The sequence below is a fragment of the Loxodonta africana genome, chromosome 25, assembly GCF_030014295.1.
Source record: "Loxodonta africana isolate mLoxAfr1 chromosome 25, mLoxAfr1.hap2, whole genome shotgun sequence".
Lineage (NCBI taxonomy): Eukaryota > Metazoa > Chordata > Mammalia > Proboscidea > Elephantidae > Loxodonta > Loxodonta africana.
Window position 1 is genome coordinate 49,503,106 of NC_087366.1, and position 144,179 is coordinate 49,647,284.

Consider the following 144,179-nt stretch of genomic DNA (forward strand, 5'->3'; position numbering starts at 1 on the left):
ACAGAGCTCTCTGGAGAGAGAAGGCCCAGCCCAGTCCTTGGAGAACATGTCCCCTTTCTCCCATGCCTGCTCACCCCTGCTCTTGCTCTTTTACCTGTGCAGGCTGGGAGGTGGCAGGGGTGTGGCTGGCAGGGCATTGCTGCTCTCCAGGAAATCTGCATCCCTGATCCCTTCCTTCAAAGCCTAGCCCCAGACCGGGCTGGCCCACATTAGAGCTCAGTCAGTGTTTGCTGAATGAATGATGCAAACTCACTAAACTCTACTGAGAGGGACCATTGAGGGGAATGGAACTAGCTCTGTTCAGCCTCTGACCCTAGGGGTCAGCAGACGGTCAGCGATGGCCTCAGTAAGCCCCTAACCACACAGAAGGCGAGGGGAGGGTCAGCACAGCTGGGTGATGCTTTAAAAAACGCCCTCTCACCTCCTTTTTTTTCCACCTCCAAGCCCTCAAACAAATCCAGCAAGGGAAGAAATAATAAAAACAACAAACAGTGCTTGCAACCACCAACTCTGAGCATTACGTTTAAATTATATGTCCCCAACCAGTTTATACAATGCCTGAGTCTTTCTTTGCCAACATCACTAACACAATAAAAACAACCAGTGTAATTAAAGCTTGAGGTGGGCCTAGGAGCCAAGACGTGGCCCTGGCTCCCTCTGCACAGCTGACTCTGCCCAGGCCCAGGCACCAGGAAGAGCTGGAGTCCAGGAGTTCAGGGGCAAGAAGGCAGAACTGAAGAGAATTCTCTCGAACTCACCCTGTTTGGGCAGGAAATTTTTTGGTTCACCAAAAGCTTTTTCTGTTTTTTTTGTTTTGTGTTTTGTATTTTAGAGAACCAGTGAGACCCAGAAAGCCTACCGTCATTTGAATAATCACTTTCTGCTTCGCACGCCTCAAGCATTGCGCAGGTGTCCCCTCTGGCCCTGGGGTTCAGATCTACTTTTCACTGGCTCACGACTTGGTGTTTAGGTTACATTTATGGTTTTCCTTTGTGAGATTCTGGGTCCTTGTTCCCTCCAGGAGGTATGTTAACCACGTGGCCATTTGTTCTCTGTTATCTCCATTTTAGGTGAGTTCTCCTCACTGCCCCTCAGCCTTCCTGGCATTTGGGTGAGGTAAATTCACTGCCACGCCTGAGACATCTTGTGTAGGAAGAACTGGAGACTGTAGACTGGGAGAGTCACTGGTGACTGATTTGGTGTTTGCTGTTACGACTGGGCAGCTCCTAACGCCAGCTCTACCCCTAGCCACCATTCTCTTATATCCTCAGTAAGGGGAAACAAGGAGTGTGGATTTGAGGGCTTGTCCAGTATGGCGAGGACGGGGTGTGTTGTGAGACAGGGTGAGCAGGGTGGTGGAGGGGTGGAGGTGGAGGAGCAGAGAGGTACAACAGCCTTCTGGTTCTTTCTGAGGAGGTTTTTCATTTCACCCTATTACTTCTGAGTGGGCAAGGTCCCTCAGAGGCTCCTCTCTTCCTGCCCCTCTCAGCCCCCTCTGACTCCATGCTTCTGGTGCAGGGCTGTAAGGAGCACTCTGACACAGGTTGTGGAGTCAGCCAGACCTGATTAGTCCCCAGCTCTGCTATCCTTGAGCTGTGTGTTTGGGGCATGTGACTTCCTCTCTTGGTGCCTCAATTGACGTCTGAACGTACAGCATACTAACATCTCCCCTACCAGGCTGTTGGTAAGGGTTCTAGGAGGTAAAACACTCCACACTGTGCTGGTAAGTTCTACCACACGGGGCTGTTCTTGTCATTGCGGCTGGGGTGGCAGAGAGGGTACTTGCTCGCACTCCCATTCCTCACCTCCCCTCAAGTGCAGAGACTGGCTCCAAGGTCAGGACAGCTGTCTGTCAGGCTGGGGCTGGGACGCTGTGGCCAGGCACTGGGTAAGGTCACAGCAGCACAGCCCAGCCCAGCAGCACCACAGTGCCTGGGGCCCCGGCTTCCTGGCCTGAAGTCCTCAGCTCTGAAACTGACTCAGGGCTAGATGAAGATCTGGGCCAATTCTTTACTGTCCATAGGATACTTCTGGACCACTAAGTGGCTCACACTTGCTCCAGAGTCCCACTCTAGTCTGGGGGAACGACTGCTCTCTGATCACTGTGCTGGCATCCCTGGGTAGTGCAAATGGTTAACATGCTCAGCTGCTAACTGAAAGCTTAGGGATTCAGGTCCACCCAGAGGTGCCTTGGAAGAAAGACCTGGCGATCTACTTCCAAAAACCCAGCCATTGAACACCCTATGGAGCAGAGTTCTACTCTGACACACACGGGGGCACCATGAGTTGGTGTCGACTCATCGGCAACTGGTTTTTCATCACTGGGCCACAGCTAGGTCCTGGGAGCACCTCAGTCACTCTGAACATCTCTGCAAGCCTCAATTCCTGCCCCAAACACCCATTGCTGGGGAGCATCCTGCTGACTTCTGACTGGTAAAGGCTGGAAACTGAAATGTGCCCTGTGACTTTGGGACCCTCTCCCTGGTGCTGCGCCATCGAGGCGAAGCTGGGATCGGTCACAAAAGGGCTGCATGTCAGCCAAGTGCCTGCTGGCATGTGGGCCCTAATTTGTCGCTGGCTGGTTTAATAAACGAACTCTGGTCCTTTAACTGTCTGAGTGGCTGTTTAGCTGTCCCTCATCGAATGGAGACAAGACTTTGGAGTCATGGTCTAATTTAGAGGAATACTATTTCAAGCAGATCCACCCTCATTGTTGAGGACAGAGGTGGGTGTCCTCTTGCTTCCTCCCACATACCAGTTACCTGGGAAGGGGCTTTCTTCCCTGGCTGAGGTGTTCTCAACTGGGGAGAAGCAGCCCTCAGGTGGGGTAGGCCTGCATGGGTCTGGGGGTGCTGCAGAGGGGAACATGTCCTTCCAAGTACACAAGCCCCTGTATTCATGCATCCTACACTGGAGCTCATGGTGACACCCGTCACTCAAAAAAATCCCACCTGTGTTTGGATTGTGTCACTAAACACACGGCACAAATTGCTATCGTTTCTCTACCCCTCATCAGCCGCCCCCACCCCGAAGCCAGGGAAGTAAGATTCTCCTCTCTCACTCGTCACCACTCCAGGGTGCATCAGGCGTACTTGGGAGAGTTGTTTAGGGTGGAAGCGCCGTGGGCTGGTGCCAGCCGTGGGCGAGGGGCAGGGGTGGCGGGGCCCCATCATTTTCCTCAGCTGGAGCTGTTTGATCTGCTTACAGGGGAGTCTCCCTTCTCTGATGCAGCTTCCTAGGGAGCAGCCTGCTTGCTCCTGCCTTGGCCTGCAGGATGCTTCCTTCCCACAGCCAATGGTTCTGGTTTTCGGGGTAAAACCAAATCTGGTCCCACACCCCTCGAAAACACAGAGGATTCCAAATAGCTGGTAGAATACCAGGAAAGAAGCAAAGGCCTGGGCAGGGGTCATGAATAAAGAAGGACAGGAGAAAATGAAACACTACCCCCAAACCAAAACCAAACCCCACTGCCTCCGAGTTGATCCTGACTCATAGAGACCCTATAGGACAGAGAACAGCCCCATAGGGCTCCCAATGTTGTAAATCCTATTATAGAACCAGACTGTCACCTCTTTCTCCCACGGGGCAGCTTGTGAGTTTGAACTGCCCACCCTTCAGCTAGCGGCCGAACACTTTAACCACTGCACCACTAGGGCTCTGAAACACTGCCAGGTGTTCAAAAAGTGCAGCCCAGCCCCAGGCAGCCATGGAAGAAGGATGAGAAGCTCAATCAAACTAGGGGGACAGCAAGGTAGGACCGGTCTAGGAGCAGAAAACCTACCCCTCGAATCGGGGCCCAGGGGTGGTGAGTTTTACTCCTCGAGAGCTGTCCATTCCACAGGAAACTCAAGGCCCACTTCTCTGGCAGGACTGTAACTAGAAAGCCTAGTGGATGGAGTCCCTGGGAGGTGCAAATGCTTAACATGCTCCCTAACTCAAAGGTTGGCAGTTCGAGTACACACAGAGGGGCTTTGGAAGAAAGGCCTGGTGATCTGCTTCAGAAAAATCAGCCACTGAAAAGCCTACGGAGCACAGTTCTACTCTGACACACATGGAGTCACCATAAGTCTCAGTCAACTTGATGGCAACTGGTTGGTAACTGGATAGTGGATGGGTAGGTGGGCTTGGCCCCCCAGGGTGGTGGGCTACTGCCCCCAGTGGGGGCTTTAAGAATGGAGATGACACAAGCAGTGGCCTCCAGAGCTGCAAGGGGCCTGTCAAGCTGAGGGCTGGTGATTTTTCAGCCTAAAGCCTTGGGCGGGGTAGGAGGGGGAGCGGGGAGGAGGCACTGTTCCCCAAGTATTTCGCACCAGCAATGGAGAAAATGGCCAGAAGGGGTCACCTCTCCAGTCCTGGCCAAATTCTGCCCAAGTCCCTGATCGGCAAGAGAAGCCCCTCAGAGAGGACACACCCAATGGTACAATGTCCAGGGAGTCAGGTACTAGTTCTGCACCAGTCCTACCTTGTAGCTTCCTATCTGCTAAAAAAAAAAAAAAAAAAACAAAAACAGATACCTAATGTCATTTTATCGTTATACTCTTGGATTTCCTTTCTCTCTGACATTTCAGATTGAGACTTGGTTGGCAGTAGTGTGGACAGCTTCTGAGGGTTTGGGTTTCTCCCTCCTCTAGGATTTACCTGTCACAGTCCCTTCAGGAGGGCCCTGGGGTCCCTTTGCAAAGGGAGAAATCCTTGGGTAGGGTGAATAACTTCACCCTCTAACGCATCTGTCTGCAATTCCATAAAAACTATTATTAAGATTTTTGCAATCCTGAAATCCAAAGAGTTCTCCAACAGCAAGTTTTTTCCTGCAACATATATAGTGGCAACATCTGACCTACACTGAGGCGAGGCCATTTAAGGTTTTTATTGATCGCAGTGAGCGTGACGATTCACATCTCTCAGCAGCAGTATCGATGGTCTTTGCTGTGGGGGTTGTTCAGACTCTGCTGGGGTGTTACCAAATATATGGTAAATGTATTCTCTCGCCTTTCTCAAACCCAAACTTTCTGAATTCAAAACCACATCTGGCCCCAACGGTTTCAGAACAAGGACTGCAACCTGCAGCGTTGTGAAGCGTAATGTGGAAGGCGGCCAGCCGATGCTCTGCTCAGACCTATTCTGGTCGTTTTGTGTATAAACATCTGGGGATTCCAGCAGTTTTGCTCCAGGGGTGGAGCCATAGCCCTCCTTCCCAGGGAAACAAAGGTCAAAACACCCAGAGCCTCCTAGACTCCAGGGGCGTGGAGGCTGGGGGTGCAGTAGGGAGGACGGGACCAGGGACCTGTGGGCCTCTGTCCTCTCTGGGGGGGGAAGGAGGCCTCTCCAGGCTGGGCTGGAGTCTGTCCATCCTCCGCCCCCAACCTGGTCTCCAGAAGGAGATCACAAACACTCAGGGCACCAGAATTGACAGGCAGGGGCTGGGGCCAGAGGAAGTGCCCACTGCAGCCCTGCCCCCTTGGAAGCCCCTGCCCTACTCAGACCGGGATCACCCTGGTCCAGTCCAGCAGCCCCGGTGTGCCCTCCAAATGGACGGCGTACCAGGCAGGGCCAGGGTGGGGATGGGGGACTGGCCTCTTAGCAGCCCAGTGGCTGCCTGAGCATTCTGCCTCTCTCTCTGCGTTCCCTTCACCCCACTCCCCAGCACTCCCGGGCCTACAGTGCTTTCTGGAGTAGGGGGAGGAGCTGGCAGCCTTCAGGGCTGCTGAGAAAAGCAGATGCATTTTCAAAATAAATAATATTTTTAAAATATCCCCCACCCCCACCCCGCCAAGCCCAGGAAATGGCAGAAGAGAAAATGCAAAGGTCCTTGTGTCCACAGTGCTTGGGGCAGCCTCCCCAGGGCCACCCCACCTGTCCAGGCGGCTCCTGTGGGGCTCACAGCTGCTGGGGGTTGCCCTGCTCCTTGTAGCCTGTGAAGAGGAAGCAGAGGAGAGACGGTTAGACACCTCTTTCCCTCAGGATTTCTCCAGGAGGGGCCCCCAAACCAAAACGTGCTCAGGAGACCTCATGCACACTGAGGGTGGGTGAGAGTTACAGTCTGTGCACAACTTTCCCCATGGGCAATGGCTTCTGAATGAGAAAGGAATGAATCAAGAATTGTGGAATTTGGGGCTTAGAGAGGATACGAGAGAAGAGGGTATTTGGGGTGGGAGCTGTAAGGTCATCAGCGTGGTTCAGAAGCCACACCTGGGAAGCCCCTGCATAAAGGCAGCCCCACCAGACTGATGTGGTTTCCCAGGGCAGAGCCTTGAGAGAAGGTGCCAGGCAGGGACAAAAAGGGAGTAACCATGAGCATGTTCAACCCAGAGTGGTGCAAACAATTAACAAGCTCAGCTGCTAACCAAAAGGCTGGAGGTTTGAGTCCATCCAGAGGTGTCTTGGAAGAAAGGCCTGAAAATGTCCTTCCAAAAAGTCAGCCACTGAAAACCCTACGGGCCACAGTTCTACTCTGAGACACATGGGGTTGCCATGAATCGGAGTCGACTCACCAGATAGCAACAGGCTTTTTTTTTTTTTTTTTTTTTTTCCTATATTCGACCCAGGTAAAGGTGCCTGAGGATTTGAGCCTTTAAAACATTGTTGGTAATTATGAGACCACTGGGACAATTTGAACACTACTGATATTAAGGAATTGTTGCTAATTTATTTGGGTGTGAAAGGGTATTTTGGTTATACTTTTTTAAAAAAGGGATACCTACTGAAATATTTATGGGTGAAATTATATGGCTAGGATTTGCTGGGAGAAGCCCTGGTGGCGCAGTGGTTAAGCACTCAGCTGCTAACCGAAATATCGGCCTTTGGAACCGACCAGCTGCTCCGTGGGAGAAAGATGTGATAGTCTGATTCTGTAAAGATTACAGCCTAGGAAACCCTAGGGGCAGCTCTACTGTGTCTTATATGGTCACGATGAGTGGGAGTTGACTTAATGGCAATGGGTTTATGGGGATTTGCCGAACAGTTACCACCCAATAGCTGATAACGTAGCACACAGAGGCACTTCAGTGGACCTAACTATTTTTTCTCTTCATTTAGTAGAGGGATCATCAGTTTTAGGTCCTAATAATCTAGCAATGAATGAGCCCGCATGGTGAAATGGTTAAGCACTCGACTGCTAACCGAAAGGTCAGTGGTTCGAACCCAATAGCAGTTCCATGGAAGAAAAGACCTGGCGATCTGCTCCTGTAAAGTTACAGCCTAGGAAACCCTATGGGGCAGTCCCGCTCTGTCCTACAGGGTCGCTATGAGTCAGAATCGACTTGATGGCACAAAGCAACAACGATCTGGCAGTGGGGATGGGGAGAATGTAGAGAGTAATAGAGGAAATGAGAGTGGCCATGAGCGGGTCACTCTTGAAGCTGATGTGGGTGTTTAGGGGTATACTACACTAGGCTTTACTATACTAGGCTCGGAGTCCCTGAATGATATAAATAGTAACATACTCAGTTAGTAACCAAAAGGCTGGAGGTTCGAGCCCACCCAGAGCCTCCTCAGAAGAAAGTCCTGGTGTTTTACTTCTGAAAAATCAGCCACTGAAAGCCCCGTGGAGCACAGTCCTACTCTGCCCCACATGGGGTCACCAGGAGTGAGAGCTGACTCCATCGCCACGGTGGGTTATACCAGGCTCTCTACTTCTGTCTCTGTTTAAACACTTTACATAATGGTTCAATGTAAAGCCCGCTGACCTACTGGGTGAATGGGGTATTGTGGGTAGGTGTGGGGGCCTCTGTGAAGGGGGCCCAGGCAGCGCTGGGCACAGGCCCTGTGTCCATTCAGCAGACTCACCTTGGGAAACTGTGGAGCATCACAAGGATGTGAGGCAGCATGAGAAAGAGGAGAAAAAGGAAAAGAAAGAACACAGTCTGAAACCAGTGGCCATGGGGAAAACTGGAAATATGAAAAGGAGGGCCCAAGGGGGGGCCTGGGAGATGGGAGAGGGGTGGAGAGCTCGGCGCCATTACAGTGACCATCACGATGACCAACCATTATGGCCGCTAGCCAGCCCCAGGCCCTGAGCCCCTCCAGTGTGCAGGTCGGTGGCTGGCCTGGAGAGGTGCACCTGGGGAGGGCTCCCGCCAGTGATATGCTGCCCACAAGCTCCCCCCAACACCTCACCAGCCCTCTGTGTCTCAGGGAAGCCCAAGCATCTACCTGCCTCCTGCCCCTCATTCTTTTCCACCCTAGCCCATGTTTGCCCCCAGATGGATCCAGGAGGGACCAGACGAGGAACAGCTGTAGGAAAAGTTTGGCCATGACAACTTGAAGACGCTGAAGTGACCAGTCCTGGCCCCAGCCCACCTGTCCGGGCCATATGGCTAGCCCTTTATGTGAACAAGAGCCACATGTATAAAACCTAATGCTTTGGGCAAGACCCAGGACCCGGGATGACAAAAAGATTTTATCTTGCTGATCTCTGATCAGTTGGTAGTAACTGCCTGAAGCCATGTGTTGAGAACATGTGGGATCGCTCAAGAGTGCCATGATTGATAAGCAATGTCTGCCATGAGTGTGGCAGTAGGGAGAGGCTACCATAGAGCTGCAGTCCCTGGGTGGTGCAATTGGCTAAGTCCTTGACTACTAACCAAAAGGTTGGCAGTTCGAACCCACCCAGAGGTGCCTCAGAAGAAAGGCTGGCAATCTGCATCTGAAAGGTCACAGCCTTGGAAGCACTATGAAGCAGTTCTACTCTGCAACACATGGGGTCGCCGAAAGTCAGAATCAATTCACCGGCAACTGGTTCCATAGAGCTACCATGGCGAAGCCAGGCTGTTGTTGATTGTTCTGATTACTATAAATAGAGCAGCATGCTCGTCAATTTCTAATTTAACTCCTATTTTACTTTATATTTCTCTGATTTCCCTCTTAGGACTTTTTCTTAACAGTATGTTTGTTGATGATGCCCTGGACAATGCAAAAATCATTCTATATTTTACAACTGGAACACTTAGTTCGTTGTTACCGGAAAGGGCTGGAGTGACACCAGAAAGAGCAGCCCTGTATCCGACTGTCTGCTGGGACAGACAAGTTAATTGTGATTATTCCCTTAAGCTGTCATCCTGGGACACACACGCTCCATTATCGCTCAGAGCAATCCCAGTCTAAGGCACAGTCTCAAAATGGCAACTATTCATCCTTTGAGGGTGGGTTTCATTTTTGGAAAAAGTGGAAAGTCATGCCTTACTGAGATTGGTAAATGCGTCTGGTGGTCAGGCCAGATAAGGGCCACATGGTTAACCGTGAGGTGTGACTGGACTTCTTGTGTAGCCCTCGAGTCCATCCCCTCAAAGCCTTCTAAAAAGGCTGACGAAAAAACAGCATCCCCGGAACCAGCAGACATCCAAGCTGCTGACTCTGGCCCACACTGAAAGCTTGCAGGGTGGGGAAGAGGATGGCAAGGGTGAGGGTGGAGGTCCTTGCACTTGACTATTCTGCAGCCTGACGTGGTTGCCTAGTTACAGTCCCACACACCAGCCACTGAAGAGAAGTTTCTCAGAGTCAACAGCCTGAAGTGATGGAAAGCGAGGTTCCTACCTGGACTTCTGGGTGTCTCTGTGTCTTCATCTAGGACATCACGAGAGAATCTCTTTAAATTATCTCCAAGGTCCTACCCCTTGGTTCCTGGTTATTAAGACTGACCAAAGGCCAGAAAGCTCCAGAGATCAGATTAGGCACCAACACACAATTATTGAGACCTAGTCTAGGACATGGGTATGACTAGTTCCACTTTAATGGAAAGGTTCTGGAACAAAGTGCCCAAGTGCCTGGCCAGAAACTAGGTTCGATGAAGAGGCGAAGCAGCAAGAGTGGAGTTGGGGTACATTTGGACGGAAACGGGGCAACCGTCACAGGCCCTCTGACTGCTGCTGAGGACACTTCCAAGAGCAGACATCCCTTCTAGGTGTCAGCTGGGCACAGGGTCTGGAGATGGAGGGCCACCTCCCTAGGCAGTGATGATGACTCAATAAACAAGGTACGCACAGGCTTACTTGTGCTTACTTACTAATCTATAGTGCACAATTTCACCACATCAAAGATGTGAAATTGTGCACTACAAATTAGTAGGTAAACACAATTAAACCCGTGGACACCTTGTTTACTATAAGCCTGTGCGTACCTTGCGTACTGGTTAATAAGCTCCTGCCCACGGGCCCTAGGGAAGCCCCTAACTCCTCCTGGGAAATTGTCCGACCTTTGCTTTTCAGGACTCACTGGACCCCTCCCCCAAATGTAAGAAGTCTCTGGACATGCCTATAGGGTGAGGCTCCCTTGAGGGACCCGTATGGCCAGTCTTGACCTCTGCCTGTTCTGCCACTCACTTCCTGAGGTCCTCCCTGAGACTGTCCCCCAGCAGGAAGTAGCTGTGGCAGAGGCGCACTCTCCTGACTGCTCCCCTGATTTATTCCTCTCTGGGACCAGCCCACCCCTACCTACCCCCCCCCCTTCTTGGGCTGCCCTGAGCTCCTAGCATCTACCTTGTTTTCTCTGCTCTGACCTCTAAATCTGGGGCACCCAGGCTACCCAGCTGGCACACTTTGTCCCCTGACTTCTGCTCCTTGAGGACCTGCTTCCAGGCAGCCTGTCCGACCTACCCCTGGCTCAGGTGGATCTAGCTCAGGCTCTGTACCTGCATCTTCTCCGGCCCTCAGTTGGTTGCTGACCATGGCCTTGCCTGGCCCTGGCATCTCTGCATGCCCTGGGTCTTGGATGCTCACAGGGGTCAGCCTCAGATCATTCTAGATGATCCTAGAGCCCCCTGAACTCCAGCCTTCCCTGCCTGGCTCTGGTGTCTTTACCTGACACAACTTACCTTCTGGCACTGATAATGCCACCTATGAACGGTTTTACTGGGTGTAGGACACAGTGATGAGCATGGGGTGGGGATGGGGTGTGGAGAGAAGTCAAAGCGCCTGAAGGAGGTGTGGTCCTGGTTATTGAGGGACCTGCGGCTAATGAGGTGGCCGGGACACATATGATGGTTCAGGGACACAGGTACGGTTGCTTACAGCACGTGTGGAATCTGTTCTAAAATTTTTTAGGCTATTTAAAAAACGTTAATAAAGTTGTCCTTGGTAAATTTGATTTTTTAACTTTAAGCCCTTTCATAAAGCAGTTTTGCGTCTGAAATCGGTTTGTATTAAGTGATTGATGAGTTTTTACTCAACACAAATCAGGAATAATAGAGCTTTAGTATCAACTAACAAAGAGCTAAGTTTAAAAGAAGAAGGAATTACTCTCTCGACTACAAAAAAAAAAAAAAAACACAGTTCTGCCGTTTCCTGTGGGTAAATGCACCGCGTAGCTTTTTCCTTTTCTCTGGAAACTACATGACGGAGACAGAGAACGGAAGGCCCAGAGGGCCTGAACCTGCTGGGGCTACACCCTGGCTGACTAGTCCTGTCAGCTGACCTGTTTGCTTCCTTGACTAAAGCAATGGCTCCTGTGCCTTGAGCTGAGTGGGGGACACCGTCCTCCTCTTGTTCTCAGCAAAGAAACCCTGCCTATCATTGATTCATAATTCATAATTCCCAGCAGGCGTGGCCGGGTCGTGGGGCATGGGATACGGTGAGGGGCTTGGCGAGGGGGCGTGGCATGGGGGCATGGGACACGGCGAGAGGCGTGGCGAGGGGCGTGGCGTGGGGGGCAGGGTCACGGCGAGGGGCGTGGCGAGGGCGAGGCGCTGGGCGTGGGACATGGCTTGGGACATGGCAAGGGGCGTGGCGAGGGTGTGGGGTGTGGCTTGGGACACGGCGAGGGGCGTGGCGGGGGCCTCCTAACCTAGGAGCCACGGGGCACTGAGACCCCGGCACAGTCAAGCCCTCTGGAGTGCCTATGCTTAGGAGAGGAGCAGGACCTCACCAAGGTGAAGCTGTCCTGCGAGGTGCCCACGCCCCGCTCCCCAAAGGCATGAATGCAATGTCCCAGACACCCAAGCCCATCTGGCCCCGCACCTCCTCCATCCCTGCTGCCCCTGCTGGGCCCTGCGTGAAAGCCCTACTCACTGGCGAGGATGACCATGTCCATGCCCCAGAAGATGCTCATGATCCAGCCCACCATCACAATGGCCGTCAGGATCTGGATGAGGGCCGCCGCGATGTTCAGCCAGAAGACGCAGCACACGTGTCTGTCCGGGAGGTCAGTGCGGGCGCCGCACAGCACAGTGAAGGCCGAGACGAACGTCCCTGTGAGAGGCAGAGGGGAGACATAGTGGCCCGCAACGGCTTGGGGCCCAACTGCCCACCCTCCGAGAGCTCAGCCAGGAGCAGCTGGTCTCTGGCACCTGTCATCTCGAGCAGCAGCCCCTTCTCAGGCCCTGGCCCACCTCCCCTCGCCATACTGGAAAAAAAACCAAACCAGTTACTCTGGAGTCACTTCCAACATATGGCGACCCCATGTGTGTCACAGTAGAACTGTGCTCCATATGGTTTCGAAGGATGATTTTTCAGAAGTAGATTACCAGGCCTTTCTTCTGAGGTGCCTCTGGGCGGACTCAAACCACCAACCTTTCAATTAGTAGCTGAGTGTGTTAACCATTTGTGCCGCCCAGGGACTCTTTGCCATACTGGAGGGGCCAGTATACCACCCTGAAGGAGGTATGCCAAAGTTCTGCCAGGGGTCCAGCATGGTCCTGGGCTTTTGGGAAACACAGCAATCACAGGACAACCCATCCAGCCCCCTGCAAAGATAACAGATGGCAATTGGGAAGACCAAGACTTAAACCCAGATCTGTCTAGTTTAGAAGCCTGAGTTCTTGTCAATCTAAAGGATATTGCATCCTAACATTAAAAAATAAGGAAAGGGAGGCGGGGCCAAGATGGCTGACTAGGTAGAAGCTACCTCGGATCCCTCTTGCAACAAAGACTCAGAAAAACAAGTGAATCGATCACATACATGACAATCTATGAACCCTGACCATCAAACACAGATCTAAAGAGTTGACCTGAGTGACAGGTGAGCGAAAAGCTGCGCCCTGAACCAACGACTGCTTCTGGAACCTGCGACCCGCTCCACAGCCTTGAGCCCTCACGGTTCTGGGTGCTGAGCGGTGGGGCTGATTGCAGCTTGCTGAGGCGGGGCAGGCATGGGACACAGCGCTAACCCTTAGCCCCCTGGAGTAACCTCCGTAGAGACTCAGCCAGCACAATTAGGCTGCACACTGACATGGCTAACGAGAGAACAAGCAACCGCAGGGAAGCAGCGGCTGTTTTCAGAGCCTGGAGCTAGCGTCCCAGTCAGAAAACCTTGGCGCCGGGCTTTGGACTGGGCATAGGGGAGCTGAGCACGGCATCCTGAGACGGCGCAAACACAGGACACAGCCCTAGCCCCCAGAAGTGACCTCGGGGGAAGCCCAGCCAGTGCACGCAGGCAGTGCAGTGACGTGGCTGACAGGAGGAGAAGTCACCGGGAGGCAGCGAGTGGTTTTGGAACCTGGAGTGCGGCGTCCCAGCTCGGGAACCTTGGCGCTGGGCTTTGGACTGGGAGTGGAGGAACTGACCACGGCTTCTGAGACAGCACAAGCATAGGATGCAGGCCTGACCCTGGGGGGCAATCTCGACCCAGCCAACGCACACAGGCTACATGCCCCTCGGGAATCTCAGATAAAACAGTCCTCACCAAGCAAGATAAGTAACTTTGTCTATATTCCTGGGTGCTACTCTCTCCTATCTATTTGATCCCTCCCCTCCCCTTCCCAGGCGGCTTCATTAACATTGGAATTTACTAGGCCAGAGAGTGAAGTGCTCTGCGTTTTTTTGTTTTGTTTTGTTTTGTTTTGTCTTTTCCTAACCCATTCTTCTGGCCTGAGAGAAGCAGCTACAAAAAACCCAGGGACCAAAAATCCTTCCCTGACTTACTGAAATTGGACTAAAAATACAGAACCAGCTCCAGCCAAGCATATGAGATCCACAGTCTTGGGCTTTTATCCCTACAGGGAACAAGGTGGCTATTATAATGCAAAGGCAATTCTGATAGTGATCTGACTGTAACTGTTTTAGCAGATTACTGCAAAGACAAGTTTCCCAGGTCTGATATCTCTATCTATTAAACAGAGCCCTCACTGACCCACAACAGGGAACTGAGGGCTGAAGCTCTACCCAAACCACCTAACCTCCTGCCATAGAGGTCTGAGGATAGTGACATCTACCAATCTGTAGAGGTACATGCATTGGGTGCCTAAGGTACAGCTGCAGAGCCCACCCACTAAAGTGCTTTAGGAATAGAGACACACCTACCTCACTGGCACTTGGGGAAAGCCTGTCAGCATCCTGCCTCCCCTGGAATGTGACACCCTGCTGCTACTAAAATCTGGTGCACACAACTATCACCACTACTACCCTAAGTGAATAGGTGACAGTCTACCCCACACACTTGGTGACCCAAGATCAGATTCTACTCAAGAACAGTGAATGGACCCTTAGGCTTATATTTCTGGTAACAGCCCAAACCAGCTGGTAAGAGGACATAATTGATTCAAAGGCTACAACAATCAAGACTGTGCAAGCTAGTAGCCCATCTACGTATATTGAAAGAAAACAAAACAAGACTCAGTGAGCAAATATAAAATAAACCATTACAATATCTTATAGATGGCTCAGAGACAGCAGTCGATATCAAACCACATAAGGAAGCAGACCATGATTGCTTCTACAACTCCCCAGATTAAAGAATCAAAATCTTTCCCAAATGAAGATACAATCCTGGAATTGCCAGATGCAGAATATAAAAAACTAATTTACAGAATGCTTCAAGACATCAGGGATGACCTCATAAATGAAATAAGGCAATCTACAGAAAAAGCCAAGGAACACACTGATAAAACAGTTGAAGAAATCAAAAAGATTATTCAAGAACATAGTGGAAAAATTAATAAGCTGCAAGAATCCATAGAGAGACAGCATTCAGAAATCCAAAAGATTAATAGTAAAATTATAGAATTAGACAACTCAATAGGAAGTAGGAGGAGCAGAATCGAGCAATTAGAATGCAGAGTGGGGGAGTTGAAGGATAAGGCAATTGACACCAATATAGTTGAAGAAAAATCAGATAAAAGAATTAAAAAAAATGAAGAAACCCTAAGAATCATGTGGGACTCTATCAAGAAGAATAACTTGTGTGTGATTAGAGTTCCAGAACAAGGAGGGATAACAGAAAATACAGGCAGAATAGTTGAAGATCTGTTGGCGGAGAACTTCCCTGACATCATGAAAGATGAAAGGATATCTATCCAAGATGCTCATCAAACCCCATATAAGATTGATCCAAAAAGAAAATCACCAAGACATATTATCATCAAACTTGCCAAAACCAAAGATAAAGAGAAAATTTTAAAAGCAGCCAGGGATAAAAGAAAGGTCTCCTACAAAGGAGAATCAATAAGAATAAATTCAGACTACTCAGCAGAAACCATGCAGTCAAGAAGGCAATGGAATGACATATATAGAGCACTGAAGGAGAAAAACTGCCAGCCAAAGATCATATATCCAGCAAAACTCTCTCTCAAATGTGAAGGTGAAATTAAAACATTTACAGATAAACACAAGCTTAGAGAATTTGCAAAAACCAAACCAAAGCTACACGAAATACTAAAGGAAATTGTTTGGTCAGAAAATCAATAATATCAGATACCAACACAACACAAGGTCACAGAACAGAACATCCTGATATCAACTCAAATAGGGAAATCACAAAAACAAATTAAGATTAATTTTAAAAAGAAAAAAATGCTCAAAACAGGGAGTCATTGAAGTCATTATGTAAAAGATCACAATAATCAAAAAGAGGGACTAAATACAGGAGGCATAGAACTGCCATAAGGAGAGGAAAACAAGGTGATATAGGATGATACAAGTTAGGTTTTTACCTAGAAAAATAGGGGTAAATATTAAGGTAACCACAAAGAGGTCTAAGAATTCCATAACTCAAAATAAAAACCAAGAAAAATATAACGACTCAGCAAACATAAATTCAACTACTATGAAAATGAGGAACACACAATTTTCAAAGAAAAACGTCTCAGCACAAAAAAGTAAGTGGAAAAATGAAATTGTCAACAACACACATAAAAAGGCATCAAAATGACAGCACTAAACTCATCTATAATTACACTGAATGTAAATGGACTAAATGCACCAATAAAGAGACAGAGAGTCTCGGACTGGATAAAGAAACACGATCTGTCTATATGCTGCCTACCAGAGACACACCTTAGACTTAGAGACACAAGCAAACTAAAACTCAAAGGATGGAGAAAAATATACCAAGCAAACAACAAGCAAAAAAGAGCAGGAGTAGCAATATTAATTTCTGACAAAATAGACTTTAAAGTTAAATCCACCACAAAGGATAAGGAAGGACACTACATAATGATTAAAGGGACAATTGGCCAGGAAGATATAACCATATTAAATATTTATGCACCCAATGACAGGGCTGCAAGATACATAAAACAAACTTTAACAGAACCGAAAAGTGAGATAGACACCTCCACAATTATAGTAGGAGACTTCAACACACCACTTTTGGAGAAGGATAGGACTTCCAGTAAGACGCTCAATAGAGACACAGAAGACGTAATTGCTACAATCAACAAACTTGACCTCATAGACTTATACAGAACACTCCACCCAACTGCTGCAAAGTATACTTTTTTTTCTAGCGCACATGGAACATTCTCTAGAATAGACCACATATTAGGTCATAAAACAAACCTTTGCAGAATCCAAAACATTGAGATATTACAAAGCATCTTCTTAGACCACAAGGCCATAAAAGTAGAAATCAATAAGAAAAAAATCAGGGAAAAGAAATCAAATACTTGGAAACTGAACAATACCCTGCTGAAAAAAGACTGGGTTATAGAAGACATTAAGGAGGGAATAAAGAAATTCATAGAATGCAACGAGAATGAAAACACTTCCTATCAAAACCTCTGGGACACAGCAAAAGCAGTGCTCAGAGGTCAATTTATATCCATAAATGCACACATACATAAAGAAGAAAGAGCCAAAATCAGAGAACTGTCCTTACAACTTGAACAAATACAAAGCCAGCAACAAAAGAATCCATCAGGCACCAGAAGAAAACAAATAATAAAAATTAGAGCTTAACTAAATGAATTAGAGAACAGAAAAACAATTGAAAGAATTAACAAAGCCAAAAGCTGGTTCTTTGAAAAAATTAACAAAATTGATAAACCATTGGCCAGAATGACTAAAGAAATACAGGAAAGGAAACAAATAACCCGAATAAGAAATGAGATGGGCCATATCACAATAGACCCAACTGAAATTAAAAGAATCATATCAGATTATTATGAAAAACTGTACTCTAACAAATTTGCAAACCTAGAAGAAATGGATGAATTCCTAGAAAAACACTACCTACCTAAACTAACACAATCAGAAGCAGAACAACTAAATAGACCCATAACAAAAAAGATTGAAACAGTAATCAAAAAACTCCCAACAAAAAAAAGCCCTGGCCCGGACGGCTTCACTGCAGATTTCTACCAAACTTTCAGAGAAGAGTCAACACCACTACTACTAAAGGTATTCCAAAGCATAGAAAATGATGGAATACTACCTAACTCATTCTGTGAAGCCACCATATCCCTGATACCAAAACCAGGTAAAGACACCACAAGAAAAGAAAATTACAGACCTATATCCCTCATGAATATAGATGCAAAAATCCTCAACAAAATTCTAGCCAATAGAATTCAACAACATATCAAAAAAATAATCCACCATGACCAAGTGGGATTTATACCAGGTATTTTATGCAAGGCTGGTTTAATATTAGAAAAACCATTAATATAATCCACCATATAAATAAAAAAAAGACAAAAACCACATGATCTTATCAATTGATGCAGAAAAGGCATGTCCAACACCCATTCATGATAACTCTCAGCAAAATAGGAATTGAAGGAAAATTTCTCAACATGATAAAGGGCATCTATACAAAGCCAACAGCCAACATCATTCTAAATGGAGAGAGCCTGAAAGCATTTCCCTTGAGAACGGGAACCAGACGAGGATGCCCTTTATCACCGCTCTTATTCAACATTGTGCTAGAGGTCCTAGCCAGAGCAATTAGGCTAGACAAAGAAATAAAGGGCATCTGGATTGGCAAGGAAGAAGTAAAATTATCTTTATTTGCAGATGACATGATCTTATACGCAGAAAACCCTAAGGAATCCTCCAGAAAACTACTGAAACTAATAGAAGAGTTCTGCAGAGTCTCAGGTTACAAGATAAATACTTAGGAATAAATCTTACCAAAGATGTAAAAGACCTATACAAAGAAAACTACAAAGTACTACTACAAGAAACTAAGAGGGAACTACATAAGTGAAAAAACATACCTTGCTCATGGATAGGAAGACTTAACACAGTAAAAATGTCTATTTTACCAAAAGCCATCTATACGTACAATGCACTTCCGATCCAAATTCCAATGACATTTTTTAAAGTGATGGAGAAACAAATCACCAACTTCATATGGAAGGGAAAGAAGCCCCGGATAAGCAAAGCATTACTGAAAAAGAAGAAGAAAGTAGGAGGCCTCACTCTACATGATTTTAGAACCTATTATACAGCCACAGTAGTCAAAACAGCCTGGTACTGGTACAACAGGCACATAGACCAATGGAACAGAATTGAGAACCCAGATATAAATCCATCCACATATAAGCAGCTGATATTTGACAAAGGCCCAGTGTCGGTTAATTGGGGAAAAGATAGTCTTTTTAACAAATGTTGCTGGCATAACTGGATATCCATTTGCAAAAAAAATGAAACAGGACCCATACCTCACATCTAAAGAGTTCACCAAAAGCGTAAAAAGACCACCTACAGATTGGGAAAAAATTTTCAGCTATGATGTCTCAGACCAGTGCCTGATCTCTAAAATCTATATGATTCTGTTAAAACTCAATCACAAAAAGACAAACAACCCAATCAAAAAATGGGCAAAGGATATGAACACGCACTTCACTAAGGAAGGTATTCAGGCAGCTAACAGATACATGAGAAAATGCTCTCGATCGTTAGCCATTAGAGAAATGCAAATTAAAACTACGATGAGATTCCATCTCACTCCAACAAGGCTGGCATTAATCCAAAAAACAGAAAATAATAAATGTTAGAGAGGCTGCAGAGAGACTGGAACTCTTATACATTGCTGGTGGGAATGTAAAATGGTACAACCACTTTGGAAATCTATTTGGCGTTTTCTTAAAAAGTTAGAAAAGAACTACCATACAACCCACAAATCCCACTCCTCGGAATATACCCTAGAGAAATAAGAGCCTTTACACGAACAGATATATGCACATCCATGTTTATTGCAGCACTGTTTACAATAGCAAAAAGCTGGAAGCAACCAAGGTGTCCATCAACGGATGAATGGTTAAATAAATTATGGTATATTCACACAATGGAATACTACGTATCGATAAAGAACAGTGATGAATCTGTGAAACATTTCATAACATGGAGGAACCTGGAAGGCATTATGCTGAGCGAAATTAGTCAGAGGCAAAAGGACAAACACTGTATAAGACCACTATTATAAGATCTTGAGAAATAGTATGAACTGAGAAGAACACATTCTTTTGTGGTTACGAGATGGGGGAGGGAGGGAGGGTGGGAGAGGGTTATTTACTGATTAGTTAGTAGATAAGAACTACTTTAGGTGAAGGGAAGGACAATACTCCATACAGGGAAGGTCAGCTCAACTGGACTGGACCAAAAGCAAAGAAGTTTCCGGGATAAACTGAATGCTTCAAAGGTCAGCGGAGCAAGGGTGGGGGTTTGGGGACTATGGCTTAAGGGGACATCTAAGTCAATTGGCAAAATAAATTCTATTATGAAAACATTCTGCATCCCACTTTGAAGTGTGGCGTCTGGGGCCTTAAATGCTAACAAGCGGCCATCTAAGATGCATCAATTGGTCTCAACCCACCTGGATCAAAGGAGAATGAAGAATACCAAGGTCACACGATAACTATGAGCCCAAGACAGAAAGGGCCACATGAACTAGAGACTTACATCATCCTGAGACCAGAAGAACTAGATGGTGCCCGGCCACAACCGATGACTGCCCTGACAGGGAGCACAACAGAGAACCCCTGAGGGAGCAGGAGAACAGTGGGATGCCGACCCCAAATTCTCATAAAAAGACCAGACTTAATGGTCTGACTGAGACTAGAAGAATCTCGGTGGTCATGGTCCCCAAACCTTCTGTTGGCCCAGGACAGGAACCATTCCCGAAGACAACTCATCAGACACGGAAGGGACTGGACCACGGGTTGGAGAGAGATGCTGATGAAGAGTGAGCTACTTGTATCAGGTGGACACTTGAGACTGTGTTGGCATCTCCTGTCTGGAGGGGAGATGGGAGGGTAGAGAGGGTTAGAAACTGGCAAAACGGTCACAAAAGGAGAGACTGGAAGGAGGGAGCGGGCTGACTCATCAGGGGGAGAGTAAATGGGAGTATGCAGTAAGGTGTATATAAGCTTATATGTGACAGACTGATTTGATTTGTAAACTTTCACTTAAAGCACAATAAAAATTATTAAAAATAAATAAATAAATAAGGAAAGACCCTGAATACCTTGTAGAGAAATTGTTGAATGGGAAACCGAACTGCTGTGTAAACCTTCGCTGAAAACACAATAAAATATTATTAAAAAATAATAATAATAAGGAAAGAAATTTCATCCTTAATGATTTTTAAAATATCATTGACCCTCCCTATGCCTTCTCCTGCCTCTGCCCTGACCAGTGTCCTTCATGGAAGGTCCTGGAGCAGATGGTGCCCTGATCTCTGGCCTGCACTGTCCTGATTTGGTGGGGTCTGTGACTCTATCTCTTTGTAGCTGTGGCCTCACCTCAGTCTTCCTGCCTAGGAAGTGGGAACAGTGATCAAAGTTCTTTCATGTTTTTATCAGGCTGAGCCACATGAAATTGCCAGTTTTTGCAGGTCAAGAACAGCTGAATAGCAGCAATTTCATATGGTTCAGCCGAATACGTAGATGAAAGTTTTGCACATAAGGAAACTCTGTCCCTCAACTCAGGAGGTTCTTAGAGTTAGAAGATCACCAAGTTCACTGCATGTCAAAAGACAGAATGTCACCGGAATTGACTCCAATTGCTTAGAGACCAATGAACTTCTGCAAGCACCTGCCTGCCTACCACAGAGTGGGGCTAACCGGGCAGACTTGAGGCTCTGTAGATACGAAGGGCTATGAAAATGAATGGCAGTGGCAAAGACTTCAGCTTATGTGTTAGGAAAAGATGGGCCAGCCCGTGTGTTATTTATAAGAGGAAACAGACTTAGCATTTGTGTGGTGTGGGAGTGACTTTTGGTCATGTCTCTCTTACCCACGTTGACAGCCTTGTGATAACTCTAAGTTTCGGGACTTTTGAATAGATCAGTTACATGTATAAAATATAAGCACATTACACGTATGCCGAATTGTGTAATGTCTATACATATTATCTGCAGTTGCATTCATTTGGATTTCACTAATTAGGAAACAATGACTATTGGGCTTGAGTTGGATAAGTGAATGAATTTATAATATGAAAACATTGTTTTCATTTACTTAGCAGTTAATTTTCAAAATGATTGTAGCACATTTTTATAGGAAGAGGTGTTAATCATTTCAAATGAGCCCTACCTGTGAAATAAAGAGCTCTACCCAACCACAAGAGTTGATGGGTGACACAAACAGTTAACTACTCGACTACCAGCTGGAAGGTTGGCAATTCAAACTTACCCAGAGGTGCCTCAGAAGACAGGCCTGGTGATCTATTTTTTGAACGGTCACAGTCTACAGAGCAGTCATACAGAAGGGGCCCCCCTGAGTCAGAATCAACTTGATGGCAACTAACAACAACAACCCAACCACAATCTGTTAGTTTTAATTTATTCCACTGAGCACCAACCACATGCCCTGGCAAGTGCTGGGTCTTGGGAATACAGGGCCCAAACAGTGATGGGGAGTTGGCCCAGGTCACCCTGGTGAGCTCAAACTCTGTTAGGGACAAACCAAAACCAAACCCATTGCTGTCAATTCCAGCTCATGGTCCCTGGGTAGCATAAATGATTTGCTCTCGGCTACTAACCTAAAGGTTGGCAGTTCAAACCTACCCACTGGCACTGCAAAGAAAGGCCTGGTGATCTGCTTCTGTAAAGATAACAGCCAAGAAAACCCTATGGAGCAGTTCTATCTGTAACACATGGAGTTGCCCTGAGTCTGGTAAGGATGATGCTGTTTTGTTTGGTGCTGTCGAGTCACCTCTGACTCAGCGACCCAATGTATAACCGAACAAAACATTGCCCAGTCCTGCCCCATCCTCACGATTGTTGCTATATTTGAGCCCATTGTTGCAGCCATTATGTCAATCCATCTCATTGAGAGTCTTCCTCTTTTTTCTTGAGCCTCTACTTTACCAAGCATGATGTCCTTCTCCAGTGATTGATTCCTACTGATGACATGTCCAAAGTAAGCGAGACAAAGTCTCTCCGTCATTGCTCCTAGGGAGCAAGATTTCTTTGTTTGTCTGACAGTCCATAGCATATTCAGTATTCCTCACCAACACCACAATTTGAATGTGTCAGTTCTTCAGTCTTCCTTTTTCATTGTCCAGCTTTCGTGTGTGTATGAGGCAATTGAAAACACTATGGCTTGGGTCGGGTGCACCTTAGTCATCAAAGTGACATCTTTGCTTTTTAACACTTTAAAGAGGTCTTTTGCATCAGATTTGCCCAATACAATGTGTTGTTTGATTTCTTGACTGCTGCTTCCATGGGCGTTGACTGTGGATGCAAGAAGAATGAAATCCTTGATAATGTCAATTTAAGAATAGTGTGACAAATCCTGTTTGGTTCTGTCAGGAAAGACTTCACAAGATAGTAACTGATAGAGTGGGGACCTTGAAAGCTGAGCAGGAAATCATCAAGAGGAGGAGAGGATGGACATCCCATAGAGACAACTGGAATGTGCAGACACTCAGAGGTGTGCAGGAGGAGCTCCGAGGGGCTCAGGGTGGCTGGGGCACAGAACATCTGTCTGCCCCTGTGTGTATCTCTGTCTATTCTGCTCATTGTATAACTCAGAAATGATTAGATTTAGGTCCCACCCTACTTTTTCTACTTAGGTCTGACCTAATTAATCTAACAAAGACACTGTTTCCAAACTGGATCACATCCACATGCATAAACCAAAAAACCAAATCCATCGCAGGGGCCAGAAATACTTCAGTATAAAAGTTCATAAATTAAAAAAAAAAAAAACAGATGTGGGCAGAGGTTAGATTGGGGAAGACCTGAGGGCCTTGCTTGGAGTCCAGCTTCATATTCTAGGCGACAGGCAGCCACTGTGTAGAGTTTTAAACAAGGGCTCTGAGCCCAAGGGGAGGGTGGGTTGGAATGGGTGAGGCAGAAGGCTGGGAGAAGAGTTGCAAAGATCAGATCGAGAGATGACGAGGCCAGAAGTGAGGCCTGTGGCGGGGGGCGGGGGGGTGCAGAATGAGGAGAAGGCCCTACGAATGACAAGGAGGTGGTGTCCACAGGATCAGGTGACCTCCTAGATGCTGGGGTGTCTTAGTTACCTATGCTACTGTAACAAAAAAAAATTAATAAAAAAAAAACTACAAGAGGGTGGCTTTAAAGAACCAAAAATCTGTTGCCATCAAGTTGATTCCAACTCACAGCAACCTTATAGAACAGAGTAGAACTGCCCCATAGGGTTTCTGAGGAGCAGCTGGTGGATTTGAACTGCCAACCTTTTGGTTAGCAGCCTGAGCTCTTAACCACTGCACCACCAGAGCTCCACAAGTGGATGGCTTTAAAGAACAGGAATTTATTTTATCACAGTTCAGGAGGCTAGCCATCTGAATTCAAGGTGTGGCTCTAGGGGAAGGTCCTTTCTTGTTGGTAGTCCCTGGAGTTCCCTGGCATTCCCAGACATTGATTGGTGTTTATTGGCATCTGTCAGCCCCTGTGTGTGTCTCGGTCTATTCTGCTCATTTTATAACTCAAAAGTGATTAGATTTAAGATCCACCCTACTCAGGTATGACCCAATTAACATAACAAAGACACAATTTCCAAACAAGATCACACCCACAGATATGGGGGCCAGAAATTCAACACATATTTTGGGGGGGACACAATTTAATTCATAACAGAGTAAGGAAGGAGAAGGGGGCACAGCATGAGCCCAGGTTTCTGGTTTAGGTGACCCACGTGGTGAGTGTGGACCCATTAACCAGGATGGGAAACCTGGCGGGGAGCCTCAACTCTTGTCTGAAGAGAGAGCAGAGCTGGAATTAGGAATCAGGAGAGGTCAATTTCGAGGAATAGAAATCACCAAAGTGAATGAGATCACCCAGGGAGGACATGACATGCAAGGGAAGAAGGTCAAGGAAAGACCCTGGGGAGCATCAAGATTTTGGGGGTGATCAAGAAAAAGACAACAAAGGAGATGGAGAAGGACCAATCAGAGGTCAGGAGAGGGGGACCCAGCAACAGGATGGGGAAATCTCAAGAAAGAAAAAGTGGTGAGCAGGGTCACATGCTTCAGAAGGGTCAGGCTACAGGAGACCAGGATGGAATCACAGTTTGGCAATCAGGCCATGAGCAACCTCAGCAAGAGGCATCCAAGAGAAAGCCAAGACTCAGAGCTGGGTATCGCAGGCTTAGGGAGTGAATGGAGGCATGGGTCCCAGGACACGGGTGAGGATCACTCCTTCAGAAAGTACATGTGAGATAGGAGAAACTTAAGCTTGTTTATCTGCTGAGGAGACGCTGCCAGGGGACAGAAGAGATTGAACACATAACCAGATAAACCAGTTACCGTTGAGCTGATTTGATTCTAACTCATGGCGACCCGTGTGTATCAGAGCAGAACTGTGCTCCACAGCATTTATCAATGGCTGATTTTTCAGAAGTAGATCGCCAGGCCTTTCTCTTGAGGTGCCTCTGGGTGGACTCAAACCTCTGACCTTTCACTTAGCAGCTGAGCGCGTTAACTGTTTGCACCACCCCCGGACATCATAACCAGATAAACGTAAGGATACGTGGACTCTGAGATTCTTGATAAAACAAGAAGGGGAACGGGGAGACCTAAAAGTTTTCCAAACCAGTCTGCGCCTCAGAATTCTGAAACTGATGTTTATAAAAATGCAGGTTCCAGGATCCCCCTTCCAGACCACTGCAAATACCAGGAATCTGCTTATTTAATAAAAACATAAAACAAACCTTCCCCCAGGTGACGCTAATGCCCAACCAGGCACTGAGGAATCTGCCTCACAGATACAGAACCAGAACCCGAACCCACACAACCTTGTAGTAAACATGTCCACAGTTCTGGCCTTCCACTAAGTCCAACAGCCCTCACCCCCCAATCCCTCAGCGCTGGATCAGGGATGTTCTCTGTGGAAGATGCTGCGAGACCAGGCCGTGGTGTGTGTTGCCCCTGTGGGTACCAAGGCCCGGCAAACACCACGTGGCACAAACGAAAGTGATAACCATGAACTGTACCATCAACTACCAAGATCAGTGTGGGACCGAGCACAGTAGAAAACACTTGGAGTATAAGGTGTGGACACGTGCTTTACACGTCATGTCATGATTCTGAAAAGCAAGGCAGGTGGGAAGAGGCACTGAGGAGGATCCAGCCATGAGAGTTACAGCAGAGAGACAAGCCTGGATGTGCAGCCACAGCCCCCTTGGGCCCCATCACTCCTACTGTGGTCTCTGGAATGGCAGCTCTCCCTGAGGAGCTTTGGGCTGAGACAAAGACAGTGGGGAGTGGATAGGGCCTAGTCATCCTTGTCACCCCCAAAGGGCTTCCTTGTGCTTGTCCACAGAGGACAGTTCCTGGAACACGGCTCCCACCTCTGCAAACCAGCTTTGCTGTCTCACCCACCTGCTCCTGTCAGGCTCAGGAAGAGAGGCAGCCCAGAAGTGGGTTGACACAGCCTCCGTCAGGAGGGGGTGAGCATTGCTGCGACAGGAGGTGGCTCTGCTCCCACAGGACAGAGCGTGGGGGCTGGAAATGTCCTTTATGATTTCCTGTCAGCCTTTCAGCTTTTAATGCCTCATGCGTGAGCTTTAGAAGGCACTCTGTCTGGAAAGGGGATTTCAAGGCCCCCTAGAACTCGGGGAGAAGGGCAAAGCTGTCTCCTGAAGCAGCTGCTCTGGATAAAATGTGTCCCCTGGGATCTACGCCAGTAAGTCAAGTCTGGGTCCCCAATGTCACCTGCAGCTGGTTCTGCAGTCATTAAAATGAGCTGCCCGTCAGTAGCCATGAGTCACACCTGGACACCCTCCATCGCTCTGCCAGAGAGGGCTGGTTAACAGTTCAATCTTTCTTAGGGGCACAGCCCTGAAGGTGAGCTACAGGGAACAGGAGAAAAATGTAAGGGAGACCTGCCTGGGACTTACAGCTGATGAACCCATCCAGAGGCTCGTTGGACAACGGGCCTGGTGATCTGCTTCCAAAAGGTCACAGCCTTGAAGACCCTATGAAACAGTTCTGTACATCAGAGGTCACCATGAATCAGAACCGACCCGAAGGCAACTAATAACCCACGCCCTCAGAGACATGGGCCAAATTCAGCCCTCTGAAGTTTCAATTCTCAAACCTCAGGGCATAAGATGCATTGGAACCAAAAAAACCCATTGCTGTCGAGTTGATTCCAACACACAGCAACCCTATAGGACAGAGGGGGACTGCCCCATAGGGTTTCCAAGGAGTGGCTGGTGGATTCAAATTGCTGACCTTCTGGTTAGCAGCAGAATGCTTAACCACTGCACCACCAAGGCCTCTCCTCCAGATAGATATTCTAATTTAGCAGGTCTGGTATCATCTTCCCATTACCGTGTAATTATAATACCAGAAACAGAAAAGGCAAGGAAAGCAAACCGACTACAAATTCACAAATGCTTCCGGACAGGTTCAGGGAAGCCTTGACAGTAAACAGGTCTATGCATCCATGGCCTAAAGAAGTCAGGGTGGTTGTTGTTAGCTGCTATCCAGTCGGTCCCTAACTCATGGCGACCCCATGTACAACGGGATTGGACCATTGTGATCCACAGGGTTTTCACTGGCTAATTTTCGGAAGTAGATCTCTAGGCCTTTCTTCTAGCCTGTCTTAGTCTGGAAGCCGCATTGAAACCTGCTCAGCATTGTAGCAACACGCAAGCCTCCAGTGACAGGCAGTGATGGCACCACTTGTCATCGAGTCGACTCTAACTCATGGCGACCCCATGTGTATCAGAGTAGAACTGTGCTCCATAAGGTTTTCAATGGCTGATTTTTCAGAAGTAGATTGCCAGGCCTTCCTTCTGAGGTGCCTCTGTGTGGACTCAAACTCCAACCTTTTGGTTAGCAACTGAGCACTTAACTGTTTGCACCACCCATGGACTCCAAATAAGTGGCCTTTGAGGTGGCTCAGCATACTCCCCCTGCTGGCTGTCCTCCTTTGGGCTCTGCTTTCTCTCTCTTTTTTTTTTTTCTCAAGAAATGGGGTAGACGGGAGAGAGGATTTTGGACATCGTGTGTTCATGCGTGCTGTGGAAAGACACTATCCGTGTCTTCAGCTTGGTAACTCTGGAGCAGAGCACAAGGAGAAGGCTGGGCTAGATAGGAGAGGAAGGCTGTGTTCAGACCAATACCAGTGGGGCCTGGTGTGTTTTAGAGGGTGAGGGGAGTCTCTGTGAGTAGGGGGATGCATTAGTGCAGGGTGTGAGGCTAAGGGGATCTGTGAGTCTCTGAGGGCAGCTGTCTCCTCCACCAGGAAATGTGCCTCATCATTCATTCAGAGAGTACTTTGTAGACCCAACACTGTTTTAGGGCTTCCTGTCTGGGCCATCAAGGAACCTGCAAAGAGATGACAGAATATAAAACCAGTAGAGAACAATGCAAGGGAAAACGGGGACAGTTCTGGCATTTCAGTCATCCTGACCACACTCAAAATTCTTCAAAATGAATTTCAGTCTCTGCCAGAATTGGACCCATATATCCGGGACCAGTGGCAAAAGGGTGGAGTCCTATCACCTCAGCACAGTAACTGGGGGTTTGCTTCACCTTTGACCACTCGGAGATGGGAAAATGAATGTATGATGACTTAAATCTTTCCAAGCGGGGCTTTGTGAGAGCAGGAGAAGGCAGGGTGAGCAGGTAGCTGTCCGTTCCTCACAGCAGAGAGAAGGTGCACCCGGAGCCACATCACGCTTTTTGTTTTTCCTAGTCAGAAAGTGCCAGCTCAGGCGACACACTCTTCCTTCCTCCCTGGGCCTCAAGCAAAGGCTGAGGGGCCGCTTGGGGACTGGGGGATTGAGGAGCTCAGGGAAAGGGAATGGGACGAAGTCCTCAGATGGCCAAGGAGTAACAGTCCTCGGCTGCTGAAACTGTTAGTGCACATCTTAGATTTTCAGCTGGAAGGCTCTGTGGTAGGTCAGAAGGAGCATAGGGAGCCTCCTCCACCCCCCCGCCAATCGATCTGCTGACCTTCCTTTGGAGGAAGGAGAAAACAAGAGCGGCCCCCTCCTCTGTCCCTGTTAGGCCTCCAGCGTGGCCTGGACTGATTATCCTTCTGGAGGCTAGGTGGCTGGAGCAGGTAGTTCACTGTGAGGGCGCTGGCCTTTTTATCGGCCTCCCCTGGGCTTGTCAGCACACCCCCCTCCCACGTCCTAGGTCTCTGATGAGCTACAAAATGTGTTCCCAGCAAGTCCTTGAGATGCTGGGGGCTGCCAACAGAACTGGACACCTTAGGACACCTCCCTGAGGCCCCCGGGTCTGATCTGCGCAGAAAGTCGACCCCATGGAATTTCTCAGTTCCTCAGCACTGACCCTTGTCATGAATGTCAGAAGGTGAACTGAGGGGCAGGAAACGGGGATGGGGCAGGGGAGGGTGGTTGTGTAATGGTCCGGGCAGGGACCCCAGGACAGGACAGCCCTGGCACCCTGAGGACCCAGCTTCATCCTTCCCACCTTCCAGCAGGGGCAGTGAAAAGAGTGCTCAGTCGGGCGGAAAGATGGGTGAGGGCAGCAGTGGAAACATTGTTGGAGGGGAACACAAGCTTCCATCTCCTTAGCATTTGCAATTGGACAAGATGAAATTTCCATGGGTGGGTAGACAGTGGGATTAAAAATGGAGAGGGGCTCTGCCAAAGGGGACTGCTGCCAGGGAGCCTGGCAAGGGCCTACACCACGATGGCACCCGGAGGCAGCTCTTCTGGGGACACTGCTGCAACTAAAAACGGGGATTCGGTATCCTGCCCTGGCCCCTTCCCTTAACAGGTGCATTTAACTGACTGCATCCTGGGCTAAAACTTCTAGGTTTGTGGGTGAACTTTGTATCAAACATTCACAAAGTGCCTACCATGCGCTCAGCATTGAGCTTGCTAAACACAAGTCACTCGCCTGCTGACTCCAGCTGAGTGAGGGAGCTCGGGTGCCCCAGATCTTGGCTTCAGCTGTGTGTGCACGTGGCCAGATGAGATGGCCCCTCTGCCAGGGTGCCAGACCCCAGTGGAGCTCACAGCAGGCCGGGCCACCACTGGGAGTGCTGGGTAGAGTGGCCTCCAGGAACCCTAAACTGTGGCCACACACACACACTGGTTGGGGGAGAAACACCACCGCCTCATCCTGCCCATCCAGCGGGGGCCAATAGTGCGAAACCTTCTAATCACCCTGCCTAGGCCTGGAAGCCAGCATTCCCACATGGAAAGCTCCCTCTTTCTTAACATTCTATCTAATCCATCCACTCATTTTTCCATGTATTCAGCTAGCATTTATGAAGCACCAACTGTATGCCAAGAACCAGGCTAAATCCATGTGTGAGACAAAAAAGACAGTGTCCTCCTCCTCAAAAGCCTCCCGGGGGAGTGAGAGAGACACAGGGACCACAGAATGCATGGTGCGTGGTGAGCACTGCAGAGGGGCAAGGCTGGGACCCGTGTCACACAGTGGATACAAATTCAGGCTCTGGCCTCAGAAGGCCAAGGTCCAAAGGCACCGCCATCGCCGATAAGCTGTGAGACCTTGACCAGTGACTAAACTTCTCTAGGCCTCGGTTCCCTCATCTGTAAAACAAGATGATAATGATAGCAGCCTGCCTTGAGGGGTTGATGTCAGGGTTAAATTTCACACATGCAGAGGATGAGGAACACTGCTTGGCACAGTCTACCCTCGCTAAGGGATCTATGGAAGCATAAGAAGGGCCCTAACCCAGACTAGGTGGAGAGGGGTGATGAGGGACATCTTCCCCAGGAGGCAAAGGTGGAGCAGAATCTTGACAAATAAGGAGTTATTAACTGTGCATATGAGAATGAAATGGAAGATCTCAATGCATCCTGCTCAGATAGTGGCTTGTGGCCAATGGTGCTGCTACTTGTCCCACTATATACTATCGCTAAGTTCCCCACATCAGCCTCATGAAGCCTGAGGCTCGGCGCTTATCCAGATGCCACAGTATTATGCAACCAGCAAAAATCATAATTACAATGATGATGCAGAAAGACCGGAAGGTGCTTTAAGTAAAATTACAAAAATAGTATGTATCCGGTGAGGGTAACTATTTAAAAATATTTATGTATGTGGATAAGGACTGGAGTGTAACAAGCAATAATGAAGATACAGAGTTAAAGATGGACTTTTCTCTTTAAAAAATTTTTTTTTTCTAGTTAAAAATAAGTTTTAGGCACCTGTTGAGATCCAGCTCCGCAGGAAGTCTGCCAAACAGCACCTCAGGCCACAGAGAGGAGGCAATATTAACCAAAACCAAGCTCATGGCCGCCAAGTCAATTCTGAAGCATAGAGACCCCGTGTGTGTCAGAGTAGAACTGCTCCATAGGGTTGTCCTGACTGTAGTCTTTACAGAAGCAGACCGTCAGGTCTTTCCGCCATGGCACCACTAGGTGGATTTGAACAGCCAACCTTAGGTTAGTAGTTAATTACAAACTGTTTGCATCACCCAGGGACCTTGCAAGCAATATAGTTGTCAGAAAAACTAGGGAACAAATGACATACAGACACAAGAAAATGTGACTGTGCCAGGGCTGCAATCAAAGGCCCCGAATTGCCAGGAATGTCTCTGGAATGAGGTCCCCAATTCTAGGGCATCATTCCCAGTTAACCAAGCAAGGTCAGGCTCTCAGCCGAACAGGAGGGCTTGGGCTCACCTGCTGGAGGCGGGACCAGCGGGAGGACGCTGATGCTTCTTGTTTGGAAACCAGAAGAGGACTCTGGTCCCACGAGACTGTAAGGAGACATTGCTGGATTCATTAGGTGGCAACACAGCAGCAAGTGGAAAAGGACATGCCCTGCTGAGCTGGCGCCCCACCTCCCCAAGGACTAGGAGGAAGGAGGGAAGACAGAAGGAGCCCTGTGTGGAGCTTGTGCTCAGTTGCTCCCTGTCTGGGGGGTGACTCCTCACTGGCCTGGCAGACACACCTGCTCCTTCCTGGAGCCACGCCTGACGGTGTGGCACAGGTGTGTGCTCCCAGGGCTGGGGACAGCTTCTTGCCAGGGCTCACGGGGACTGGGCTCAGGACGGCTTCCTCCAAGCGGTGGCTCACGTTGCTGCTCACGCTACTGATGGGTATCACAGTTGTAGGGAAGCGTTGTTCATTGTGTTCTTTATTTTGGAAATAACTAGCTCAAAGAGGCTTAAATAAGGGTTTATCTATTCACGTAATCGGAAAATTCCAGAAAGGCAGTATGGGGTAGTGGTTAGGAGAATGGGCTCTGGAGCCAGAATGCTGAGTTTGATTCCAGACCTTACCATTTCCTGGCAGTGCGAACTTGGCAAGTTACTAAACCTCTGGAGTCCTGCCTCCCCATTAAGACTCTTTAGGCCTATTTCCTCATCTGTTACCAAACAACTAGCTGCTGTTGAGTCAATTCCCACTCATGGCGACCCCATGTGTGTCAGGTTTTCAATGCCTGATTTTTTGGAAGCAGGTCACCAGACCTTTCGTTTGAGGTGTCTCTGAGTGAACTTGAACCTCCAACCTTTTGCTTAGCAGCTGAGCACATTAACTATTTGCACCAAGTGTCCCTCATCTGTAAGATGGAGATTATAATACTCTCCATATCCAGGGCTCTGTGTGAGGCCTAATTGAGAATATGCATCTAAAGTGCCTGAAATATATTAAGTGCTGAATAACTGTTCACTATTTTTATTATGAATAGTAATTCAGAATTGGTTTGATGTGATGGTTCAATGATTCGACTGGGAACCTGTGTCTTCTGTCCCTCTGCTCTATCTTCCCTCATGTCAGCTTTATCATGAGGCCAACTTTCCTCATGGTGACAAAGTGATTGCAGCAATTCCAGCCTTCACATTCACATACCTCTTGTCCAGAGGAGACAGATCATTTCTGACCCAGCATTCTAAGCAGGAGTCCGAGACTTACTCAGATTGAATTGTTTATGTCACATGGCCACCCCTGAACCAATGATTTGGCAAGGGAAATCAAATGTGCGGATTTGCTTACGCAATTGGGCTCACCTCTGGAGCACGAAGTGGAGCCAGCTTCCCCTAAAATGACTAGACTGCATGAGGGAGGGGTGGGCTCCTGATTGAAAATATGAGTTCTGTTTGGAAAGTGGGTAAAAGGGTAAAAGAATGCTCAGTAAGTGATCAACAGTGCTTACTATCACAGAAGCAAGGTATTACAGAATCAGGCAGAGAAACGATAAATCGGACCATCTTTTCTCCAAGTGAGGGTGTGGTGGTTTTAAAACATGGCTCAAATTCTTTAACACATCCATCGAGAGCTGGGGCCCAAATCCCCTCCTCTCGAACCTACTCTCTGTTATCATTTGGCCAACAGAATACAGTGGAAGAAGCACTGTGCTAGTTTTTGGGTTCAGGCCTTAAGAAACTGGAAGTTTTCATTTCCTGAATCTTGGTCTACTCATGTTTGAACCTAGCCGCCACGATGTAAGGAAGCCCAAAACAGCCCATGCAGAGAAACCACATGGAGAGGGCTCAGTAGATGTTCCACTCAACAGCCCAGCTGAGGTCCAAGCTGATGGCCAGTATCAATCACCAGACATGTGAGTGAAGATGCCTCCAAATGATTCCAGCCCCCAACCATCGAGTCACCTCCTGGTCTTTGAGTTTCCACCTGAGGCCGCAGATATCATGAAGCAGAGACAAGCCATCCCCACTGCGTCCTGTCCCGATTCCTGACCCAAGGAATTGATAATACAACAGATAATTCATACCACTCAGTTTTGGAGTAGCTTTTTGTTGTACAGCAGTAGATAATTAGAACTAGTCAATGTGTGAATGATGGGGAAGGAAGGGTAGCAGGAAGTGGGCCAGTCTGTTTGGTTCTTAAAACAATCATTTGGTGTCTGACTTGAATCTTAGAGGGCCTGTTCTGCTTGCCTCTTGGGCATGGGGTGCTTACTTTCAACACCCTCCTCCCCACCCAGAGCTCTGCCCATACCAGCTAGGACAATGAAGACATTCAGAGATTCTGATAGGATAACAAGACATTGGAGCAGTACTTAATATTGTCAAAAGATAGGGCTGTTAGGCCACATATGATATGACCCAAGACCCACACAACCAGGGACAGCTGCCTTGTGAAAAGAAAGGCTCGTTTGTCTTCTAGCTGTGTCACTCTGATTGCTTTCTTTTTCCTGCTCCTCCTGAGCACAGACCCTGAAGATCTCTTGCCTCCCCTCACAACCCCCCTTTCCATCAAGGGACAGAAGGCTGAGCCAGAGCAGAAAAGAGGAATGTGAGGGACCACAGGGGTTGTGGGAAAAGGGAGGGAAAGAAAGGGGGCTACTAAGGAGGGGCTCCCCGAGGACCATTCTAGGTGGACGAGGACAGACTAATAAGCCACTGAGGAAGGAACTGTTATATACTGTCCTTTGGACTAGACAAGTGTGCTTGATGGTCTCTACCTTCCCAACCTTCCAGTTGTCAACAGTATATTATTATTCTTAATGTATAATTCATTGAGCACTTCTTAATATATACTTAATGAGTATTCATTAGAATTAGCACTTTTCTACATTATCTCACCTAATCCCCACAACAATCCCATAACTTTATCCCCGCTTAACAAATAACAACTGATCTAGAGTAACTGCACATTAACCAACTGGGGCAGATTGCAGAAATGGCCTTAATCCTCCACTCCTCCTGCATCCAGTGTCCTTGATAATGTGCCTTTGCAGCTCGCCCATTAAGAGGTAAAGCCTGTTTCCCCATCACTTGAGTCTAGGCTGGCCTTGTGACTTTGGCCAATATAATGCAGCAGAAGTGGTGTGGTGCCAGTTCTGAGCTGAGGCTACAATGGTCACGTGTGCTTCTGCTCACTCCCATGGAACTCCACCTAGCCACCATGTGAGCAAGCCTGGACTAGCCTGTTGGAGGATGAGTGGCCACATGGAGAGAGGCCTCAGCCATCCAGCCATCCCAGCCAAAGTCCCAGACCTAAACTGGAGCCCAGCTGAGAACAATCAAGCCCTATCCTGACTGAAGAATGGCCCTCCTAAGGCCAGGCTAACTTGCAACCCACAGAAGGAATCAAAGAAAGTAAGTGGCTGTTGTTTTTAGCCACACTAGCTTTTAGGGAGATTCATTATTATTATTAATGCAAAAAAAGCCAACTGAGACACCAAGTGTACCTGTTTTCACAAACCTGGTGGCCACCAGGAAAGGGAAGTGAGAGGCCTAGGAGAGAGCAAGAGGCGTGGAGGTGGGCCTCTGTGAGGTAAGCTGCCTGACTGGAGAAGGCCTTTTCAGAAAACCAGAACCCAACCAAAGTGGTCTAGTGTCCATGGGTTTTCTTTTAGAAGGGACCACAGCTCAGGATCCATTTGCTGGTTTCTTTAAGCGGCAAAGAGCTGAAATGATTTGATAAACCAATTTTTAATAGGAATCTGAGTTCCCAGTGCAGTTTACAGCTTGGATTTCAGAAAAGGATCAGGAGTTAGAACCAGCCATCCTGATACGAGCCCGCCCCTCAGCTGTTGTCTCCAAACCTGAGGCTAGGGTTTGACTTTCACCAGGGTGGGGCCAACAGTGCAGTCTCAGAGCAAGCCTCCGCTTTGGGAAGTTGTGGGGAGGATCCCTGGGACCAGAGCTTCCAAGAGGGGGCTGAGAACAGCTTTGGTGCCAACATGGCCGCAGGGTGACTAAGCTGAAGGGGAACCCAAGCTGGGGGCTGCAGAAGCCATGATACCGGACACATGAGTGGTGCGGGGAGGACAGCAGCTGGGGTGGAGTGCAGTTAGAAATGGAAAGAAGAGGAAGATGCTACTGGAACCCAGAGAAACCTTAGCAGCTGAGGAGAGGACTTACATAATGCCACACAGGAGACTTGCGGCAGTGGGCCCAGGTAAAGGGTCTGCGTGAGAGATGAGACTGCTCAGTAACAAGAGCGGCCAGGCCAGGCCTGGCTCAGGGCAAAATCTTCTAATGGGTGGAGGGCCTCAGCACCAGCTCCCTCACCCTCGACACCCAGCCTTCTTACTCCACCCCCTCTCCTCAGCCTCAGCCTATGTTGCTGGTTTCCTATTCTTTTCCCTACCCATTAACTGTGGCTGTCCCTCCTCCATACCATTCTTCTCTGCATGTACTCCTTCCCACTGTCCAGCCCACTCGAGCGTTCCAGCTCGGAGCCCGGGGGGTTCCACAAGCAGCCCACGCTCCATCCTGTGCCCCCCACACTCCTTTGGATCGCCCCTTCTTACTGTTTGCATGTAGATATGCTCTCTTGCTACAACGAAGGCCTTCGAGGGCTCTGGCTTATCTGATTCTACCTCTGCTGACCAAAAGGTCTGCAGTTCGAATCCACCAGGCAATCCTTGGAAACCCTATGGGACAGTTCTACTCTATCCTATAGGGTGGCTACGAGTCGGAATCGACTCGACGGCAGTGGGTATATCACCTAGAGAAGCCCCGGTGGCGCAGTGGTTAAGAGCTCAGGCTGCTAACCAAAAGGTCAGCAGTTTGAATCCACCAGCTGCTGCTTGGAAACCCTGTGGGGCAGTTCTGCTCTGTCCTATAGGGTCGATATGAGTCAGAATCAACTCGACCACAACGGCTTTGGTTTGGTTTGGGTTTATATCACCTAGAAGAATAAGGAGCACATAGAAGGTACTGAGGTATCCCTGAGTGGTGCAAATGGTTAAGTGCTTGGCTACTAACTGGAAGGTTGGCAGCTCGAATCCACTCAGAGGTGCCTCGGTGATCTACTTCTGAAAAATTAGCCATTGAAAACCCTATGGAGCACAGTTCTGCTCTGACGCACATAAGGTCGCCATTAGTCGGAGCTGCTCCGCGGCAACTGCTTTTGTTTTGTTTTGTATTAGAAGGTATTCATTAAGCATCTAACGAATCCGAAGATAGGTCTTAATATTGAATAAACAGACTCATCTCCTCGTTCTCAGCCACACCCTCCTGGTCATTCTAGGTAAGGAATAAATATCTTCTGGGAGAAACAAAAAGTAGTCAACACAACACAGCCTGAGAGACTCTGACATGCTCTCAAATTACCTGAATTGATCATTAAAGCCAGGTCATTGGTCCCCAGCATGTCCTTTCACAACACATTGTGTTTCGAGATGTGACATAAATTTTCTCTACGAACCAAGGCACAAGGAGCCCTGATAGAGCAACAGTTAAGTGCTTGGCTGCTAATTGAAAGGTTGGTGGTTTGAATCCATCCAGCAATTCTTTGGGAGAAAGACCTGGCAATCTGCTCCTGTAAAGATTAAAAAGATTACAACCAAGAAAAGTCTATGGGGCAGTTCTAATCTGTCCTATAGTGTCACTATGAGTTGAAAATTGACTCAACAACACCTAACAACAGCAACAAAGATACAGAAAGAAAGTCTGTGTTTTTCTGATAACACAGAGAAATACTTACAAAAAATGAAGAAAGGCATGAACTGACATCTTGGGCGCTTATCTTGTGAAGTCCATAAATAGGAGCATACACCACTCTTTGTGTCCAGAGAGAGGCATTCTTAGGGGGAAAGGAAAAGAACTGGGATTTACTGAGCACCTACTAAATGCCAGGCACCGAGTGAGTAGGACAGCCAGATAAACAGAGGACACCCAGTTGAATTTGAATTTCACATAAACGAGGAGTAACTCCCATTTCACGTTCATCTGAAATTCAAATATAGCTGGGCGTCCTGTATTTTTATTTGCTCAAGTCTGGCGGCCCTAAAAGGCACTTCCCATGCGTTCACCTCCTTGCATGCACCCTTTGATTTCGCAGCCATTAATTACTAATGCCATCAGCCTTCAAAATGAAAAAGAAAAGCCGTCAGATACAGTCTCATTTAATCTTCACAACAACTCTGTGAGGTCATGTCTTAGCTCTCTTGTGCTGCTGTAACAGAAATACCACGGATGGGTGGCTTTTAAGAACAGAAATTTGTTTTCTCACAGTTCAGGAGGCTCAAAGTGCAAATTCAGGGCATGGCTCTAAGGGAAGGTCCTTCTTTGTCTAGTTCAGCTTCTGACCAGTAACAAGTTGTATCTACTTAATTCCAACTCATGGAGACCCCGTGTGTGTCAGAGCAGAACTGTGCTCCACAGGGTTTTCAACGGCTGGCTTTTCAGAAGTAGATCACCAGTCTTTTCTTCCGAGGCTCCACTGAGTAGACTTGAACCTCTAACCTTTGGGTTAGCAATCAGGCATATTAACCATTTGGACCACTCAGGGACTACATTTCAGCTTCTGGTAGCTGGCAATCCTTAGAGTTCCTGGGCTTGTTTATTTATCTGCCTCCATTGTCAGATAGTGTCTCTCTTACCCCTGTGTGTGTCTCTGTGTTTATTCTATTCTTTTTATATCTCAGAAAATGATTAGATTTAGGATCCACCTTAACTGGCATGACCTCATCAACACAGCAAAAGAAAACCCCTATTTCCAAACAGGATCACATCCACAGGTACAAGGGACAGGAATTCAACACGTATTTTCTGGGGACACATTCAATACATAACAGGTAGACATACTAATCTCTGTTTTACAGATGGGGAAACTGAGGCTCAGATTGTTAACAATGTGCCTGAGGTCATGTCTCAGAAGAGGCAGGACCATAACCCCAAGAGCATGGCTTTTTACTATATCACATAACCTTGAATTATGGAAATTAGTAGCATTTGAACAACAAGAATTTTGGGGAAATTTGAGTCAATCCTGGAAAAAAACAGAGAGAGAATCTACTGACACCCTCACTAAAGTCCCTGAGGGCAGGGACAGCCATTTGTCTTTGTACCCTAAACCCTGGCATGCAGGCACCAGCCACCCAACCAATTGGTTGACACCCTCTCTTAAATATTTCAAAAACTTGTACTAAAAACAAGCCCATCACCCTTGCCCCACTAAGCCTGACCCCCCTTCCTTCTCTCAGGGGTCGATGTCCCCATTGGTCAGCTGCACTAGCCCTTCCCTCCTCCCACAGCAAAAAAAAAAAAAAAATTGCTGTTGAGTCGATTCCAAATCATGGTGACCCCACGTATGTCAGAATAGACCTGCTCCATAGGGTTTTCTTGGCTATCATCTTTGTGGAAGCAGTCTACCAGGCCTTTCTTCCATGGCACTGCTGGGTGTGTTTGAACCAACAAACTTTAGGTTAATAGGCAAGTGCAAACCAAAACCATTTGCACCACCCAGGGATGGTCCCCACAGCCAATCTGTGACCAAATATGCTATTTTTACTTCTAAATACCTCTTACATCTATCCACTTCTCTCTGCCTTCACTTGTACTGCCTCCTAGTTCCAGGTGCCATTAACTCTTAGCTGGACTACTGCCTTCTAACTGTTCTTCCTACATCCATGCTGGTATTTTCACATACCACATGGTATTTTCACATACCACAGTGGTATTTTCAAAATACAAATATGATTACACTAAAAACTCTTCAATGTTCCCATTGCTTTTAGGATAAAAATAAATGCTTTACATGACCTCCTTGATCTGACTGCCCACCCCAGCCTTACCTTTCACCCCTGCTACAGGTCGAATTGCTTCCCCCCAAAAGATATGTTGAAGTCCTAACCCACAGTACCTATGAACGTGACCTTATCTGGAAATAGGGTCTTTGCAGATGTAATCAAGTCAAGATGAGGTCTTACTGGAGTAGGGGAGGCCCTGACTCCAATATAACGGGGATCCTTACAAGAAAAGACACAGAGCCACACAGACGCGCAAGGAGAAGGCCATGTGAAGCCAAAGGTGGAAATAGGAGTGACGTGTCTACAAGCCAAGAAACGCCAAAGACTGCCTGGAACACCAGAAGCTAAGCAAAAGGTGTGGAACACACTCTCCCTGAGAAACAATGGCCCTGCCAACACTTTGATTTCAGACTTCTAGCCTCCAGAACTTGGAAAGCATAAGTTTCTGTTGTGTTAAGCTACCAAATTTGTGGTACTTCGTTACGACAGCCCTAGGAAACCATGCCGTCTCTCAGCCAAGTGCAGCTTCCTCAGGAGGCCCTTTGTTGGCGGGAGTATCTGATTAATGTCTGTCTCCTCCAACAGAGAATAAGCACCACATGGACAGGTGCCACATATGTTTGCTCATCACTGTATCCCCAGCATGCAGCCCAGCACCTGGCACAGAATAAGTGCCTGTTATGGATTGAATTGTGTCCCCCCAAAAGATATGTTGAAGTCCTAACCCCTACACTGGTGGATGTGACCTTGTGTGGAGAAATAGGGTCTCTGTTTGCAGACATTATCTGTGAACAAGGACGTGCTGGAGTAGGGTGGGTCCTAACCCTAATCCCTTCTGAATAAAACAAAACCAGCTGCCGTCCAAGTCATGGCAACCCTGTGTGTGTCAGAGTAGATCTGCTCCATGTGTTCTCTCAGCTGTAATCTTTATGAGGAGCCCTGGCGGTACAGTGGTTAAGAGTTTGGCTGCTAACCAAAAGGATGGCAGTTTGAATCCAAGAGCTGCTCCTTGGAAACCCTGTGGAGCAGTTCTGCTCTGTCCTATATGCTCGCTATGAGTTGGAATTGACTTGACAGCAGTGGGTTTGCTTTTTGTTCATTCTTTATGAAAGAAGATTGCCAGGACTTTCTTTCATGGTGCTGTTGGGTGGGTTTGAACAGCTAACCTTTACGTTAGTAGTTGAGTGCAAACCTTTTACACCCCCCAGGGACCTAATCCTTTTTGAGTAAAAAAAAAAAAAATCCTTTTTGAGTAGCTACATAAAAAAAAAAAAAATTTTTTTTTTTTATAAAAGAGGACAACCACAGAAAGTGTCACACACAGAGGGAAGACAGACACCATGTGATGACAGAGGCAGATCATTTCTAAGCAGCAGAGGAACACCTAGGACTTGCCAGCAGCCACCGGAAACTGGGAGAGAGGTAAGGCATGTTTCCTCTTTCAAAGACCCCAGACCCTGAATTTGGACTTCCAGCCTCCAGAACTGTGAGAAAATAAATTTCTGTTCATTAAAGCCATCTGCTTTGTGGCATTTTGTTATGGCTGCCCTAGAACACTAAGATGGTGTTCAATACACCCTGTCTCTGAAGGAAGGTTGTGCTCCCTTGTCTTGGATCTGGCATCCCTTGTGATAACCTGGCCTCTAGCCCCATCATATCCCCATCCTCCCATCACTAAGCTAATGCCTCATGGTGGTGTCTCTTCACCACGTGGCCAAGACAGGACATTCCCCCTCTGTCATTTGCCAAAGGGACGATGTAAGATTAAGACACCATACCTTTCTCAATGAATTGCTAAACACTGTAAATGTCATAGCCGCAGACCTCAGAAAGACTGATTGGGATGGGAAGGGCTAGGACCCACCACCCACACAGGCAAGGAGGATCAAAGCACGTGATAAAATTTAGGGGTGACCAGGAGACTCCTCATGCAGAAGTATGAACCCCCCTCCCACTGGAATAAAATCCAAGCTCTAGCACTTCTTGCTATTATGTACCTTTAGCTCTCTAAGGTTCTCTTTCAAAATGCAAATTTATTTTAAATGAAGTCCCTGATACTTCGGTATGACTTGATTTAATTGCTTCGTGGACCACATGACAGAGGAATCACTAAGAGAAAACCTTGGAGTAGGAGAGAGAGACGGGAGGGGACGGGCCAGCTTGCTCTGCACTGTCCTCTGCTTGGAAAGACGGCCAACCCCAGGGGTGGCTACAGGCTTAAAATTGGCCCCTTCTCTTTGAGTCTCGGAAATTAAGAGAGAAATTTTGTTTTGGTACCTGCACAGTCTGACTGCCGCAAGCACACGGGAATGTGTGAAGCAGACAAACAGCAAGACCTGCCCCAAGCTAAAAGGATGTTTTCCTGAGAGGTGTTGTCCCTGGGGCACACCCCCCGCCACCCAGGTTTACTTCCCATGCCAGGGTAGAAGCAGGGGGGAGAAGAAGAGAGGTCACTATCCCAAGCACTCACTCAAAATGGGGCAGCTTTTTAGAAAGGGAATACATTGACAAGAGGGGATTTAAGACTAATATTTTTAAAAGATATTTGAAGAATCATGTGAAAGACAGGTTGAAGAGGTGGCAAACAACAACGTCTCATTTACCTAGTCATCCTGCACTGAACAATTGGGTGTCCTGGGCCCCAGAGTGGTTGGCAGCACACCCTATGGGTGAGGCTGCTGAGGAAGGTGGCCTGGGGCAGCTCTCTTAGGCCGGCCACCGAAATGAGCGTTCGTTCGAGGGTGCACCTGGGAGAAGAGGCTGAGGGGAGCAGGCTGGTCAAGGCGATGGCAAGCGTGTGCTGTGAGCCAGCCCCCCAGGCATGAAGGTAGGCGTGGGAGGAGTGGATGACTTTGGGGCTCTTACACCCTCCTCCAGCGCGACACATCCGTCTGGGGGTGGAAACTGGAGGGCAGCTCCATAAAATAGACTAAAACCAGTTGCCATCGAGTCAACATCAACTCATGGTGACACCATGTGTGTCAGCGTAGAACTATGTTCCACAGGGTTTTCAGTGACTCATTTTTCAGAAGTAGATCCCCAGGCCTTTCTTCTGGCACACCTCTGGGTAGACTTGAGCCTCCAGCCTTTTGGTTAGTGGCTGAGTACATCAACTGTTCGCACCAAGTAAAGACTCAGAAAACAACAGATTCTCTCTCCGGGGCTGGAAGGGGTGTGATGCGACTGCCTGCTGGCCTCTGGTCCCTTTCAACAGCTCCTAATCTCCTACAGATAAACTGCCCTGGGGTCCCAGAGGAGCTCTCAGCTTGAATCAAGAATTTCTAGCCATCACCAGTTCTTGGCTTTTGTTGACTTTTTAAGTGAATAAAATTTAATGTGAAGAGTTGGCAGGGTTGGGGGAAAGATAGTTTTGCTACTGCCCTTGAAACTGCCCCAGGCTTATTACCAGCCTTTGTGCCTTTCTTCTTTTTCTCCCCAGCCTAAAACTGTATTTGACTTCCGGTTCCCAGTTCGTTTTTGCCTTCCTGTTTACTAGAATCCACTTCATATGACAACAACAAGCACAACTTCTGGGTGGAGAGTGGTCGCAAGAAGCTACACTCGGTCCCCTGCACAGGTTGAGACCTTTGAGGCCAAGCAGTGGGAAGTTAAGACCATGGAATCAGATAGCAGCCTGCTTGGGTTTGGCCCGCCTCCACCACTTACTCCCTGTGTGACCTTGGACAAGTCACTTAACCTCTCTGTGCTGCAGTTTCTTCACCTGAAAAATGAGGGTAATGATACCTACCTCTTTTTGTCATTGTGAATATTAAAGGAGATGTCAGAACAGTATGTGGCACCCACTAAGTCCTGTCTAAGCGTGTGCTGTCACTATTGTTCTAGAAAAAAGGGTTTGCTATTTTGTTGTTAGGTGCCATCAAGATGGTTCTGACTCAAAGCAACTCTACGTATAACAGAAGGAAACACTGCCCAGTCCTTCGCCATCCTCACAACCATTGCTGTGTTTGAGCTCATTGTTGCAGCCACTGTGTGAATTCATCTCATTAGGGTCTTCCTCTTTTTCACTGACCCCCTACCTTACCAAGCATGGTGTCCTTTTCAGGGACTGGTTCCTCTAATAACATGTCCGAAGTAGGTGAGACAAAGTCTCGCTATCCTTGCTTCTAAGGAGCATTCTGGCTGTACTTCTTCCGAGACAGATTTGTTTGCTCCTCTGGCAGTCCATGGTATATTCAATATTCTTTGCCAACACCGTAATTTAAAGGTATCAATTCTTCTTCAGTCTTTCTTATTCATTGTCCAGCTTTCACATGCATATGAGCCGATTGAAAACACCATGGCTTGGGTCAGGCGCACCTCTTTGCTTTTCAACACTTTAAAGAGGTCTTTTGTAGCAGATTTGCCCAGTGCAATATGTCGTTTGATTTCTTGACTGCTGCTTCCATGGGTGTTGATTGTGGATCCAAGTAAAATGAGATCATTGACAACTTCAATATTTTCTCTGTTTATCATGATGTTGCTTATCAATCCTGACTATCTTTGTTTTCTTTATGTTGAGGTGTAATTCATACTGAAGCCTGTAGTCTTTGATCTTCATCAGTAAGTACTTCAAGCCCTCTTGGCTTCCAGCAAGAAGGTTGTGTCATTTGATTAACGCAGGTTGTTAAGGAGTCTTCCTCAGATCCTGACGCCAAGTTCTTCACATAGTCCAGCTTCTCGAGTTATGGTTTGCGTTTTACTCCCCTTTATATTCTAGGCACCGGTGCGATGCCTGGTACATGGCAGGGCATGAATAAGCATTTATTAAATGCAAATCCCTGGGTGATGCTAATGGTTAACACACCGGGCTACTAACCAAAAGGCTGGAGGTTTGAGTCCACCCAGAGGTGCCTCAGAAGAAAGGCTTGGCAATCTACTTCTGAAAAACCATCCTTTGAAAACCCTGCGGAGCACGGTTCTACTCTGACACACATGGGATCCGCATGAGTTGTAGTCAGCTTGACAGCCACTGGCTTTTGGTTTATTAAATGAATACATCTCTATGAAGGCATCAGCTAAGGTCCAAAGAGGTGTGTTTCTACAGAACTGGGCACCTGTGTTTGTGGGTGTCTGCTCTTCCTTCTGCTGTGCACTTTTCTCAGGTGTTGAGTGGCTGACCGTGAGTAGCCTGTGCTACTTCAGGGCAAGCGAGGTCATTTGCTTACTTTGTAGGTGCATCTTCCCTGGGCTCCCCCGCCTGCTGCCACTGCTCCCATCACCCTCGCCCACTCCTGTGGCCCGCATGCAGTAGGACTAGGTGGCAGAAGGCAGAGCAGTGCCCTTGCTGAACCATTTCGGCTGAGAAGCTGCTGGCTGCGCAAACTGAGGACTCTGCAGACGAAGTTACTGGGGGGCGAGCTGAGTTCCCCATGAAGACGGACAGGCTGCCGCACATTCTCAGGATTCAGGCCTGCTTAGGAAAGGCCACGTGGTAAAGAGGAGCCGCACACCCTGGCTCCCAGCCCCATGTGGGCCCTTGCCAGGCACATGACCTCAGCCATCACCTCCCCTTGTCCCTAATGGGTGGTTATTTTACTGATGTGATTATGATTAGCAACTGGCAATGTCCGGTCCCCAGGGTGCTTGGGCCAGGCACTCCATGGCCTACTGAAAATAGAAATGGCCCAGCTACTATGGGGCTGTGCATACCAGAGGCCGGACATGGCTTCCCACTGTTCCTTGCAGGCCTGGGAAGGAGATGAGAAAAGGGACCAAAGCTCTCAGAGGACAGCCTGACAAGAAAGCACAGCTCAGCTGATAAGGAGCTACATGAGTATAAGGTCTTTGCCCCAGACCACCCTCAGGCTGGCAGGAGACACAAACAGACTTGAGCAGAAATCATGGAAAAGGGTTTTGGGGACCAGACCATGAAACACCCCCAAGTGAAATGTCAGAAACATTTCGAGATATGTGAACAATGATTTCACACAGATGTTGTTGTCAGTGGCCATCAAGGCGACCCCTGACTCATGGTGACCCCAAGCACAATGGAACAAAATGCTGCCTGTCCTACACCATTCCTGTCTGGTTGCAGATTGGATCCCTGTGATCTATAGGGTTTTCACTGTCTGGTTTTCTGAAGTAGATTGCCAGGACTTGCTTCCTGGTTCATCTTAGTCTGGGGAGAAAAAAAAAAAAAGTCTAGAAGCTCTGCTAAAACCTGTTCAACATCACAGCAACACACAAGCCTCCACGGACAGGTGGAGTCTGTGCATGAGGTACACTGGCCAGTAACTGAACCCGAGCCTTCTGCATGGAAGGTGACAATTTCACCACTGAACCACCACTGTCTCTTTCACACAGATTAAAAAAAAAAAAAGCTTTCCGTTGAGTTGATTCTGACTCATAGTGACCCTATAGGACAGAGCAGAACCGCCCCATAGGGTTTCCAAGGAGCGGCTAGTGGATTCGAAACTGCCAACCTTGTGGTTAGCAGTCGAGCTCTTAACCACTGCGCTGCCAGGGCTCCTTCACACAGAAAGGAGCCTCAAAATCCCTATGTTTATTCCCTGAAATGTTATGACTGTCAGAAAATGAAGCCTGAAGGAGCTGCTCCCTGGGGTCCGTGTCAGGGCAAGCTCACGGGAGTCAGGCTATGGGTTCTGGTTCATTTCATCTTTGCCAGAAGTCACATTACTCGGCTTGATCGCTCAATTTATTCACCACGCTTGGCTGCAAATATCTTTGGCTATTTCCAGAAAGGAACTTTGCCCTCAGTGGGTAAGTTTTTGGAGCTGTTTAGAATTTTAGCTATAAAGAATGCACTGCCAACCCTGACAGCAGATTCCCAGGGGATGCTTGGCTTTTCCTGCAGGAACCAACAGCACTCCAGGAAAAAGCACCATCCATAAACACACATCTTGTACACGTGAGCTGTGTGTCATCTACAAGTCACCTCTTCAAGGCGACAGTGTTCATAGGCAGAGCACACAGACTCCCTACAGTCCTCCCTTGGGCACTCCCAGCAGGGACAGCCCCAGGTGGTCTAGATGTTGGAGAGCAGTTGCTGTTTCAGCCATCACAGCCCTATCCCTAAGGGTGTGATCAGCGTGGAGTCAGGCCTACCCCGTGCTTCCAGACTCAGCACATTACCTGCTCAAGAGCCCAGGCCACCCACCTCCACAGGGTTCCAAGAAGCAGGTGCAAATAGAGAGGGGCATCCAGCGTGTCCGTGAGACACCATGACGAGTTACACTGGTTAACACGCTCAGCTGCTAACTGAAACGTTGGAAGTTCAAGTCCACCCAGAGACACCTCGGAAGAAAGGCTTGGAGTTCTACTTCCAAAAAATCAGCCATTGAAAACGCTATGGAGCACAGTTCTACTCTGACATGCATGTAGTTGCCAGGAGTCAACTCAACGGAAACTGGTTTTATGTAACTGGCTGGGGTACCAACCAAAATTGGTTATTTATTACATAGTATCTATGTTTAAAATTAAAGGGGGGGGGTGGCTCATATCTTCATTAGGGACCATTGTTGAGCTCGGTCAATTGTACCTGTTTTTACGCAGTAGAGAAACATAGTTACTCATACATCACATCTCTTAGGATGCTCTGGGCTGAAAATAACATAAAGCCAACTCAAACTAGCTTGAATAGTATAAAGCACTTATTATCTCAAATAACAGGAAGTCCAAAGGTAGTTCAAAGGTTGGCTAATTAAGCAGCTCAGCTGGTGTCACCAAAGACCCAGGCTCTTTCCATCTCTCTATATTGCCACTCCTGGAGTTGGCTTCAACCTCAGGCTGGTACTCGGATGGTCACAGTAGATCCAGGCATCTCAGTCCAGTCTTGACAATATCTGGAAGAATATAGATAGCCTCTTCCTATGGCCCTCTTTTAGGAATGAGGGAGCATTTTCTAGAATTCCCCAGCAGACTTTCGCTCATGCCTGACTAACTACAACTGGTCACTTACCCTCTTCTGGATCAATCATCCACAAGATGGATGGAATTACAAGACTGGCTGTCTTAGTGTCTTAGTGCTGCTGTAACACACACGCGGGCAGCTTTAACAAATTGAAATTTATTTTCTCACGCTTTAGGAGGGTAGAAGTCTGAATTCAGGGTGTCAACTCTAGGGGAAGGCTCTCTCTGTCCTTCCTGAGGGGAAACCCTTGTCTCAGCTCCTCTAGCGTTCCTGGCGTTCATGGACATCTCCACGTGGCATCTGTCTTTTCCCCATTCACTTTTCCTGGCTTCTGTGCCTAATCTGGTCTTTTAGATCTCAAAAGTGACTGACTTAAGACACGATCTCATTAACATAACAAAGAAAACCCTATTCCCAAATGGGATTACAGCCACAAGTATAGGGGTTAGGATTTACAACACATATTTTAGGATTCACAGTTCAATCCATAACACCGTCTTAGACTAACTGGTCATCTTGGAGAAAGCGATGTTGGGAGTCAACTGTCCACACACCAGCCTTTACCCGTGACAGTGCCACTCTCTCCTCTTCACCTCTGGGAGCGGAGAAAAAGGAGGCACACCCCCTCCAGCCAGCCAGACGCTCCACACCAACCCTGTAGATCACTGCTGTGAATGTCATAGCTAGAGCCTCTGAGGAACCACTGCACTAAAAGCTGCCCTTTGTGATGATGGAAAAATTCAGGAATGGTTCATGGTGATGGTTGAACAACACGATGGACATAATTCATGTCACTGAACTCTACATGTGAAGGCTGAAGAAACGGCAAATGTTTTCTCACCTATAAATTCACAACTATTTAAAAAAACACCCTTTGGACATTTACCAACTCATTAGTCATTGGTGGCATAGCAAGAGGTGGCTCTTCAGCTGGGACATAAACACTCTACACAACAGCCACTTGGGAGCCTTTAATAAATTCCATGACCGAATTTAATTTCATCACTGCTTTGGGAGTTTCCTTCCCTGACTTGAATGCCAAGCTGATTAAACAGGCCCAAATCATGGGGACATAGTATGTGGGTGCCAAGATAAGGGCTCCTGGTCTCCTAAAAACCAGTTGCCATGGAGTCAGTTCCAACTCATGGTAATCCGAGTGTGTCAGAGTAGAACAGTGCTCCATAGGGTTTTCAATGCCTGATTATTCTTCTAGAAGTGGATCACCAGGCCTTTCTTCCAAGGTGCCTCTGGGTGGACTTGAACTGCCAACCTTTCAGTTAATAGCCAAGCATTTAACCGTTTGCACCACTTACAGACTCCATCCTGGCCTCTTAGGGGTCCTCATAACTGGGAACCCCTGAGACCAGAGCCCACCCACTCCCAGCCCCCGCTATAGCTCTGTCCCTCTGACTCTCTGCTCCTGCAGCCACCCCTGGCTAGCAGCTCCGGGAAACCATGTGTCACTGCCTTTAATGAGGTGCTCAGAGACCTGGGGTAACGACAGACCATCAATCCACTTGCCAGGGAGCCGCCAGAGAGGAGCTGTGTTCCTTCCTGGCAATCCCCCTCTGATTACTGAGCCAAAGAGAGAATTACAAGGTCAGACAGAGTGATTTCGGCTGCTGACTGATTTCTCGAAGCAGAGCTCGTTAGGTAGAGGGAGACTTATCGGGGCTTTGCAACCTTGGGCAGCACATTCTCTTTCTAGCGGACAAAAGAAGCAGGAAAATGACGGAGGTGGCTGCCCCAGAGATGGGGCGAGTGGGACTCAGCCCTCGGGCAGACGCCAAGGCCAGCTCTAGGGAGGAGCTCACCACCAGACATTTCCTATTAGGGCAAGAAGGCTCAGCAGATGGGAAAGCTGGATTTGTGCTCACAGTAAAGTGCCCTCCGGTAGTCGGCAGTTCCACCTAGTCCCTGCAGGCTCCACTCCGCCTGAAAGGGGGCTGAGAGGCGTGCAGTTTCTACAGAAATAATTGGTTATTTTTTTCCTCTTGGAAATGGCACTTTGGGAAATCGTGTCCTCTGATTTTATTGTTGTTAGTTGCTGTCAAGTCAGCTCTGGCTCATGGCAACCTTAAGTAGATCAGAATGAAACGTTGCCCAGTCCTGTGCCTTAGTGCCCTCCAACCTAGGGGGCTCATCTTCCAGCACATACTGGACAATATTCTGTTGTGATCTATAAGGTTTTCATTGGCTAATCTTCAGCAGTAGATCATCAGGCCTTTCTTCCTACTCTCTCTTAGCCTGGAAGCTCCACTGAAACCTGTCCACCATGGGTGACCCTGCTGGTATTTGAAATACTGAGGGTAGAGCTTCCAGCATCACAGAAACACACAAGCCACCACAGCATGACAAACTGACAGGCAGGTGGCACACACCAAGAAATAATTTCTCTGATCCCCATGTTTTCCCTGGTGGAGACTGTGTATGCAAAGCCTGGTCCTTTGTCCCTGCCCTCTGGCCCACCTGCCCCCTTGCAACTTAGCCACCCCCACTCAGCTCTCCATGACCTGGAGACTGGCGTTTTGACCAGCCAGGCCCAGCTGCTGAGTGCAGGGAGCTGGCTGTCCACCATCCAGCTGGGCTCCCACGTCACCTGCCCTGGGTGCTGTGCGTGTGTTGGCAGGGGGAGTAGGAGGGGGTGCAGAAAGTGGCCTGTTGGAGAAGCAGGCCAGACAAATCTCTTTCTGGAATCTTCAGCCTCCGGCTGAGGGTGATTCCTAACTCTTCTGCTGGTCTCCACTGTCCCAGTTTTATAAACGCCAGCTCACATTTACAGAGGACTTACTCTGTGCCAGGCACTATTCCAAGAGCCTTGCCTGCAAGATCTCATCCCAGCCCCCAGAAAAGCCCTTGGCGGGGGGCACTACTTGCTAAAGAGGTATTGGGAAGCAGCCAAGTGTATGGATCCTGGTGCCCAGCGGCCTGCATCAAGCCTGGCTCCGCCCCTTTCCAACCTTGGGGAAATCACTGAAGGTGTTTGTGCCCCAGGTTATAGGGGGATGATGTTAACAGTACCCACTTCACAGCTGGGGTGGTGAGTGAGGGAGCGAATACACACGGAGCTCTTGGGGCAGAGCCTGGCACAAGGCAGTACCAACTGTGGGAGTCTAGGCGTGTGGCTCCCGACCTATGCACACTGCATCTGACACTGGGCACACGCCTTCCACACTGTGTCACTGACGATGACCTTGTGTAGCCTTCCATACCCACTCTGTTTGCTTCTCCCAGTGAGGCTGAAGGAGGCTTTTCCATAGGGGAACGCAACATCTGCAGCCCAGGGCCCTCCCCGCCAAGCACGGCGCCCCATTCTCTTTCTCCAACTTGCTCATTGCCAGAGCCGGCTCCCGCCAGTCTCCGTGCTTCTGGGGTCCTGGGGATACCCCCCAACTCCACCACAGATTTCCAGAGGGTCCCGCCCCCATCTTCCTCAGAAAGGTGCTCCTGGTTCACACAAACAAAAACTGCAGGTAGGAACCAGACTTTGGAGCCAAAATATATTAACTGATGCAAATAACTTCCCAAGGAAACCTCTCAATCCCCCCTCCGGGACAGAAAACCTCTCTAACACTTTGTCTATTCTCTTGGCCTGCAGGGCCCCCTGCCTCTGCTCTTGCGACACTCTTTCCATTTTAGAGTTGGCAAAGGTACCACCCCCGACCCTAGGGCTAGATGCACAAGATTAAGTGATGTCACCACACCCCTTGCCTCTTCTGGACACCGGTTACTTTTGCCTATTTCACGCCAGTTGCCCTTCTTCAGGAAGCAGTGCCTTAGTTTCTGTTAGACTCCACCTTCCCCCCACCCTCAGGCCATGAAGTTTGGGTGGGGCTGACCTTGGCCCCCAATGCCCAAGACATCACATGATATTAAAAAAAAAAAAAAAAGTTGCCATCGAGTCGATTCCAACTTACAGCGACCCTATAGGTCAGGGAAGAATTGCTTCCACAGGGGTTTCCAAGGAGCGCCTGGTGGGTTTGAACTGCTGACCTTTTGGTAGCTCTTAACCACTACACCACCAGGGTTTCCAATCCAAGCATCCCATTCCCTTGGCTACAGTGATGGGCTCAGAGATGAGCACGTGACCCAAACCAGGCCAATGAAACTCAGTGCCAGGAGTTTTACTAGACCAACTGGGGAAAAATAAGCCCTCTTTATGGGAATTGTTAGTTGAAAATATGGTGTCACCATGGAGTATCTGCAAGCCACTGTGTAGAGAAAGCGCATCTAGAAAATTAAGCAATATAGAGAAGTGGAAGTAGAGCCAAGGGCTAGAAAGAGATACTGTGTCCCCAGGACATCTTTGAGCAGCTGGATCTAGCAGGGTCTGACATTAAATGTGCCCCTGGGCTTATAGTTTTGTAAACCACTGATTTCCCTCTTCTGTGCAAGCCAGCTGAGCTGATTTCCTGACACTAACTGAAAGAGTCATGCCTTACCCAGCACCGGCTGTTTGTTGCCAGAGCTTTATGTGTATTAACTCACTTACTTATGGCAACAAGTCTGTGAAGTAGGTATTACTAACATGAGGCTCTTTGAACCTGAGGCACAAAGAGCTTAACTGACCTGATAAAAAAGTTAGAAAGGGGAGGAGCCAGGGATAGCCACACTGAGGCACCACTTTGGAAAGCCTGTAGTGTACAGTAACCAACGTATACAGGATGCGGATCACCAGTATGAGAATGGCCCAGATAGTGTTATTGTGGGTGTGGAAGCAACTCTCTAGCTACTTGTATTAAAACAACAACAGCAACCCAAACTCTATAACCTGCACCAGGCCAAGACATGATCTCCATGTCTTCCCCCGTGGGGCGAGAGAAGGGAGGTGTGGTCACGTCACACTGCTCGGAGACTGGGGTCAGGAGACCTGGGTTCTAGCCATGGGACCTAGGAGAGTCACTTCTTGCCTCAGGGTCAGCCTCTGTCAGGTGTGAGGCCTGGACTGCACATTCCCCAAGGTCTCTTCCAGCTCTAACTTTTTGTGACCCTGGTACTGTGAAACAGGGGAAAGCCATTCCTTGGTAGAACTGACAACACAAACCCCACAACTTTCCTGGGTCAACCAGGAGGCAGAACAACTCAGAGGGTGTTTGGGCATTTGTGGAGCAGTTTGCACTTGAGGGGCTTTCCCAGTGGGGAGAGCAGCTGGGGTGGCCCGGGTCCCAAAGATCTTGGCCCAGTGGCCTGACTCTGGGATTCCAGGAGCTCAGAAAGCTTTCCCTTGCCCTCCAACCCGCCTGCAGGCCCTGCCCTCTGGAGGTGGCTCACACAAAGTTTGCATATCTTCTGATCTGGTAGCACAGACCCTCTGCAGTGAAGCCCAGTCTGCTCGAGGTAGATCACTGCCAACACCACTTCCGGTCTCCTGCACATCAGTCTGCACAAAATTGTTAACCTCCCCACCTTGGGTTTCTCGATTTCCACTGAAGACCAGCTTTATGAAAACATCTGTGTACCCAGGATTTAACAGACTGCCTGCTACGTTTTAGACACATAATACATACTTAGTGAAAGTTGATAATGAATGTAGTAGACATTAGAAAGACTGAAAAAAGCCCCAAACCTGTCCCTGAAGACTCTCATAGTCAGGGGTTCTTATCTTGCCAAGGTCAAATTCGGTGACCTTGACCCTGACACCTGTGTTGTGAATGCCCTATGTGAAGGAAGATGATGGCACAGCTTTCTTTGATGACATGGGTTGCAGGGTCTCATAGCAGCCCATAACATCACCGTGCCCTTTAATACTTATTTATAGAGTATGCTGGATTTAGAAACTATCTCAAGAATAGATTTGATGCGTTGAACACTAATGACTGAAGACCAGACAGGTTGTGGAATGACATCAAGGACATCATACATGAAGAAAGCAAGAGGTCATTAAAAAGACAAGAAAGAAAGAAAAGACCTAAATGGATGTCAGAAGAGACTCTGAAACTTGCTCTTGAATGCCGAGTGGCTAAAGAGAAAGGAAGAAATGATGAAGTAAAAGAGTAGAATGGAAGACTTCAAAGGGCAGCTCGAGAAGACCAAGTAAAGTAGTATAATGACATGCGCAAAGACCTGGAGATGGAAAACCAAAAGGGAATACGCTCAGCATTTCTCAAGCTGAAAGAACTGAAGAAAAACTTCAAGCCTCGAGTTGCAATACTGAAGGATTCTATGGGGAAAATATTTAACGGCTTAGGAAGCATCAAAAGAAGAATGGAAGGAATACAGAGTCACTACACCAAAAAGAACCGGCCAACATTCAACCATCTTAGAAGGTACCATAGGAGCAGGAACCAATGGTACTGAAGGAAGAAGTCCTAGCTGCGCTGAACAGCACTGGCAAAAAACAAGACTCCAGGAATTGACGGAATACCAACTGAGATGTTTCAACAAACAGATGCAGCGCTGGAAGTACTCACTCATCTATACCAAGAAATTCGGAAGGCAGCTACCTGGCCAACCAACTGGAAGAGATCTATATTCATGCCTATTCCCAAGAAAGGTGATCCCACCAAATGTGGAAAGTATCAAACAATATCGTTAATATCACATGAAAGTAAAATTTCGCTAAAGATCATTCAAAAGCAGCTACAGCAGTGTATCGACAGGGAACTGCCAGAAATTCAAGCTGGATTCAGAAGGGGACATGAAACCAGGGATATCATTGCTGATGTCAGATGGATCCTGGCTGAAAGCAGAGAACACCGGAAAGATGTTTACCTGGGTTTTATTGACTATGCAAAGACATTCAACTGTATAGATCATAACAAATTATGGATAACACTGTGAAGAATGGGAATTCCAGAACACTTAATTACGCTCATGAGGAATCTGTACACAGATCAAGAGACAGTCTTTTGAACAGACAAGGGGATACTGCATGGTTTAAAGTCAGGAAAGGTGTGTGTCAGGGTCGTATCCTTTCATCATACTTATTCAATCTGTGTGCTGAGCAAATAATTTGAGAAGCTGGACTATATGAAGAATGGGGCATCAGGATTGGAGGAAGACTCATTAACAACCTGCGTTATGCAGATGACACAACCTTGCTTGCTGAAAGTGAGGAGGACTTGAAGTACTTATGAAGATCAGACCACAGCCTTCAGTATGGATTACACCTCAACATAAAGAAAACAAAAATCCTCACAACTAGACCAATAAGCAATATCATGATAAACAAAGAAAGGTTGAAGCTGCCAAGGATTTCATTTTTTTTTTTTTTTTTACTGTGCTTTAAGTGAACTTCTACAATTCAAGAATTTCATTTTACTTGGATCCACAATCAACACCCACGGAAGCAGCAGTCAAGAAATCAAAAGACGCATTGCATTGGGCAAATCTGCTGCACAGGACCTCTTTAAAGTATTGACAAGCAAAGATGTCACCTTGAAGACTAAAGTGCGCCTGACTCAAGCCATTGTGTTTTCAATGGCCTCCTATGCATGTGAAAGCTGGACAACGAATAAAGAAGACTGAAGAAGAATTGAGGCCTTTGAATTGTGGTGCTGGAGAAGAATATTGAATATACCACGAACTGCCAAAAGAACAAACAAATCTGTCTCAGAAGAAGTACAACCAGAATGCTCCTTAGAAGCAAGGATGGCAAAGCTACATCTCACATACTTCGGAAATGTTGTTGGGAGGGATCAGTCCCTGGAAAAGGACTTCATGCTTGATAAAGGGTCAGTGAAACAGAGGAAGATGCTCAATGAGATGGATTGACACAGTGCCTGCAGCAATGGCCTTAAGCATAGCAACAACTGTCAGGATGGCAGAGGACCGGACAGTGCTTTGTTCTGTTGTACATGGGGTCAGGATGCATTGGTGCCGACTCAATGGCACCTAACAACAACATAGACCATGCTTGTTCAATAGTGTCTTGCTACCTGCCTGTCTGTCTGCACCAGTGCAGCAGCCCTGACAACATGGGTTTTTAAGCACTCTGGTTAACCGACCCCCAAGCCCACAGAAGTGCAAAGCTGGGCCGTTCACAGAGGATAAAACAGTGAAGAGGCCCAAAGGGGTAAACCTGGGGCTCACAAACCCCTCCCCCCATGACCTGGGACTGAAAAATATTACATCTTTATCTTCATTAAACTCTAATTCAATTTCCTTTCATTACGAATGTGGGCGACAACCTCAACAATATTAGCAGAACCTGGTCTTCATCACCAATCACAGATATTTCTCTACCGCTTCGAGGCGGGGGTAGGTACCTCAAAATATCATTTACACTCATCAGTATTTTAAAATTGTTAGTTATCAGGCCCACTGCTGGATCTTCTTGTTGAATGCATCAGTATTGAAGCACAGTATTTCTATTCACAACTTTAAAAAGTGTTTCGATAACTATTTCCATACCATTGATTTTCTTGGTAATTCTAAGTATTTTTTTACGCATTAAAAAAAAAAATCAAACATGCCAGGGATCATGAAGATGGGCACCATCAGAGGACTGGGCAGCATTTCCTTCTGTTGTACATAAAGTCACCACGCATCAGAGGTGACTCAACAACTAACAATAACAACAATGTCTCCTCTGGGGGCTCAAATCGGCCGCTCTTCAAATGCAAAGTCTAGAAGGCCTTTTTGGTTGTGTGCTGGGGCTCCCCGGAGGGAGAGGGCAGGAGACAGGAGGAACCCTCAGCGTGACGCTGTTGGAGGAAGGCTTCCACCAAGTGGAAGGCGGTGGCTTTGTCAGTGACCGCGCCTCAGCCCGGTGCTCTCAGGTCTCCACCCCCAGTGGCTGTGTCTGTGCAGGGCGCTGAGGTTTTCCACCTGTAGGGGGAGCTGTGCTCAGCCTCTACTCTCCCACTCTCTGGCTTTTTATTTCCTTTCACACTGTGCTGTGGGCACCCTTGATGTTCTCACACTCTGGATGAGCCCTGTTGCTAAGAAACAAATCCCAGAGGTATCTTTAAACACACAGCTCCATAAAAGTGCATTCCTCCGCACTAAACTCCACAGTGTCTTTTCTTTGGCCGCTTAGATTAAGCTACGCTCTTTTCCAAAGGCCACATTTTGAGCCTCAAAGAAAATTCAGTTAATTGTCCCAAAGATCCACACAGACACAGCCACTTCAGAGCTTGGGGTGATGATGGCCTTGGACAGAAAGGAGGGCACCATGCTGGCCCAAGGCGCAAGCAAACACGAAGCAGGGGGCTCGTGAGGGAGGGCCTCGTAGCTGGGGGCTGGGCCGAGGGGACTACAGGGGCCCAGCGAATGTGCGGCAGACACCCCAAGGGACAGTGAGGAGCTGCCCTCGGGTCTGGGCACCTGAGAGAGAATAGCAGTGTGGCCTTGAGGGCTCCTTTTAGTATTGCTAAGAGCCACTGACCTCATCATTCCAGCTCCAAGTTAAACACACTTGAAACCAAACCCAACCACAACTTCTCTCCCTGGAAGGCTCCTGTCTTCCTCTGTTGCTACCCAACATTCCAACCCAAGGGCTCTGGTGTGGGCCACCCCCACCCCCGCTCCCACTCCCAGCAGCAGGAGAGGGTCAGTACAGGTGGGCTTCTGCTAGCGGTGGCCACTCTGGGTTCTCCTTCCCCCACAACCCCATGGCAGAGCACCATACTCTGAAGCTCCCCGGGAGTAAATGTCCTTCATAACGGGGTTCTTTTAGGTAAGTGCAAATTCCCAGCCCCCCTCCCACCAGTTCCTACTGATATTAAGCGAGACCCTCTGAGGGGGAGTGGGATTTTACATTTTTAACAAGCTTCCCAGGGGTTTCAGATGCAGCCTGAAGCTGGAGAACTGCAGTGGAGAACCACACACCAGCCACACCCTAGTCTGGTTATTCTGTCTCCAAATTTCTGAGCACCTTCTAGGAGCCAGGCATTGCCCCAACCTCTGAGGTGCAGGGCTGAGTGAGGCCTGGTGCTGCCCACAACAGGCCCACAGTCTACCGGCCCTGCGGGCTCCCAGGGCGTCTGGCCACTCAGAGATAGAACAGGAGAGCTAGCTTCACCCTCATACACACTCTGAGAATAACAAAAGCAGAATTTAACCCTCACTACGTGCCAAACGTGGAATCTCTGGGTAGAGCAAGTAGTTAATGCACTTGGCTGCTAACTGAAAGGCTGGAGGTTTGAGTCCTCCCAGAGGTGCCTCAGAAGAAAGGTCTGGTAATCTACCTCCAAAAAATCAGTTTTTGAAAACCCTGTGGAGCAGTTTTACTCTGACACATATGGGGCTTCCATGAGTCACAATCAACTCAACGGCAACTGGTTTACTGTTTTAAGTACCAAAACTGTTCTAAGTACTTTATGTGTAATAACCCATTTAATCTTCAAAAGAGCCCCATTAGATGGGTACTATTCTTATCCCCATTTTGCAGATGAAGAAACAGAGGCAGAGAGAAGTGACTCACCCAATGTTATACAGCTGTCATGTGGCAGAACTGGGACCAGGGGGTATTTCCTCAGCAAAATAAAGAAGCTATACCCAGAAAAGAGTCACCAGGATTTAGGGCAGCACAAAAAACATTCTAGCTTCCTGACTCACCGTCATCAAATGCCCCTTCTCTCAGAAACCCAAGGGGGCCCTCTCCCTCCCACGCCTCCTCCTCTGGGCAGCGAGTGTGGCAGGCAGTTTTGCTTCTACTTAACCTTCCCTCTCAGAGAGCAAGGGCCAGGCCCTGCCCTTCCTGCACCAGGGAACATCATGGTGCACCCCGGAGGGCCAATACCCCTGGGGCAAAGCTCCCCGCTGGGCGTCCGCCTCAGGCCTCAGCCCAGAGTAGATGAGGGGGCAGTGGCCGCCAGACAGGGCAGCAGGCAGAAAGGCCCTGGGGGCTGCCGCATTCTTTTGCTCAGCAGGCTCCTTCCCTCTCCTCCTTGCCACCCACCAGCCCCAGCCAAGGTGCCTGCTTCTGATGCTTTAAAAAAAAAAAAAAAGTGAAAAACACAACGTGTGCGAAGGAAGAAGATGGAGCAGCCCTCCAGCAGTGCTCTGGTTCCCATTCCCACTCTGGATGGGGTGGTGAGCGCTCTCCCGCAGCTCTACGTGCCAAATTCCTCTGAGCTATTTCAGAGCAAGAAAAAGTGCCTGGGGAGCCCTCTGAGCAGCTCTGGAAGGCACTTGTTCTCCCCGCGGGCCTACCCCGCCCAGCACTGACAGCTAGGCTAGGCAGGCTGGGCACGTCCCCATGTCCCAGGCAGAGTACCCACCACCAAAAGAGGCCGACCTCCCTGCCCTGATCACCCAGGACGAGCCTTGCCCCCGCCTCATTGCTCTCCTTAGAAGCACAAAGTGCTTCTCCTTCACCATCCTTTTTCTTTTTCAATAAACCCATTAAAACCCATTGCTACCCCAACTCATGATGACCCCATGTGTTACAGAGTAGAACTGCTCCATAGGGTTTTCCTGGCTGTCTTTTTGGAAGCAGATTACCAGTCCAGTCCTTTCTTCTGCAGAGCTGCTGGGTGGGTTTGAACCACCAACCTTTAGGTTAGTAGCTGAGCACAATTTGTGCCACCCAGGGACTTTTTTCAATGAACACACATAACACATCGCTGGGTGGTGCAGTTAAGCACTCGACTACTAGCCGAAATCCTGGTGGTTTGAACCCACCCAGGGGTGCCTTGGAAGAAAGGCCTGGCAATCTCCTTCCCCTGTGGTGCAGTTCTACTCCGCACAGGTGAGGTCGCCATGAGTTGAAATTGACTTGACAGCAGCTAACAATAACAACAATAAATCCCAACTCAACAGCAGGTGATTCGCAGACGAGACAGTCCGCTGGCCTTTTGCGGGCTGTGTGAAGGGTGCAGCTATGTGCGGAGGAGGTGCTGCTTGCGTCTTCCTAACTTGCCGCGAACTTCTGAATAGGTATCTGTCCCACGCACTGGGGGGCACCAGGCACACCGGCACAGGGCACACGCAAGCTCTCCTGGGCCAAAGGCGTGGCTTTCAAGGAACGGAGATGAGCACTCGCCCAACAGGGAGTTAGGCACTTCCTCCTCTAGGCAGCCCTGTTTGCTTTTCCGGCACGACATAATAATAACAGTCAACACAATGGCTTTCTAGTAATTCATAACTCCTTATGATTCATAATTCGGTATGATTCAAACCTCTCGGCTGTGCCCAGGTGCCCAATTAGGCAGCGCCTGGCGCCAAATGCCTGGCCTGCTCACTGAAGAGCTCTCGGCAGAATTATCTCATGCCAACATACTTCCACTTTTAACTTCTTTTCCTTGTCGTTTCTTTTCCAAATTGTTTTTAGTGATTAGAAAATGATCTCTTTTACTTGTTCTGCTCTTCTCTTGATCTCTTTGTGTATTCCCTGTTCTCTGGAAAACAGTTTAACAGTGAAGCCCCTCCACGTGTGAGTCAAAACAGAGGGCTACCTATCATCATTGATAAAATGTTTGGTGCCACTAGGACCATCCGCCTCTTTTTCCAACGGAATCGGCTTTTCCTCATCCGTCGGCATTCATGATGAATACAAGACTACATCTCATTCAATGTTTTGTTCGGCAGCTGATATTGTTGTGCTTTTACTTCCTACTATTTTCTGTTGTGCCCACTCAGCATTTTACAGTATTGTGCACTAAATGGGATTTTTGGACTAATCTGGGTAGAAGGAAAGAAGAGCTCTCGAGCTCCTCACCAGCCCTTGGGCAGTTCCAGGATTTTTAGTTGTCAAAGGCTTTATGAAACACGTTTGGGGAGAGACTGCAGGTCAGTCTGACCTGGACATGACCACTGATTAGCAGAGCAGGCGTCATGACCCCCCACCCCCTTGGCTTCATCCTGGGAACAAGCTGGCCTCCTTCTCCTTGCCCAGGTCCACTTCCCAGAAGCCTCTTGTGTCAACTGTGCTGTTTAGGGAGCCAGGTCTGTGCCATAACATGGATTCTTGGAATCAGATTTGCAGCATTTGAGGGAAGCAGCATTGGGTGGCTGCCAAATTCGCCACCTACTTTTCCCCCACCCCAACACTGCATTTCAACCTCAGCCTTCAATGTGCAAAAAACCCCACAAAAATCATGTTTATGGAAATTACATTGCCATGGCAACGGTAAAGGCCTCACAAGTGTTTTTAAAATAGCAAATTAACAAAACCCACTTATAAAGATCTAAAATCTGTCCCTTCACAGGCATTAGTGAACATACAGGGTCTAACCAATACAAAATGTGTTTTGTGACAATGACGGCAGTCAGGGAAAAGGGCTCTTGGGCCCGGATTAACTGGGGGAAGAGGGTTGAATTTGTGAAAGCAAAGTTTGAATTTTCTAATAAAGGCTTGCCCTTTGGATTTATTCTGAAAAAACGCCACCAAGGTCTTCTGGTGCTGAAAAATGTGGGTAAGAGACCCGAATTGCTGAAATACTAATTTCTTACTTTCTATATTTTCACATCACTGATGTTATTACCTTCCCCACTCTGCGAGACTCTTCCATTTTTAACTCACAGGTTTCTAGCAGTTGCATAAGCCCTGCTGCTGTGATCTGGCCTGGCTGAGTCTCTATCAAAAAACCTGCTTCTCAGAAGTCTGCACACAAATCACACAGGAAAGGGAAAAAAAAAGATTCAGAAGTACCAAACTAGAACCTTTTTGCTTTATAAAATGTAATTGGTATGGCTATCAGATGGGGTCCTTTTAAGTAGATGACGCAATAATTTTTGGTGTCTTTTGTAAAGCCTTAAAACGTACTAGGCGTATTCTGATAACTCTTCTCATAACAACAAATCACTGGGAGCTTTAACAATTCCAACAGCGAAGGCTCTTTCTCTGAGTGCAGGAAGGAAAATCAAACCACGCAACTGACAGCTTCATTCTTCAGCTGTCCCCAATACACAAATGAGGGTTGGGGTCAGGGAGGACGGAGGAGCGGAAGACAGAGGGGGCACAAAAAAGATGACCGGGCATAGGGAGTGCAAAATACGCTGGGCTTTGGTAGCACTTTGCTTTCAGCATCCTCAGTGTTCCACGTGAAGAGTAAGGAGGGACAGCTGTTACATTTATGTACAAACAGGCTGGCAGCTGCTGCATCTTCCAAAATGATCATAAAAACGAAGAAGTATCTAAAAGTAACTTGTGAATAATGAGCTAGTTCTTGAAAGGTGGACTGTGGGCTGACATGAGCAGAAGCAGGTGAGCAAGGGGATAAGTAGTCTACAGCTGAAGAAAAGGCAAGAACTGAGGGGAGGTCCCGGCTGAAGGAGGGAAGTGGCATTGCTGGGGGGCAGCCATGCTCCAGGGATCTGAGTTTCCTTCCAGGAGGACAGGCAGAACCTTGGGCAGGAGGGGCAGCCCTGACATCTCTGAGCTGACTACCAGGGTCCCAACTTCTAGGGAGGAGGACTGGCCAGTGCTAGTCATTAAGCAGAGAAAATGAAACACCAAAAAGGAAAACAGAAAGAAGGCTGTTGGTCTGGAAATCCTGGGGAAGTCACGCTCAGAACTCCCCAAGCCTCCTGCCCCCGCTTCGCCCCCTCCCTTGCCCCACTTGAGAAGATGGCATCTCACGAGCACCGAGAGCCATTTGGAAGCTGGGATCCCACGCGTTTCAAGGCAGGAAGCTCTGGCTCCTGTACTGAGCTTCCAGGAGGAAGACTGTGTTAAAAACCAAACTGCTTTAGGAAAATGGCCAAGCAGGTGGTGCAGGATCCCACAGCCCAGTCGGCAGAGCTGGAAACAAATGTCTCTGTCCCAGTCAGAATCCTGGCAGAAAACAAGGGCTCTCTCTGTCATTTCTGAAGGCTCTTAACGAAGAGACCACTGACAGAGGGGCAGGACCAAGAGGACTACCAGGGTCAGGGCAGGGGAGGGCAGAGACAGAAATGCTGGTGACCAGCAACAGCTGAGGGAGCACTGGGCGGTACAGATGGTGAACCAAAAGGTTGGTGGTTTCAACTCACCCGGAGGCACTTTGGAAGAAAGGCCTGGTGATCTGCTTCCATAAAGATTACAGTCAAGTAAACCCTATGGAGCACAGTTCTACTCTGCAACCCATGTGTAAGAATCAACTCAAGGGCAGCTTTATTTTTTTATTTTTTTTTTTAGCAACAGTTGGAAATCATTCCCACCTAGTGCCTGAAGGGGCAGGAGGAGGGAAGGGTGGAGGTGACTGAGTCTGCTGAGGGCTGGGGCGGTGGAAGAGAAGCTGTGATCGTAGATGGGAAGCCGGAGAGTACAGGAGGAACCAAGACCCCAAACTCTCTCCTCCTTTACTGCCATCCCCTGCCAGCGCCTCCCTCCGGCCAACGCAAGTGGAAGGCAGAGGGCAAGGGAGCAGGTGATGCAGGGCATACAGCCTCCCAGCTCAGAGGCCCAAGGAAGGGTAGAGAATGGATGGTGGGGGCAGGGAACAGACCAACCAGCTCACCCTCCAAGCCTCCTCTCCTGCCACCTCTGTAAGGGCAAGGCCTCTACCGCCTTCAGAACATGAAAGCATGAGAGCAGCAAGGCTGTACGTCTGGGCTCCAGGTCAGCCCCATAGATGCTGCTGGACAGAGCCTCAATTTGCTTCCTGACTTAAAGGTCCAGGGTGCATACAGCCTTGGTGTTATTTATTTATTTGTTTGTTTTAACTGTCTCAGAACAAACAAGGTGGCAAGAACAATCATGCCTGCTTTGGAGCGGTACAAAGTGAGACCTAGATAAGAACAGTGACCACCATCAGGCCAAGGGTGAGGTGATGACGGAGCTGAAATGAGAAGTTGGCATTACAAATCTCAGCTTGGTAGAGGTTACACTTTTTGAGGAAGGGACTCCATTTCTCGAGTCATTATCAATCAGCAAGTAGGCTGAGAGACTGCTGTGTGCTCTGTACCAGGCCACACACGAGGGAAAGACACAGGCACGTGTATGCACGTGATAGAAGAGACAAAACTAAACTACATGATAAATGAGAAAACTCAAAATTAGAGTGGCAGGTAGACCAGTAACCCAAAAGAGTAGATGTTTGGTTTTAATACACATTCTCTTCGTCATCCTATTCCTACCCCCAAAACCAAACCCACTGCCATCAGGTCGATTCCGACTCCTACCCCCACTTAGTGCTAATCTCATCAGACGTGTATTAAGAAGATCCCACCATGGCAGGGACCAATTCCCTGATGTCTGGGGGCAGTGGGTGAGGGACTCCACGCAAAATATGAAATGATGGGATAGAAACAAACAGCTGCTCACCCACTCCCTTCCCCGTGTCTGCCTTTAAGGGGGGCTTTGGTTTATCTCCAAGCATCTCCTGAGTACCTACTACATTCCAATACAGGTAGACCCAGCTCTCAAGTTCTCAGGGGAACCTGCACAGAAAGGTCTAGAACATCCTGCTGCATGAGCTGCACTGGGCTCAGATGAGAAGCTGGCAGGGAAAATAAACCACAGAGCTGTACCACCCCAGGGGGATCTAAGAGATTCAGTGTCTTGCCAAACCCATTGCTTTTCTGTGTTTGCTTTCCTTTTAGTCCAAATCAATGTCCAAGCACCACAGCCCCTCCTCCCACAATATACCAGCCTCAGCGTCCAGTCATGGGCATTTAAGCCCACGACCACCCAAGTCTTTCATCCAACCAGGCCTATGAGCTTTGGTACTTTTGGTTGCCCCCCCTCCACCCCCGCCTCAAGTCTCAGAACCCCAGCCAGCTGAGCCTAAGAGGGTTATGCTTACTTTGTCTGGTCTGTGACTACAGGATAATTCTTGGAAATATTCCACTTGTATGTTCAATCCACGTGACTCCTCACAGCCATGGCTAAGCAGCAGCTCTTCCACAGCCTCTTGGCATGGCTCAGTCATTGGTGGTTGGTGTGAGGCTGGTATCTTTGAGGTCCACGAATAACTTTTGGACGCTACACTGAGATGTCTACACTGAGATAACCAAGAAAATAAAAATTCCAAAATACCATGGTCTTGAGGGACATCTAGCTCAACTGGCATAATATAGTTTATAAAGAAAACGTTCAACAGCCTACTTTTGTGAGCAGCATCTGGGGTCTTAAAAGCTTGTGAGCGGCCATCTAAGATACTCCACTGGTTCCATCCTGTCTGGAGCAAGGGGGAATGAAGAAAATCAAAGACACAAGGGAAAGATTAGTTCAAAGGACTAATGGACCATAACTACCACAGCCTCCACCAGACTGAGTCCAGTACAACTAGATGGTGCCTGGCTACCACCACTGACTGCTTTGGCAGGTATCACAATAGAGGGTCCCAGACAGAGCTGGGGAAAATGTAGAACAAAATTCTAACTCACACACACAAAAAAAGACTTACTGGTCTGGCAGAGACTGGAGAAACTCCAAGAGTATGGCTCCTGGACACCCTTTTAACTCAGTACTGAAGTTACTCCTGAGGTTCACTCTTCAGCCAAAGATTAAAACCCACTGCTGCCAAGTTGATTCCAACTCATAGAGACCCTATAGGACGGAGTAGAACTTCCCCATAGGGTTTCCAAGGAGCAGCTGGTAGATTCGAACTGCCGAACTTTTGGTTAGCAGCCTAGCTCTTAACCACTATCCCACTGGATAGGCCCATAAAACAAAGCTAGACTAAATGAAGACACCAGCCCAGGGGCAAGAACAAGAAGGCAGGAGGGAACAGAAAAGCTGGTAATAGGGAATCCAAAGTCGAGAAGCGGAGAGTGTTGACGTCCTGGGGTTGGCAACCAATGTCACAAAACAATATGTGTATTAATTGTTGAATGAGAAACTAATTTGCTCTGTAAACCTTCATCTAAAGTACAATTAAAAAAAAAAATCTTCTCCAAAACAGTTCTGGAGGGTTGAGATCTGCTTCCTGTAAACCTGGTGCCCTCAAGTCAATTCTGATTCACAGCAACCCTATAGGACAGCATAGAACTGTCCTATAGGGTTTCCAAGAAGAGGCTGGTGGATTCGAACTGCCATCCTTTTGATTAGCAGCTGAGCTCTGCTTCAGTTCTGGCTAACACATTCAGGTTCCTGATCCGTTCCAGAAGAACGCTGCAAATGCAACAAAAGTTTAGACTCAGATTGGCCACCGCCAGGGCATCGAGTTGCACACCGGCCCCAGCCTCCTGGGAGACTCACTTTAGTTGTAATCAAGTCAGTGTTGATGAAGCAGTGCAATAGCTCACACTCCAAAACGGCCACAATAAACGTGTGTTGCCCTTGGGGTTTTAATGGCAGGGTTCTCTGGGAAAGAAGTCCCTGGGTGCTGCCAATGGTTAACACACCAGAATGCTAATCAAAAGGTTGGTGGTTCAAGTCCGCTCAGAAGAGCCTTCAGGTCTACTTCTGAAAATTGGCCACTGAAAACCCTATGGAGCACAGTTCTACTCTGACACACATGGGGTCACCGTAAGTCAGAATCAACTCAACAGCAACTGCTTTTCCCTGGGAAAACATCCTTCGGGGGCCTGGCCCCGCGAGTGAACCCCACAAGAATAATACAGCAGATTCCTTTACCCATATTCACCAGTTTTTAACATTTTACTTCATTTGTTCTCTTTCTCTCTCCATATCATTATTTCTATTTTCTGAACCATTGCAGTTCGAATCCACCAGGCGCTCCTTGGAAACCACATGGGACAGTTCTACTCCGTCCTATAGGGTCGCTATGAGGCAGAATCAATTTGAGGGCAACGAGTTCTTTTTGTTGTTGTTTTTCTGTGACTTGGTTGCATACATCATGCCCCTTTACACTTCAATACTTCATTGTGTATTTCCTAAGAACAAAGATATTCTCTTATGTGTCCATAGTACAGTTATCACATTTAGGAAGCTTAATATTGACGTAATATTTCATCTGATCTACAGTCCATATTCCAATTTTGCCAATTGTCTCAGTAATGTCTTCACTGGTATCCTTTTCCCTCCAGTACATGGTCCATTCAAGACTATGTTTTGCATTTAGTTGTCATGTTTTTTAGTCTCCTTTAGCCTTTCATGACACTGATACTCTTGTAGAAGACAGGCAAATATTTTGTAGAATGTCCCTCAGTTTGGGTTTGTCTGAAGTTTCCTCATGAATACATCCAGATTATGCATCCTTGGCTGAAATACCACAAAAGTGATGTTGTGTCTCTTAGGAGGCACAGGGTGTCTGTCTGTCCCTCATTGGTGATGTTAATTTTTTTAACACCTTTTTTTGTTTGTTTCACTGAGATGTACTTCACATACCACACAATTCACCCATTTCAAATATACAGTTCAGTGGTTTTCAGTATAATCACAGAGACAGTTATGCAACCACCATCATAATCAGTTTTAGAGTATTTTCATCATCCCAAAAAGAAACACCATATCTATTACCATCACTCTCCATTTCCCCACAGTACCCCCGACCCCCACCCCACCACTCCACCACCCAGCCGTAGGCAACCACTAATCTACTTGCTGTCTCTATAGAGTTGCCTAGTCTGGACGTTTCATATAAATGGGATTGCCCAATATGTGGGCTGTAGCCCTGGTGGTGCAGTGCTTAACCACTTGACTGTTAACCAGAAGGTTGGCAGTTCGAACCCACCAGCCGCTCCACAGGAGAAAGATGTAGGTCTGCTTCTGTAAAGATTTACAGCCTTGGAAATCCTATGGGGCAGTTCTAGTCCATTCTATAGGGTTGCTATGAGCCAGAATTGACTCCATGCCAAAAAGTTTTTTTTTGGTTTTGGTGGCCGACTTCTTTCACTGAGTATAATGTTTTCAAGGTTCAGGTGCTGTTAATTTGTTTGCCCAGTCAAGATGTCGTCTGGTTTCTCCACTGTCTGGTTACTGTTTTCCCCTTGCAAGTTATAAGCGTTCTGTGGTAGGACACTTTAAAATCATGCAAATACTCTGCTCCTCATCAAACTTTCCTCCTAGAGTTAGCACCTGTTATGGATTTAATTGTTCCCCCCAAAATGTGTGTCAACTTGGCTCGGCCATGATCCCCAGCATTGTGTGGTTTGTCCACCATTTCGTGATCTGATGTGATTATCTTATATGTTGTAAATTCTAACCTCTATGATGTTTTTCCAACAAGATAAACGATGACTATACACATGGACCTCGTCAGATGGAATACACAGATATCAGACTGGGTTTTGGGATATCTGTGGAAAGAGAGGATGGAAAAGCTCAATATCATCAGTCAGAACAAGGCCAGGGGCTAACTGCGGAACAGACCATCAATTGCTCATCTCCAAGTTCAAGTCGAAACTGAAGAAAATTAGAAGAGCCAAAGTATAACCTTGAGTATATTCCACCTGAATTTAGAGACCATCTCTCAAGAATAGATTTGACACGGTGAACACTAATGACCAAAGACCAGGCGGGTTGTGGAATGACATCAAGGACATCAAACATGAAGAAAGCAAGAGGTCATTAAAAAGACAGGAAAGGGGACCATGGTCTCAGGGGACATCTAACTCAATTGGCATAATAAAATCTATTAAGAAAACATTCTGCAACCCACTTTGGAGAGTGGCATCTGGGGTCTTTAAACGCTAGCAAGAGGCCATCTAAGATGCATTAATTGGTCTCAACCCACCTGGAGCAAAGGAGAATGAAGAACATCAAAGACACAGGGTAATTATGAGCCCAAGAGACAGAAAGGGCCACATAAACCAGAGACTACATCAGCCTGAGACCAGAAGTACTAGATCGTGCCTGGCTACAAATGATGACTGCCCTGACAGGGAACACAACAGAGAGCCCCTGAGGGAGAGGAGAGCAGTGGGATGCAGACCTCAAATTCTTGTAAAAAGACCAGACTTAATGGTCTACCTGAGAGTAGAAGGACCCTGGAGGTCATGGTCCCCAGACCTTCTGTTAGCCCAAGATAGGAACCACTCCCAAAGCCAACTGTTCAGACAGGGATTGGACTGGACTATAGAATAGAAAATGATACTGGTGAAAAGTGAGTTTCTTGGATCAAGTAGACACATGAGACTGTGCGGGCATCTCCTGCCTGGAGGGGAGATGAGGGGGCAGAGGGGGGAAGAAGCTGGTCAAATGGACACGAAAATAGAGAGTGGAGGGAAGGAGTATACTCTCTCATTAGGGGGAAAGCAAATAGGAGTAAATAGCAAAGTGTATATAAATCTTTGTATGAGAGATTGACTTGATTTGTAAACTTTTACTTAAAGGCCAATAAAAATTAAAAAAATAATAGACCCCATAATGTTTGAGTTAATGTGGGGTAAATTATAGTACAGGAGCTCTCAATGCTTCTTAAGATGAATTAAACAAGCTGTGAGATTCTACTAGCAATTGAAGTACAATCATCTGCCAAATAACATCTGTTCAGGTAACATCTGACCACGTGTATGTCCATGGTCCCATAAGGTTATAATAGAGTTCAGAAATCCCAACTGAAGATCAGGACGTAGTGGATGTAATCAGACGTAGCTAACGCAACAGCTTCCTACACGCAACACATGTATCTCATGTCTCTTGTATACAAAGCAAATGCACTGCCAGGCATATAAAAGTACAGTACACATATGACCTGTAATACATACATCTTGACAGTCAAAAGAACAACTGTGTTACTGACTTATCTATGTACTGTACTATACTTTCTATCATTATTTTAATGTGTACATTCCCTATTTACAAATAAAAAGTTTACCATAAAAAAAAAGACTGGGAAGAAAGAAAAGACCAAAATGGATGTCAGAAGACACTCTGAAACTTATTCCCCAACATCAAGTAGCTAAAACAAAAGGAAGCAATGATGAAGTCAAGGAGCTGAACAGAAGATTTCAAAGGGTGGCTCGAGAAGGCAAGGTAAAGTATTATAATGATATGTGCAAAGACCTGGAGATGGAAAACCAAAAGGGAAGGACATGCTTGGCATTTCTCAAGCTGAAAGAACTGAAGAAAAAATTCAAGGCTCGAGCTACAATATTAAAGGATTCTATGTGGAAAGCATTAAATGACGCAGGAGGCATCAAAAGAAGATGGAAGGAATACACTGAGTCACTATACCAAAAAGAATTGGTCAACATTCAACCATTTCAGCAGGCAGCGTATGATTAGGAACTGATGATACTGGAGGCATTGGTGAAAAACAAAGCTCTGGGAATTGGCGGAACACCAATTGAGATGTTTCAACATTTGGATGCAGCGTTAGAAGTGCTCACTCATCTATGCCAAGAAATTTGGAAGACAGCTACCTGGCCAACCAACTGGAAAAGATCCATATTTATGCCTATTCCCAAGAAAGGTGATCCAATGGAACACAGAAATTATCAAACAATATCATTAATATCACATGCAAGTAAAATTTTGCTGAAGATCATTCAAAAGCGGCTGCAGCAGTATATCCACAGGGAACTGCCAGAAATTCAAGTCAGAAGATTCAGAAGAGGAGGTGGAACCAGGGATATCAATGCTGATGTCAGATGGATCCTGGCTGAAAACAGGGTACCAGGAAGATGTTTACTTGTGTTTTATTGACTATGCAAAGACATTCAACTGTATAGATCATAACAAATTATGGATAACATTGCAAAGAATGGGAATTTCAGAACACTTAATTGTCCTCATGAGAAACCTGTCCCTAGATCAAGAGGCAGCTGTTCAAAAAGAACAAGGAGATACTGTGTGGTCTGAAGTCAGGAAAGGTGTGTGCAGGGTTGTATCCTTTCATCATACTTATTCAATCTATATGCTGAGCAAATAATCTAAGAAGCTGTACTATATGAAGATGAACAGGGCATCAGGATTGGAGGAAGACTCATTAACAGCCTGCGTTACAAAGATGACATGACCTTCTTGCTGAAAGTGAAGAGGACTTGAAGCACTTACTGATAAAGATCACAGACCACAGCCTTCAGTATGGATTACACCTCGACATAAAGAAAACAAAAATCCTCACACCTGAACTTGGACCAATAAGCAACATCATGATAAGCAGAGAAAAGACTGAATGAAGTCATCAAGGATTTCATTTTATGTGGATCCACAATCAACACCCATGGAAGCAGCAGTCAAGAAATTAAATGGTGCACACTGTATTGGGCAAATCCGCTGCAAGAGACCACTTTAAAGTGTTGACAACCAAAGATGTCACCTTGAAGACTAAGGTGCGCCTAACCCAAGCCATGGTGTTCTCAATTGCCTCACATGCATGTGAAAGCTGGACGATGAATAAAGAAGACCGAAGAATTGATGCCTTTGAATTGAGGTGTTGGCGAAGAATATTGAATATACCATGGACTGCCAAAACAGCGAACGAATCTGTCTCAGAAGAAGTATAACCAGAATGCGCCACAGAAGCAAGGATAGCGAAACTTTATCTCACATACTTTGGACATGTTGTCAGGAGGGATTAGTCCCTGAAGAAGGACATCATGCTTGGTAAAGTAGAGGGTCAGCAAAAAAGAGGAAGACCCTCAATGAGCTGGATTGACACAGTGGCTACAACAATGGGCTCAAGCATCACAACGGTAGTGAGGATGGCGCAGGACCAGGCAGTGTTTTGTTCTGTTATACATAAAGTTGCTATGAGTCGGAGCTGACTCGATGGCACCTAACAACTAACAACAAAGATGTTAATGAGGCAGGATTAGAGACAGTTATGTTAATGAGGCAGGACACAATCTATAGGATTAGGTTGTATCTTGAGTCAATCTCTTTTGAGGTATAAAAGAGAGAAGTAGAGAGGAAAGAGGTCTCATACCACCTAGAAAGAAGCGTCAGGAGAGGAACACATTCTTTGGACTGAGAGTCTCTGCACTGAGAAGCTCCTCAACCAGGGAAAGATTGATGACAACGATCTTCCCCCAGAGCCAACAGAGAAAGCCTTCCCCGGGAGCTGACACCCTGAATTCAGACTTTTAGCCTCCTAGACTGTGAGAGAACAAATTTCTCTTTGAGAAAGCCATCCACTTGTGGTATTTCTGTTATAGCAGTACTAGATAACTAAGATAGCTATACAGTTTGAAAGGACAAGGGGGCACATATGGATGGTGGCACTTGGACCTTGATGATCCAAGTAAGATGAAATCCTTGATAACTTCAGTCTTTTCTCCGTTTATCATGATGTTGCTTATTGGTCCCTAGAATGCTCTGGTACTCTCAGTAACATCATGACTCCTCCAACGAGTGCCCACAGAGCAGCCCATTTGTCCCAGTGATGGGGCAGTTGACCCAACACTACAGGGAGCCATGTCCCTCCCTAAGTGGCTGGGCCACCAAGGACTCCTCACATACACACACTACATTTTGCATCTGGAGCCCTGAAACTCTGTGGAAAGGCTGAGAAATGACATGAAAAACTTGTGTCTCTTGGGTAAAGGATCTTCAGGTTGAAGGGACAAGAACCTGCTCTTGGTTCCACCTGTACAACCAGAATTTAGTATCTCCAACAAATATTAGAGTAGTGCTAGGTCCTGCACAAGGTAAAAAACCCATTGCTGTCGAGTCATTTCTGACTTACAGAGATGCCATAGGACAGAGTAGAACTGCCCCATCGGGTTTCCAAGGAGGGCCTGGTGGATTCGAACTCCCAACCTTTTGGTTAGCAGCCATAGTGCTTAACCACTACGCCATGAGGTAGAAGATAAGTTAAATATTCCCTACCCTCAAGGAGGTGATTACAAGTAAGAGGATTAAGATGACAACAAAAGAATCAGAATTGACGACACTTCCAGGGAGGGAGGAGCTCACCTCACCAGAGTGATCAAGAGGAGGGACATTTGAGATGGACCTTGAAGGGCGAGTTGGAGGTAGATGGTGGTGGTGGGGAAGGGTGTCCCAGGCTCAGGGTACGGCAGGAGCAAAAACAAAGGGGCAGCAACTTGTAAAAGCAAGTTGCCCGTTGGACTAAGTGAAGGAGGGAAAGAGTAGGTGAAGTTCATGGAGGCCTTGAATGTCAGGCGGTGAAGTGTGAACTTAGTTCAGCCGGCAATGGGGAGCCGCCAAAGACTTCAGAGCAGAAGAATAAAAGGACCAGTGTTGAGACATGAGCAGAGATGTGCTTAATCTGCTAGCATAGAAATTCTGTTACAACAGTGACTGTGATACCAAAGCCACACTGGGACGTGACCCAAGAAGACCCACTTCCATTTGCACTGCTGCCGGCGCTTCCTTCTGCAGGATGGCCTCTGAGTGACACTTCTCACCCCAACCAGGAGCAGCCCACCTGTCCCCAGGAGGGAGTGTTTTCACCCCACCAGAGAGAGGCTCCACATTTCAACTTATGCCACTGAGAACGTCTCCCTGCTTGATGAGATGCTTCTTATTAAAACCAATCAGAGAATAAAACATGACAACTTCCCAAGCGAGGCTTGTTCTGCAGGCCTCGGGGTGCTCCGTCTCGCTGACTGGCAGCCCTGACGGGAACCTAACCTCACACTATTGGGACTATGCCCTACCAGCACTCTGAGACAGCCGCGACAAGGACGGCTTCAAACAGTCACTCTTTCTTAGAACTACCTGTTCTAAGGTGCCCTTGTTGCATTGAGCTTCTGAGGTTCACAAAGAAAGTGGTGAAGTAGTGAGACAGGAAGACATGGCAGCGAGACGAACAAAAGGCCGTGACTATACTAAAAACAACCGAATTGTACACTTTAAAAGAGTGACTTTTATGGTATGTGAATTATACCTGAATAAAGCTGGTATTTAAAAAAAGGCTTGAACGGTGAGGAGGAAGTCTGGGTGGTTCTGATGCCGTCACTGACAGGCCATGTGACTGTGGAGGACAAGCAATCAGATCTTTATAACATTGGTGTATTCACTTAAGTGGGCAAACACTAATTAATTAACCCTCCACTGCAAACCAGGCTCAGTGGTAGGCAGGAAGATGCGGAGATAAAGGCCAATGGTAAGGCTGTGGGTTAGAATCTTGGATATGGTAGGAGGACTCTCTTTTCTTTGTCTGAATCCCTAGGTAGTGTAAACAGTTAATGTGCTCAGTTGCTAACCAAAAAGTTGGAGGTTCAAATTCACCCAGAGGTACCTTGGAAGAAAGGCCTGGTGATCTACCACCAAAAAATCAGCCATTGAACACCCTATGGAGCACAGCTCTACTCTGACACACATGTGGTTGCCACGAGTCGGAGTCACCTTGGTGACAGCTGGTACTTGTACCCTCTTGTCAGCCGGTCAGTTCCCTGAGGGCAGAGCTGCAACCTCTTTGACTTTCTATCCCAGCTCTGAGAACACAGCCTGACACACAGTAGGAGCACAGTGCATGTTTTGTGAATGAGATGCTGCTGAAGGCACTCAGAAGTCAGCTCCCCTCTGCCTAATACTCTGTCCACACTTTACTGGGACACAAGCCTCCCCTGTCATATCCACTCTCTATAGCAACTAGGCACTTTCTAAGGCTCAGAAAAAATGTGCCTGCTGTTTACTTGATTGAATCTGACCCAGTCGCCCCTCAAAGTATCACTACCCCAAGCTGTGACCCAACCCATGATGGGATACCTCCCATGGGAGACATACTGAGCAGGTGTCACTCAGCTTACAAGAGTCACAAGGAAGCTTCTGAGCCTGTTACAACACAGTGACATTTACATATCGGATTAGAAACAATTTGAAATGTATGCACAGGCAGGGAATACAAACATAGCAAGGAGTATGCGTGGTGGTGGGTGCTGACGAGGCAATTCGACTCAGAGCGACCCCATGTGACAGAGGAGAACTACCCCACGGGGTTTTCTAGGCTGTTTTTTTTTTTTTTTTAATCTTTAGGAAGCAGATTGCCAGGACTTTCTCCCATGGAGCTGCTGGGTGGGTTTGAAATGACACTTTTTGGCCAGCAGCCGAGCCATTATGCCACCAGGGCTCCTGTATGCATGGCAGTCCCACATGTTTTACAGGATTTCACCGTTTTCAAACCACTTCCATGCACTAGTCTGCATCGGAGCATCATAACCGTGTGAGGGAAATACTTTTTCAAAATAATGCTTATTTAGTTTTTCTAATTATAAAAGTAGTACATTTTATACTCATTAAAATTATTTTAAATATAGAAAAGTATAAAAAATAATCATCCATACTCCCACAGCCTGTTAACATTTTAATGTATTTCTTTCCAGTCATATCTATCTATTTATCATATCTTTACACAAATAACAGGGCATTACACATTTTTTTGCCAACCATGCAACGCTCCACCCCTGGTGATTTTCATAAGCTTGCTATGCCGGGCATTATATGTGTGGATGTGTTATTTGTGAAAAATATGGAAACTATCTATCATCTGTCTCTTACCTATCTTATATTTTCTTGATTTTAAGACACCACTCATCATAAAATGCACCATTAATTTAGCAACAGCTTTTTAGAAGAAAAAAGTTATTTCTCTATATATCATTTATAAAACACATCTCAAACCCAGAAACAGCCAAAATATGAGAAAAGGAGGTGCCTTAGAATAAAGCAAATAAAGAATATTTAGGATCATACTGACAGACACAATTCTCAACTTACTTCTTTCCCTCCTTGTAGCCTAAACATTCCCTGCTCCCAACTCCATCATCAGGAACTCTCTGTAAACACCATTTTAATGGGTGCTTAATATTCTATCACAAAGTCAGGCCATAATTTATTTAATCATTCTTCAATTGTTATAATTTGGGTTACTTTTTTAATTTTTCAGTATTATACCTAATAATAATAAAAACCAACCCGTTGCCATTGAAACCCTTATAGGGTTTCCAAGAAGCGCCTGGTGGATTCGAACTGCTGATCTTTTGGTTAGCAGTCATAGCTCTTAACCACTACGCCACCAGAGTTTCCATGATAAATAATGATTTTTTTTTATTGTGCTTTTAAGTGAAAGTTTACAGCTCAAGTTAGTTTCTCATACAGAAATTTATGTACATATTACGTGATCCTAGTTGCTCTCTCTATAAGGTGACAGCACATTCTTTCCTTTCCACCCCGATTTCCTGTGTCCATTCAACCAGCTCCTGTCCCTTTCTGCCTTCTCATCTCGCCTCTGGACAGGAGCTGCCCATTTAGTCTCATGTGTCTACTTGAACTAAGAAGCACACTCTTCATGAGTATCATTTTAGGTCTTATAGTTCAGTCTAATCTTTGTCTGAAGAGTTGGCTTTGGGAATGGTTTTAGTTCTGGGTTAACAGAGAGTCCAGAGGCCATGTCTTCCGGGGTTCCTCCAGTCTCAGTCAGACCATTAAGTCTAGTCTTTTTACGTAAATTTGAATCCTACGCCACACTTTTCTCCTGCTCTGTCAGGGACTCTCTGTTGTGTTCCCTGTCAGGGCGGTCATTGGTGGTAGCTGGGCACCATCTAGTTCTTCTGGTCTCAGGCTGATGGAGTCTCTGGCTTATGTTGCCCTTTCTGTCTCTTGAGCTAATTTTTCCCTTGTGTCTTTGATGTTCTTCATTCGTCTTTGCTCCAGGTAGGTTGGGACTAATGGATGCGTCTTAGATGGCTGCTCACTAGTTTTTAGGACCCCAGATGCCACACATCAAAGGGGGATGCAGAACATCTTCTTAATAAACTTTGTTATACCCGTTGACCTAGATGTCCCCTGAAACCATGGTCCCTACACCTCTGGCCCTGCCACTCTGTTCCTCAAAGTGTTTCATTGTGTTCAGAAAACTTCTTAGCTTTTGGTTTAGTCCAGTTGATTCACAACACATCTTTAAGCATTATATTTGTCTACATTTATGACTGTTTCTTTAGAATGGATTTCTACACATGGAATTACTGAATTAAAAGGTATGAACATTTTTAAGACTCTTGATACATAACCGTTAAACTGTTTTCCAAAAAGGATGTCCCAATTTACATTCCCATCAGCCATATATGAAAGTTTCTTCTCCTTTGCTGGCATTGGTTCTTATCCTTAAATAAAGAATCCAAATAATAATGTACATAATTTTAAAAAATCAAATTAAAAAAAAAAAAGGCTTTTAATGAAAAGCAACAGTCCCCTATCCCAGTTCTCTGCACTGTGAAGTCAGCTTTCCAAAGGCAATCACTTCGAAGCATTCCTGATTTTAGCACATCCATTCATTCAATCCATCCATCCAGTCGTCCATTTATTCAGCATATATTTATTAAGCATCTATTATGAACCAGGCCCTCTTCTAGATGCCAGGGATACAGCAATGAACAAAGAAGTCTGTCTTAGTCTGAAAGCTCCACTGAGGGCTGTCCACCATGGGTAACTCTGCTGGTACGTGAAATACCAGTGGCATCGCTTCCAGCGTCACAGCAACACGGAAGCCACCACAGTACAGTACGCTGACAGGAGGGTGGTAGAAAAGGGATTGGAGACAGCAAATATGGAGAAGTCTTTCAGGGAATTTTGCTGTAAAAGGGAGCAGAGAAATAGGGCAATGGCTGGAGAGGGTAGGATCAGGAAACTGTTTTTTAAAAAAATAGAAAACTCTTTCAGCATGCGTGTATGCTGTTGTGACTTAGCCTATAGACAGAGAAGAATTGATGATGCCAGAAGGAGTGGGAATTGTTCTAATGTTTTTTTATCTCCAAAGAGCACGCTTATATTACTTTTCTTGTTTTATCAACTTTGTGGTTGTTGTTAGGTGCCATCGAGTTGGTTCTGACTCATAGCGACCCTGCATACAACAGAACAAAACACTGCCCTGTCCTGCACCATCCTCACAATTATTGCTATGCTTTAGCCCATTGTTGCAGCCACTGTGTCAATCCATCTCACCCAGGGTCTCCCTCTCTGCTGATGACCCTCTACTTTACTGAGCATGATGTCCTTCTCCAGGGACTGGTCCCTTCTAATAACATGTCCAAAGTACGTGACACGAAGTCTTGCCATCCTCATTTCTAAGGAGCATTCTGGCTGTACTTCTTCCAAGATGGATTTGTTTGTTCTTCTGGTAGTCCATGGCATATTCAATATCCTTCACCAACACCACAATTCAAAGGCATCAATTTTTCTTCAGCCTTCCTTATTCGTAGTCCAGCTTTCACATGCATATGAAGCAACTGAAAATACCATGGCTGGGTCAGGCACACCTTAGTCGTCAAACTGACATCTTTGCTTTTTAACACTTTAAAGAGGTCTTTTGCAGTGGATTTGCCCAATGCAATACATCGTTTGAGTTCTTGACTGCTGCTTTCAGGGGCATTGATTATGGATCCAAGTAAAATGAAATCCTTGACAACTTCAATATTTTCTCCTTTTGGGGAAATAGTTTCAATTTTGTTGTTTTTGTTAGGTGCAGTCAAGTCAGTTCCAGCTCATAGCGACCCTACAGGACAGAGCAGAACTGTCCCATATAGGGTTTCCAAGAAACAACTGGTGGATTTGAATTGGTAACGTTTTGGTTAGCAGTCAAGCTCTTAACTAGTGTGCCACCAGGGCTCCTTCACACAGACAAAAATAAACAGACAAAAATAGTAGCCCCAAAATCTGTGTGTTAAACCCCTATGCCACCAGGGTTCCATTTTCAACTTTAAGCATCATTTATTGACTTTCTGCTATGATGCGTAAGAGCTTACTTACATCACCCCTCATTTCCCTTCTACCCTTGTCCAACAGAGTTATATCACTATTTCAGTTCATCTCTTGGTTACTTTAGTAAACTTTATTTTTATTTTGCCAACTGTAGACAGCATCTCTTGATTCCCCACTTTATGTAATGAGAGTACTCACACCTTTCCCCTACCTGCTACGTGTTAGTCAGCTTTTGTTAGGTTATGCTAAGGTAACAAAAAAAAAAAAAAAAAATTTTTTTTTTTTTTTACCAACAACACTGATAACAAGAACAAAAAACACTCAGGAACTCAAGTTTATTTCCCAATCACATGACACATCATGCCCTGCTTTGATGGCCTCTTCATTCTGGGAGCCAGGTTGTCTTAGGCTGGGTTCTCTAGAGGGGCAAAACCAGTGAGGTGCATACATACATATATATAGAGAGATTTCTTTCAAGGAGATGGCTCACGCAATGGTGGAGGCTGGCAAGGTCCAAATCTGGGTCAGGTGGCAAGCCGGAGGTTTCTCCTGATTCACGTGGTTGCAAGGGCTGACGAACTCAAATCTGCAGGTCAGATGGCAGGTTAAAGGCTTCCCGTGTTCCAAAAACTGGAGGTCAGAGGATGATGAGACGGATGCAGAATCGGAAAGAGAAAGAGCAAACTTTGCCAGAACATCCATGTATATATATATTGGATGTAGTCTACATCCCGAAGGAAACTCTCCTTCCAGCTTATTGGTTGCTCACATCAGACCACAGAATGGAGGATGACTACATAATGTCTGCCAAACCATTGAGAATCATGGCCCAGCCAAGTTGACACATAACATTACCCATAACATGGGTTGAAATGCAGCTGCCATCTGAGACCTGCCTTTCTCATGAAGAACAGAAAAAGAAAACAATGGCACAACCTCACAGTGCTTCTTGGGCATGGCATATATCACTTCCATTCACATTCAACTGACCAAAGCAAGGCGCATGGCCAAGCCTGTGGTCAATGAGTGGGGAAGTGGCATCCTTCTCTCAGAGGAGGCACAGAAGGCACATGGCATTGGGTGGGATGTGAAATCGTCTTTCAGGGAAGTCGATGAATAATTGGGAATAATAATTTCACCTATCGCACTTCCACTTCTCCTCTCCTCTTCTACCTCCCAACTTCTATAAGCTGTGTTTTCCATTTTATGTTCTCCCTTTTAGCTATTATTAAGTAGTCTTCAGGGCTTTGTCTATAGTTGGTTTTAGCAGCTAAAAACTACTGAGCATCATTTACACTACTATGACAAAGCAAATATCCTTCACTACAAAGCCAAGCAAAAGCTAAATGCCCCTATCATGTGCCACTGGTCCAACAACACAGAGCCTATGTGTTTAAAAAGTGTTTCTTACATTCTACCGTTTGCTCGACATCAGGCCACATTTGATTTGTTCTGTATGTGGACTATGCCTTTCGTGAAGAAATTTTTTTGTGTTTTTGTCTTTTCTGAAGTTTCTGATTACCTCTCCAATAAGAATTGGCAGGAGAAACATACGCTTTCTACACAATATCCCTAATTTCCTCCAAATTCTATCTTACCCCATTTATTGCTTGGAATCTTTCCATTTTCTTTTTGAAGCCTGTTGACCTCTTAATCTAATCAGGCAGGTTGCTTCATTTTTGGATCTTAATTGCTTTGTATAGCCTTTTGTCTTTATTGTAGTTACTCATTGCCTTTGTTTTTCCTGCATCCTTTTTGCTTTTTTACCATTGCCTCAATTTCTTCCAATTTCCCAATCACACTCTTTATTCTGTGGAATGTCCCCTTCTCAACCCATTCTCAGAGACCTCCACCCCGCACACTAATGAGCACTGATTATTCTCTAGGCCTGCTAAGCAATTTAATCATGGGGTTGCTTTTCACGGATGCCCTGAATTGGATCCATTGTTTCCTAGATCCCATATCTTCTTTCCTGGTTTGAGTCCTTGTTTTGCTGAAATACATCCTTAAATAGCTTCCTAAGAAAGGTTGAGTAGTAGGTAAGGTACGTTTTCTGGGTCCTTGAATCCTTAGACCTACCTCAGTTACATGTAAAATAAAGGTGCTGTACCAGATGATCTCTAGTACCCATTCCAGGAGTATAATTCTAGTCAATATGCAAACATTTATAACATACTGTATCAAGGAGAAATTTTAAATAGTTGCTGCTCTCAAGGAACTTACAATCTATTTAGATAAAGAATAAACTCTAGAAACATTAAGTAGCAAAAAGTCAACAATTCAAAAGATGCCACAAGGTAGGGAATGATTAAGCACCAGTTTGAGCCACAGGCATAGAGGAAAGAGAGATACTAGAAGCTGAGTCAGCCTGTGGCACTTTCACCAGGGAATCAAGACTTCAGTTGAGTCTCAAAGAATGGGCAGTCTATTAGATAGAGTCAATGTTTACGTAATAGTCAATAGGAGATTAATGGCCAACATTAGCTGAATGCAATACTTAGCAGTCAATGGAAGCTCCCCTCCTTCCCACTTTCCCCCAAATTACCTGAACTGTCAACATTTTCACTTTACCAAATCAATCAAAACAGATATAGTTTTTAAAAATAAAACTATAATTATATCCCTGACCACAAAACAAACTCTCTGGCCATTTTGAGGCATATCAACCAATTTCCATTACATGTATGAATAATTGTGTATGTATTTATCAATGCCCGTTGTTGGAAGATGAAAGTACCAGCAGTGGTCTTTGCTAGTGGAGTTTTGCCGAATAAGACTGGGGGTAACTCTCTTCACTGCCCATTATTTTTAATTGTTCCAATGAGGAGTCAGAATGATCACAAATCACTTCTACTTTCCTCCACTCCCCAGGAGAGGACACATCCTTTTTATGGAATGAGTGCTATCTTGACAGTCCCTAGGTGAACGCCACTGCAGGTATCAACAAGACACCAGGAGACATGAAATAAGTCTTCATTCAGCCCAACACCTGGACTCTCATCCAATTTGCAAATGAGGAGAAGACTTGGAGGGGAGGAGGTTTCCAGAATAAAGACAGGATCTATGGACCGTGGCCTGACCAGTTTTCAGAGAGTGGGAGTGAAGTGAAAATTGCAAGTGATTGGGGCCCCTGATGGGTTCTATCCTAATACCATTCCTTTTGGGAGGCCTTCTATGAAGCCCAGAGGAAGAATTCACTGTTGTTAAAACGCTCTGTTCCTGCTGCCATCATAGCACTTGTTGAATTCCAGCAAAGTTTACTCAGTTTTCCCCAACAGTCCATGACATCTTGACTGATTTACTCATCATCGCATCCCCAGTGTCTGGCATGTGGCGGGTGCTCTGTGTTTGCTGAATGAATGTGTGAATGAACGGAAAGAAACTGCATCTCATTAAAGGGCAGAGCCAGGCATGAATATTCAGTTTTCCTAGGTGCTTCAGATAAACCAGAGTCCCCGCCCGGGAGGTGCAAACGGTTAAAACCGGTCTTGGAAAAAAAGCCTGGCAATCTACTTCTGAAACAAATCGCCACTGAAAACCCTACAGAGCACAGAGAGTTCTATTTTGAAACACTTGGGGTTACACGGCAATTGGCTACTGGTTCAGATAAGCCAGGCGAATCTGGAGAAGTTACTCTGGGCCTCGGGGAGGATTCCCAGGAGCTGGGGTTATTCAAACTCCTAGGAAGGAAAAACAAAAACAAAAAACACAAGCAAGATCTCTCTGGGTGGTTTTGTCGTTCAGAATTCTGCGGCAGGTTGAAGGAAGCGTGGGCAGGAACATCAACAAGGTCTCAGAAGCAAAGATCCAAGAGGGCGCCACTGCAGCAAGCACCCCCTCCCCGGACCCAGAGATAGGACCAGTGCTCAGCTCTGCAGAAAGGCCAAGAGCAAGCTGGACCCCCATCCCCTGAACGCTCCTTGTGCACCAGGCCCTGTGCTTTACATCATCACATTTCATCCTCCCAGCAACCCGGAGAGGGAGGTGACCCTGTCTTACCGATGAGAAGCACTACAAGGACTGGGGGGCCCCCCCACTCACGTGAGAGGAGCCTGCGTACCCAGTAAACTGAAACAGCAACCAAACCAAACCAAAAAAATGCCTGGAGGTCAATGAAAATGCAGAAGCCTGTACACCTGTGGTCTGCCTGATTTATTACTTCTGTAGTTTGCTTGCTTCCCCGCCCCCCTTTTTTTCCACCTCCTTATTTCTTAAAAAGTTTTCTCACAAAAATCCCATAGGATTCTGATCTAACAAAAGGAAATGTAAGGGAGAAAAAGACCAATCCCTGGGGCAGAGGACCAGGGAAGTAGAGGGTTTGAGGCCAGACTCTGGCAATACAGCAGGGCTAAGGATGAGAAAGTACCCAGTAAGGTGAGGTCAGGTCTCTGGGTAGCAAGTAGAAGCAGTTTGTGAGCAACTGCTAACGGAAAGCTTGGTGGTTCAAACCCACTCAGTGGCTCCAAGGAAGAAAGGGCTGGCAGACTGCTTCCATAAAGATTACAGTCCAGAAAACCCCGCGGAGCAGTTCCACTCTGTAACACACAGGGTTGCCATGCTCGGAACTGAGAAGACAGCATGGGATTTGGTTCTGGTTGGGGGTGAGGCCTGGGAGGGTGTGCACATGTGGGCAGTGCTGCCTCCTGGAGTGGCTTCTTCACCCAATAGCAACGTGATCCTTCCACTGGGCACCAATGTTTCCGTTTCCTTAAAACACCATAGGGTGGCATTTACTTCACCACTTTTTAAAAAAAATGGAATCAAGATGGATCCCTGCTCCAGATCTCCACACCTCCAGAGAGATGAACGGAAGTCTGCTTTCACTCCAGCAGGTAGGTGGGGACTTCTGACAGGACTGAATGGACGTCAGCTTGCCTCTTCACAGTGTCTAAACGGACAGAGAGCTGCCTGATGGCACCAGCCGGTGGGAGGGGCAGGGGCTGTGGCTTGAGGCATCAGGGAAGGGGAAGTCCACCTAAGGTTTAGACGGGCGCGCCACACTGGCCACAGCAGCCCCCCGGGGCAGAAAGACAAGTAGACTAAAAGCACCAAGGGGAAAGTGAGTATGTTCTGTGTGGGTGGGTGTGAGCTTCTCTATCACCGCCACAGACCCCACCCTCACCCCCGCCGCCACACACTGCGTGGGGGAGTCTGAGCAAGGCGGTGAGAAAGGCCAAAGTAAAACAACTTCCGGCTGACCTCTGCTCTCGGGAACTTGTAGCTACAGCTGTCAGCTGGTCGCGGACAGCAGCAGGCCTTCTCCTGTTGAAGGGCACTGGGCCGTCTCCCCAGCCCAGCCCTGGAGGGGCGGGGAGTGGGGGCAGCCTCTCAGCAGGCCAAGGGCAGCGCGTGCCAAGCCGGGGAGACCCGGCTCGTGCAGGCAGAGACTTGAGGGCAGGGTTAGGGAAAGGGAGGGGTCAGGAAAACTCATTCCTTCCCTCCATGCACCCTTCCGCCCCTCATCTCTGTGCGGGACCTGTTTTCAAATTAGGACGCCAAGAGTCAGACACAGAATTACATCGGCGCATTCTCTGCTTGCTTAGAAACAGAGGAGATGGGAGAGAGTTACAGGGTCACCCTGGCCAAAAACCCGTTGCCGTCGAGTCGATTCCGACTCATAGCAACCCTATAGGACAGAGTAGAACTGCCCCATAGAGTTTCCAAGGAGAGCCTGGTGGATCTGAACTGCCAACCTCTTGGTTAGCAGCCCTAGCACTTAACCACTGCACGACCAGGGTTTTCCACCCTGGCCAGGTGTAGTCTAAATCCACATGCATCCAAACGAATAAAATTATTCTCCATCCCCCTGGCGCCCTTCGGGGGTGCTGGCGGAAGTGCAGGCACCCGGGAAGGTGGAGGAGATTCTGGCTAAAGAGCTCTTGCCCCCACATGGTCCACACTCTGCGGGCGCAGACGGGAGTGGGGTGTCCCCTGAGCCCAACTCATCCCCCCTACCTCTCCCTCTCCCCACCTTTGCCCAACTCGGCCAACTTCTCCGACGTCCGGGAAGTCTCGCGTTTGGTTGCTTAGCCGTCGTCACGCGCGGCCTCGGTCCTGCGCCCCCTCGGAGGAAGGGACTCGCTCAAGGGCGCGCGCGGCGGCGAGAAGGGAAGGATTCGGGGCGCCGGGAGGGGAGCCCAGTCCAGTGCTGGGGGAGCCGTCCGGGCCGCTGCCGGCTGGTTTCAACATTCATTGCAAAGTTTCCCACTCTCCTTGGCCCGGCCACCTCGCCCGGGTGTCAGGGGAGGGCGAAGGCGGGTCAGAGAACCCCGCGCAGCGCCTCCTCTCCCCGGGGCCCCCTCCACGCGTTTCTCTAACCTGCCAGGGGGCGCTGAGAGCGCGGCCCGACGCGCGGGCGCAGTTTGGCCGCGGGTGGAGCCGCCCGAGGATCTCCGGCCGCGCTGCGCCCAGCCCCGTGCCCTCCCCACCTTCCCGCGGCGGGCCGGGCAGCAGGGGTGGCGGCCACCGCTTCTTACCCAGTCCCGGCACGAAAGTGTTGAGGAAGAGGCAGATGACGGCCACCGGGAAAGGCATGTAGGGGATGGCGGCGCGCAGGGGCCCCTTCTTCTCGCGGACCTGCACCACCACCCCGCTGGACGAGGACGCCCCCCGGGGATCAGCTGCCGCCACGGCCGCCGCCGCCGCCGCAGTCTCGGCGTCCTTGTGTGAAGGCTCCATGACCGGGTGCGCTCCCCCAGAGCCGGGTTGCTGCGGCCGGAGCTGCCGCCCTGCACACAGGTGGCGGGTGGTGGGTGGCGCCGGCTCCGCGCTCGTGGCCGAGCTCAGGCTGCCAGCACGCTCCGTGTGCCGCGCGTCTCGCGGAGAATCCCGCACTCCCACGTCCCCACGCGCCCGGACCTCTGCCGCGCGCTCCGCCGCGCTCCCACACCCCCGGCGGAGAGGCGGGGAGGGCGGCGTGACTTGGTGACAGCGCTCCGACGCCCCTCCCCGCCGGGTCCCTTCCCCGCCTTCCTCTCCGACACCCTCCCTCCTTAAAAAATACCACTCACAAGGAATGGAAAATTAGGGCGATGAGAGGAAAGTAGGAAGAGGAACGCAGAGGGAGCTGGTTGTACTGGTGCTGGAAGGGATGGACCTCACCTCGCCCTCCCCAGACAGGTGAATGGAGAACTCGGCCATCGATTACCGAGAGCTGGCCTTGTGTCCTGGTCTGGCACCGCTCCTGTGCGCAGGCAAAGCCTTTAATCTGGAAGATGAATGTAACTGCTGGGGAGATGGAGGAAAGGAACGTGCAGCGCTCAATACCTAGTAGGCCTTCAGTTCATTCTGATTTAAATGAATGATTTAGGTCACGGGAAAAAGCAATTTGGATCGGTAATAGAGCTTAAAGCCGGAGACATAGCTCTTCACCAGGCCAGATCTCTCCTTCCTTAGCTCTTCACCAGGCCAAATCTCTCCTTCCTTCTCTCTCTCTCTCTCTCTCTCACACACACACACACACACACACACACACTTCCTTCTCTCTCTCTCTCTCACACACACACACTGTCTCAAAGAGTGGGAAGAAACACACCTTCTGCCTGGGAGTGAAACTATCCCCTCAACTGTGCAGAGAGGGAAACCTGGGCCTTCTGTGCGCTCAATGCAGTGGTTAAAAAGCCAGCGAACAAACAGCGCCGTCTGGTGTTGATAACGCGGCAGTTGGTAGAAGCCAGAGGATTCCTCATGTCCAGTTCGCAGTGAGGCCTCATACTGAATTAGATTTTCTGAATCATGCAGTCCTTACCTCCGCATCCGGAAAAGATAAACGGCTAAAAGCAACTGGCACTTATACTGGAGAGGGGATTCTCTAGACAGCAAATCAGCTAAATGACCGGAAGGGAGCGAATCAACTTCCTTCTCTGTCATCCTTTCTCCAGGAGCAGTAGTGATGGATCCACCCTAAGGCAGCCTAGGAACCCAAAGGAAGGATGCTAAAAGGACATGGATTATTTTATAAGTATCTGAATAAAAATTTTTAAAAATTGTAAAGCACATAGCCAGGAGCTAGTGGCGATAGTGGTGGCTTCACACACACAGATAAACTAGCTTAAGCCTGGTAGTCGGGAGAAGAGGACTGGAGGTTTTAGTCCCTGTTCAGCCAGTAATTACCTACTTAGCCATTTCTGGGCTTGAGTTACATTTGTAAAATCAAAGCAATAGCCACTTAATACACATTTATTGAAGGCCTACTACGAATCAGGTTCTGGGGACAAAAAAATGCTTAAAAGCCAGCCCCTGCCCTCAAGGATCTAATAGAGGAACTGAGGTATGCTAATGATCGAAGTGATAAAATTACAGAGACAGTGACAAATGCTGTAGCCATGGTAGGCTGAAGGTACTGTGGTAACATAGATCTCTGTGTCACCAGCTAGAGTGAGGAGAGACTTCAGGGGAGATCTTTCAAAGATGATACTGAATGAGACCTGAGCAACCGCTAGAGATTACTCCTTAGAGATTTGTTTTATTTTCAACAGATGCTTGCTTACCCAAGTACGCTCTGCTAGGCATCATTCTAAGCACTGTACACGTATTAACTCAGTTAATCGTTACCATAACTCTGAAGTAGATATTAATTATTACGCCCATTTTACAGATGGGGAAATGGAAGCACAGAGAGGTTAAATAACTTTTAGAAGGTCACCCACTAATAAGCCGTAGAGCTGGATTTGAATGCAGGAAATCTGGCTCCAGAATCTACATGTATAACTGCTATTTTATTCAGAGACATAGAAAAGAAGTCATATTCTTTTACCATCTTTCGCAGAGCACCCAGACTATGTGTTAGGATCACTCAGTCACTATTATACCTGGAGAAAGAGGACATCAAGAAAGAAGGTGGACTTGCCTTCTCCCAATTTGCCACATGATTTGCTGAATATCTGGATGTCAGAAAGACGCACGCCCAGCTAGATGAACAGCAGGCGTAAAGGTATGGATACTTAGGAAAGTAGGAGGCTGTCCAGGAACGGCAGTAGGAATGGAACTAGGCTCATGTGGGCAGGGACAGAGGATGATCTGGTGATATAGGCAGGAAGGAGTCCAGTAATGAAGGACAAAGGACTTCGCACTTTATCCTGGTGTCAATGCACAATCACCAAAACACTTCAAGCAGGGGAGTAGCAGGAGTGTTCCAATTACTTTTACTATGTAACAAACTATCCCAAAATTTAGTGGTTTAATACAACTAATTTATGACCACAAAGTCTGTTGGTCAGGAATTTGGTCAGGGCATCGGTGAGACAGCTCTTCTCTACTCCATTATATCTGGCTCTTCAACTGGAAGACTCAAATGGCTGGTGGCTGGAACACCTAGGGCTACAGGATCCACTTTCAAATGACTCTCAGACCTGGTGCCTGGACTGGGATAACTTGAAAACTGGCTCAGTTAAGACTGTTCACAAAAGCACCTACATGCAGCCTGTCCACATGACTTAGACATGAGAGGGAACCTCCCCAAGAGGGAGCCTCCAGAGAGTAAGCATTCCAAGGAGACTAGATGGAAGCTGCATGGACTTTTCTGCCCTAACCTGGTGTCTTAGTCTGGGTTCCGTAGAGAAGCAAAACCAGTGAATACATAGAGAGCTTTACTTTAAGGAAATGGCTCACGTAATGGTGAGGAAATGGCTCGCACAATGATGAACGCTGGCAAGTCCCAAGTCCGTGGGTCAGGCAACAGGCTGAAGATCTCTGCAGGCTCACATGGTTGCAGGGGCTAACAAACTCAAAATCTGCAGGTCAGGTGGCAGGCTGGAGGCCTCTGCTGGCTCACAGGATTGCAGGGGCTGGTAAACCCAAGATCTGCAGGTCAAGCAGTAGGCTGGAGACTTCTACAGGCTTATGGCCCAGGAACCAGAAGTCAGGCTTTGAGAAGAGTGCAAGGTTGAGAGAGAGAGCTTTGCCAGAACATCCATTTATATACTGGAGGGAGGCCACGCCCCAAGGAAAGTCCCCTTTTGACCGATTGGCTTCTTGTATCAGATCAGAAAATGGAAGGTGATTACATTATGGAAGAACACATGCTAAGCCACGGAGAATCATAACCTAGCCAAGTTGACACGTAACATTAACCATCACACCCGGAAAGTCACATAGCATCACTTCTGTGGTACTCTATTGGTCAAAGAGTCACAAGCCTACCCAGATTCAAAGGGAGGGGGGCACCTCTCAAGGTGAGGAGTGTCAAAAAATTTGGAGTCTGGCTTTAAAACCACCAAAAATGAGGTATATTTTTGGGAAGACCACTGTCTTTAGCGTGGAGAATGGGTTGTGTGATCGTTAAAGTTGTGTGTCAACTTAGTGGTTCTTGGGACTTGAGCTAGCAGCTTACCTGCCATCTTGCCTGCTGATCTTGGGATTTGTCGGTCTTCGCAGCCTGTGAGCAAGAGCCCTGCTATCTGACCTGCCAGTCTTGGGTTTGCCAGCCTCTGCAGCTATGTGAAGCAGGAGAAGGCTCCAGCCTGACCTATGGACTTAGGACTCCAGCTTCTACAACTGCATGAGCCATTTCCTTGACATAAATCTCTTTATGTATATACGTATACACACACACTTACTGGTTTTGCTTCTCTAGAGAACCCAGCCTAAAACTGGTTGGAGAAGGTGAAACTGGGTCACATATCCACTCACAGGGTTTGGGAATGGGGAAAGAGTAACTTCCAAATGAAAACGGAAATGTTGCGTTTAAGGGGTCTGAGGATACCTGAGAGGTGGCAGGCACTCAGTAAATACTTGTTGATTAAATTATGGTGTAGGTAATGGTCTAGACAGGAGGTGTACATTTAGCCAGTGTGAGGCCCAGTAAAACAATTTGGGCTGCAAATGTGACAGCCATCAGCTTACAAATAGTAAATCCCTATATGGAAATACAGGGTAAGAAGAGAAGAGAGTTAAGGAGTCACTAGAGGTTACACTATTCAGGCAGAAAGGAAGGAGGAGGAAGAAGGAGGTTTAAAAGAAACAGCTAAAAAAATGCGGGGATGTGGGGGTGGGAGGGGGAGAGTGGGAGAAACACTAAGAGAGTGTCATGGAGGCCAAAAGAGGAAAGATTTTAAGAAGAAAGCTGTGAGCAGTATCAAGTACCACAGAGGGCTCAAGTAAGAAATTGCCCATTGGATCTGGCAGTTGGAAGGTTCAGCTGTCTGGGATTCCAACTCAATATGCTTTGCTGAAGTCTCTCCCACTGTATCCATTTTCAAGGAATTTCTCCATTTCATCTAATTTATTAAATTTGTTGGCATAATGCTATTCATAATATCCTCTTAATAGCTTTTTAATGTCTGTAGAATCTGTAGTGATGTCACCTCTTTCATTCCTGATATTAGTCATTTGTGCTTTTTCTCTCATTTTCTTGATCATTCTTGCAAGGAGTTTATACCACATCTATTTGACATTGTGACTGTGGCCGATGGCTGAAGAAGAGATTAAGATCTATGCTATTTCAGGTAGTAATAGGCCTCCAAAGAAAAGTTAAAACCTTAAATAATAACCCTTCTCTCCCCCCACAATCAGACACAAACTCAATAAGGACAACAGATCAACAGTTGATTAAATCAGCCAAATAACACATCCAGGCCAGGCACTGGGTCATGAAGATAAGATCTAGTTCATGGCCTTGTTCTGTCATCAGCTGAATAAAGTACCTCAGCTTTGGTCCTCTTCGTAGCTGAAAAAATAATTTTGTTTGAAGTCAGCTTCCAAACTACACAAGAAATTCATACACCAACCACAGATGGCTCCTTTTTTCAAAGACTGGCACTGTGGTGAAAAACAGATTTTGTCCGAAGCTCTGTGTCTTTGAATAAGTTTCTTAACCTCTCTGAACCTCAGTCTCCAAAATTGTAAATAATACCTGTCTCATTTGTGTACTTGTGAGGATTAAGTGAGGTGATATATGTAAGACACTCAATAAATGGCAACCTTTTCATTTACATGACAAAAACCCAACTCACAGCTTAAGAAAAAAACAACCGGAATTTATGGATGTGATGGCTTCTGTATCAACATGGTTAGGCTGAACCTCAGGCCCCAGAGCTGGGGAAACTCTCAAAGACACGGATTGACACAATAGCTACAACAATGAGGTAAAACACACCAATGATTGTGAGCATGGTGTAGGACCAGGCACCATATCATTCTGTTATATATAAGGTCTTCATGAGCCAGAGCCAACTAACAACAATAACAAGGGATATTCCCTCAAGAGTTGGAGAAGAAAAGGGAGGCAGCACCAATCTTCTAACTTAAGCACTCTCTACCAGTTTTTTAATCAAACCCTAATCCAGGTGCTTCTGTGGATGGATTCTGTAAATGCGATTGAAGTCCCCATCAGTTGGCTTAAATTCATCAAATAGAGATTATCCGAGTGGACCTTACTTAATCAGTCATAAGCTCTTTAAAAGAGAGCATAGGCCTTCTCTGAGGGACAGGCTTCAAGTAGCTGCTAAGTCTATAATTACTCTCCCCTCCGTTTAGATCTTCCTTCCTGAGTGCCACCTGTAGACATCAAGCGTCCTCCCCTCTTGCCATGGGTTCCAGCCTGCTTGTGATCTTCCCTTCCTCACTGCCTGCCCTGTGGACTTCAGGCTTGCTCAGCCAACCCCCACAATTGTGTAAGCCAATTCCTTGTAATAAATTCATATATCTGTACGATTCTGCTGGTGTTTCTTCTCTGGTTGAACCCTAATTGATACAATGGGCTCACATGGCTGGGAAGTCCAGAGAAATGCTGGATTCAGGCATGGCTGGATCCAAGGGCTCGAATTATGCCTATAAGCCTTCTAATCAAAATCTCTCTCTCTCACTCTCTCTCTTTCTCCTTCTCTCTTTCTCAGATCTCCTTCTCTCTGTGTGTACCTTCATTCTGCAGACTGGCTCTTTTCATTGTGATGAGGGAGATGGCCCCTGAAAACCCCAGATTCACATCCTCCCAAGCAAACTCAGCGGAAAAAGACTGCTTTGTTCCCCACAGTGAAGGAGTCCTGACTGGTCCCACTTGGGTAATGGGCCCATGTCTTAGATCAGTTGCTGTTGCCAGGGTACTGTGATTAGGTACCAAGAAGCTGGATGCCAGACCTGTGGGATTTTGTGATTGACGGCTGCAACAAAACCTCAAAGAGAGAGTGGAAGTGCCCCCAAGGAAATAGATGGTAAAGGGACCCAGCCATGCACGCTAGACAGATATAACTGTAGTGACCAGAGCATACTATAAGAATGATTGGTGACTTTAATTACCCTTCATTCTTTAATTGCCCTTCTTGGTAATTAACCTTCTAAGTGACTGAGCTTCACCTGTGAGTGGGCCTCTTGATAATTAATCTTCTAAGTCAATGATCTTGACCTACATGAACCACATGTTTGGACTTCCCTCCACATGCTGATTTCCAGCGACACATCTTCTGGTTGCCTTCCCCAGATGCTACATGCTCATGTGGAGTATGATCTTAAGGACAGAGCCCAGCCTGGTTTCTAATCACATCTCTGCTTCTATCTAGCTATGTGATCTTGGTTAGAGAAAGTCATCTCTCTGTGCCTCCATTTATCCATTTATTTAATAGGAATTACCATGCTCATCCTCCCTACTCCGAAAGACCAGGAATATGGAAAGAGCACAAACAAGAATAGTATTATTTCAGGTCTTTGGATCAGGTGGTTCATTTCTGTATATCCTGTGTGGAAGGAGCTTCCTCTTGTCCTTCCTCAAGGAACATTTCTCCCCTGTAGCCATAATGGTGGAAAGTTTTCAGAGGAAAAAGGAAAGCACTTCGACTGTGTGAATCATAACAAATTATGGAAAATATGGTGAAGAATGAGAACTCCAGAACACTTAATTGTGTTCATGGGGAGCCTGTACATAAAAATAGTCGTTCGTCATTAGAACAGAACAAGGGAACACTGCTTGGTTTAAAGTCGAGAAAAGTGTGCGTCAGGGTTGTATCCTTTCACCATACTTACTGAATCTCAATGCTGAGCAAATAATCCGAGAAACTGGACTATATGAAGAAGAACAGGGCATCAGGATTGGAGGAAGACTCATTAACAAGCTGCAATGCGTAGATGACACAACCTTGCTTGCAGAAATCGAAGAGGACTTGAAATACTTACTGAAGATCAAAGACCACAGCCTTCAGTATGGCTTACACCTCAACATAAAGAAAACAAAAATTCTTACAACTGGACCAATAAGCAACATCATGATAAAAGGAGAAAAGATTGAAGTTGTCAAGGATTTCATTTTATTTGGATTGACAATCAACACCCATGGAAGTGGCAGTCAAGAAATCAACTGTTCTATTGCACTGGGCAAGTTTGCTGTAAAAGCCCTCTTTAAAGTGTTAAAAAAGCAAAGATGTTACTTTAAGGACTAAAGCATGCCTGACCCAAGCCATGGTGTTTTCAATCACCTCATATGCACGTGAAAGTAGGACAATGAATAAGGAAGACCAAAGAAGAATTGATGCCTTTGAATTATGGTATTGGGGAGGGTATTGAATATACCATGGACTGCCAGAAGAGTGAACAAATCTGCTTTGAAAGAAGTACAGCCAGAATGCTTCTTAGAAGAAAGACTTCATCTCACATAGTTTGGACATGTCATCAGGAGGGATCAGTCCCTGGAGAAGGACATCACACTTGGTAAATAGAGGGTCAGCAACAGAGAAGAGGACCATCAATGAGATGGACTGACACAGTGGCTGGAACAATGGGCTCAAGCATAACAACAATTTGAGGAAGGCACAGGACTGGGCAGCGTTTGTTCTGTTGTACATGGGGTCACTGAGTCAGAACCTACTTGTCAGCACCTAACAACAACAATATAAAGGCAAGGTCAATAAAAGAAGTGAAGCATGGGTCCTCTAGCCTCCTATCTTCTCATTGAGAAGCATGTTGGAGCCGGTGCTCAAATCTGTGGGCCTTTTTTTTTTTTTTAATAGGGCAAGCATGATCACCCTCTTGTCAGTGGAGAAATTATCAGACCAGGCAGTTTGGAATTGGAAGCCAGTGTTTATGAAAGTATTTGGAAAACTTAGTGCTCACAGGAAGTTACAGGGGAGCCGTGAAGGGTGGCAGACGCTACCCATCCTGTGAGAAGATGACCTTGGGCCCAGCACCTCCAGGTGGGATAAGAGTCAGACAATCCTGCTCCTTGCCCAACCTAGTTGTTAAGGACACTGAACTTAGGGTCTTGATGATCTGAGAAAAACATGTTAAGATGAGCTGTAGTAAGGCTGGGGAGAAGGAGACTACTGTTTCATCAAATATCCTGCAGTAGATACTTGAGCTGGAGCTTTACTTTGGCAAGTTCTACTTCTTGTAAACAGTTTTAGATTTTTCTAAAGTTGGTGAGGCTACAGCTGCAGACCAGGTTACCAAGACAAACATGGAATGCTGTTAAGAGAGAGAACAGGAGAGCCCGCACAGACTTCTGGTCTAAAAGTAGCTGAAATTAGGCAGATTTGCATTCTTCCTAAGAACTAAGGACTCCCAGATCTCAGTATAGCCAAAGCATGGGCCAAATTCTGAGCCACACCAGGAAGCAAGGAGGACCCTGCCTCCAGGAGCCGCTTCCCTACATGGAGAAGTAGTTTAGAAAGAGTCGTCTTCAGAAAGGAGCAGGCGGCCTTGGCACAGTCCCACCATATCATACCTGGGACATGTTGGAGTTACTACTTCAATATGGTAACCATTAACCACATGTGGCAACTTAAATTTAAAGTTAAATAAAATAAAAACCAAACCCAACCCATTGCCATCAAGTCACTTCCGACTCATAGCAACCCTGTAGGACAGAATACAATTGCCCCCATAGGGTTTCCAAGGTAGTGATCTTTATGAGAGCAGATTGACGCATCTTTCTCCCATGGAGGGGCTGGTGGATTCGAACTACTGACATTTTGATTAGTAGCCGAGTGCTTAACTACTGTGCCTCCTTTTAAATTAATTAAAATTAAGTAAAATTTAAGTCATTTTATCAGTTGCACCAGCCACATTTCAAGTGTTCAATAACCACACTTGGCTAGTGGCTGCCATATTGGACGGTGCAGATAGAGAAGATTTGCATTATTGCAGAAAGTTTGATTGGACAGCACTAAGTCAGAATATATGTTGGGCTGCACATTTTAAAATTGCTTACATAAGGTATCAGTTTACTTCACTCTTTCATACATTTCTAGGTCAGTAAAGTGGTTATGGAGTTCCTGGGTGGTGTAAATGGTTAAAGCCCTTGGCTGCTAACTGAAAGGTTAGAGGTTTGAGTCCACCCAGAGGTGCCTCAGAAGGCCTGGCAATCTACTTTGGAAAAATCAGCCACTGAAAACTCTGCAGAGCGCAGTTCTACTCTGACACGAATGGTGTTGCCATGAGTCAGAATCTGGTTTTAAAGTGGTTATGCTCATACGTTTTCCACAGAGTGGGGGACCCAGACTCCTTCCATCTTGATGTTCTGCCATTCTAGGATGTTTTTCTTGTCTGCAGGATCCAAGATGGCACACCAGCCAATGGGAGCAAGAAAGGAGAGAGCATGCCCCTTCATTTTGAAGACATGACCTAGACATAGCATAGAGCATTTCCACTTACATCCCATTGACCCGAAGTTGTTAATGGCGTCACCTAATTTTTTTAACTACAGGAGAGCCTGGGAAACTTGGGTGTTCCAGACTTTAAAAACAAGAAATGTATTACAACGAAAGAAGGGGTGATGTCGGGGGCATGTAGCAATCCCTTCTAAGGTTCTACCAGAATTCTCTTTCTTATAATCTTTCCCTCTGTCCTCTCTTCTGTCCTTCCACTTTTCTGTTTCTTTCCTCCTCCTTTTATCCCATACCCCACCATACACCCCATTTTATATATCCCAGATCGAGTGCCGTTTTATATATATATGTTTTATATATCAGGCACACACATAATCTCATCTGATCTTCACACCACCCTGTGCGGTAGGTACCCATTTTACAGATGAAGACACTGTGGCTCAGCAAAGTTAAAGAATGAACCCTGCTTAGTTCCTAGGAATTGCGAGTCCAGATTGGTTCCCAAAAGCTTTCTCCTCATATCACTAAACACTGCTTGCTTCTCCTTTTCTACCTGCCCCAAGCCCACCTCTCCTCTTCCTTGGATTCTCTCCCCTGCCCCTCTCTCTCTTCACATTCTAATTCCTCTCCCTTTCTCCCCCAACTTTTGGCTCTTATTTCTCTTTTTCTGTCTCCTAATCCATCAGCCAGCCTCACTCAGTCCATTACTCACTGGTTCCACTCAGCTCCTAATAAATCTATTAAATTGTAATCAATCTGTAAATCAGCTCACCGATTAAACCTGGTGGTGATATAGTTTGAGTTTTTTTGTAATTATAGCTGAAGGCCTGAGCAATAAATTAAATTGACAGAAAAAAGTGGGGTTACCTCAAAGCACCCTATGTCTTCTGTCCTGTGATCCTTCCAGCCAGGCTCTGATCACAGATGCTCTTGCTCCCTGCTGATCCCCCCAACCCTCCCCGCCACCCCTCCCTAAGACTGAGGGTGTGATGGCCAGAGTAGACCTCTGACTTGGCACCTGAGGTCAAGATCTTGAGAGTCACAGAGAAAGGAGTCTCCAAGGCAGACAAGAATCCTCCAGGGTTCTAATCCCTCACACATGAAAACTCCTCCTCCTCTGGGGTCTTGGGTAATTATTCTCCCACCTTTGGTTTCATGAGGTTTCTCTCCTCCACTTGGGTACATAAGAGTGGGGAAGGAGGGCAGGACTTTCTGAGAGGTGTCAACCATTGTCTTACTTTCCTACAGCTGCTGCACAACAAAACACCACAAAGTTGGTGGCTTTAAAGAACAGAAATTTATTGTCTCACAGTTCTGGAGGCTGGGAGTCCAACTCAGGGTATCGGCCATATTGATTCCTCCTCCTTCTGAGGGCTCTGAGAGAGAAACTGTTCCTGCCTCTCTCCTAGCTTCTGGGTGCTCCCAGCAATCCTTAAAGTTCCTTGACTTGTAGATGCTTCTTCATGTGGCATTTTCCCCTGTGTGTCTCCAAGTCTGTTCTCTGTTAAGACAGCACTCAGGTGGGATTAGGACCCATCCTACTGAAGCATAATCTCAAGTAGCCTAACTCGTCACATCTCAAAGACTCTATTTCCAAACAAGGTCATGTTACAGGTACTGGGAGGTAGGATGTCAACATCTCTTTTCTGGGAGACTGTCCATAACAGTCCCCTAACTGGCCCGGAAATTGTATTTGATCTGGACTATTTCTGAAAGAAACAGACAGGCAGGGGGTATGCCCCCAACGGGCAGCAGTAGACAGGATATTGAGGACCAAAGCTTGTATGGGGGTGGAGGGGAGGGCAGGGCAGGTGCCAAGCAGGGCAGATGGTGAAGACACCCTGGAAACTGCGACTCAGCCTCCCTTTCCTCCCCCTCCAGAGAACACAAGCGGAGTTGGAGGAGGGTACTTGGTCTGGGCAGGGATGCTGACCATTTCTCCTGCCCTCCTACAGGAATCCTTGCAGTCAAATTTGGGCTTCAGTAGCCTTCTCTCACACTCCCAGCCCCTCTTCCCTGCACCACACTCCCACACCCCAGGCTGAGCAGAGGCTTGCGCTTCCTGTGTGTTCAATCAGTGTGCATTGAGTTTGCCTACTCCTTCAGGCACCAATCAACTCATATACTGCCACATGCAATTCTTATTAACCAACTGTACCAGACATCCCCGATTCACTGATGTTTTTTCAGAAGCAGTAGGAGTCCCAGAGCTGATGACTCGTTAGAGAATAGGAGAAGCCAGGAGGAATCCAAAGAGAAATAGGGAAGGATGGAGAGGAAAAGAGAGAGGTGGGCTTGAGGGAGAGAAAAAAGAGAATGAGAGACAGAGAGACAGATGGAGAGAGCTTGCCTTAAAGGAAACCCATACCGGGCATAAGTTGTGGCTCATGTGCCAGTATACTCAGTACCCTGGTGCTTAACTAAGAAAATACCATTGTAGAAAACAAAACAAAGAAAAGCAACACAAGGCCCAACCAACCAATAAGGCAGGTATTGTGGTAGCTCATAGCAGTTAAGAACTCAGCTGCTGACCAAAAGGTCAGCAGTTCGAATGCACCAGCCACTCCTTGGAAACCCTACTCTGACCTGTCGACTCCCAATGAGCCGGAATTGACTTGATGGCAACTGGTTTTGTTGTCAGCCCTGGGAATCCTCAAATTATGGAAGAGGGTCACAGCAGACACCCAGTGTCTTCTTACTGATTTGCTTCCAACTCAGGCAACTGAACTCCCCACGGCCCTCAAACCGAGAGGCCCAAAGGCCTGGCCTGCCAGGCGGCCTCGCACCTCAAGTGCAGCCCACTGGGCCCGGGCGGCTATCACACCAGTTGCGTGGTCTCGTGTTTCCTGTGATGACAGACACATGAGGACATGAAGCTCTGTTATTCTGGCAAGCACCACAGACTAGTCTCGCCTGGTGTTTAGTTCCTGGGCGTAGGTTGGTTTGTTTCTCTCGTAACCAGTTAGCACTTATGTCAGTATCTCCAAGGGTTTGGGGAGCTGCTGGAGATGCCCTGCTGCAAGAGGACCCCCAGAAGGTCCTCAGGCCCTGTGCCCACAGGTGCTCCTCTGCCCCTGCCCGCCCCTCTCCCCTTACACTTGCCCAGGACCATGGGGGCTGCCTCCAAGAGCCCCAGCCCTGTGGCTGTACTACAGGGGGTGTGCAGGGCACATGTGCACTCCACGCCAAGGACCAGGACGTGCTCGGGGTTCATGAGAGTCAGTATCGCTCAGGCTTGAGAGTCAGACATTCCAGGGAGGGGGGAATCGTACTTCTGCTCCTCACCAACTATGTGACCTTAGACAAAAGGCTTAAACTCTCAGAGACTCAGTTTCCACATCTGTAAAGTGGGGGCAATAATAGTACCAAACTCACAGGGTTGACATGAGGACATCATAGAAAGTACGTAGCATAATGCCTGGCACATAGTAAATGCTCAATAAATGTTACTTTTATATATACATCCTTACAAGTGAGGCTGGTGGGACCTCGGCTCACTTACTTTGGACACATAATCAGGAAAGACCAATCTCTAGAAAGGGACTTCACGGTTGATGAAGCAGAGGGTCGATAAGGTGAGGGAGGTTCTGATGAGGGAAGGTGATTGACAGAGTGACTGAAACTCTGAACTCAGAAATAGCAAGGATCATGAAAATGACACAGGACCCGGCAACTTTTTGTTCTGTTATACGCAAGTATTGCTATGAGCTGGAGCCAACTAATAGCAAAAACCCGTTAAACCCATTGCCGTAGAGTCGACCCCATAGGACAGAATGGAACTGCTCCATAGGGTTTCCAAGGAGCGGCTGGTGGATTCGAACTGCTGGCCTTTTGGTTAGCAGCCGTAGCTCACTGTAGCTCTTAACCACTGTGCACCAGGACTCCAAGGCAACTTCTTTCCATGGCCCATATGGGGATCAAACCCTCGATCTTGGCATTATTAACACGGCACTCTAACTAGCTGAGCTAACCAACCACCTAACAACAACAACAATTACCATTATCCTTATTATTAAGACTTTATGGAGGAGGCTGGGACAATTCCTTTGGTACCAGGCTCTTCTACCCATCTCTTGTGCAAAATACAAATACGAAAAGTATCGATTATTCTTGGGCCACTTGTCCTCCGGGGTGGTTGGAGGAGGGAGGCATGACTCTAGAACCCCACAAGAGATGGCCCTGTTGGGTAGCAAAGGAGGTGGTCACATAAGGAGCGCAATTAAGAGTGACCTTTCCAGAGTCCAAGTAAATCATTTTACCACCAACCGGCCATGGATCCCTAAAATGTCCACCACTGTCACTACTTTGGAGCCCTGGTGGCACCAGTGGTTAAGTGTTTGGCTGCTAACCAGAAGGTGGGCAGTTCAAACCTACCAGCCACTCCTCGGAAACCTTATGGGGCAGTTCCACTCTGTCCCATAGGGTCGCTATGATTAGTAATCGACTCAATGGCAACTGGTTTTTTGGTCATTACTTTGGGATAAGACATTGTCCCCTTGTGAAAAGACCAAGGCCCCAGAAAGAGGTAATGCACTGAATACCTTTTGGGGGACTTCTTTGATCTGATCATTTCTACCTCGTCAGACAGATAGGAGGAAAAAAATGTTTTAAGGTAAGATAGAAAGTCGAGTCTTAGATTACCAGCTAGGACAAGCTGGTCTAGAAGAGTTGTACATGGGTGGCATGTGATATGGGTCTTAATAAGAGAGGGGATACATTAGGGTGCCGGGCTCCTGAAAAGAGGAATATGGCAAATAGACCCTATGATGGCCTCAATGATTTCCACCCCCTTCTGTATTCTATTGAACTTAGAATACATTCGAGGGTGAACAGGAGGGCACTCAGGCTGACTTAACGTTCCTTATGGCTGGAATCTCTCTAGCAGTGGCTTTAAAGCTTTTATTTTTAGCCTTTAACCCTTTCTTCAGACAAAAATCTTACCAGAAAACCCAGTCTGCAAAGACACAAAAGTGGACATACTCTAATTGAGTGGGGGAGGTGAGTGATCTCTCCCCTACACAGCTCTGCCTGCTTGCCCATCCCCAACTCTGCCCCTTTCTCCCCCAGCAGCCTCTGAGCCGTTGTGTAGAGCCAAAGTACTTCTTGGAAGCTCATTTGGACGTTTCTGTCCAGGGCCCAGTCAGGACTTCCTGTTTGTCTACATCAGGGTTGGCCAGGACAGGAAGTTCCGCCCTCTCTGTGCAGCTGTCAATGACAGCACAAAGAATACCCCAGGTTGTAGAAGTTGAGTCCTTAAACATTCTGTCGCTGAGATGTTTTCCACCTGGAAGACTAAGTTCCCTCTCCACCTCCAAGAGCCCTGACATTTGAACTTGCTACCTATGAGACAAATGTTGCTCTAGGGTTGCCAAGAAGAGCTTTAAATAGACTCATTTGAAAGGACTCTTATGCATTACTTAATCCAGCCAACTCAGCAAAGATTCCTTCCATCATCCTCAACCAGAGGTGGTCCAGGCTCTCTTTGAACACTTCCCATGATGAGGAATTCACTATCTCACAAAACAGGTGTCTCACTGTTGGATAAAAAAAAATAAAATGTTAAAACTCTCTTCTACCTCCCTGTAACCCTCACCCACTGGCTCTGCCTGTGGGGCTCAGCTCACCTACATCGAGAGGAACTCAGCTCACCCCGGGCCAGTCTGCTCCCCCCCTGCTCCACACTCCTCAGAGGCCACTGGTGTAGACTGTTACATTGGTGGCCCAATGAACCATATCTCCCAGTACTCATAGCCTTGTGTACTCCCCTCTCACATTGACCTTCGGGTTGTCTATGTGGCTTACTTTGGCCAATGGGATATTAGCATGCACGAGACCCGAAACACACTTGCACACTGGTGCTTGTACTCTTGGAAAATTCCTTCTTGGAAGCCAGATGCCATGCTGAAGGAAGCACAAGTTAGACTACTGACTGATGCAAGGCCATGTGGAGAGAGACCCTGGAGGATAAGGGTCTCTCTCCAGATGGCGTTGTATGTTCCAGGAGGATGAGGATGTCTTTCCACATGGTCTTGCATGTTCCAACCCATCTGGGCTCCCAGCTGGGTGAACCACAGGAGTGACCTAAGCAATACACACATAGTAAAAGAACTGCCCACCTGAGCCCAGCCAACTCACAAAATAATGAAAAGGAATAGATCGTTGTTTTAAGAAACTGCATTTTGGAATGGGTTGTTAAGTAGTAATACCAAACCAGCTGCCATCAAGTCAATTCCAACTCACGGCGACCCCATTTGTTTTAGAGTAGAACTGGGGTCATAAAGTTTTTCATAACTGTGATCTTTCAGAAACAGATCACCAGACCTTCCTTGAAAGGTGCCTCTGGTTGGGCTAGAATCACCAACCTTCCGGTTAGCAGGCAATCACTTAACTGTTTGTACCACTCAGGGATACCTGAAAACCACTGATAGACTTTTTCTGGGAGGAAATTTCTGGGATGGTATGACCCAGATTTTCCATCCAGAACAGTAATTTGCAAAGAACATAGACCAGCTGGCTCAGCTGAGAGATAGCAAACATCTTTGCTGGGGACTTTCAGAGCCCTGCCACTTAGAATTCAATTAGGAGGAGCCAGTCAGAGACAGAAGAGGGTCAGAGCCTTTGGCTTGAGCAAGTCTGAGAGTCCTGGCTGAATGACAAATTAGGCAGAACAACCTGACTTTCTGCCCAAAATGGAATTATGTTTCAGTTTGAATTCCTTGCCACTTACAAATTACTTTTTATTTTATTACCCTACAAACCACCCTTCAGACAGGCTTGGATGCTGTTTTGGATACACCAGTCGTTCTCCAAAGCTGTGAAGGTGCAAATCATATGCCATTCCCAGCGGTTTGGGAAGAGATCCTTTTATCTTTCAAAAAAGAGGTTTAAGTACATGTTGGCAGTAATGACTTAGAAGTGAAAAAAACAGCAAGATCTGTTGGAGGTTATAACAGCATCCTGAACAGGGAGAATTAGTGTGAAATGTTCTAGAATGAAGGCTGCTCCAGCCTCCTTCACGTGTTCACTTCATAAGCATTAACTGTGCACCTACAGTCCCTGGTTTCCATGAGCTCACTGGCCACCTGCAATACGATGTGATAACAGGTAAGTCTGGGGCTAGGGAAGCTCACAGAAGAGCCCTGTCAGGCTGACTTCCTGAAAGAAGCCGTATGTAAGCCGAGAGCTAAAGGGTCATTAGAGCAAAATGAGCAAAGAGAGAAAACACTGAGTCGCGGAGATTACTAGCTCCTGCCTAGCATGCGCCCATCTCTTCTTCCTTACTGATAAAACATCATTTTATCCTGGTGGGCAATGTGTCCTGCTAAAAAACTACATTTCCCAGACTCCCTTGCAGCTAGTAATGAATAATAAGGGATAAATGGAAGATTATAGGGTTTTTTGGAAGAAGTACTGAGTCTACTAGGAAATGCAGCCTTTTGACATCTACCTCTTCTTCCTCCATCTTCCTGCTTGGAACATGGACTTGATGGCTGGAGTACTAGCAGCCATTTTGTACCTTAAAACAAACTTGAAAATGGAAGCCAACAGCTAAGAATGGTAGAGCAGAAAGTTAAAAAGAGCCTGGGCCCCTAACAACTGTGCAGCTGCTACACCAGCTCCGGAGAGCCCCCCTCCAGATTTCCTTCCCATGTGAGAGAAATAAATTGGTTATATTTAAACTACTTATTTTTGGTGTTATTATGTGCACCTGAACTTAACCCTAACTGATATATCCACATGTGCAAAGACCCAGAGGTGAGCGGGCACATGGCATATTCCTGGATCTGTAAAAGGTTCCAAGTGGCTGGAGCTCAACCAAGTATGTAATGGAGGAGGCGGTAGTGAGAGGGGCTGGAAAGAGAAACAGGAGTGTGACTGGGATTCTTGGGACAGGGGAGCCCAGAGGGAAATCATAATCACTGGCATTTTTAAGGGTTTTTTTTTTTTTTTTTTTTTTAAGAATAGGTTCTCCCCTTCCCCTTTGTCACATCTGGAGAAAGGACGACCTCGCCTTCCCCCAGAGACTTCTCAGGATTGGGAAACAAAATGTCCTAAATCAAAGCGTATATCTCAATCCCCGGGACCTGGTCACAGACAACAGTCCTCAGATGTGAGAACTACGTCACGACTTCAGCTAAATTAAATCTGGCTCTGAGCCCCATTCCCAGGGTGGTGCCAAATTCAGCCTCCTCCACCCAAGCGCCATACAAGATTAGAGAGCAGAACTTGTAGAAAACCAAGCAGGGCCTCTGGTCCATGGGTCATTTCTGAGCTGCTGTTGCCCAGGCTGGCATGATCCATGGGCAGCTTCGTGTCCTCAGCTAAGCCTAGGAACGGGAACCCCTTCAAGGAGCCTGTGTCCACAGCAGGTGGTGAGCAGTCTCCTGAACCCACGGGCCACCCAGCAGAGGTCCAATAGCTCCCAAGCTCTGTGTGCAGGGCAGAGGGGTAGGCTTTCTGCCACCCTCAGAAGCCCCCAGGCCCTAACTCTTCACCTTTCCAGGGGTAACACCTCAATCCTTCTGGTATGGGCCCCTTCCAGCAGCAGCCCTGTTGGCTCCCCAGACTCAAGGAAATTCAGCTTAAGTCTCCTTAGTAAGACTGAAATATTAATTTACCTCTCACCCTCCTACCCCTTTTCCCTGCCATGGGGAAAGGGATGCTGTAAGGAACTCTATATAAACTCAATTCAGCCCTCTCCCATCATCACTGGCAGAAGAGGCCCCTGAAAACCGATGCAGCCAAGAGCAACTTGTCACAGCAGACAGCGAGGAAGCAATAAAGAAAATTAAGGTCAGGTCAGAAGGACTCCTGAGCCAGGGGGAAGAGGCTCCCACTGGCCAGAGACAGGACAACGTGAGCATGGATAAGGATAGAAACCGCAATAGATCAAAAGAGGTCAAATATATTTGAACTCAGGACTCTGTAATGATACTTAAAAAAAGAAGAAACTAGTTATCAGTTGAGGATACTAATCACCCCATTCATTATTTTGAAAACTAATAAATTTGAAAAAGAAATCAAGTGAGAGACAAGGACTAAAAGGGAGACCACCCTGTCCCATGATGTTTAAAAAAAAAAAGGAGAATCTAGCCTGTAATGGCTCTAAAGTCTGGAAACAGAAAAAGCAGCCTCTCTCTGATGATGCCCTGAGGATGGTGTCTCTTTGCTCTCTGCCATGGTGGTCAGCAGGTGTCTCCGTGGGCCAGAGCAGGCAGGGTTTCTTAGGGTATGGTCCCACAGAGAAAATGCCCTGAGGAAAACTGCAGGCAGAATAAGGTGTGGTTAGGATAGGATAGCGGCAAGAATATTCCAGAAAGCCTATGCGCATTTTCCCAGGGTCCAACAAGTTATTTTACACAATTTGTTGTTGTTGTTAGCTGCCGTTGAGTCAGCCCCTGACTTATGGCGAGCCCGCGCACAACAGGATGAAATGCTGCTCAGTCTTGTGCCACCCCCATGACCAGACAGTGTTCCTTTGGGATCCACAGGGTTTTCATTAGTTACTTTTCAGAAGTAGATTGCCAGGCCTTTCTTCCTTGTCTGTCTTAGTTGGGAAGCTCTGCTGAAACCTGTTCAGCATCATAGAAACATGCAAGCCTCCACTGACAGACGGATCATGGCTACACATGAGATGCATTGGCTGGGAATCGAACCAGGGTCTGCCACATGGAAGGCGACGATTCTACTACGGAACCATCACTACCCTCATATTTTACATAAGAGCTAGGGATAAAAACAAGATGTCATCTTAACTGGGAAGGGTGAAGGCCAAGTAAAGCTATTGAGTCTGACAGTTTAGAGATGGAATATCATTGAAAAGAGCCTTTTCGGGAAAGTCTTGAGACTGTCTACCAAATGGCAGCACCTCAAGAGTGAAAGGTGGAGCCAGACTGCTGAGAGGCTCAGTTGGGAGAGGAGACAGGAGAAGGAAAGTTAACTAGAGGAAGACATAGGGTCAAGGGAGCTTCTTCTTTCAGGCTTTTTTGTTTGTTTATTTGTTTGTTTTTTAACAGAGGCAAAATACTGTAGTGGTTAAGTAAGAGCATGAAGACTCCCTGGGTGGTGCAAACAGCTAACACGCTCACGACTAACCGAAAGGTTGGAGGTTCAACTTCACCCAGAGGCACCTGGAAAGAAAGGCCTCGTGATCTAATTCTGAAAAATCAGCCATTGGAAACTCTATGGAGCATAGTTCTATCCTGACACACTTGGGGTGGTCATGAGTGGGAGTCGACTCCACCAACAACTGGCTTTTCTAAGAGCACAAATCTAGGATCAGACTGCCTTGGTTTGAATCCCAGCTCTGCCAATTACTAGTTGTATGACCTTGGGCAAATTACTCAATCTCTCTGTGCCTCAGTTTCCTCAACTGTCAATGGGGGTAATAATAGTGGGAAAAGTTGGAGCACCTCCTATGGAGAGCATTGTGGAGTCAAGACATGAACAAAAGTACTACCAATCAGCTGTGAGAGTCATGAGAGAGGGATCAAGAATTTCCAAGTTGGGGGCTGCCCTCGTCCTCACACAAGGCCCCTGGCCTTTCCTTTGCTGTGCTTTCTCCCATGGAGGTCTCCACGGGGGCTGAGGGCCCTCTGGGACTATAGGAATGGCTGTGCTCCTAAGGGTATCTTCTTCCTCATGTCTTCTCTGAAATCTTTCCCCTCATGGTATGTCATGGATTGAATTGTGTCCCCCAAAATATGTGTCAAGTTGGCTAGGCCATGGTTCCCAGTATTGTGTGATTGTCCACCATTTTGCAACCTGTGAGTTTCCTATGTGTTAGAAATCCTGCCTCTATGATGTTAATGAGGTGAGATTAGGGGCAATGTTAATGAGGCAGGACTCAATCTACAAGATTAGGTTGTGTCTTAAACCAGTCACTTTTGAGATATAAAAGAGAGAAGGGAGCAGAGAGACTTGGGGATCTCATACCACCAAGAAACAAGAGCCAGGAGAATAGTGTATGCTTTGAACCTGGGGTCTCTGTGCTGAGAAACTCCTCAGCCAGGGAAGATTGATGACAAGGTCTTTCCCTCAGAGCCAACAGGAAAAGCCTTCCTCTGGAGCTGGTACCCTGAATTCAGACTTCTAGCCTCCTAGGCTGTGAGAAAGTAAATTTCTCTTTGTTAAAGCCATCCACTTGTGGTATTTCTGTTACAGCAGCACTAGATGACTAAGACAGGGCATAAGCTTAAAAGCTGGGTCTCAGGAATCAGTTTTATGCTAGGCGCTTTCTTATTGTAATCTTACCAAATCCTAGTCTAGACAACCACGTGAGGTAGGTATTACCAACATTTTATGGAGGAAGAAAATAAAGTGGTCAGAGGTCACACAGAGAAACAGTGAGAATCAGCAGTTCAAGCCGGTCTCCAGCACTCCTAGAGCAGCATCTGCCTTTGCTCCTGGTCCTCATGGTGGGGGTGCAGAGGTTCAGTCTCCAAAACGGCCTCCACAAAGCCAGCTTTCTCATCCGAGGAGGGCAGGATGACTTGAGGCCTGTGGGAAACAACTCCTCCCCTCCTCTTCTACCCAAGTTTAAAGCCTCTATAGAGAAAATACAGAATAGTATTGAGTGCTAGGCTCCGTTTATTAGCCCTGAACTCGGTGCTGAGAAGCGTTATCTCCAGCCTGTCGCCTGATCTACAGGTTTTGGATTTGCCAGCCCTTCACAATCATGTGAGCCAATTTCTTAAAATAAATTTCCGTCTCTTTCTTTTTACGTATACAGTCATGTGCCACATAGCGTTGTTTGGGTAAAGTCTGACCATCCGTGGTCCCATAAGGCAATTTTTTTTTTTTAAGGAAAAGCAGTTCTCCTTTTGTTTATTAATTTCCCCCTAATGGTTTTAAAGATCCTGACCCCAGCCTCTTGCAGCACTGGACCACAGGTGGGATTCAGGCAGGTGAGGCAGAGGACATGGCTCTGGGCACAGGCTCACAGGCTTGTCGGCTGGCAGCCAGGGCTGCTCCTGCTCTTCCCGCTAGCGGAACAGCTGGTGAGGCTGAGTGGCTCCGCTCCCATCTCCCTTGCCTCCTCTCTCTCTCTCTCTCTTTCTCTCTCCCTCCTTCCTTCCCTCCCTCCCTCCCTTTCTCTCTCATTCCTTCTTCAACAATGGCCCCAAGTGGAGGCAGTCCCACTTCTGAATATTTAGCAGCTTGCTAAAGTTCATTCCTAAAGGCCAAGAAACTTCTGCCACCCAGGGGAAGTAAGCAGACAGCCCACATCCCCGGTGTGGCCACATACCTCGGCCACACTCTGGCCACCCCTCATTGGAACTGGAGCCCACTGACTTTCAGACAAGTAGGCAGGATAGGGCAGGTGGGGGCTGCAACAGCAGGGGCACAAGCAGGTGTTTCGTGATGGCCCAAACCCCTCTGCGCCAGGATGGGTGGAGGGGCTGAGCAGGTGGCTTGTCTTGGCCTTGGAATCTCGAGGCGGGGATTCTGGACTTAGTGCATCTTGAAGGACATTGGGCCCCAAGCTTCTCTTCTCAGCCTGGCTGCCCCTTCCTGTTTGTCTGGACTCACTCCTATGGGGCCCAATTCCCAGTGGGGCTCCAGCTCCCCGCAAGGCATGTGCCAACCCCCAAGCTGTGCGAGCAGACATAGTGCAAGTGGTAGCTGTCCCAGGCAACTGCTCCAGCCCCGTCACTGCACACTTCGCTCTGGTTAAACCCTTCCAGGCCTACCAGGGTGCTGATGGTTAGTGACCAGCTCAGGGAGCAGGCCAAAGGCACAACCTCCCACTTCTGTCTGTGAGAGAACTCCTGAACTCCAGGTCACAGTCTGTGCGGTGGAAGCTGCCTCACTCAGCTTGGGAAGGCAGGTGTGGCTCAAGGACCTCCGGCCAGCTCCAGACGGGCCCCAGAGGTCCCATCCTACAGTCCACACCTACGAAGTCCCTCCCCAGGAGACAGCGGCTGTGCCTTAAAGTGTGTGTGCTCCAGAGCTCTTGTCATCCTGGCAGAGGTGCTGAAGCCCCCTCCCTCTTGAGTCCTTTCTGGAGAAATCAGGTGGAAATCAATAAACCAAGGGCACCCCATGACGATAAGGACAGCCGGAAGATGGTTCCCACAAGGTTTTAATATAATAGGGTTTAGTGGCCGGGGGTGTGTGTGTGGAGGAGGGGAGTTGGTTCATAACTAGGTTATACTTAAGTCTGACGATTGTAACCCGGGAACTGCCTTATATGATATGGTGTTCACACAATGTCCAAATCCCACGTCCTATTTCACAGAATGTATTGTGGACATCAAGTGACACATGACTATGTGTATGCATGTGTGTGTATGTAAATCCCATTGCCATTGAGTTGAATCCAACTCATAGCAACCCTGTATGGAGCCCTGGTGGCACAGTGGCTAAGAGCTCAGCTACTAACGAAAAGGTCCAGAAACCCAGTGCCTTCGAGTCGATTCCGACCAAAAGGTCAGCAGTATTCAAATTCACCAGCTGCTCCTTGGAAACCCTATAGGGCAGTTCTGCAGTGTCCTATAGGGTCGCTAGGAGGTGGAATTGGCTTGATGGCAACAGTTTTTTGTTTTTTTTTTTTTTAATGTATTTAATGAGCCCTGGTGGTGTAGTGGTTAAAGTAAAGGACAGCTACCTGAAAGGTCAGCAGTTTGAAACCACCTGCCACTCCGGGGGAGAAAGACATGGCAGACTGCATCTGTAGAGATTTACAGCCTTGGAAACCCTATGGGGTCACCATGAGTCAGAATCAACTCAACGGCAGTAGGTTTGGGTTTTTTATGAGTTAGAATCAACTTGACAGCAACGGGTTTGGTTTTGTTTTGGTTTTATATATATATATCATTTTATTTATTTTTTATTTGTTCTGTTTCACTAGAGAACCCTGACACCTACGCACTGCCTGGCCAATGGAGAAAGAAGGACAAGGATGCCTTTATGATACACACGGTGGGACTTGGGCCTGCCCAGTGAGGCACAGCTACGCACCCGCCCCCCAGGTGTTGACCATAGTCGCCATGGAAATCTTCTCGCTGAAAAGGACTGAATGGCCTGATTTTTTGTTTCATCTCCAAACATAGGATTTTAGAATGCAGAGAGCAGTCAGTCGCTGGTTTTCTCTTATTTTAATGCCAGTTGAGCAACATAAAGATCCCAGGAAGCCACTCTTGAGCTGCTCCCAGCTCACAGGAACGAGCCTGTGGGCTGGCTCCCCGAGTCAGCCTCCGTCGTTAGCCTTCGGCTGGCAAATGAGCACGTAGCCTTGACCCCTCTGATCTACTCTTACTCACTCAACAACCGTTCTTAAGCAATAGGAGGCTGCAGGTCCTGTGTCAGTCGCCAGGGATACAGAGATGGGTAAGAGACACGTCCTGGCCCAAAGACGGGCACAGTAAATACATAACACATAAAGAAGTAATTATAAACCAACATGGCAACTGCATGGGACACCCAACCCAGCTCAGTGTGCTCAGGAAAGTAGGCGATAGAGGAGGCAACAGTAGGATGGAGGATTTGAAGAAAGTGGTGAAGGTTTGGAATAGTCAATACGGAAAATCAGAAAGTTAGCTGATCAGGTGGAGGCACAGATAGCCCACTGAGGCTGGACCCCAGGCCAGTCTACAGGCGTTATGAATTTTCTCTAGCCAGCTTCAGCAAAGAAGGCAGATGGTGAGGCTTGGTCAGAGCGCGAGGCCCGGGGAATAAAGATTTCAGAAGAGGAGCTGCTCTGGGATGAAGGCGAGCTCCAGGGTCTGCCCTGGGAGGGGGTGGCAAAGGACACGGAACTCACAGCCATACAGGAGGTTTAGCCTGTGGGAGGGCAGGTGGTGTCCTCAGACACTGCAGTCTCCTGGGATGTAAGAGATTACGGTGGGAGTGGAATGGGGAAAATGGTACGTCACATTTCAACGTCTTTAGGGAACGGCAAGGGCTCGGTGGAGATGCTGAGGGGTGGATTCACTTTTCTCTGCCTAGGTTTCCTCGTAAGACAGTGGTGATAACGCCAGGTTCCCAGGTCTCCTGTGGAGGTGTCCAAGGCTGTTTCCTTCCTTCCTCCCCACCCTGCTCTAGTTTAAATCCCCAGATCACTCAGGGAAGAAGCAAGCAGTATATGGAAAGTATGAACACATGCATGGTTCAGAACACTGGCCAGCTCCTCAAGCTAAATTTCAACCCTGAACCGTTATTGAACGTTGATTCTAGTATGCATTCAATGTGTATTATCATGTTAAGGAAAAGAATGAGAACTGTTAAAGGAAATAGTAAGAGAGAAAGGCATAAACTGAAGGAGGTGTTAAGAGACCTTGCCTCTCTCCTTTTCTCCTTGGATGAAAATAGCAAAGTGCGCTCACTTGGCCAGGCACAGCTGGCAGCCTTTCTAGCTGCTAAGCAGGGGTAGTGTCAAACTACTTCCCACCAGGATGAATGGCAAGCACCCCAAAGAGTGTTTAGGGAGCTTCAAGGCTGCAGTTTATAGAGTGAGGTGGAAAACACCTTACTTGTCCCTCTTCTACCCCATGACCACAGTAGAAAGAATTACCTTGCCCCGGCCCTCTGTCTGTGAAGAGGCTACTCTCCAGGCATTTAGACTCCTTCCAGGACAAAAGGAGGACTACGTCTGGGGAGAAATCCCTGCTTAGCACCAGAAAGGTGAGAATGGTGGAATCAGTCTCCACCTTGGCACCAGAAGACCTGGGTTTGTGTCCCAGTTCTATTGCTTCCTGCTGTGTGACTTTAGGCAGCTCACTCAGCCTCTCTGAGCCTCATTTTCCTTTCCAGGAAGGCAGACAATGTGGGGTTGTGGTTGAGGTCCAAGTGCTGTAGTCACGCTTCTGGAGTCCATATCCTGGTTGTACCACTTGCCGGGTGTGACCATGTCCTCCCTAGCTATGTACCACAGCTTTGTACGCACTCCCCATGACCAAATGACGGTGGTAGCATGCAACGTCCCCTCCCCCACGGCCCCTTTGACCCAATCCTGAACCAGCTGGGTCACTACCACCACCGGTTGCCATGGAGTTGACTCTGACTCGTGGTGACCCCCTGTGTGTCAGAGTAGAGCTGTCCTCCATAGGGTTTTCAATGGCTTCTTTTTCAGAAGTACTGCCAGGCCTTTCTTTCGAAGTGCCTCTGGGTTAGCTGCCAAGCTCATTAACATGTGCACCACCCCCGGGCCCCCACTGGGTCCCTAGGTGCCCAGAAAGAGGGACTATATTACCCATAGTAGCTGTTCCCACCCCTGTCTTTTCCAGTCCTCAGTGGAACTGTGCTGCCACGATCCTTTGTCTGTCCGTGTCTCACAGATTTTGCCTTGAATTCTCATCTTCATTTGCGCACGCAAATCCTCCTAAATTCCCTCCTCCTGATTTAGTTTATTCTCTCTTTGGTACCATTTATCCACATGCTTTTCTGTGATAGAGCAGTTTGTACTCTTACCCACCTTTCTCCTGAGGCTCATTTATAAGCTCTGTGAAGCACAAGATCGTATCTTATTCATCATCACCTCCCCTAAAATGCCTTCCACAAAGCGAGTTTTCAATGAGGCAGCCACTGTTATTTGGCATGCATATTTTCCAGTTTTTATAATCATTTTAACTGCTTTATTGAGGTATAATTTACATTGCATTCAATGGTTTTTTTAGTAAACTTATCGAGTTGTGCCACCATCACCATGAACCGATTTTAGAACACTCTCGTTGTCCCAGAAAGATCCCTCATGTCCCTTTGCACTCACTCATCCCTGTTCCCACTCCCAGCCCTAGGCAATTTGTAATCATTTTTACTAAAAACAAAAACAGATGAGAGCCAAACTTTTTTTTTCCAAATGTTTTGCTATTAGAAATAAAGCAAATAGGACAATTGTAACAGTACTCTGCTCATTTCCCAAACTCACTGAAAATTCAGGGAGTAACCATATTTTTAAGCAAATAGCGAGGTATTCTATGCTTGTTTGCCAAACATGCCCTGGAGGTATTTTCATAAGGGAGCTATGCAAATTTTTTTCCCACAGCAACTTGTAAAAAATTACCTGACCTGAAGCCCTTGCGCCCCTAAGGCCACATAGTCTACAGTAAAGCAGGACCTGGGGCCCAAAGGTTTCTCACCCCACCCAGGAACATCACTTCAGTAACTCTGCCCCTCCAATGACAGCTAAGCTAGCAACCGGTCTCAATTAATTTAATTCGTTTTTTTTCCGGCTGCTATTTCTTTCTTCGTCCACCTCTTTCTCACTCTTCCTCCACCCAGTGAAGTGATAACTAGAAGTGAGTAGCTCAAAAGCAAATAGCAAGAGGGGGAAGCAGAAAAGAAAGTGTTAGGAACTCGGGTCATTCACCCAAATTCTCATGCAAGGAAGGCGTCTTCTCTCTCCTGACTCTACATGGGTATCCCAGAGCCTGTGAGCTCACTGTTTGAAGATCTCTATCCCATCTTTCTTTACCAGGTCAAGCAGGTCCTCTTCCTTCCATACATTCCCCTGGATGTACTGATTTGTAAGTAGCAGGATTTGGAACCAAAAAGATCAGGGATAGGGTGGGAGAGGGGGGTTCTAATGTCACCATTCTCCAGCTGTGTGACCTTGGGCACATTCCTAACCTCTCTGAGCCTTAGTATGCTCGCCTGTAAAATGGAACCAGAATTGCCTACCTCAAAAAGATTATTGTGAGCAGGGACTCAAACAGACACTTGTGTACCAATGTTCATTGCAGCACCATTCACGATAGCGAAAAAGTGGAAACAACTCAAATGTCCACCAACAAATGAATGGATAAACAAAGTGTGGTATGTGCGTGTAATGGAATTTTATGCAGCCATAAAGAAAAAGGAAGTTCTGAAACATGCTACAACATGGATGAATCTTGAAAATATTATGCTAAGTGAAATAACTCAGACACCAAAAGGCAAATACTGCATGGTTCCACTTATGTGAAGTATCTAGAATAGGAAACACATAGAGACAAGAGTTTGCCAGCGGTTACCAGGGGCGGGGGTAGGGGGAATGGGAGTTATTGCTTAAGGGGTACTGGGTTTCTGTTTGGGATGATAAAAATATTTTTTAGAAACGGATAGTGGTGACAGCTACACCGCATGGTGGGGTGATTAATGTCACTGAATCACACACTTAAGACTGGTTGAAGCAACAAATTTTTTGTGGTATATATTTTACCACAAATTTTTTTAAAGAAAAGCTATTGTTAGGACTCAATAAAATAGTATAAGCAAAACCTCAGGTTCAAAGTAAGTGATCAATTAATGGTAGTTTTTTTTAATTTATTATGATTGTACTTCTTATATTGTGGTCCCTGGTAACAGCTACCTGAACATAACTACACGGAGGGCCCCTTGATATACAGTACTATAGGGCTCTTTCCTCCTGTTTTAACTGTACTATTTGACCACTGGACACACTTTCCTTTCCCCTTTGGTGGACTGCTCCCCCACTCCATAAAAGCATCAAGTCACACAACCGGATCCATGATTTACCAAAGAAACACTGTTGGCAGAGTAGAAACTAGAGGCCAGGAAGTCTGATAAGAAATCCTGTGACAATCTAGACAAAAGATGACAAAGGCATAAGTACATTTGGGGGGGGAGGGTAACGGGACTGGGGAGGTCAGACTTGGGAGATATTTAGGAAGTAGAATAAGTAGAACACGACAAATGATTGTGGGAAGCAGCGTGGTACAATGAAAAGAGCACGAGCTTACTCAACCTCTCTTGCTTTCGTACTTCCCTTACTATATTACTGGGGTGCTGGGAAGTCATTCATTGAAATATTTACTGCATGGTTACTAGGGATCAGTTTCTGACCTAGCTGTAGGGAATACAGCCTAGAACAAGACAGAGGCACTGCTTTCTTGCAGCTTACAGCCTAAATAGAGAATAATGTATTTTAAGGGACAGCCCATAGTAGACACTCAATAACTGGTGTTGTTATTGCTGTTGATGTTAGCTGCTATCGAATTGTCTCTGACTGACCAGAACATAACATCGCTCAGTCCTGTGCCATCTTCACAATCATTGGCATGTTTCAGTCCTGTGGGACATTATTCTGTTGTGATCCATAGGATTTTCATTGGCTGATTTTCAGAAGAAGATCCCTAGGCCTTTCTCCCTAGTCTGTCTTAGTCTAGAAGCTCCAATGAAACCTGTCCACCATGGGTGACCATGCTGGTATTTGAAATACTGGTGGCATAACTTCCAGCATCATAGCAGCATGCAATCTACCACAGTACCAATCAACTGACAGGTGATGAGACACTCTTGCTAGACACTTGATATTTTATGATACCATCATAGAAAATAATTGCATTTTTTGGATCAAAAACCTAAATATAAAATTTTAAATGAAAAAGATCATGGAAGAAAAAATAAGGACAACGCTAGGAGCCCTAATACATGGCATAAACAGTATACAAAACATTACTAACAATGCACAAACACCAGAAGAGAAACTAGATAACTGGGAGCTCCTAAAAATCAAACACCTATGCTCATCCAAAGACTTCACCCAAAGAGTAAAAAGATTACCTACAGACTGGGAAAAAGTTTTTAGCTATGACCTTTCTGATCAGCATCTGATCTCTAAAATCTACATGATACTGCAAAAACTCAACTACAAAAAGACAAATAACCCAATTGAAAAACAGACTAAGGATATGAACAGGTGCTTCTCTAAAGAAGACATTCAGGTAGCTAACAGATACATGAGGAAATGCTCACGATCATTAGCCATTAGAGAAATGCAAATCAAAACTACAATGAGATGCCATCTCACTTCAACAGGTCTGGCATTAATCCAAAAAAACACAAAATAATAAATGTTAGAGAGGTTGTGGAGAGACTGGAACACTTATACACTGCTGGTAGGAATGTAAAATGGTACAACCACTTCAGAAGTCGATTTGGTGCATTCTTAAAAGCTAGAAATAGAACTAGCATATGATCCAGCAATCCCACTCCTTGGAGTATATCCTCGAGAAATAAGAGCCTTTACACGAACAGATATATGCACACCCATGGTCACCGCAGCACTGTTTACAATAGCAAAAAATGGAAGCAACCAAGGTGCCCATCAATGGATGAACGGATAAATAAATTATGGTATATTCACACAATGGAATACTATGCATCGATAAAGAACAATGATGAATCTGTGAAAATTTCATAACATGGAGGAATCTGGAAAGCATTATGCTGAGTGAAATTAGTCAGTTGCAAAAGGACAAATATTGTATGAGACCACTATTATAAGAACTTGAAAAACAGTTTAAACAGAGAAGAAAATATTCTTTGCTGGTTACGAAAGTGGGGAGAGAGGGAGGGAGGGAGGAGGTATTCACTAATTAGATAGTAGACAAGAACTATTTTAGGTGAAGGAAAAGACAACACGCAATACAGGAGAGGTCAGCACAGCTGGACTAAACCAAAAGCAAAGAAATTTGCTGAATAAACTGAATGCTTCCAAGGCCAGCGTAGCAGGGGTGGGGTTTGAGGACCATGGTTTCAGGGGCCATATAGGTCAATTGACATAATAAAATCTTTTAAGAAAACATTCTGCGCCCCACTTTGGAGAGTGGTGTCTGAGGTCTTAAACGCTAGCAAGCAGCCATCTAAGATGCATCAATTGGTCTCAACCTACCTGGAGCAAAGGAGAATGAAGAACACCAAAGACACAAGGTAATTATGAGCCCAAGAGACAGAAAGGACCACATAAACCAGAGACTACATCAGCCTGAGATCAGAATAAGATGGTTCCCGGCTACAATCGATGACTGCCCTGACAGGGAACACAACACAGAACCCCTGAGGGAACAGGAGAGCAGCGGGATGCAGACCTCAAATTCTTGTAAAAAGACCAGACTTAATGGTCTGACTGAGACTAGAAGGACTCCAGAGGTCATGGTCCCCAGACCTTCTGTTACCCTAAGACAGGAACCATTCCCAAAGCCAACTCTTCAGACAGGGATTGGACTGGACTATGGGATAGAAAATGATACTGGTGAGGAGTGAGCTTCTTGGATCAAGTAGACACATGAGACTATGTGGGCAGCTCCTGTCTGGAGGGGTGATGAGAGGGCAGAGGGGGTCAGAGGCTGGCCGAATGGACACGAAAATAGAGAGTGAAGAGAAGGAGTGTGCTGTCTCATTAAGGGGAGAGCAACTAGGAGTATATAGAAGGTGTATTTAAATTTTTGTATGAGAGACTGACTTGATTTGTAAACTTTCACTTAAAGCACAATAAAAAATTTTTTTTAATTGCATTTTTAGTTGTTTGTTGCTGGTATATAGGAATGATAAACTGACTTTTGTGTATTAATCTTATATCCAGCAGATTTGCTGAACTCTGGTACACATGCATATCAACAATTGCATGTCAGTTCTTTTGGGTTTTCTGGGTAGTAATCATTTCACCTGAAAATAGTGAATTTTATGACCTGGTTTCCAACCTTTATTCCTTTAATCTCTCTTTTTTTTTTTTTGTCTTATCAAACCGATCAGTAGTACCTCTAATACAATAAAACTGATGATAGTGAGTATCCTAATCTCATTCCTGACCTTATTTTGTACAGATACCCTTCATCAAATTAAAGGCATTGTCTTTTATTCCTAATTTAGAACACGTTTTTAGCATGAATAGTGTTCAAATTTATCAAAGATGTTTTTGCACCTATTGTGATAATTAGATGGTTTTTCTCTTTTAATACGGTAATATATTTGCAGTTTTCTCATATTAAGCCATTGCTTTTTTTTTTTTTTTATAGGCTCACTGTGAGTTGGAATTAACTTGAGGGCAACGGGCTTAGTTTGGTTTTAGTAACCAGGAAGGAGTCTTGGTGGCCAAGTGATTAAGTGCTAGGCTGCTAACTGAATGGTCAGTGGTTTGAACCCACCAGCCACTCTGAGGGAGAAAGACGTGCCAGTCTGCTTCCATAAAGCCTTGGAAACCCTATGGAGCAGTTCTACTCTGTCCTGTAGGGTCACTATGAGTCGGAATCGACTCAACAGCAACGGGTTTGGTTTGGATTTGGTTAGTGCCCAGGATAAACCTAACTTAAACTTGGCGTACTATTTTTTAACGTCATGTTGATATTTAAGGTTTTTGTGTCTCTATTCATGACGGAAACGGGCCCATAATTTTCCTTTCCCATAAAGACTTTGTCTGGTCTTCTTTTGTCTCTTCAATCCTTCCCTCTTTCCTCCTAGTGGGAAAGAAGGGAAAGAAGGGGGAAAAGAAAAGAGCAGAAAAAAAAAAAAACAAGGCTTTTATTTATCTTTAGGTAACCCGCCACTTTATCTTATTATCCCTCTGACCCAGCCCTCAGAACCCCCTTAGATCTTGTAGAGTGAGTTAGATTGCATTTAATCCAAAGCCGAGCCTGGTTAGGCTTTGCCAGCAGAAGGGGCCTTGCTGACTTTCTATACGGAAGCCAGGCAGGTGGAGGCCCATCTGGTGATTAGACAGGCTGTCTGGCTCAGGCCTGTGCAGCCCGATGAAAGGACAAGGCCAGTGATATGCTGTGTGGGGGGCACCCAGGGGTGAAGGCATTTCCCTGCTTTTAAACTCCACAGCTGGACCTCTCTCTGCCCTGAGGTTCCTGGAGCCCACTGGCTCACCTGGGAAGGGTCAGGCTTAGAGTACGCCAATGGAGGCAAGGCCCTCCTGGGGCCTGCCGATGGGGACAATGATGCCTTGCTCTGGAGTGGGCTGCCCGGCCACAAAGTGCTCTCACGTTCAGTTGCCTGCCAGGAACAAACTGAGAAAGTTCTGTCTGAATGACAACAACGGCTGCATACCCAGGAGCTCACAAGTCATAACTCTGATGTAAAACACCTTTCTTCTGAGAAACCGGAGAGCTTCACGAGCTGTGCACAAACCCACCCAGTGCACAACAGCCAGCTCTTGGGTTTCTCAGGAGCCACTTCCCAGGGTGTGGGGTGCTGCCACATAGTTGTGACAGAAGTTCCAGAAGCAGCACTGTTGGTCGGCTCTGAGGAATTACAGCAAAAGGAAGGTACTGGAGGATTGGAGGCAGAGAAGAGGAGGGGAAAAGAGAAGGAAAAGAAGCTCAAGAAAGTAAGACCACATCTTAATTTTCCTGAAAACAGAAAGTGGCTTCAGAAGTTAACCAGATTAACACAAAGAGGCAGGGTCAATTTCTCCATCTCTTGAATCTGGGGTTGTGACCGGTTTGCCCATAGAATAAGGTGAAAATGATGCTGCACTGGTTCTGGCCGAGTCTTTAAGAGGAAGCACAGCTGCTGCCCTGGTTTCTTGGAGTCCTGAGCCGCCATGAAAAGACCACATGGAGAGGCTCTAAGACCACATACAGTGGGGCAGAACCTTCGGAACCCAGCCTTCCAGCATCTCCGCCAAGGTGCAGGCACGTGAAGCCACTTATACCTTCCAGACCAGTGAATGACCCTAGCTGATGCCACATGGAGCAGAAGAGTCGCCCACCTGACCCTTCATGAATTTCCAACACAAAAAATTATGAGACAACATAAAATGCTTGTTGTTTTCAGTTACTAAGTTTTGGGGAAGTTCTTACGCAGCAGATACCCAGAACACCCAAAGTGAAGAATGACACATTCGGTGGATGGAATTCAGAGATCAGAGCCAAGAACACTGGAGCATACTTTCGCGTTTAAGATTTTATTTCTCCTTTATGATTACAAAATGACTCTCTCCATCTAGTCTTTTATCAGTACATATCTTTAACAGTTGCAATATCCTGTGTATATAATTTTGTATTGCACTTTTCTCATTAAACATTTCCATGCTACTATAAATTCTTCATGTTCGTCACGATACCCCATAGAGTTGATGTACCATATACACCTGTATAGTAAAGAATTTAACCTGGGCCACAGACAAGTCTTGCCTTCACCCTTGGCCCCTAAGAGGCAATCTCTAAGTCCTCGGAATGTCCTACTTGATAAAAGAGTCTTTGCTTACCTAGGGTCTTTGGGCCACATCAAATAGTCCAACAATGTGAATTTATGGTGGGGGCTTTGACTCAATTAGTATCAGCTTGACCTCTGGAGGAGCTGGAGATTGAGATCTGCCATGTAGGTAGTCAACCATGTTTATGTTACAGAACTCCAATAAAACCTCTGGACACCAAGGCTCAGGTGAGATTTCCTGGATGGCAATACTCCATGCACGTTGTCACACATCATTGTTTAGGGGTGTTAACCCTCCCTGACTCCACTGGGAGAGTTCAACTGGAATCTCCAGGTCTGGACTCCCCTGGACTCTTCCCATGCATCTCTTACTTTAGCTGATTTTAATCTGTATCCTTTCACTGTAATAAACTGTAGCCATGAAGACAGCAGCTTCTAGTGAGTTCTTTGTCCTTCTAGCAAATTATCAAAACTGAGGGTAGCCTTGGGGACATCCAAACTTTAAATTGGCGTCAGAACTGAGGGTGGTCTTAGGTACCCCTAAGCTTTGCAGATAGTGTTAGAAGCGAGAGTGGGCTTGTGGACTGCTCTCACACTTTACAAACCTACTATCGAGCCTTTTTTTAAAAATTCATTTTATTGATATAAAGCTCCAATTTTAAGTGTACAATTCGATTAGTTTTGAAATGTATACAGTCCTGTAATGAACCCCACAATCATGATATAGAACATTTTCACCATTCAAGAATTTTCCTCATGGCCCTTTGGAGCCAATCCTCTTCCCCCACCCTCTCTCAACATTAAAAAAATAATAATCCACAAATATTTAAAGAATGGCTCTTCTTTTTTTTTTTTTTGCATGCTTGTGTTAGGCTCTTTGAAACATAAGGAAGAATTTTAAGACAAGTTTCCTGCCCTCAGTGAACTTAAATTCTAGTTGGGAAGAGCAGCTAAAAGACAATGAGAATAAGGAGTGGTAGGTGGGAGGACAGGGGAAAAGGGAAGAAGGAGGAGAGAGGAAAGAGAGAGGAGGGGCAGATCAAAGTTTCACAAGATGAGCTGGCTTTCCACTCCTCTTCTGACATGGAATGGAACAGATGCCCCCTGTCTCTCCATGCGCACGTGTACACACACACCATGATAGGCACCACCCTAGAAAAGCCTGCCATCTTCACCTCCTTGTGCTTCCTAGGCATCGTTCCTCCTCTTACTTCTCTCCATGAGCCCTGAACCTCCCTCTCCTTCTACTTCACCTGGTGTGGGATTTTCACCTAATGCTCAGACCAGCACCCTGGCCCTTCATACCCTCCTCTGGAGAAACTGGACAACCAGTAAAAAACTTAGCTTCATATTTAGGGCCCAGGGATGGCAAATTCATTTGTTCAAGGATCAGAGAGAACAATCCATCTGGAGGCAGCTGGCATAGTGACAAAGATTCTGGCTTGGGAATTGGCAACCCCCAACTCAGCTTTGTGATCTCAGGCAAGTCATTCTTCCTCTCTGAAGCTGTTTCTTCATCTGGGAAATGAGGGAATTCATCCAGAATCTAAGCTCTAGACAATCTCTGAGATCCTTTTCAGGCTGTCATGGTCTGTGATTTTGTAACTCAGATTTCCTCAGGCTCCACTGGCCTGTCAGTTTGAATAAAGTCACTGTCACAGTAATAACTCAAATATAACTAGCTTGCTGCTACATGCCCTCCCCCCTGTCCCCAACACACACACCTTCTCCCCAGGTAAAGGGCAGAAGGGTTGTCGTCTGGGGTTGATGCCCTCTGGGCATGGTGGGTAGCCAAACCTGACTATTTTGTAGGGCACCTATTGTGGGCCCTTTAGAGATTCCCTCATTGCCAGGGCTTTCTCATGTACAGCTCTCTTGACACCGGCTGTGTCTTCTCCATCTGGCTCCTTCCACTTCCTTCTCAGCCCATAGTTCCCTGTGGTTCAACCCTGTATTGAAGTCACCATGCCCCCTACCACCACCACAGCAGGTTCTCTTGGACAGAGTCCCTCAACAGATGACCTACTACAGATCCCTTCACAAGCTCCACATCTTTCCCGCAAGATCCTGCAACCTTGTCTGGCCAATCTCTGGAAGTGCAGATCATTCCCCAGTGTTATGGATTGAATTGTGTCCCCCAAAAATATGTGTTATAAATCCTAGCCTCTCTATGCCTGCGGTTATAATCCCATTTGAAAATGTGTTGTCTTTTGTATATTAATGAGGCAGGATTAGTGTAGGGTGTGTCTTCAGCTAATCTCTTTTTAGATATATAAAGGAAATTAAAAGCAAACTAGGAAGCAGAGATGGGGGAAGAGAGATGCTAAGCCACATGAAGATCGTCCAGAAACAGAAGCTCAAAGAGACAAGGACCTTCCTCCAGAGTTGACAGAAAGAGAAAGCTTTCCCGTAGAGCCAGCACTCTGAATTCAGATTTCTAGCCTCCTAAACTGCGAGAAAATTAATTTCTGTTTGTTATAGCAGTACTAGATACCTAAGACATTCATGCAGCCCCAACTCTTTGCTCTTCCAGCCCCGGCCTCTCCCACCTTTAGCCTTCCCAGGAGGTCCTGGGTCCCCTGATTTTTAGGGAACACATGTCAAGCTCTCCAAGCTGTTCTCTTGAAACCCACTTTCCTTGGGCTGAGCTGAGGGTGGAGGAAAAGCCATCCTTTCCCTGACTAGGGAAGGGAAGGAAAACAGCACTCTGGTGATTTTCCCCCAAAGATATCGTCTCTGCTGGCCTCTTCAACCACCAGTGAATTCTGTATCTTCTCTGACAGCATGGAGGTGGGTGATGGGCTGACACAGCCAGAATCCCCTTCATAGTCTTAGCAGGGCCTTCAAAATGGTCTAGCACCTTACTTTGAGACTTGGGGGAACTTGATACCTGTTACTTGCTCACAGCTTTGGGGCCTGTGGAAAAACTCTAAGGCAGAAAGAGAATTATCTTAACATCCTATTACATAAATAATAATACAAGTAAATGCTAAGAGTCATGACTGATAAAGTCAACAAGGACCAGAGTTGAAAGAAGGGACTGGGGTTGCGGAATGGATTAGGGAAAGCTTCAAGAAGTTGGCTAAATTTAAGCGGGGCAATAAAGACAGTGCAGGCAGGCAGCTGAGGAGGAGAGATGACATTCCATGTAGGGAACATCAGGAGCAAAAACTTGGCTGTTGGGAGCCCGTAGGCAGGGCTGGAGAAACTCCTCAGATATTCCTGAGCTGGATCTTGGGTACCAGCTCATAGTCAGGTTGTCAATGCCATTGGAGGAATGATCTATTGCAGACAACTTAACTTTTCAGAATGAAAATAAGCATAAACAACAGAGGAAAAGGAAGGAAAGAAATTGTATGGCTGGAGGTTGAAGGATAAACTCATCTTTTGAGGTTACACAGGCTCTCAGTATTTCTCCTGCCCTGCCTGATGTCTCCCAAGTTCCAGCCTCAAGTCCTGCCTGAGCTTTGTTCTCCTGGTCAGTGCTGCCACTGCAGGTCTCTTGGGGCAAGTGGAACACACCACAGCCCAGCAGGTTGGGAGGGGCAGAAGGAGAACTGTTAGATAGCAAAGGAAAGCCGAGGTGTGAGCTCAAGCAGTGAGACACACACAGCACAGTGAGTGATAAGACAAGCCCATTGCCCCTTCCCTACATGGCCCTGCGTTGTCAGACAGCCTGGAACCCTCCTTCCGATGTCTGCCTCAGCCATCAACAAAGGGTGGCTCAGGCTTGAGGGACCAGTCTTGGAGTAATTGATCCATTAGGGGATGTGAGCAAAGGGTAAGGACTTTGGAGACAGGCTAACACAACTGCAAACCTTGGCTTTATCACCAGTCCAGATGAGAAGCTTTGGACCAGTTACTCAATCTCTCCGAGTCTCAGATCTTCATCTGTAACCTAGGTCATCGCGAAGAGAAGAGACAATGTATGTGATGGGCAGTGATCTCCGGATATATAACGTGATTTAGCAAGGTGCAGGGAGGCATAAACACAATACTTTCTTCTGGGTAAGAAAGATACTTTGGTTCTCCACTGCTGCATAACAAACCACCCCAAAACTTAGTGGCTTAAAACATCAACAAATATTAATTATGCTTCATGATTCTATGGGTTGACCAAGCAATTCTTCTGGTTTTCCTTGGGATCTCTCATGCTGCTGCTGTCAGCACGATGACTGGGCTGGAATGCCCAAGATGGCTCCACTCGCATGTCTGGATTGGCTGCAAGAACCACTCTTTCTCCACATGGCTAGCTTGTGCTTCCTTACACGCCAAGCTAAATTCCAAGATGCTGCCAGCCCTCTTAAGATTAGGCTTGGAACTGGCACAGAGTCACTTCTACTGCATTCTCTTGGTTAAAGCAGTTACAGGACTGTCATGAATTGAATTGTATCCCCCCAAAATATGTGTATCAATTTGGCTGGGCCATAGTCCCAGTATAGTGTGATTGTCTACCATTTTGTCATCTGATGTGATTTCCTATGTGTTATAGATGCTATTATTATGATGTTAATTAGATGGATTAGCAGCAGTTATATTGATGAGATCTGCAAGATTAGATTGTGTCTTAAGCCCATCTCTTTTGAGATATAAAAGAGAGAAGCCAGCAGAGAGTCAGGGGGACCTCATACCAACAAGAAAGCAGTGCCAGGAGCAGAGTGTGTCCTTTGGACCTGGGGTTCCTGTTCAGAGAAACTCCTAAATCAAGGGAAGATTGATGACAAGGACCTTCCTCCAGAGCTGACAGAGAGAGAAAGCCTTCTCTTGGAGCTGGCCCCTTGAATTTGGACTTCTGGCCTACTAGGCTGTGAGAGAATAAACTTCTGTTTGTTGAAGGCAACCACTTGTGGTATTTCTGTTATAGCAGCACTAGATGACTAAGACAAGGACCAATGCAGGTTCAAGAGAAGGGAAAAGACACTCCATCTCTCAATGTGGAGAGTGACAAAGAATTTGTGACCATTACTAATCCACTACAAAATGAGAAGGGAGAATGTGCTTATCCTTTCAGAAATTGATCAGTGGATAAACTGAAGACTAATAAAAATTGTACCTACATGGGGCAAGAGCCCAGGTGGTGCAATGGTTAAGCATTCAGCTGCTGACCGAAAGAGCGACAGTTCAAACCCCCCCAGCGGCTCCACAGGAGAAAGGCCTGGTGATCTGCTTCCATAAAGATTACAGCCTAGAAAACTCTATGGGGCAGGTCTTCTCTGTCACATGAGGTCACTATGAGTTGAAATTGACTCCATAACACCTAACAAGAACAACAATGGGGATGGGGAGGAGGACTGTGTTGAAAGGGTAGGGATAGAAGCTAGACTTGTGAATACATCTTATTATATAGTTTCGACTTTGAATTCACAATTTAAAAAAAAAAGTGAGTGAAAATTGAAAACAAAAGGAAAGAAATGTGTCAAACTGCACGTTTGAGTAGGTAGCATAACAACACAGAGAAAATAATTACTTCAAATAACTTTAAACTGAAGAATTTTAATTATACAATCCTCATAGGATGTATTTTAAGGATAAAATGAACCACAAAGAGATCTTAAACTGCATTTAGTATTCTTATTGTTAGCAGCAGTAATGATACAGCTATTTTGAAACTACTATAGTTACATTGGGAAACCCTGGTGGCGTAGTGGTTAAGTGCTACGGCTGTTAACCAAAAGGTCAGCAGTTCAAATCTACCAGGTGCTCCTTGGGAACTCTGTGGGGCAGTTCTACTCTGTCCTACAGGGTCGCCATGAGTTGGAATCGACTCAATGGCGACAGGTTTGGTTTTGGTTTTATAGTTACATTGAGGGAGCCCTGGTTGCTCAGTGGTTAAGTGCTCAGCTGCTAACTGAAAGGTTTGTGGTTCAAATCTACCAGCAGCTCTATGAGAAAGCGAAGAAGATGTGGCAGTCTCTTTCCTTAAAGATTTACAGCCTTGTAGCTAGCATTAATTAAAAAAACACAAAATAATAAATGTTGGAGAGGTTGTGGAGGACTGGAACAATTATACACTGCTGGAGGGAATGTAAGATGGTACAAGCACTTTGGAAATCGATTTGGGGCTTCCTTAAAAAGCTAGAAATAGAAGTACCATACGATCCAGCAATCCCACTCCTTGGAATATATCCTAGAGAAATAAGAGCCATCACACGAATAGGTATATGCACACCCATGTTCATTGCAGCACTGTTCATAATAGCAAAAGGATGGAAACAACCTAAGTGCCTATCAAAAGACAAATGGGTAAATAAGTCATGGTATATTCACACAGTGGAATAGTATGCAATGATAAAGAATAATGATGAATCTGCAAAACAACTCACAACGTGGATGAATCTGGAAGGCATTATTCTGAGTGAAATTAGTCAGTCACAAAAGGATAAATATTGTACAAGATCACTTTTATAAGAACTCAAGATAAGGTTTAAACACAGAAGAAAACATTCTTTGATAGTTACAAGGGAGGAGAGAGAGATGGGGGGAATTCACCAACCATAGGACAGAGTAGAACTGCCCCACAGAGTTTCCAAGGAGCACCTGGTGGATTTGAACTGCTGAACTTTTGGTTAGCAGATGTAGCTCTTAACCACTACGCCACCAGGGTTTCCAACTAAATAGCAGACAAGAATGAACTTAAAGGAAAGGACAACGCACAATACAGGGGAAGTCAGCACAAGTGGACTAAACCAAAAGCTAAGAAGTTTCCTGAACACAACTAAACACTTCGAGGTATAGAGTAGCAGGAGAGCAGATCTGGGGACCATGGTTTCAGGGGACATCTAGGTCAATACGCATAACAAAGTTTATTAAGAAAATTTCTGCATCCCACTTTGGTGAGAAGCATCTGGGGTCTTAAAAGCTTGTGAGCGGCCATCTAAGACGCCTCAATTGGTCCCAACCCATCTGGAGCAAAGGAGAATGAAAAACACCAAAGGCCCAAGGAAAATATTAGCCCAAGAGACAAAAAGACCGCATAAGCCAGAGACTCCATCAGCCTGAGACCAGAAGAGCTACCACCAATGACCACCCTGACAGGGAACACAACAGACAGTCCCTGATGGAGCAGGAGAAAAGTGGGGTACAGAACTCAAATTCATGTAGAAGACCAGAATTAATGGTCTGACTGAGACTAGAGGAACCCCAGAAGACATGGTCCCTGGACTCTCTGTTAACCCAGAACTAAAACCATTCCCAAAGCCAACTCTTCAGACAAGGATTAGACGGAACTGTAAAACATAAAATAATACTCTTGAAAAGTGTGCTTCTTAGTTCAAGTAGATGCACGAGACTAAGTGGGGGCTCCTGGCTGGAGGAGGGATGAGAAGGCAGAAAGGGACAGGAGCTGGTTGAATGGACACAGGAAACCTGTCACGTTACAGTGATTGCAACTAGGGTCACATAACAATATTTGTATAAATGTTCGTATGAGAACTTAACTTGAGCTATAAACTTTCACCTAAAGCATGCACACACAAAAAAGATTTACAGCGTTGGAAGCCTCATGGGGCAGTTTTATTCCATCCTACAGTGTTGCTGTGCGTCGGAGTCGACTCGACAGCAGTGGATTTTGGGGTTACAGTTATATTGAAGAATAAACTAATTATGTTAAAGTCATTAAAAGCCAAGCCTTTCAGCAACAGAGAAAAGAGATGACAGTGTTAAATCAACAAAGTAAAAACTCTGTAATTTTAAATTTTAATTGAAAATATCAGTATAAACTCATGAACTTTTTCTTAAAAAAAAAATAAGAGTACATTCAGCTCAGTTATATAAATTCCAAAAACAGGCAAAACTAATCTATGGCATTAGAAGTCAGGAGAGCAGTTCCCTTTGTGGGGAGTTAGTGACTGGGAGGGGGCATAAGGGGGACTTCTGGGCACTGGTAATCTATTTCATGATCCAGGTACTGATTAAAGAAATGTTCTCACTTTGTGGAAACTCATCAAGCTATATGTTTATTATTTGTTCACTTGTTACATATACTTCAATAAAAAAATATACTTCTGAGCCTTGACTATTGTAAAGGCCTAGAGGTAGTAACAACCCAGTAACAATAAGCACTCCTACTAAGCAGCTAGGGGATCTCTAGGCACCATTTCCCATCAATAGGAACCTATGACTCCTTGGAGAAATTGTTGATTTCAGGTTTAGGGCTGGAAACATGTAAGAGGAGCTTGGGGTATATTGTACCAGAAAATAATGAAGAACTGAGGTCATGTCAAAAGGACAAAGGAACCAACTCAAGGGTGTGCCCACTGGCCTTTGCTGTTGTTAGGTGCCATCGAGTCAGTGCTGACTCATAGTGACCCTATGTACAAAGGAACGAGACACTACCTTGTCCTGTGCCATCCTCACAATTGTTGTTACGCTTGAGCCCATTGCTGCAGCCACTATGTCAATCCATCTTGTAGAGGGTCTTCCTCTTTTTCGCTGACGCTCTACTTTCCCAAGCACGATATCCTTCTCCAGAGACTGGTCCCTCCTGATGATACGTCCAAAGTACGTGAGACCAAGTCTCACCATCCTTGCTTCTAAGGAGCATTCTAGCTTTACTTCTTCCAAGACAGAAAAATGGGACAATTTGAGCAACTCAATAACTACAATAGATTGGAGACATCAAACATATAAAAATCTGTGTGCCCATAAAGATGCTAAAAACTCACTTGAGGTTGCTAGGGCAACAACTCCTCACTTTAAAAACTAATGATTAAAAAGAGAAAATTCTTCTTTATAGCTAATAAATCAGAAGCAATGATAAAATTTTAAAAATCACTATTTGACAACCCCTAATGAAATCAAGAATCTCAGCTGCTAAAACCAGCAGGTAAAAGGTCCAGGGGAACTTTATAATGGAGGGATCAGGCTGGCCCTATCTGAACCCACTTGATCAACAACAACAAAAAAAAGACAAATGAGACATCCTATGCTTCACAGTGTGAAGCACTAAGAAGCATGCAGCAAGCACTACCTATGAAGTAGGCCTTTCTTCCAAGGCACATCTGATTGGACTCAAACCTCCAACCTTTAGGTTAGCAGCCGAGGACATTAACCTTTTGCCCCACCCAGGGCCTCCAGCTTGAATATAGTTCTCCATTTACAGTTCTCCCCCAGCAAGACGGAAACCCTGGTGGCTTAGTGGCTAAGAGCTATGTCTGTTAACCAAAAGGTCTAGCAGTTCGAATCCACCAGGAGCTCCTTGGAAACTCTATGGGGCAGTTCTATTCTGTCCTATAGGGTCGCTATGACTTGGAATCGACTCGACAGCAACCGTAATGGGTTCCCAACAAGACTGCAAAATTTCCTAAAGGCAGCTTTCTCTTCCCCATCATTTAGCACAACAGCCAGCATATAGAGGACTCTCCATGTTTGCGAAGTATAATCCCATTTCAAAGGCAGTGATTAAGAGGCCACACTTTGCTTTGTTGTTAGAGCTTGTGTGATTATTAAAGAATGAGTGTTCATCCCATCAGAGAACCTTCCTTCCTCCTTCTGTTCCTTCTATTCTTTCTCACTGCTTCCTTCCCCTCTAGACAGAGGGCATCTATCTGAGTGTGCATGTTGTGTGTTTGTGTGTTGTGTCGTGTTTGTGCATTGTGTGTCTGTTGTGTGTTCATGTGCATTGTGTTTATGTGTGGTGGGATGCTAATGGGATGGTGAAGGAAGGATGTCCACACCCCTTTCTTTCATTGTTCTGACTTTTCTTTTGTGTGTTGTGTTGTGTGTTGTGTGTTTGTGTGTGTTGTGTGTTTGCGTACTGTGGGAGGTTAACGGGTTGGGGGAAGAAGGATGTCCATCCCGCACCCCTTTCTTTCATTGCTCTGACTTTTCTGTCTTTTGTCCTATCTCCCCCACCCCCATTCCTTTAAACTCTATTAAAAGATACCCTGCCTTGCCCCAAAGAATGTTCCGGGTCTGGGGTTTGCTTGGAGCGGGAGTAGATGGGGAAGGAGAACATCAGCAGCCCTCTTCTGCCCCCGATGGAGGTGGCCTCTTCAAGCTCCTGCTTCTACACCCTTTCGCAGGTTTTGGTCCTGTGAACACATTCCTGGGGCTGAAATGAAGAAGGACTCAATCAGCTGGACAACCTCAAGCTTTCCTTCAGGAGTGACATGGTCTAAGGCTTTGTTAGTGTGCTCTGTCTTCTAGTACGGCCTTCTGGGCCTGGCTGCCTCTCCTGCTGCTGGGGCTGTGAGTGCTTCCCGGGAGGAACCCTGCCTTATTCATGGTTTCAGCCCTAAGTGCTCAGGCAGGCAGTGTGAGTGTCTGGTAACTGCTTGGGGTGTGAAAGAAAGCCCACTTAGGAACCACCTCCTGGGTTCTTCTCCTGCCTCTGTCCCCCACTCACACCCCAGTTGTCTGAACTGGCCAACAAGGTCCTCTTTTTGGCGACAGAGGATGTCGGTGACAGTGCAGCTACCTCAGAAACCCCTCTACAGCTCGCTAAGGGTCATTCCCAGAGAACCTTGGCATCCCCACTCCATGGAAGCGCTTTAATTAATTCCAGAGCTGCTCATCAGAGACCTGAGCTGCTGCGGAGGAGGGTTTTCTGTGTGCATGGATTAGGCTGCTGGAGGAGGAGGAGATGGTTGAGATGCAGACGCCCCATATTAAGGAGACAGGCCAAGGAAATGAACAAACCTCAAAAGGCCCATTAATTTTCACATCTAGCTGTTTGGTTGTTTTGATAAGGAAGCCCTGTAGCCTCCGGCGTGATTTGCCAGGCAATTTGCAGGCAAATGAGGGACAGATTCCAGAGCTGGAAGGAATCCTGTTCACTATCCAAGGCCAGCCTCTGTCTTGCATTAATTGGGGACTAATTAATGTCTCTAAGGAGAGGCTTTCAGGCTTCCGTGTGGACTGGAGGATCACTCCAGTGAGCAGCTAAAATGCAAGTGATGGCCTGGCTCTGGCCTGTGATGATATTAATAGGCCCCTCATGGCGCAGGCAGCTTCCATCAGAGCCAGGCCTCACTCAGTAGCCCATGCCAGGGCACAATCAACAGAGAAAGCCCAATCATGTACCCTCCTGGATGCCCTTGGCTTCTGAGGAGCTGCTACACCCCACCCTTGTACCGCACTACTGCACCCAGCTGCTATACCCCACTGCTGCACCCCACAGCTGCACACCATTGCTGCACCCCACCTTTGCACCCCTACCACACGCCACTGCTCTACCCCTCTGCTGCACCCTACTCCTGCACCCCACCATTACACCCTTGCCACACCCAGCTGCTGTAACCCACCACTGTACCCTGCCACTACACCCCACCAGCGCACCCCTGCCACATCCCAGTGCTGCACCCCACTCCTGCACCCCACTCCTGCACCCCACTACTGTGCACCCCTCCCAGTCCCCCCTTGCACTCCCCCACCCCCTACACCCTCCATACCCCTATGTTCTCCACCCCTTCACTCCCCACCCCCTCACCTATGAATGCAAGATCTGCAGAACCATCTTCAAGATCAGACCCCTCCACGCACCAGGGTGAGCCTGGCATTTTCTGGCAGATCTCCTCTCAGGAAAATCATCGAATCTTGTACTTCCACACAGAGGTAGTTAAGGGAACCCAGTCCCCTGCTCTACCCACTGCACCACACCCATGGGACTTGTGTGAGGAATACAAGGTAGGGGGCTAGAGAGAAGAGAAAAGGGCAAGGATTGAGGCATGTCAATGGGGGGAGGGGGGGTAGGTTAGGACCAGGAAAAGTGTTTCTGCTCTCTGGTTAAATGTTCTTGTTTTATGCCACTGAGTCAATTCCAACTTATAGTGATCCTATATGACAGGGAAGCCCCACGTACGTGCCTATCAGTTTGTCATACTAGAGTAGCTTTCATATCGCTGTGATGCTGGAAGCTGTTTCAAATAGCAGCAGGGCCACCCATGGTGGAAGGGTTTCAGTGGAGATTCCAGGCAAGGCAGACTGGGGAGGTCATGGCAGTCTACTTCTGAAAAACCTGACCAGTGAAAACCACTTACGAACAGCAGCAGAACATTGTCTGATATAGTACTGGAAGATGAGCCCCCCAGGTTGGAAGGCACTCAAAATACGACTGGGGAAGAGCTGCCTCCTCAAAGTAGAGTCGACCTTAATGACGTAGATGGAGTCAAGCTTTCGGGACCTTCATTTGCTGATGTGGCATGACTCAAAATGAGAAGAAACGGCTACAAACATCCATTAATAATCAGAATGTGGAATGTATGAAGTATGAACCCAGGAAAATTGAAAGTCATTAAAAATGAAATGGACCCCCTAAAGATCAACATCCTAGCCTGAAATGGACTGGTGTTGGCCATTTTGAATCAGACAATCATATGGTCTACTATGCCAGTAATGAAAAATTGAAGAGGAATGGCATGGCATTCATCATCAAAAAGAACATTTCAAGATCTATCCTGCAAATACATTGCTGTCAGTGATGAGATAATATCCATAGGCCTACAAGGAAGACCAGTTAATACCACTATTATTCAAATTTACAAACCAACCAGCCAAAGATGAGGAAATTGAAGATTTTTCCCAACTTCTGCAGTCTGAAATTAATCGACACATGCAATCAAGAGGCATTGATAATTACTTGTGATTGGAACGCAAAAGATGGAAACAAGGAGGGATCGGTAGTTGGAAAATACAGCCTCGGTGACAGAAATGACACTGGAGATCAAATGATAGAATTTTGCAAGACCAATGACTTCTCCAGTGCAAATACCTTTTTTTAACAAACTAAATGGCAAGTATGTACATGGACTTCCCTGGATGGAAAACAGGAATCAAATCGATTGCATCTGTGGAAAGAAACAATAAAGAAGATCAATATCATCTGTCAGAACAAGGCCAAGGTCCAAATGCGGAACAGACCATCAATTGCTCACATGCAAGTTCAAGTTGAAGCTGAAGAATATTAAAACAAGTCCTGGAGAGCCAAAATATGACTTTGAGTATATTCCATCTGAATTTAGAGACCATCTCTAGAACAGATTTGATGCACTGAACACGAATGACAAGTTGTGGAAGGACATCATACATGAAGAAAGCAAGATGTCAATAAAAAGACAGGAAAGACAGAAAAGATCAAAATGGATGTCAGGAAAGACTCTGAAACTTGCTCTTGAATGTTGAGTAGCTAAGGAAATGGAAGAACAATGAAATAAAATTGCCGAATAGAAGATTTCAAAGGGCAACTCCAGAAGACAAAGTAAATTATTACAATGACATATGCAAAGACCTGAAGTTAGAAAACCAAAAGAGAAGAACATGCTCGGCCTTTTTCAAGTTGAAAGAGCTGAATCAAAAACTCAAGCCTCAAGTTGCAATATCGAAGGATTCTACAGGAAAAATATTGCAAGACGTAGGAAGCTTCAAAAGAAAATTGAAGGAGTACAGAGTCACCGTACCAAAAAGAATTGCTCGAAGTTCAACCATTTCAGGTGGTATCGAATGATCAAGAACCAGCGGTGCTGAAGGAAGATGTCCAAGCTGCATTGAAGGCATTGGTGGAAAACAAAGCTCCAGGAATTGACAGAATCACAATTAAGATGTTTCAGCAAACCGATGCAGTGCTGGAGATGCTCGCTCATCTATGTCAAGAAGTTTGGAAGAGAGCTTCCTGGCCAACCAACAAGGAGAGATCCATATTTGTGCCCATTCCCAAGAAAGGTGACCCAACAGAATGCAGAAATTATCAAACAATATCATTAACATCACACGCAAGTAAAATTTTGCTGAAGATCATTCAAAAGCAGTTGCTGCAGTACGTGGACAAAACTGTCAGAAATTCAAGCTGGATTCAGAAGAGGACGTGGAACCGGGGATATCATTGCTGATGTCAGATGGATCCTGGCTGAAAGCAGAGAATACCAGAAGGATGTTTACGTGGGTTTTATGGACTATGCAAAGGCATTCGACTGTGTGGAATATAACAATTTATGGATAACATTAAGGAGAATGGGAATTCCAAGAACACTAGTTTGTGCCCATGAAGAACATGTACATAGGCCAAGAGGCAGTCATTTGAACAGAACAAGGGGATACGTTGTGACTGAAAGTCAGGAAAGGTGTGTGTCAGGGTTGTATCCTTTCTCCATACTTATTCAATCAGTATATTGAGAAAATAATCCAAGAAGCCGGACTATATGAAGAAGAGCACAGCATCAGGATTGGAGTTAACAACCTGTGATACGCAGATGACACAATCTTGCTTGCAGAAATCAAAGAGGACTTGAAGCACTTACTGATAAAAATCAAAGACTACAGCCTTCAGTATGAATTACACCTCAACATTAGGAAAAAGAACATCTTCACAACTGGACCTGTAAGCAATATTATGATAAACGGAGAAAAGACTGAAGTTGTCAAGGATTTCATTTTACTTGAATCCACAATCCATGCTTGGAAGCAGCAGTCGAGAAATCAAAAGAGCATGGCACTGGGCAAATCAGCTGCAAAAGACATCTTTAAAGTGTTCAAATTCAAAGATACCAGGTTGAGGACTAAAGTCCGCCTAACCCAAGCCACGGTATTTTCAATTCCCTCATATGTGTGTGAAAGCTGGACAATGAATAAGGAAGATCAAAGAAGAATTGACGTCTTTGAATTACGGAGTTGGATAAGAATATCAAATATACCATGGACTGCCAGAAGAAGAAGCAAATCTGTCTTGGAAGAAGTTCAGCCAAAATGTTCCTTAGAAGTAAGGATGGCAAGACTACATCTCACATAGTTTGGATATGTTATCAGAAGGGACTAGTCCCTGGAGAAGAACATCATGTTTGGTAGAGGGTCAGCGAAAAAGAGGAAGACCCTCAATGAGATGGATTGACACAGTGGCTGCAACAGTGGACATAACAAGGATTGTGAGGACGGTATAGGACTGGGCAGTGTTGTACCCGGAGTCGCTATGAGCTGGAATCCACTCAATGGCATCTAACAACAACAGCATGTGATAGAGCAGCACTGCCCACAGGGTTCCCCAGGCTTTACGGGAGCAGATCGCCAGGTCTTTCCTCCCACGGAGCTGCTGGCTGGAGGGTTCTAACCTCCAACTGTTTGGTTAGCAGCTCAGTGTTTAACTGTTTGTACCACAACAGCTCTTTGCCTCTCCCATTACCCCACCTTATTTTTCTGCAAGGCATGTCTCACTACCAAGTACCATCAGAGGCACCTGTGTTTGCTGTCTGTCTCCCCCTCCCCGAGGGCAAGAACAGGGTCTGCCTTGATCCCTGCTGCACGTAGTTTAAAAAAAAAAAAATGTTGACTTTGAGTCAATTCCGACTCATGGTGACTTCATTGTGTCAGAGTAGAGCACAGGGTTTTCAAAGGCGGATTGTGCAGAAGTAAATCACCAGGCCTTTCTTCTGAGGCATCTCTGGGTGGACTCAAGCCTCCAACCTTTTGGTTAACAGCCAAGCACACTAACCCTTTGCACCAACCAGGGACTCCTACACATAGTAAGCACTCAATAAATATTTGTCGAACAAGCGAATGTATGTGTGAGCTGCCCCATGCCTTTGCTCCCACGGCTGCCCTGCCTGCCCTCCCTCGGGCTCACGGATCCAGGACCATCATCCCTGCAGGGCTCAGCTCAAACTTCACCGGCCACTGGAAGCCTTTGCACTCTAAGCCAGCCTCTGCTCTGAGGCGTGGTCCCAGCTGGCACACCGCCGAAGCGTGTCATGGCAGTGGCAGAGGCTGGGACTTGGGTGTGCTCAGGATGTTAGCCCCAGGGCCAGAGTTTCAGACACAGTGGCTCAGACAAAGAAAGCCAAACCCCATGGATGTAATTGGCACAGATGGAAAAATCTGCTCCTTCTCAAAGCCTCCAGCCTACAGAATGCCTCTTGTCCCTTCCGGAAACCACAGATGCTCAATGACAGCAAGCTCTATCTTCCAGAAGCAGGAACCAGGGAATCTTTCTGATCCAGTTAAGCTTTTGTGCTCAACAAGTAGGATATGCAGTCTCACCCATCTCTTTACGTTGCTAGTGTGAGGCTCATATAGCCTCTACGTGGCTCTCTGCTGACTTTCTCTGCCTTCACGCCAAAGACGCAGCATTTACGCCGGGAACGGAGCGGCTCAGGCATGGCCAGGGGCAGCTATAAATTGACATGCTTACTCCCATGCTGACTTGGGGCATCAGTCCTGGGAAATATATACGAATATTGTTTTGCAAAATGATCAAGGTTAAATAATCAAGCAATTCTCTTCCTTTCAAAGGTGTGAGGACTCTGCTCTTCTCAGCAACAGCATTTGGTCTCTGCATGCAAACAGTGCTGCCAGTAGCAAGGTTTCTGTTCCTCCAGGCTTGGCAAATTTCACACCATCCATTTTCACTGGGAGACCAGATTTGAGACATGACCGCTGCTTCAACACTAGATAGGCAGAGAGATGGAAAGACAGATTAGATAGATTGTTTATATGCATTTGAAGAGTTCCTACATAAAACAGATCTGCTCAAAGGGAGGAGGCCCTGTGCAGTGCCGTGAACGTCTGTCTCTCCTTGAGAGAGAAACCACGGGGCAAGCAGCTGGTCTCGGGTAGAGAGTGCCTGCCCTCCTGCCCTGTTCTTTCCCCAGCCTGGGCCCCGGCCCATCCTGTTCACTAAGACCTGCCCACACCCTGTGGGTGTCCAGGTCCCTGGCTCAGGGAGCCCTGATGTTCCACCCACACTGTTTGCTGCCCCAGAGGCCTGGCCACTGCCAAGGAGGGTCAGAGTCCCGTCTCTGTGCCAACAGTCCCTTGCCTGTGGGTTGGCACGGGCGTTTTAGCCTCTCGGTGGGAATGTCAAAAGATGAGGTTGTTATCGTCAGGGGCATCACTGTACAAGATAGACGTGGTAAATGTAGGGCCCTGATGGTGCAATGGTTAAGCACTCGGCTGCTAACCAAAAGGTCTGCAGTTTGAACCCACCAGCCGATCCTCAGGAAAAAAGACCCGGAGCTCTGCTCCCATAAAGAGTACAGCCTAGGAAACCTTATGGGGTAGGTCTACTCTGCCCTTTAGGGTCACTATGAGTCAGAATTGACTTGAGGGCACAAAGCAACCACAATTTTTAAGTGTTTTGTTTATTTACTTAAGCTTCACGTTTCACTTAGTTCGCACTTTGTCGTGTTCATTTCTGTATCCCCAGGAGGAGCTGGGGCTGAATATGGGCATGGCCACGTTGGCAAGAAAAAAAAGGCCAGGTGGACCATCAGAGCCAAATTAATTATAAAAATTAATTATAACAGTATTTAAAAAACCAGTGGCCATCCAATCGATTTCAACTCATGGTTACCCCGTGTGTGTCAGAGTAAAACCATGTTCCAAAGGATTTTCGATAAATATTTTTTTCAAAGTAGATCTCCAGGCCTTTCTCCTGAGGTACCTCTGGGTGAACTCAAACCTCCAACCTTCTAGTTAGCAGCCGAGCACGTTACCCATCGACACCACCCAGGTGCTTTTTAGACTTTTAACGCACTGAAACCTTATGGCCCTAAACTGAAAGATGCATTATTTATCCCCGTGTTTAGATAACAAAATCAAGGCTCAGAGGGGTTAAGCAACTTTCTCAAGGTCACACAGCTTGTGACATAGCTCGTTTTCAAACCCAGGACAGTCTGATGCCCGAGCCTGAGTTCTTGTCCGCTGTGTGCTTCTCCCCTCCCCTCCGCTGCCTCTCCTTCTTTCTGAAGAGTAAATAGGGGCAGGGCCAGGAACCTGAGGTCAGGGACCAGAACAGCCACTGGGGAAGCCTCCAAGGGGCCTCAGGCAAAGCAGCTAGTTTGATAAAGAAGGCTTGCTTTCTACCCAATTCATTTGTGGGACCAACCATGACTGCTGGCCAGCTGGTGTCACAGGTACAGCTGGACCTTGTTAAAATGTTGTGCTACTTTCACACAAGTGGGAAATTAGCTGCTTCCCCACTGTCTCCTTTCCAGGCCCATCCCCCTGACCTGCTCTGGCCCTTCCACTGGAACCCAGAACCCTCCCATATTCCCCAAACTCAAGTGCATACTCCTGGGCCTACAGGCACTTCCAGGACCCCGCTCCGGTGCCACAGCCAGTGCTTGGTCAGCGCTTGGTCAGTTCCCATTTTTGTTATTTTGAAATTCTCCTTTGGGCCCAACTCTCTCATGGAAACATCTGGTCTGACAAGGCATCTCCAGCAGCCCCTGGGTCCCTGGATACAGCATTGTCCTTACCCAGACTTCAGCGCTGTGTTGGAGGGAAGGTGCATCTGGACTCAGTCATGGGGCCAGGCTCTGCACACAAGGCAGAGGGTTCACCGGGATGGCTGTCCCTCCTTCAGTGACCGCTTTAGCCAGGCAGGGCAACACCCAAGCTGCCTGGACTTAGCTGTGGACCCTGGTGAGCCAGGCTGGCTGGAAGGATGGTGAAGGGGCCTGGAAGGGACTAAAAGCTCCTGAAGTCAAAGCTGGAGAAGGGGATCTTTGTGTAAGCTCCGTGGGGTGGGGCAAGGCCAGAGGCGGGAAAAGGAGCCTCCAAACAGAAACTGGAAGTGTGAGAACAGCTTAGTTGGAGAATTGGGAAGTTGGTCAGAGTAAGTGATTCCAGTCTAAAGATGTGAACGTTATGAGGTGTCTTAGTCATCTAGTGCTGCTATAACAGAAATACCACAAGTCGACAGCTTTAACAAAGAGAAATTTATTCTCTCAGAGTCTTGTTGTTGTTAGGTGCCATCGAGTTGGTTCTGACTCATAGCAACCCTATGTCCAACAGAACGAAACACTGCCCGGACCTGTGCCATCCTCACAATTGTTACGCTTAAGCCCATTGTTGCAGCCACTGTGTCAATCCATCTCATTGAGGGTCCTCCTCTTTTTCGCTGACCCTCTACTTTACCAAACATGATGCTCTTCTCCAGGGACTGATCCCTCCTGACAATACATCCAAAGTATGTGAGACATAGTCTTGCCATCCTTGCTTCTAAGGAACATTCTCACAGTCTAGGAGGCTAAAAGTCTGAATTCAGGGTGCTAGCTCCAGGAGAAGGTTTTCTCTGTCTGTCGGCTCTGGAGGAAGGTCCTTGTCATCAATCTTCCCTGACTGAGGAGCTTCTCAGCACAGAGACCCAGGTCCAAAGGACACACTATGCTCCCATTGCTTCTTTCTTGGTGGTACGAGGTCTCCATGTCTCTCTGCTGGCTTCTCTCTTTTATATCTCAAAAGAGATTGGCTTAAAACACAATCTAATCTTGTAGATTGAGTCCTGCCTCATTAACATAACTGCCACTAATCCCATCTCATTAACATCATAAAGATATGATTTACAACACATAGGAAAATCACAACAGATGACAAAATGGTAGACAATCACACAATACTGGGAATCATGGACTAGTCAAGTTGACAGATATTTTGGGGGGACACAATTCAATCCATGACATGAGGGTACCTGAGGCCTGTTTTGATGGGGGCTGGCATGCCCCACAGGACACAGAAAAGCTACAAGGAGGCACCGTGACTGGGGAAAAGGACTAGGTTTTGCTATCAGCAAGGACAGCCCAGGCCTCTGTTCCTGCCCCCACAGCCCCCAGCATTGTATACTGAGTGTGTCTCGCCTCCCTGCATCCTGAATCAAATGTGACCACACTGATGAACCAGCGCACATAACAACAACAAAGCCAGAGGATTCCACTCTACTCACCCCCATCCTTCCAGGCCTACCGTTTGCTCCACAGCCTCATATTGCATTAGTGTGAAGTTCTATGGGTTTTTTATTACAGTTGGAATTAAATAACCAAAAGATGAATGCAGTGGGCTGAGAAAGAACAGGAGTTTAATCAAAGGAAATAACAGAATCGATCCAGCTCGAGAATTGCAAGATGTACTGAAGTGCCCAGCAGGGCCTGTGATGAAGTCCCCGTCCTCTTTTCTCTTTGACCCTTTCTCCTCCTGCCTTGTGCCTACACGGGTGTTTCAGAGGTGACTCACCCCCCATCCTCAACATGCACACACGGGCAGCCAACGTGTATGAGGGGCAGTGGGCTGGGACAGGGTCAGCTCTCAAGGCCACACAGAGCTCAGGGAAGGCCAAACCCAGGACTGCCATTGGAGATCATCAAAGCATCACTGAAGGGGATTGTTGTTTTTTCATCTTCTTGCCCTGAGGTTCTGAGGGCAACACACTCTGCTGGGAAGGATTCTAAATTATGGCCTGAGGTCCTGTGGTCTTGGGTGTCTCTAGGACTTGCGTGGCAACAGGAAAGGATATATGGAAAGGGAGTGGGGGGTAAAGTATAAGATCTTAGGACCCAGCTGGGCATGACCGATACCTGCTGCTGTGGGGCCACTGGAGGATGGCAGGACTTGAACAGGACCTGCCTGGGGGTGCAACAGGGAAGGCCAGGGCTCTGGCCCCCACTAGGGGGAGGCCCAATCCAGCATGCTCAGAAGATGAACAGACAGCCCCAGCTTAGAAGCCCCTGCCCACTTTCCCAGGCTCTCCAGGCACTTTCTCTCTCTCACCGTGTTCACAGTGTTCACTGCTACGCACTTTGCTCCCTCAGAACCTTTGCACATGCTTTGCCCTCTGTCGAGAATGCTCCCCCTTCCACCTGGCTGATCCTGCTCTTCCTTCAGGCCTTCCCTGCTCCCCTCAGACCTGGTCAGGTTCGCCTCTAGCACACTCTTGCAGCCCTTAGAATCTTCATGGCACTGATCATGGTTATAATGTTATGTTCAACATCTTTCTGGCCTGCTGCCTATAAGCTTCCCAGGGATTATGACACCTTGTTTTACTCTCCACTATATTCTCAGTAGGGGCCCTGGTGGTGTAGTGGTTAAGTGGCTGCTAACCAAAAGATTGGCCATTCAAACCCACCAGCCACTCAGCAGGATAAAGATGTGGCAGTCTGCTTCTGCGAAGACTACAGCCTTGGAAACCCGATGGGGCAGTTCTACTCTGTCCTAAAGGGTCAATATGAATTGGCATTGACTCGATGACAACGGTTTCAAGTTTTTTTGGTTTATAGTTCCAGTGCCTGGGTGGCACAAATGGTCTGTGCTCAATTCCTAATTCAAAGGTGGGTAGTTTGGAATAAGCTACATAAACAACGTCACCTACCTTGAGACCAGAAGAACTAGATGGTGCCTGGCTACCACTACCGACCATTCCAACCAGGGACTCAATAGATGGTCCTAGATAGAATGGGAGAAAAATGTAGAACAAAATTCAAATTCCTAAAAAAAGGCCAGACTTACCAGACCAATAGAGACTAGGTGAACCCCTGAGATTATTGCCCTGGGATACTCTTTAGACTTGGAACTGAAACTAGTCCCAGAGGTCACCTTTCAGCCAAATGACACATTGGCCCATAAAATAAATAATATCACCCGTGAATACTGTGTGCCTCAAAATAATCATCTAAATGAAACCAAGCAGTGAACATTTACTCTAGACCAAAGATGAGAAGGCAAGGGGGGACAGGGAAGCTAGATTAATGGAAACAGAACAACCAAAATGGATCTAATGAGAATGCTGATACATCCTGAAAAATGTAATCAATGTCACTGAACAATATGTATAGAGATTGTTAAATGAGAACCTAATTTACTGTGTAAACTTTCACCAAAAATACGATAAAATATTCAAAATAAATAATAAAGGTGGATCGTTTGAACCCATCCAGTGGCATTGAGGAAGAAAGGCCTAGGAATCTGCTCCTGTTGTTCTTAGTTGCTGTAGAATCAATTCCAATTCATGGTGACCCCATGTGTTACAAAGCAGAATTACTCCATAAGGTTTTCTTGGCTGTAAAACAGTTTGTGTTCGACTGCTAACCTAAAGGTTGGTGCTTAGAACTCACCCAGTAGTACTTCCAAAGAAAAGGCCTGTCCATCTTCTTTCATTAAAATTACAATCAAGAAAAACCTATGGAACAGTTCTACTCTGTAACACATGAGGTCACCATAAGTTGGAATGGAGTCAACAGCAACGGGCTTTGGTTTATATCCCCAGTGCCCACAAAAGTGCCTGGCATGTAGAAACAGACTAACAGGAATTTAAGAAATTATTGACTTAAATGAAGCATAACTAGGTCCCTAGGTGGCGCATTCAACTATGTGGATCATAACAAATTATAGGTAACATTGTGCTCATGTGGAACCTGTATATAGACCAAGAGGGAGTCGTTCTAACAGAACAAGGAGATACTCATAGTTTAAAATCAGGAAAGGTGTACATCAGGGTTGTATACTTTCACCATAGCTAGTCAATCTGTATACTGAGCAAATAATCCGAGAAGCTGGACTATATGAAGAAGAGCATGGCATCAGGATTGGAGGAAGACTCATTAACAACCTGTGATATGCATATGACACAATCTTGAAGCACTTACTGATGAGGACTTGAAGCACTTACTGATGAGGACTTGAAGCACTTACTGATGAAGATCAAAGACTACAGCCTTCAGTATGGATTACACCTCAATATAAAGAAAACAAAAGTCCTCACAACGGGACCAATAAGCAACATCATGATAAAAGGAGAAAAGATTGAAGCTGTCAAGGATTTCATTTTAGTTGGAGCCACAATCCACACTCATGGAAGCAGTAGTCAAGAAATCAAACGACATATTGCATTGGGAAAATCAGCTGCAAAAGACCTCTTTTAAGTGTTGAAAAGCAAAGATGTCAGTTTGAGGACTAAGGTGCGCCTAACCCAACCCATGATAATTTCAATTGCCTCATAGGCATGTGAAAGCTGGACAATGAATAAAAAAGACCAAAGAAGAATTGATGCCTTTGAACTATGGTGCTGGAGAAGAATATTGAATATACCATGGACTGCCAGAAGAACAAACAAGTCTGTCTTGGAAGAAGTACAGACAGAGTGCTCCTTGGAAGCAAGGATGACGAGAGTTTGTCTCACCTACTTTGGACATGTTATCAGGAGAAACCAGTCCCTGGAGAAGGACGTCACGCCTGGTAAGGTAGAGGGTCAGTGAAAAAGAGGAAGACCCTCAATGAGATGGATTGACACAGTGGCTGCAACAATGGGCTCAAAAATAGCAACAGTTGTGAGGATGGCACAGGAATGGGTAATGTTTCCTTCTGTTGTACATAAGGTCACTATGAGTCGGAAACAACTAGACGGCACCTAACAACAAAAGTGGCTAAAATGGTTTGCCTTCGACTACTAATCTAAGTGTTGAAAATTCAAACCCGCCCTATGGTACTGCAGAAGAAAGGCCTGGTGACCTACTTCCATAAAGATTACAGACAAGACCAATTAAAAAATGGGCAAAGATATGAATAAGCACTTCACTAAAGGATACATTCAGGTAGTTCACGATCATTAGCCATTAGAGAAATGCAAATCAAAACTACAATGAGATTCCATCTCACTCCAATAAGGCCAACATTAATCCAAAAAACACAAAATAATAAATGTTGGAGAGGTGGTAGAGAGACTGGAACACTTACACACTGCTGGCGTGAATGTAAAATGATACAACCACTTTGGAAATCGATTTGGCGCTTCCTTAAAAAGCTAGAAATAGAACTACCATACGATCCAGCAATCCCACTCCTTGGAGTATATCCTAGAGAAATAAGAGCCTTTACATGAACCGACATATGCACACCCATGTTCACCGCAGCACTGTTTACAATAGCAAAAAGATGGAAGCAACCAAGGTGCCCATCAAAGGATGAATGGATAAATAAATTATGGTATATTCACACAATGGAACAATGATGAATCCATGAAACATTTCATAACATGGAGAAATCTGGAAGGCATTATGCTGAGTGAAATTAGTCAGTTGCAAAAGGACAAATATTGTATGAGACCGCTATTATAAGAGCTCAAAAAATAGTTTAAAACAGAGAAGAAAATATTCTTTGATGGTTACGAGAGTGGGGAGGGAGGGAGAGGGGTTTTCGCTAACCAGATAGTAGATAAGAACTATTTCAGGTGAAGAGAAAGACAACACACAATACAGGAGAAGTCACCATAACCGGACTAAACCAAAAGCAAAGAAGTTTCCTGAATAAACTGAATGCTTCGAAGGCCAGTGTAGCAGGGGCAGGGATTTGGGGACCATGGTTTCAGGGGACATCTAAGTCAATTGGCATAACAAAATCTATTAAGAAAACATCCTGCCTCCCACTTTGGAGAGTGGCATCTGAGGTCTTAAACGCTAGCAAGCAGCTATCCAAGATGCATCAATTGGTCTCAACCCACCTGGAGCAAAGGAGAATGAAGAACACCAAAGACACAAGGCAATTTATGAGCCCAAGAGACAGAAAGGGCCACATAAACCAGAGACTACAATAGCCTGTGACCAGAAGAACTAGATGGGGCCTGGCTACAACCCATGACTGCCCTGACAGGTAACACAACAGAGAACCCCTGAGGAAGCAGGAGAGCAGTGGGATGCAGAACTTAAATTCTCATAAAAAGACCAGACTTAATGGTCTGACTGAGACTAGAAGGACCCCAGAGGTCATGGTCCCCAGACCTTCTGTTAGCCCAAAGCCAACTCTTCAGACAGGGATTGGACTGGACTATGGGATAGAAAATGATACTGGTGAGGAGTGAGCTTCTTGGATCAAGTAGACACATGAGACTATGTGGGCAGCTCCTGTCTGGAAAAGAGATGAGAAGGCAGAGGGGGTCAGAAGCTGCCAGAAGGGACACGAAAACAGAGTGTGGAGGGAAAGAGTGTGCTGTCTCATTAAAGGAAGAGCAACTAGGAGTATATAGCAAGGTGTATATAAGGTTTCATATGAGAGACCGACTTGGTTTGTAACCTTTTACTTCAAGTACAATAAAAAAAAAAAAAAAAGAAAGAAAAGATTACAGCCAAGAAAATCCTACAGAGCAGTTCTACTCTGTAACATGTAGGGTTCCCTTAAGTCAGAATCAACTCAACGGCAACAGGTTTGGTTTGTGTTTGGCTGGTGTTATAAGAAGGGTAAAGCTCATTGTCGGAGAGACCAAGAAGGCCATCTCAGCAGGGAGGGGACAGGAGGCAGGGCAGGGAGGACTGCCAGGAGGCAGCTGAACTGCAATCCCAGAGGTACAGGGCCTGCCAGGAGCAAGGCAGAACCCAATCTCAGGGGCACCCCGACTTGGGCGGTTCACCCTTATGGGACTCAGGCCCCAGGAACAAGTTCCTCAAATGGTGGCCTCACTGGAGGAGGGTCTGAGCCTCAGAACCAGGTGTGAGAACTGGGCCCCCGAATCAGGGCCTATGGCCACTAACAATGAGCTGATGTTGAGTCAAAGAATCTACTTAAATCCCTTTAGCCTGAGGTCAGTAATGGGCTTAGGGGCAGAGGGCAGGGCTGAGTCTGCACAGGAAAGCAGAGAGGAGAGGAAGTGTACTAAGTACATCTGTAGGTTATCTGTTGGAGCCCTGGTGGAACCAACTCGATACCTAACAACAACATACTCTATCTGGAGCTCTGGTGGCACAGTGGTTAAGAGCTCAGCTGCTAGCCAAAAGGTGGGCAGTTTGAATCCACCAGCCCCTATGTGGGTCGGAATCGACTTGACAGTGACCAGTCTAGGGTTTTTATACCATATCTGCCTACATCTTTATACCTACTATATCCGTTTCTATTTCCACATCTCTATCTGAATCTCCCTCAGAGCTTGAGCAGGGGCGACCTGAGGAGGCAGCTGGAGGTGGATTTGAGTTCAAAACTTTGGGACTATCTATAGGGCCTGGTAGTGTAGTGGTTAAGCACTCAGCTGCTAATTGAAAGGCCGGCAGTTAGAACCAACCAGCCGCTCTGCAGGAGAAAGATGTGGCAATCTGCCTCTGTAAAGATTTACAGCCCTGGAAACCCTATGGGGCAGTTCTACTCTGTTCTACAGGGTTGCTATGAATCAGAATCGACTCAATGGCAACGGGTTTGGTTTTTGGTTTATAGGGACTGTTAATAGGACTGGCCAATTTCTCTCCCTGCCCCCCATAAGGTAGACATTTCATCACAGGTCACAGGCTACCCAGACCCAATTAACTTGGCAGATATAGGTGAGCTCAGACAGACTTGCTCCAAAGAACTGAGGTGCCCTCACCCCAGCTGGGTGCTGGGGGAAGTGGACACAGAGCCTCTGCTTAGTCACCTCTGGCCCAACAGGCTTCAGGGTGCTCTGGGTTATTAGAGAAGGGGACCCGGCAGCTTATTCCAGATCTTGTTGAACTTCAACAGCAGCTTTAGGTCCTTCCACAGGAAGGACTGTAAACCAAGGCTTGTGACAACACCCACGGGGAACATGAGTCAGCGTGCAAGGTGGAGTGGGGAGAGATTGGGTTTGGCTTAAAGCAGACACGGGTTTGAATCCTGGATCTGCCACTTACTAGCTGTGTGATCCTGGTCAATCCGCTCTACCTCTCTGCCTTGGCTCCTTGTCTGTGTAACGGGGCTAATGAGACCATCTCCGACGGCTGATGTGAAGATTGAATCAGTTAATGCGTGTTAAATGCCTCCTCAATGGAAGCCCATCTTCTCCCCTCAGTCCAGCTCATCAAGACCATCAGAGTCACCAGCAAACCTCAGTTTCCCAGCAGAGGAAGGTGCGTCCCCTGTTCAGTCTCTGCCGCAGAGCTAGTGAGAGGTCAGGTCAATTCCTTCTTGGGGCAAGGCCCTCGGTG

At 46.7% G+C, this 144,179-nt stretch overlaps 1 protein-coding gene across 2 annotated transcripts; it reads right to left on the bottom strand.

Moving 5' to 3' along the window:
- Positions 1–5,877: 5,877 nt before the first annotated feature.
- On the bottom strand, positions 5,878–83,839 carry STUM (stum, mechanosensory transduction mediator homolog). 2 transcript variants are annotated; one of them, XM_003410928.1, is made up of 4 exons: positions 83,638–83,839; positions 12,000–12,179; positions 11,380–11,388; positions 5,878–5,912 (listed from the first exon to the last, which is right to left on the bottom strand). In XM_003410928.1, exons 1-4 carry the CDS (start codon positions 83,837–83,839, stop codon positions 5,878–5,880), a joined length of 426 nt encoding a protein of 141 aa, XP_003410976.1. The 2 variants fall into 2 exon arrangements, with proteins under 2 accessions (XP_003410976.1, XP_064133032.1); XM_064276962.1 differs by lacking the exon at positions 11,380–11,388.
- Between the last annotated feature and the right edge of the window lie 60,340 nt (positions 83,840–144,179).

Bases quoted from the DNA above. Each gene is read 5' to 3' on its own strand.
- STUM (XM_003410928.1), bottom strand. From the start codon at position 83,839: ATGGAGCCTTCACACAAGGACGCCGAGACTGCGGCGGCGGCGGCGGCC. The intron at 12,180-83,637 runs GTAAGAAGCGGT...TGCCTCTCACAG, and splicing joins CACTTTCGTGCCGGGACTGG to GGACGTTCGTCTCGGCCTTC.